The following is a 144,179-nucleotide window of genomic DNA, read 5'->3' on the forward strand; positions in this document are numbered from 1 at the left end:
TGTGTGGCTGGTTGGTGGGAAGAGCTGTGTGATCTCCAATTCCCTCCTCCTACAAAGCGTGTTCCACAGCTTCAAGTCCCTGGGATGATCATATTCTTTCTGGGGTAGCATGGTTCTCTGCTTTTGTGATCCTGTAGGCATGTCACCAATCACAAGATGGACATTTTAACCCCCTTGTGGAGAGAAAAGTCATTTTCTACTTAGAATTCGAGCAGAGTCTGGATTTGTCTTTTCAGGCACAGTTATGGCACCAAGGACTGCCCACTGACCACCTGCTCTAGAGTCAGACCCCAACTGTATGTGAATTGTACAAAACCCTTGCAGAGAAGAGCTCCGCATAAGCTCACTATTGTGTGAGCTTGTTAATTACGAAAGTGACCATGGAAGGATTTGATCTGGCTGATATAGGTACACGTTGCAGGGGGGAAAAAAATGGAGAAATGGAGCAGTTCCCAGAGAACCGAGGGCAGGAAATGGCAAATCAGCTTTGATGAAGGGCCGAGGACACTGCAGCCACCTGGGGTCAAAGGCATGACCAATAGACCAGAATGGTTTGTTGCTGCTGTTGCGATGTGACGACTATTCTGAGAGTAGTATATGTAAGTATGCAGCACTCTTCTATGAAGGGCCCTTTTCCTCGCTCTTCTCTGAGTAAATGATCACAGGAAAGCCTTTTTTTTTTAATTGAGAATTTTTGATTAGTTTCAGGTGTACGACATAGTGATTCAATATTTTTATAAATTATACTCCACTTAGTTATAAAATATAGGCTTTATGCCCTATAGTGTACCATATATCTTCACAGCTTATTTTATTTTTTTTAAATTTAAGCTTATTTTTAATATTTATTTAATTGAAGGATAATTGCTTTACAATATTGTGTTGGCTTCTGCCATGTGTCAACATGAACCAGCCATATTTATATGTATATCCCCTCCTTCTTTGTTTTTAAATATTTATTTACTTATTTAATTACTGCATCGGGTCTTAGTTGTGGCATGTGGGATTTTTTCTGTTGCAGCACCCAGACTCAATTGCTCTGTGGCATGTGGGATCTTAACTGAACCCACATCCCCTGCATTGCAAGGCAGATTCTTAACCACTGAACCACCAGGGAAGTCCCAAGGGAAAGGCTTTAAATTGTAGCAATGATTTTTTTCCCCTAGATCTCTTCTGAATCAGGGAAGTGACAAGGTTTGAGCGACCTGCCAAGTTCATATGGCTACTACTTTTTAGAGCCAGTTTTCAAAGCCAGATCGATAGGACTCCAAAACCTCAACTCTTTGTAGTCGTCTGTCATGTGGAACTTAGCAAGGAGGGCAGGCTAGGAGACTGTAGTGGCTATGTCCTAGTTCTGGGGGAATTCAGTTGGTTGGAGAAGTCTGTAATATTTACAGCTTCTAGCTGTATTTGTGGTTTTAAGCAAGGCGCCCTTGAGAAGCTGAGCTTTATTTGATTGCCATCTAGTGGTCATTTAATCTCTGTAGGGAAGCTAAGCACTGTAGTTTTTGTTTTTCATGTCTTTGCTGAAAAGCCAATAAAATAATTTGTTTACAAAAATGCATATCTAGAAACAAAGAATGTTTCCCCAAATCTTAACTTACGTGAGACCATGTTACACGGAGAAATCTAAGCAGAATATGAGATCACTAAAGATGGACTTTGTAAATTATTTTCTCTTACTGATAGGAAAATTTGATACTCAGAGAAATGTAAAAGGTTACGAAGAATGTTCTTTACACATTACGTAGAGCGAGCATATAATCAAGACCACAGGCTTCAAAATTAGCTTGCCTAGTTTTAGCTCTATCCTTCTATGCCTTGGCCAAGTTGCATAACCTCTCTGAGCCTGTTTCCTCAGATGTAAAAGTGTAACAGAAAACAACCACCTCATATGTGACAGTGCAACAGAAGAGGTGGCAAGAATACACAGAAGAGCTACACAAAAAAGATCTTAATGACCCGGATAACCATGATGGTGTGATCACTCACCTACAGCCAGACATCCTGGAGTGCAAAGTCAACTGGGCCTTAGGAAGCATCACAATGAACAAGGATAGTGGAGGTGATGGAATTCCAGCTGAGCTATTTAAAATCCTAAAAGATGATGCTGTTAAAAGTGCCACACTCAATATGCCAGCAAATTTGGAAAACAGCAGTGGCCACAGGACTGGAAAAGGTCACTTTTCATTCCGACCCCAAAGGGCAATGCCAAAGAATGCTCAAACTATCGCACAGTTGCACTCATCTCACACGCTAGCAAGTAATCATCAAAACCCCTCAAGCCAGGCTTCAACAGTATGTGCACTGAGAACTTCCAGATGTACAAGCTGGATTTAGAAAAAGCAGAGGAACTAGAGATTAAACTGCCAACATCCCCTGGATCATAGAAAAAGCAAGAGAATTCCAGAAAAGACATGTTCTGCTTCATTGACTATGCTAAAGCCTTTGACCATGTGGATCACAACAAACTGGGTAAATTCTTAAAGAAATGGGAATACCAGACCACCTGACCTGCCTCCTGAGAAACCTCTATGCAGGTCAAGAAGCAACAGTTAGAACCAGACATGGAACAACAGACTGGTTCCAAATTGGGAAAGGAGTATTTCAAGGCTGTATATTGTCACCCTGTTTATTTAACTTACATGCAGAGTACATCAATGTGAAATGCCGGGCTGGATGAAGCATAAGCTGGAACTAAGACTGCCAGAAGTATCAGTAACCTCAGATATGCAGATGACACCACCCTAATGGCAGAAAGCAAAGGGGAACTAAAGAGCCTCTTGATGAAAGTGAAAGAGAGTGAAAAAGTTGGCTTAAAACTCAACATTCAAAAAACTAAGATCATGGCATCTGATCCCATCACTTCATAGCAAATAAAGGGGAAGAAGTGGAAGCAGTGACAGACTTTATTTTTTGGACTCCAAAATCGCTGCAGATGGTGACTGCAGCCATGAAATTAAAAAGACACTGGCTCCTTGGAAGAAAAGCTTTGACAAACCTAGACAGCATATTAAAAGGCAGAGACATTATTTCGCTGACAAAGGTTCATATAGTTGAAGCTATGATTTTCCCATATCACATCCAGCTATGTATGGATGTGAGAGTTGGACCATGAAGAAGGCTGAGTGCTGAATTGATGCTTTTGAACTGTGGTGTTGGAGAAGACTCTTGAGTCCCTTGTACTGCAAGATCAAACCAGTCAATCCTAAAGGAAATCAACCCTGAATATTCATTGGAAGGACTGATGCTGAAGCTGAAGCTCCAATACTTTGGCCACCTGATGCAAAGAGCTGACTCATTGAAAAAGACCCTGATGCTGGAAAAGAGTGAAGTCAGGAGGAGAAGGGGACGACAGAGAATGAGATGGTTGGATGGAATCACTGGACTCAATGGACATGAGTATGAGCAAACTCCAGGGGATACCTGGTGTGTTGCAGTCCATGCGGTTGCAGAGTCAGAAACCCCTCTAGCTCTAATCTTTGAACTCTGTTGCCTGTGCTTAATCATGTTGGCTTTGCACCTTTTCTAAGAGAATATTGCCTGTAGTCTGAATATACAGGATAGCCTATTCTCAAGGCTCTGACCTTTACACTTTTCCATTAAAAGTTGTAGAACAGAGAATAACATTTATCTCAGAGGTTTATAGGCTGATTGCTCACCTCTGAACCGGCCTGTTATTAGCCAATTAGCACAGAGAAGAGCAGCAGGAGATAACTGTACTTTTTATACGTTTTCTAAAACACTCCATCATCAAACCTGCTGTCTTTCCTGGGAGCCCCTAGGTTTTCTGCCTTCAGTTAGTAGGGCTTACAGTCGTTGGCTTCTTTTTCAGTTTCAAGCCACTGCCATTTGGCCATAGAGGATTCGCATCTAAGACCATCTGATGGTCATTTTGTTCCAAATCTCAAAGCACTTGGGAAGTATTTTTACTATAAAATTGCCGTGGTTGTTTATTTGGGAAGGATGTTTTTACCTTAAGTCTCTTTCAATCTATGAAGTCGATTTTTCATTCATTCTTTTATTGTTTTTGGTCAGTTTCAAGGGAGAGGATAAGAGTGAAACATGTTATTATTCTATCATGTCAGACTATATTTGCATCCTGTTAACATTTAGTAATATTTCTAAAAATACACATGAAATATTAACAAGTGATTTCCCTTATTAAAGAACTAAGTTACTCAATGCACTTAAAATATAGTTTTACTTTTCCTAGCATTATTCACACAATTTTCTAGGAATTGACATATAGCTATTAAAAACCACTTATAAAATGATATGAAAAAATACCACCCAATAGCTGCAAAATGAAAAACCACATCTGTGATAAAAATTGACTCTATACAAAAAATATTGATACTTATTTCTAAATTTATTTTCCTTTTATGTAAGCATATTCACAATAAAGTTGTTAAGTGGTAAAAATAAAGGCAATAATTGTTAGGGTTCAGAAAAAAATTTTCACACTCCACCACCACCTAGTCTCTTAAACCTTGATTGGCAAATAAAGTCAAATAGACTCATTTGAGTTAAGCTGCTGCCAACTTTTACTTCCTAAAATGGGGCTAAATTTGAAAACTTTTCCTTCAACCATCTGCACAGTTGTTAGACAATGTCTAATGTCCTTTCAAACATTGTAACTATAATCCAAAATTTTACCATCATTTCCACCTGCAGGGCTTAATTTATCCCGTGTTTATAAAGCCCAAAAAAAAGCAAAAACTATCAAACTAAAAATTTTAAAATGACTTGCTACACTTATTTTCCATATTGCTTCATAGTAGTGTCTTAATCCTTTTCCGATTCAGATCTTTTGGATTTCCACAAAGTCTGGAGTCATAGCTGTGCTCAGCAAGAGTCAATGGGCCTTCACGTCTCCTGAGCAGTAGTGCCCCTTATCTGTGGTTTTGCTCTGTGAACTTTCAGTTACCTGCAGTCAATTGCAGTCCAAAAACCATGAAAATTTCCAGAAAGAATTCATAACCTTTAAAGTGCATGCTGTTTGGAATAGCATGAAAAATCCTGCAACATCCTGGTCTGGACATTAGTCACTTAGGAGACACAGGGATGCAGTGCTTACATTAACTAACTCTTTGCTTTAATAATGTCCCCAGAGCCTAAGAGTAGTGATGCCGGCAATTTAGAAATGACAAACAGTGCTTCCTTTAAGTGAAACAATGACATCTCTTGAGAAGGAAAAAAAAAAAAATCATGTGCTGATGCTGCCAAGATCTACGGCAAAAAAGAATCTTCTATCCATAAAACTGTGAAGAAAGCAAATTCCTGCTAGTTTTGCTGTCCCTCTTCAAGCTGCAAAAGTTAGGCCCAGCCACGATGTGTGGTAAGTTCTTAGTTAAGATGAAAAAGGCATTGTATTTGTAAAGTATCATGAGAGAGAAACCATATTCATATGACTTTCATTAGACTATATTGTTATAATTGTTCCATTATTAGTTGTTAATATCTTAACTATGCCTCATTTATAAACTAAACTTTATCACAGGTGCGTATATATAGGAGAAAACACAGTATAATGTAAGGTTCAACATTGTTTGTGGCTCTAGGCTGCCTCTGGGGGGGGGTCTTAGAACGTACCTGTATGGATAAGGACACATGACTGTATTTTCTCATATTTACCAGGACATCCAGTTGTAAGTTCAGAAACCCAAAAAGTTTATGTTCAAGTTTATACTTAAGCCACCAAGCAATGGGTGGGTAGTTGGGGCTTGGGAAAACTCTAGTTAGTCAGTTTTTAAAATCCTCCTGTATTTTATTCTCATATCTTTATACTCTACTTTGCTCTTTCAAATCAGCTTTTCCCAGATGACAGAAAAATGTAACTGTGGAGAGCTTCCATGCTGAGACTAGCTCTTTGTTTCAAATGTTTAAAATCTCAATCTCTGAGTCAATAAGAGACTTCAATTTGGGCAAGGCACTCTCAGCTCCATTTTAAACAGAAGACAAATGAAAGGCATATTTCCTCCGAGGAAAGGGATGCTGCATTCAAAAACAAGGGGAGAGGATGTCCGTGCCTTTTTCATCTGCCTAACCCATATCATCTCCATCACTGCCAGATGTTTTTGAGAAGAGTAAATTAACCTCTCCCATTTTTAAAAATCTACCCCATGGCAAACACTCCATAAGGTACTTCATATAAATCCTTTCAAATTCTCCCAGCACTATGAGGTAGGAATTATCTCACAGTTCCAACGGAAATAAAAGACTCACAAAGGTTCAGGAAACATCATACAAGTCTAGGAACTTTTGATGCCTTTGTATAATCCTGTTGGCACTGTTGTATTTGGATCACAAAGGGCTGGACATGACTGACCGACTAAAACTGTTTTAATTGGAAAACTCAAAGTAATATAAAATAATCTTCGTCATACTTTGCAATAAGCATAAGCTGAAGTTAATGAAAAAATAATCAATAAAGACCAACACAACTGGCAATACTATTCTTTATTTTCTTTTTGAAGGAGAAGCATGCTTTTTTACAGCACCTGTAAACAAGTCAGTGAAGTATACTGTTCTGAGTTTCCCCATAAATATATATTATATATTTTTTTTTTTTGGAATGTTAGAATACCACAACACCAACTGCATTACATAATAGTTACTGAAGGCAAGTTAGGCTATAACAAGGGTAAAATTTTATGGCTAAAAATATTCATAGCAGCAACTTTTAAAAAGATGATTTTATTAAATCAAGTCATTGCACTTGGTCATTTTATTGCTACAGCAATACAAGGCCATTAAATTTTAACACTTCTCATTGCTGATTTGAACTGATTGTCTCATTCTATTCACACATTTCAAGTTTAAATGCAAGCATAAAATGTTTACCAATACATCTAGAGAGCACTTGGGTTGTTGTTGTTTTCTGTGATCACAGTAAGAAGCATAAAAAGAGAATCCTCTGTTACACCAGGCCCATTCTCTCTTCCTATCTTCAGACTTAGATTTTGTAGAGAGGTAATAGCTTTATAGAATGACCGAAGCCTAGTGGTCGCATACATACACACAGTACATCTAATATTAAAATACAATTCCGAAAATTAGTAATATGACGTGTTTCAGAGAATAGCAAACCTCAACAACACATTCACTAACAATTTGGCAATGACAGATGCCAAGCAGTTCACCTCCACTCTGTCATTTATACTCACTCATTATTAAAAAAGAGAGAAAAAGATTTATCCCCAAGTAAAAGCTATTATTATTACACAGCATCTTGTGATATGAACTTTACAGGAATTAATAAAATTCCTATATCAAGAGCAAATACTGGTGAATTGCTAGATTAATCGTTTTTCCCTTTGAATTTGTTGGGTTTTCTTTACTATTTGGTCAAGGGCAGGAAAACAGATATGCTACTTTATTATTTTTCAATTCTAACTGAGGCAAACACTTTATTAAATGCCTTTCTGCACTCATGACCATCTTGATCTTATGCACTGGTGAGAAAATGAACAACAAAAACTTTAAGAACAGCCTCAAATCCTCTGGAAACTTCCCCTACCCTATCATTAGAATGGGGAGGAGTCCCTTCATAAGACTTTACAGTCATCAAGCTGAAGGATGATTTCCAGAATACACTGTTTTTATTTCTATCTAAGGACTTTCATATTAAAATAAAATTAGATGCAATTTATTTAAGAAGAAAGAAATCATTCATTTGACAAGTCATTTAAAAACATTAGATGAGGAATAAACAATTTTGTTCAGTAGTGACCTCATCAGAAGAGCCCAAGGACTTTAAAAAGTTAAAATGTATTCACTCAATACACAATCAGATTTCCCCCAAAGCACTAAAGTTGTGGATCTAACATCAAGTAATTATGTATTGGAGTTTCTATTATTTTCTATTTCACTCTTCTTTTATTAGAGACAACATGACAAAATTTCATTAACACAAGATTTCAGTATTGTAAGACTAAAACTTAAAGGAAAAATATCGGTTTGGGGGTTTAAACAATACAAAATAGAAGCATGATAGATGGTACTTAAAATCTGTTAAGTCATTTGCTATAATAAAGCTTAAAGTCTAATCTTTTTGCAAAAAAAAAATCAAATTTTTACTTTTAACATAAACTCACATATGTTGAAACATATTATCTGTAGATAACATTTTAAAATGCACAAGTGTTCATAAGTGACTCTGAAGAATCTGCTCTTCATCCATTTTGTGAAAATGCATTTTGAAAATGGACAAGTATATTTGGTTTTAAATAAGCTTTATGATCTACTAGACACTCTTTTTAAAGTTGGTACCTAAATGATAGCCCAAAACATCTCCACCAGTTAGTTTAGTCTAGCAGGTAAATTACACAATGGAAAACCTGAGTATACACATAATGACAGCACATCAAAGTATGAAACTGCACACTGAACTTCTGAAAGTTCCGGAGTTTTGTTTTCTACATTTCTGTTATTAAAAATCAGAGGCAGGGGCACGAAGAATTAAATCACAAGATCATGAAATGAGTTAATATTTGAGCCCGTAAAATAAGCAGAGAAGTACAGCAATAAGGCTGGTGTTTGCATGTTATATGTGCTGTTGTTTGTAGGGACAACAAGTTAAGGGTTAAATTGACATTTTTAGTTCCTTAGACCTCATATGAGCTTAAAATATAGCTCACATTTTCCCCAATATATTTAACAATCTGATACATTTTAACTAAATTCCTTTTATTAATCCTATAGTGCAAGCAATATAAAATATTCCCAAAGTTGAAGAAGTTATTTTGATTATTTCATTAGTTATTACTATATGCATGGGTGAGTAATCTGGTTCATAGCTAGGAAACTATTTCATCACCCAGAGTACAAACAGCACTGCAAACAAACAGGCACAACAGTGTAATCCTGGGTTAAGAAGCTAAACATAAAAATATATATATATACAAAGTTTATATCCCTTATGTTTTATGGGAAAGGTAGTGGCTACCGTTACTATAAAGCTAAACTGTCCCTCTCAAATGATATATTTTACAGATTATTTGAAAAGATATCACCATATTTATAGTATAGATCTCTTTAAAAATAATACTACAATTTTGATTAAAAAAAAAACTATTGTGAACTTTCCTTTTTATACAGATTCAGTAGTATTTTAAAGCAAACTAAACAAAAAAGTTTGCAATCCCAGCACATAAGAAATAAGGCCTCTTTTTTTTTTTCGTATTGGCAAAACAAAATATATAAAAAAAATTCACCCTCCCGCCTACAACTTTTCTATAGATATAATATATTTATATAGTATATGAGTTCATATACTCATATTCTTTATCACAACATCAGCGTTTGTTATTTCAGTTGAAGTTCATAGTGTTGCTTCTGAATCCCTGGAACACTGAGAACGCTGGGTGCCCGTCACCTCAGGAAGACAGGAATGCTTTTTTCAGCTTCTCTATTTCCACCTAATATACAAGACATAAATTGAGCAACAGATAAACATCTTTACTTTAGTAAGGTGTGTTTATTTTCATCCTATGTCAAGAAGATCTGATCATAATTTCAAGCCTCCAGATTTTGGTTTCCAATCTAAAATCTAATTTCCAATGGTGTGATAAATACTTAAAAGGTTCAACAGAAGAAAATGTCACAATGCAAGTTCCTTAGTGGTAGGTAACAACAACAAAAAAAGCAGCTACAGCTGCTTTTGTAGAGAACAATGTTAAATAATGTATTTGAAGATCTGTAAGAAAATCTTTAGCCCTGCCAAGAAGAAGAGCATCCTCGAAACCAAATTAAGAAATATACCCGTACCTGTAATTACACAAAGTGGGCAGTTCAGAATATTTTTTTTCCAAAAAGCAGGGCCAGTTTAGTTCTATGTTTTTCACTTACTGCTTAGATAATATTGGTAAATCACTTAACCTCACTTGGTATCAACTTCCTCAACTGTAAACAAGTATGTTCTAGATTAAGTTGCCTTTGAAGCCCAGGAATATATATAAAATTCAGTCAATGGGTTATAAATATTTCCACCATTAGGTAGAAGACATTCTTCACTTAACAGAAATTCATGATTTAAGACACTGAAGAAGAAAGTTAGAAAAACTCACAAAATTTTCACAATAACTCTAGAGTTGTTTTTAATTTTGACATAATACAAATAACTAAGTTGAGGCTAAGAGATTCAATACCACACTTGTGATTCCATGCAGAACTTGTACTGGTAAAGTCTAAGGCTTTAAAAGCCACAGCTTTTGTACTCTCTTCCCAATTATATCCCCTTCATGGACCACAGCCTTGTCATGGAGAAGGGACTTGTATAACTCAATGAAGCTATGAGCCATGCCATGCAGGGACACCCAGGACAGACAGGTCACAGTGGAGACATTTGGATCATCTTTGACCATTCACTGCATGTAGAAACATTTAGAGTTTACCTTCTCCTTACAGCATCATCCTTCTCTCCCATCATCCCTTTCCCCAATAAGGCATAAAAATAATGCATGTTATGGCTAACTTCTGACAAACAGTTCATTACTAAACGATGAGCATTTTGCAACTGTCAGAAAGTATAATTTCAATAAGTTCACCATCTCCTAAGGGATCCTAACCATTCAAGAATGGTTTGCTTATTCCAGGATATTTCCTGGAATTTTCTTTGACTAAGACGATCATGCATTGAAGAAGGAAATGGCAACCCACTCCAGTGTTCTTGCCTGGAGAACCCCAGGGACGGGGGAGCCTGGTGGGCTGCCGTCTGTGGGGTCGCACAGAGTCGGACATGACTGAAATGACTTAGCAGCAGCAGCAAGACGATTATTAGCTAAACATGTTAGCAGCATTGGATTGAGACAAAGTACCCTCAATCTTCAGCTAGAGTTTCTCTTTTAGCATGTTTATGTTCATTGTTCATCACTAGCTTTTTGTATAACTCCAGAGTATAATTTAATAGTATCTGATGTTAATGTTAGGGCTTCCCTGGTAGCTCAGTGGTAAAGAATCTGCCTGCCTGTCTATGCAGGAGATGTGGGTTCAATCCCTGGGTCTGGAAGATCCCCTGGAGAAGGAAATGGCAACCCACTCCAGCATTCTTGCCTGGGAAATCCCACCGACAGAGGAGCCTGGCGGGCTACAGTCCATGGGGTCACAAAAAAATCGGACATAACTTAGCAACTGAACAGCAACAACAAATGTTAATGCTATAGTAATTCAAACTATTATTTTTAATTTGGAGGAAAATATAGTTTCTCCTTTAAAACTATGATCTTAAAACTCTATTGCTTTATTAAGTACACTTTTGCAAATACAAGGGTCAAATTTTTCCCAATTAAAAAAATTTATAACACGGGTCAGTAAGAAGCTAAGTAACAGCCGATTTTACTGGGAAACAAAAATTAGATGAAATTCTTCAAAATAAGAGACAAATAATTCCTTTGACTTTTCATAATTTTTATGACAAATTAAATCATATGTACAAATTTAGCATTATTAGTTCCTCTTGCTAACATTAATACCTTATTTCCATATATGAATATTGTTATGTATAAAAATATAAGGAACAACATTTAAGAAACATTAAAAAAATTTTTTTCAATGTCTACCATGCTTTACACTGGGAATTTAACATATATTTAGAAGATGTTATGTATCTCCTACCATTTATTAGTGTGACAAAAATTTGTCAGCAATCTAATATGTATACAGGACTGTACTAAGAGCTATGGGCAAAGATCAAAAAGAAAAAGATCCCACCTTCAACAGTACAGAAGTGGGCAAAATAAGTATATAACATAAATAGCGATGATAGAAAATTATTATGTATTCATCTCCTATACGACTAAACAACATGAATTTGAAATAAGAAAAACTGCTTTTAATCAGAAGACTGGTGGCCAACTCAATGAATGTCACTGTTTGAGCAGGGCCTTGAGAATCTACAGAACTTGGGCATGAGAAGACGAGACAAAAGGGACACCCGTGAAAATACAGTAGGAGCAAAAATTCAGACCAGGGACTTTCCTGGTAGTCCAGTGGTTAAGACTCTGCATTTCCACTGCAGAGAAGCAAGGGTTCAATCCCTGGTCAGGGAACTAAGATCCCACACACCGCACAGCACGGCCAACAATGATAATAATAATAATCCAGGCAAATTAACTGTAAGGGACAATTGGGGATAAGAAGCAAGTGAGCAAAGAAAGATAAACTAGGACTGGGACATAAAAGACTTCATATACCAAGTCAATAAGCTTGAACTTCATTCAGCAAGTAAAAGGAAGTTCTCAAAAACACTGAGTGAGGAAAGACAAGAATGAGAGAAACAAACTAAACAGAAGATAAGACCATGAGAAATGGACAGAAATAGTGGGAATTAGGAAGAAGTTTCGGGAGTAAAGCCAGACCTGAAAAGTGAATGGAATTAGAAAAGACAGAAGTCCCACATCTGCATGACTAGAAGGGCAACAAACTTTCAACACAAACAGAAAATCCGAATCTGAATAGAAGGTATTTCGGGTAACAGGGGACATGCTATGTGGAACATTCAAGAAGACTACTAGCTGGAAACACAAGAGAGAAGCTGGGGAAAGAAGAACTAGACTTCAGTGGGAGATGCGCCACACTAACTGCCATACTCCTGGGCACAGGTACGCGCCGTGGATACAGAGAGGAGGGCTGAGGGTGGCACTGCAGGAGCACCTCACTTCGGTGAGGAGGGACGAGAAGTCAGACAGAAGAATGCAGGGTCACAGAAACCAGAACACACTTTGAAAAGTAGAAATGTGAAGCGCTGGAGAAACTGAAGAGACACAGGAGTTGCCTTCAGAAACCCAAGATGCAAAGGGTTAAGGACTGAATTAAAAGCGAAGAATCACTGACTACAAATATATGTTTTTCTTGTGCTTTTGCTGGTTTTGCAATGAATGAAAAGAGAAAACTACAGATCAAGAGGGTAGCAGGACCTTAGGGGGGATTTTTACTTTTTTAATAAAGAGGAAAATTGAGTATTTTCAGGCAAAGAAAGGAGGGTACCAATAAAGGGTACATGTCAGATAAAAAGAGTAAAAATGGAGTTTTGATAATCTGCCAAATACCTTCACATATAGTATCTCAACAAGTAAAGCTAAACTAGGTAAGTGACTTCCTCATTAAAGCTATGTAACTTAATACCTAAGACCAAAGGTTCTGAAGTCTGGCTGCTTCTGTTACAAAATGTTAGCTCCACTGCTGACTTAATCATTCTAAACTCTAGTTTCCTCCCTCTTAAAATAGGAACAATGATGCCTACAAGTTGTTATGTGTCCAATGAGACAATGCTCAGGAAGTGCTGAGTCTGACATATGTGCAGTTCTGAACTGAAAGTCACACGTCAGAAGAGGAGCTCAAGTTTTTTTTTTTTTTTTAAGAAGTTCCATGTTTGCTGCTCCACAGTGAGAACAAAAAGAAACAGGGTAAATAAGAAGGTAAGGTAAAATAGGGAGGAGTATATCAGACTTAAATACAAAATGGAAAGAGCCTCTTAAGAAGAGGAAACACTGAGATATGCAGAAAACAACTCAAACACAAAAAAATACAAATGAAGACAGAAGTCAGTGAGGATGGAAAAAAAGGAAGATAAATAAGTGAAACTGTCAGTCATCAGCAGATTGAAGATGATGACATTAGCTATAAAGTAAAATTAATTCAGTGAGAAATCAAAGTCAGCAAATCTAAAACCATTTCATTGCCATTACCACTACCCCTGCCCCCAAGCAAAAAAAGGAAAAAAAGTTTTAACTGTGAAGAAAACTACAGGTCAAGAGAAAAACGGTGCAAAAGGTCTAGAACTAGACACTTTTAAGAGACAAGAACGATGTCTGCTTTATTCAAGAGTGCATCCCGTGTGCCTCATGCCTACAAGAGTGAACGCTCAAAAACATTTGCTGAATGAATGAATGGAATGTGGCAGGGAGTCAGCAAGAGATTAATTAAATGGTGACCCATGGTAGGGAGTGTCCAACCAAAGAAGGATAGCATAATTTGTGGTGGAACCAATTGTCCAGTTGGGTTGGAAAAAACATGTCTAGTTTATGCTGACTACAATCTCAATGCTGGAAGAAATGAATTACCTCTAGATTACTTCTCATTTCCTTCTCTTCGTCCAAATCTTTTCGTAGTTTATCCAGTTCTTTCCTAAAAACAAAATTATTTATTGCTGTTAAGTCTTTCAATTAATAAATGTATTTGAGTAAGGTGAACAAATCTGTTGGCTGATATCCCAGAACATAGGAAAAATTTTGCAAAGGAAACAACCATGTTGATTAGAAAAACTTCAAATTCTCTAGCTGAAACAATTCAAAATGACAGTTAAAAGCAAAGCAAAAGCACGGCAAATCTGAGAGAATGAAATTTTTAAGTGAATACAGGTAATTTTCCATATTCAGTTATCATCCATTTCAAGGCAGGACACACAGCTCAAGTAAGGTGATAAAATGAATGTGACAATATGTCACAGGGCAAAACAAATTATAGTTTTTAATAGAATAAACCTGAACTTTACATATATCTTTCTCTCTCTTTTTTAAACTTAAATATTACATTAAACTCCAAAATCCAAACCAATAACAAAAAACTTCAGCCAGCAATTCCTCTCCTATAACTCATGTTTTCATTTTTCTAGGCTTCTTTCTATCTTTCTATATAGTCATTTTGCCTTCTATTTGATTTTCCAGGAGGAATTAAAGACTTTTAAAATAGTCTTTGGAAAGACTTCTAAAAGATCTGATATATATGCTTTAAAATATAGGTCATTAATATTTTTATTCATTCCACAGCTTATTGAAGAGCATCTACGGGTAATCTGTATATGTATTTCTTAGTTCTTAACAGCACACTTGGCATCAAAAATGTAAGATGTCCCAACCCATTTATTTTATAAATGCCCAACTCAACCCTAGCAAAAAGTGATTCAAATCCTCTGAGAAGAAAACCAAATATACATGCAGACATATCCCAGATTCAAAATAAGGTGAATCTTATTTGCTAGTACTTTTAAGACTAATTCACCCCTATGTTTGACATTTCTAGCCTCAAATTACATTTTTCAGGCCTATCTATGCTATAACATGCATTACCAGCTCACTTCTTCTTCTGGCTGTAGTCAGGCGCTCCACGGTACGGATGCACCACACCTTGTTTCTCATTCATCAACTGATGGACATTTAGGTTGTCTGCACTTTTTGGCAGTTATGAATAACACTATCTATGATTTTTGTACAAGTTTTTGTTTGAACATTTGTCTTCAATTCTCTTGGACAGCATTATACCTTGGAGAGGAATTGCTGGATCATATGGGAACATGACAGTTAACTTTCTGAGTAACTGTCAGGCTGTTTTCCAAATTGGCTGTACCATTTTACATGCCCACTCTCAATGCATGACGATTCCAATTTCTCACATCCTTGCAAATACTTGTTATCGCTCATAGTTTTTATTATAGCCATCTGAGTGGGCATGAAATAGTATCTCACTATTTTGATTTTGATTTGCGTGTGCTAATGACCAATGGTGTTGAACATCTTTTCATGTGCCTACTGGCCATTTTTCTATAATCAAACTGCTGGAACCTAGTCTACAATTGAGCTACTACTTTCTGTTTTCACTGATTTGCCTTTTTCATAATCAGGCTAGGTTTCCTTATTCAAGCTTTCCAATTCCTAATTGGAATAATTAGAATTAATAACTGAGTTTCTAATTATTCTGTTTTCTAATTCAAGCTTTTTGCCAAGAGGAGAGAGACACTATTAAAAAATTTCTTTGAAAACAACTTGCTCATACTAGAAACGTCTTTACTTGATGTAATTTGGAAGAACTCTTTACACATGTGTTCAGTAGTACTCAAAGAACACAAGGGCTACTTACCCATGGTCCTTTTTCAGTGCTTCCACAACACACAGTAATTCAACAATCTGAGCTTTAAGTTCATTCAAGGAATTTTCTGCTTCGACCTTAGCTTTGATTTCTAATGGAGTTAGAAAAGTAGCTGTATTTGGTTTAGAAGTACTTGAAGGTGTTGGAAGGTGCACAGGTGGCTGAAAACATAATAAACAAAATTTTTATTTTATTTGTATTTATATTCAATAAGTTCCAAAGATTTTTTTTTTTACCACAAGGAGATAAATAACTGAAGTAATACTTCCAAGATAAATGATAAACTTGAAAATCAAAAAAAGCAGCTTGATGTTCACAACTGGGAAAAAACCACTAAATGACCAAAGAATAAACCTGTAATTACTAAGGGTTTTTCTGAGAAATGTCAAAGGTTTCATTTAAGAAAAAAATCCATTATATTTATCTTATGGTTGCCGAGTGGACCATCTAGAAGCAAGAATATAAAAGCATTATTAAGGTACTACTCTGATCCTTCATATTAAATAGTTACTGTTTAGAATATCCAAAGAGCTCCAATGAAAAGCAACTATAAAGAATGCAGTAAGTCCAAAGAGGCATTAAAATGAATCCATGGCCTGATACCCTTTTCCTATTTCACTTGGGCAACAGCAGGTCTTGATAAAATTTCAACAGACTGCTGTCAGCTGAAAGAATCAGATTAAGTGTATCTGATAATCTGAATGGCAGTCAGATGCCCTGCAATGAATCTGAGGAGCAGGAATAATCTTCTCAAACATAAGATGTCAGTTGTTGTAATACTATCTTAAATTAAATGGCAAGGGTCTAGAAAGGCCCTCAACATCATGTAACAGATGGAAGAATCCAAGTCACTCCTGTGTGCATTCAGTGCTTATTATGGTGTCAAGCTCACTATGATGTAAGGAGTAAAGAACTGTTGGCTTCTGCAGAACAGCGTGTGTTTTCCCCCATTAGGGAAATGAAACAAATGTATAGATCTATGCCTTAAAAATTATGAAACAGGTAGCATTTGTGCTACTCATTTAAAATAATGTAACCCTCCTAAAAAGACATCTACAGAGAATAATGCAACTTCAATTTAACAGTAATCATTTTATTTAGTTTTAGTAGGCATTATTTCTTGGCTTAAGAAATAATCCTTCCTGACAGACACTTTTAAACCTCGTAATTCTGATGTTCACAAAGAACGCTACAAATCATACAAATCTTAGACCACGATGCACCTCACCTTTGGAGAGGAGCATGGATCCTTCTTGTGTTCAAATGGCTTTAGGTTGGCACTATCATCTTCTTTTGGTAACTTCAAGGTTTTTTCTGGGCTTTGAGTTGGCTATATGATTTTATTTTTTAAATCAAGAAACAGAAAACACCAAAGACAGAAAAGGTAGTAAGCATCTGGATAATAAACTAAGCAACTTCTATCACTGTTTTCAGCAGCTACTGTTCCAGATATCCCGTTGTTGTTAACAGGATGTTACATAATTTCAAGCAGTAAGCATGGAAAAACAGCTTGTCTATTAGCAACAAAAATTTTCTCTACTTAACTTAAAAGCATAATAGTGCTTAAGAGGTAGTATATTAATACTTAAAGTACTACCAGTATCCCAGGCGATGTACAGAAAGCATAAAAAGAAGTTATAAGGGGGTGGGGAATGCTCTCATTTTTTCCTGAAGTGAACATGTACCACTCAATTCTAATTATTGCTGTTGGACAAGTAGATTACACAGGTCCCCTGTCTCCTTTCGACACTGTGCTCTATGGTTATGGTCTTAGGACAACTCCATTTCTGATTCTGTAATCTTCCATTCCACATTCTGCGGAAATGAACAGGTCTCTTTCCCCGTATCTCTTAAATACAACCCTTGGCCACTTACGTATAGCTGTCTTTCTGATTTTTTAAACTTCAGTGGAACTCTAAATCCCCCCCTCTTTTTTATCTTCGGAAGGACTCTGGCTTTGCTAAATGGTCTTGCTTCACAGCAGCAAATGTAACTCACAGAATGTGCACCATTGAAGCGGCCAGGCAGTCTTCTTCCAGGCATCTTCGGTCTATTTGCAGTGAGATGTAGTAAGTTTTCTGAGGAAGCGATGTCATCAAAATTTACAAGATCTGGAGAATAAAAGTAAACATATCTATTAAGAGATAACTGCACATTTTAAAAGGTAAAAAAGAATGTCTCTGTATTTTCAACAAACTATAAAATTAGAAAGAGTACCATTAAGACTCACAAGTTGACCTGTGCTTTTCATATGCATTTGGAAAACACCACTCACCCTCAAACACTAACATCCTCTTTACTTGATACATTTTATATATCAACAATATAAAGTTCATGTCTTCAATAGAGACTTAGACCTCAACAAAGTTTATTGAAAAATAAATCCGTATCATAAGCTGTGTGTGTGTTAGTCGCTCAGTTGTGTCTGACTCTTTGCGACCCTGTGGACTGTAGCCTGGCAGGCTCCTCAGTCCACGGAATTTTCCAGGCAAGAATACTGGAGTGGGTTGCCATTTCCTACTCCAGGGGATCTTCCTGACCCAGGGGCTGAATCCAGGTCTCCTGCATTGCCAGCAGGTTCTTTACCGTCTGAGCCACCAGGGAAGCCAGTAGTATGAAAAAGCCAATCTTCCTAAGTTCTTACTTACAAAAAAAAAAAATCTACTTCAACTCAGAATTAATTACAACATATCAAAAAATTAACTCATGGAATGTGTATTAAAGTTCAAATAATATCCTAATATTAAAATTTTAAAAACTCAATTTTTTATCTGGAACCCTGCTGCTTTCCAACTACATTCCTTAAGGAAAAGATAAAGTGTAATTTAATGTCTTTATACATGTATGTGCATAGTATACTGTAGCTGGGCCTGGACATATTTATATACTTCACTGCACTTCTGTTCAGACAGCATCCATGTGTAGGAATCAGACAACAGTCATAAATCTAAGGCAGATTCAGATAGCAAGGGAAAATGCTACATACATCATCCATGTGCCTTCCCATCACCAAAGGCTGGTTGACCTTTCATTCAGTATCTTGAGTTTAAGGACAAATCTAGGTTAATTTGCATCTCTGAAACAATGGTATATAATACCTTCCCTTTTGCTAGATGGTCCAGAAAACCTTCCTGAAGGAGCTGATCTTTAATTTTGAAGCCCAAATATCTATAAGTGGTATAAGAACCCTAAGGTTAATTCCAGACATTTCCACTATTATTAAAATCTCCCTCTGGCCAAGATTCCAAACAAAGAACATTAATCACAGCAAATATGCCATCATTCATTTCAGCAGCAAGGCATCTTTCACCTTGTTTTCCAAGTATGGAATCATTCTTCACGCTGCCATTGCCTAGAAGTTTAAAATGCTTCCTGTCAAATATTTACATGCACAAATTCAAAGAACTGTTATTTCTTAAAAGAAGTCCAAAGACAGTTATCATTATTGCCCTTAAAACTTAATCAATTTTCATATTCTAAATAATTTAGCGAGTTTTTTTAAAGGGAGGGAAGACACAAAGGTAAAACAGGAAGAGGTTACTACTACTTGGCAATATGCATTCTGTAATAACTATATTTGTTGACCTCTGTTAATTCTTTTCCATCTTCATGTTCTGGGGTTGCTTTATGCTATCTTGGATCTAGTCACTAGGCTAATATATCACAACAGGCAATCTAATATGCTTGGTTTGATTTCTGTCTTGAATTGTTTGGTAAGTGTACACAAATAATTATAATATACACCAAAGCATAATAAGAAACACAGCGGCTTTAATGGAAAATGCATTATATAATGTGAGAGATCTTGAGTTTAAATATATATCTAAATATCTCATTTGTTAATTACTGCATAAACAAAGAAAACAGTATTTTAAAAGGTTTTAAAAATATGCTATAGTTTGAAAGGTTAGAAATTGCTTTTTACACTGATACATACATACTGACAACCTACAAAAAAAATCTTGAAAAGCACAATCCAGTAATTTTTGCCTATGGAGATTATTTTCAAATGCATATTTAAGCAACATGCAAAAAGAAAAAGAAATAAAAACACAAGAAGAGATGAAGCTAAATGAAATTTAAAAGGTAAATGAAAGGAAAATTTACAAAATTATATAACATGCTCATGTAAAATGCCTTCTATATGTCCAGTTTTGGGCCACAACACCAAGACAAGTAATTTTACTATTCTAATACTCTCTCAGGTCCTCCATTTAAGTCACTGGGTTAGTAAAATGAAATAGTGCACATTTCTGACTCATGATATGTTTGAATGTTTTTAATTTTACCTAAGAGTGGTATCAGTGAATCTATATTTTACACATGGCATGAAAGGCATGACAGGCACTTAACTCTTGCCATCACACAGCCACTCTGCTTGCCGTGTACACTGCTACGTAGACACTGCCGAAGACATGGAATTTTTAAAAATCAAAATGAAATATAAAATTTGGGGGAGAAAATAAACTGACTTTTATGGTTGTTAATTAAAAAAAAAAACTTTTATCAAAAGAATATTTTAAACTAACTAATCAAGAAAAAATTTCCAATATGAATTTCATTTTATTTTAAAATGGAAAACCAAAAGGGTTAGAATAGACAGACAAACATGTACACTTTAGTAAAATCACAAAGAAAACTCAATGTGCACCACCTATTTATACTGAATATATTATTTTGATTTCTTTTATAAATTGTCATCTTACCAAAATGGAGAAAGGTAGGATAATTTCCTGACACGTAAGAAGGGAAACATGGCAAACAGGCTAGGAAACAAAATCTGGAAGGAAAAGTCAAGGATAGGAATGTCTAGAAAAAAGACTAAACCAAAAAAATTATTTTACAAAGCAGGAAAAAGGAACAGTTGTAAATGAATAGAACCATTTCATGTTTAGCAGATATTGCAGTTTATCTAAACTTACATTAAGATGTGTATTAGATTTTAGATTTATTCTTTTGTGTTTCATAAGGAAAAACTATGATTAGTATTAATTTCAACATACATTAAACTAGAAAGAAGACTTTTTAAAAATTACTCACTTAACACCACGACAATTTCTAAAACGATGCTTTAGTACTGAAACTAGAGGTCAGAGTAATAAATCAACATATTAACAACTCATTGATATATTTGCAACTGAAATTAAACCACCTTATAGTCAAGTTTTAGTCCTCTCAGATGATAGTAGTTACAATAAGACAGGCAATTTTAATTCTGGTATAATAGGAAAAAAAAATGCCAAACATTATTTTTAAATATCTCACCATAAAAATACAACTCAATATAACACTTAAAATCTCCCACAGAAACAAATGAAAATTCAACTGTGCATTTTGTGAAACTCTCTATAATGATATTACAAAGCAAATTATTATTAGAAAATAAAAAAGTTTAATTACTGCCCTTATTTCCCAGGTAAATTCTATATTTTGGGGTACAGTGTTTTCTTTTGGTTTGAATCCTAGCTTAGACGCAAGTTCACTTTTTAAAGCATCTACCACTCAACAGGCAGACATCATATTTGAAAAATCTCACCATAAGTTGAATAAATATTGAGAAATTAATTTAAACAAAACAGATCAATTATTAAATAGAACTGAAGAGAAAGAAAACCATTCTACTTAACAATGATGACTTTCAGATCAAATAATGTATATATTTCTAATATTTCTTTTAATGCAAGAAGAATTTATCACAGAAAGATAATCAAACAGGATAAAATACTACACCTATAAGAATACTTCATCAATTGTCCTTTCTCAACGAAATAGCTGTTTCCACTAAATTTTCTAGCTGGAAGTTTAAAACTACTTATAAACCAATTTTACTTTCTGGAAAACTTACTATTTTAGAAATATTTAGACTATGTGAACTTTATACTTAACCTGTAGTAGCAGTAAGGTTATCCTAAACCAATTTTTGATGAAGTGTTGGAAAAAGAGAAAAGAAAAGAAAAAGAAAGAAAGCATGCTTTGACAGCTCTGCAATGTGCAGTGCTATCTTTTATCATATGAGAATATTTATGAAGACACTTTTTAACAAACTGAAACAAATTAAGTATTCTAGGAATGTTTTTCTTATATGAACAAAAGTCAGACTCAATATTTATATACATGAATATATAATGTTTATATATGGCTTTGTATATAAGGAAATCAAATCAGAGAGTAGGGAAAGGAATTTACATCCTTAACAGACAAGAGTAGGTACATCAGAGATATAAGGGATCGTTCAATTGTTAGATAAGTGAGAAAACTGAAGAAACATGTCAATTACCTACCAACTAATAATTTAAAATCCACATTTTTTAACAGCAAATTCTACTGTATCATTTCACCTCAAATTATTATTTTACAAAATAACTAAATTCTAAGGAGACTTTGATGTATGTTTTAAACTTTCTGGAACTTATGTTAAAGGGCTAGTTTCATGTCATTTAAAAAATTTTAAACCTCACACTGACCCATGTATGTAAAATTAACTCATACCTCAACGCAAGGCCAAATCTGAGGCTGTATCTGGTAACAAGCACAGTTCTGTTTTTTTTTTTAAGGTGCCAACATCTCAAAGAAGAGGTAAAACAAGTACCAGGTACATTTTATACTACAAGTACTAAGAACGTAATATTCTAATTAAAAAAAAAAAAAGGAAATAAAAAGCCTCTGATGTGAGGCTTGAAACACAAGCTACTTGCTGTCAGCAGCAATGCCTTGTATCTTAGCATCCTACTTGTGCCCAAAACACTACTGCGAATACACACCTGCTCAGTAAGTATTTGCTACTTAATATGAACTCAATTTCCAAAACCTGTATTTTCTGAACTTCACAGTGAGTAAGTGCAATATACCAAAGGCAGTGTGACAGTAGAAGATACAAAGACTGCAGCTTGGAAGTTAACTGCTAGTTTTTTGACCATGTATAGTCTTAGCACCTCTAAATTATTCATTTCAACAAAAAAGCTAACTAGAAATCAGAACATTTCAAACCCTGTTCCACAAAGCCTCTAATTTTTAATGAAGAATAAATAATGGTTATGGATATAAGACAAGAAATGGGACCAAGAAACAAAGGAAAAAACCAGAACTTTTCAATCACCAGTAGTCACACATGTCAAGAAAATAAAGCTTGCTAGTAACCATATATAGATGAGGTTTGGGGGGAAAAGTGAAAAATTTGTTTTAATTTACAAAAATTTTTGATAATTTCCAAGACTATGAGGAAACTAAATAGAGCAAATGTTAAAGAATGATACAAAGTAACAAAAAATACAGGCAGGGGGAAAAAAAAAAAAAAAAAAAGCTCTAAATATTACACTTTCAGCTACCAAAGAGACTTTTTAATCAAAATCCAGAACTTCTGTGATAAAAGACTGCAGAAAACTGTGGAAATTCAAAAGATAATACCAATGGATTTTTGATATCCAGTTTGTGTTTAATTTTTTCTTTACTATTGAAAACATATTTCTAGCTACATTTAAAATCAAACAGAAAATAGTAAGAACTAATAGAATTATATTTTTTACTACTAACCTCAATTTTTTTTTAATTAAAGGATTTTTTTTAAAAAACAGAAAGATGATTTTTGTTTTTATTTAACTACCAGTAAATAAGAACAATTTTTTACCAAAAACATACTGAATATATTTGAGTGAATGTCTCTAAAATACAATCAACCTCTCAATTTCCAGAAATTATTGATAAATATGACTTCATCCAGATCAGGCAGGATCTAAATATATGATGAAAGACCTATAAAACATTCAAATTAAAAAACTACAGGCGGCTATGCTAAAGTCAGAGCTTTTGTACTCCCAAACTAAAGAGAAGGAAATAAAAAGCCAAACTAAAGAGAAGGAAGAAAAATATAATCACCTTAAAAATAAGAAAGGAAGCACATTTTACAATAGTGATAAAAAAATTTTAGTGTAACTGGCCTTCAAGTTTAACTGTAAAGAAATGTTAACTTGAAGCTAAAAAATACATTAAGACATTAAAAAAAAAAATTTAAGGAAATACCAGAGAACTTTAAGGGGATTTAAAGAGTTCTCTTCTGGTTTATGTGATCTTGAACATTTGCTGTAACTGTAACTTACTTTGTTTAGATGCAAAATAGGGAAAAATGGTCTCTGCCTCTTAAAAGTCAGTGTTAACATAAGAATATGTATGAGAAAATGTGTTTAAAATGTTAAAAAACTAAAGAACAAATACAAAACAACCATTACCACAAAGTAAGGACTGTGTGATGCTTTTCCTAACAGTGAGACCTTTATCTAGACTTTATCTAGACTTCTCTGATGCAAAAAGAAAAAGGAAAATTACCTCTCAGTATTTCATTTTATAACCAAGAAGTATAAAAGACCAAGAGACAAAGAGGATTAATAGGCTAAAAAATTAGTGCTCAAACTGAAGGAATAATATTTAGCTAAAGAAGTAAACCTTGCTATGTATACAGATAGACAGAGAGTCATGAAAAGTCTTATTTTTCAGAACTGGAAACAACAGTATTTGGAGATTTCAGTAGGAAAAGAAAAATATTCTTCTTAAATATAATCTAGCATGGCACTGAAACTCTAGTTCATTCATATCTGCCCAAGTTAGGTGGTATGGTCGTTCCACTAGAAGGGATAGAACGATAAACAGCTGATCTTTTAATATCCATCTCAGTTCTCTAACCAGTGACAAAGCTTATGTGAACCAGAAATATTTTGTCCATTTATATTCTTTCAGTTTCATTTTCTTTTTGGCTTGGGAGATTTTAAACAAATTTTAATTAATTTCCACTATATCCACACACAAATCTTATTTTCAGTAGTTTCTGAAAACTGGATTTGCACTTTTATTTTTTATGCATCATCTTTCCACACGTTAACTTACCTGTTTCTTTAGAGCTTCTAACTGTAAATGAATCTAGGTCTACTGATTTTGGTCTAAGGGGTAACTGTTCAGAATCTAGCTTTGGTTTTGATACTGGCTCAGCTTCAAATTTTGATGAGCTGGTAGAAACATCTCCATTAATCCTGAAATGAGAAAAATCAAACACATGCAAAAATTATTTGTATCTGAAGCATGACCATCTTTTTAACATTGTGATTTAATGACACTAAAGATGTTATAGTATAACACTGATTTTTCTTTTTCGTCTATAAAATTATTTCCACAAACATAAACCTCTACCCTAAGACCTATCATAATAAAATAAGAAATGTAAATAAAACAGTTTAACATAAGTATATCTGCCTAGAGTGAACATAAGATTAATAACATTTAACACAGATTACAGTCTATATGAAAAAGATGAAAAGCGAGGACTTTAAAAATAACTTTTAGGATTAAAAAAACAGTACAGCCAAAATTATGTCAAAACCAAGTAAATCAATAAACTAATTTAAAGTTAGATAAAACCTACTTGGCTACAGGAGGAGGTGGAGGAACCGGTTTTTCAGGGCGCTTTGGGTACACTGCTCCAGACCTCAATATATTATTGGCTTTGGTGGGTGGAACAGGCTTCTTGGGTGGGACTAGTGGAGCAGCTGGTTTAGAAGGTTTCTGTTCCAGCATTGATTTTTCATCTGATTTTTCTATTATTTAAAAATATTTAGAAAGTTACTAACAATCAGAACTATTTTTAAAGCTAATGTCAGACTAGAAAGGTGTGAAACAAAAAGCGACACTTCGTGTATGTGTACAGTTTCATCTGTTTTAAAGTTATAATTTAACTTTAAATTATTTATGAAGTGTTAGTCGCTCAGTCATGTAGGACTCTTTGCGACCCCATGGACTGCAGTCCTCCAGGCTCCTATGTCCATGGGATTCTCCAGGCAAGAACACGCAAGTGGGGAGCCATTCCCTTCCCTTCTCCAGGGGATCTTCCCAATTCAAGGACCAAACCTGGGTAGCCTGCATTGCAGGCAGATTCTTTACTGTCTGAGCCACTTTAAACTATCATTTTAAAAAAACTCTACGCTGGTAGGAAGGGGGAGCACTGATAATCTTCTGATTAACAAATAATGCCTGCTTCTTACTGTCTTCCCACCATCCTTTGCTCTTAGGGTTGGTATTCTACTCCAATATAATCATGTATAATTTACTCTAAGCAGAAAACAACATTATCTAGACTTAAATCCAGTCCACTTTCTAAAACTGAAGTATAGGGAACTAAAAATGAGTACAAACTCTAGTGCCACTTAATTTATTTAAAAATACTCATGGTGACAAAAAATTTCTTTTGAAAAACAGGCTACATTGATTAGTTGCAGGTAAGAAAATGACAGGCTTATATTTATAATTTTTATCATTATATTAGGAATTTTATTAGTACCATTTCACTTAATAATTTTATGAGATAGTTAATAAAATATACTGGGGGGAAAAATTAAGAACAGTACCATGTCATGTTAATAAAAATTTTGTCACCAAAAAGGCATAGTTATATACATAATGACACACTTGTAAGTTCTTGTTCCATATTTTATCAGTGGTCACTTGGAAATGCTTTAGAGAAAAACACAGTACTCTGCAAAAAATAGGAAGTATATCCTTAATTGATTCTACTTTCCTAACATTTTAGAAAAATTTAGGACAAAAAAAAAAAAAACACCCATATTTATCCAGTTTGAAGTGACTCAAACTGGAATGTGATGTATTTTCAGAAGTCTAAGTACAAAGTTCAAGGAGCTATCATCACAGGAACACATCTGAGTAACCACTGCTCCAGCCAACAACTAAGCCTTAACCACATTAAGTTCCTTTTCTTCATGCCTCTTTCCAATCACCACCTCAACGCGCCAATCCAAAGGTGTCTTCTAACACGACAGATCACTTTCGATTATTTTAAGTTTACACCAATGAGATCATAATATGCTGCTGTGTGAAACTCTATTGTATTCATTTGTGCTATGCTATATATTCTTGCCTGAAGAATCCCATGGACAGAGGAGCCTGGCAGGATACAGTCCAAGGGGTCGCAGAGTCAGACACGACTGAATGACTAACACACACACATGCTATACTGTATCCTGGCACATGAATGTACTTCAATTTATTTATCCATTCAACTACTGATACACATTTTGTGCTCTTTCCAACTGAGGGTCAATGTAAATGATGCTACCATAAACTTTTGAGTCTTTTGGTGTACATATGGAACACACATTTCCTGTGAGTATATAATTAGAAATAAAAGTGCTGGGCAACAGGGTCAACTTTAGTTCTCAAGGGTAGACATAACAACTTACATTCCCACCTACAATGTATGAGTGTTTTGATAATCTGGATCCTCACCAACATTTAGTATTGCTGCTGCTGCTGCTAAATCTTTTGTAAAAAATTTCACTCATACTGGTAAGAATCTTACTTTGGTTTAAATAAAATTACATTTCCTTGCTGAGTAATGAATTTGAGTAACTTTTTCCTCCTCTGCTAAGAATGAAGCAGGCTACTGAAAGGTATGTCCAGGAAAGTCTTCCCCCAAAGCAGGAGAAAAGCATGTGCTCCTAAGTGTTGGGATCATTACTATCCTGAGGGACAACACGTATGATGAGCACAGCTCCTCGGAGAAAACAGTGAGAATGATGCCGCAAAGCAGGTTTGAGACAACTCGTGCAGAGGCTTGGACAGAGAGGATTTAAAACTCCATTCTTACGATCTGGGAAAGTGCTCCATGAAATAATGGGGAGTCACCTAAGAGTCAAAGGTAAAATGGTGATCTGTTTCATGTTTTCTAGTAGCTCCACTTTTATCCTTATCAATAAGGCAGGGTTTTTCAAAGGACATGCTCTGTGAAATGGCGATCGAGAGAGAGATAAAAGTAAGGCACACACACTGGAGGAATACATTGTATCTCCTGTCAGAAGGCTAAGGTTCCTCCAAGTGGACCTAGCCTGGCTATGGTTTGAAAAAGCTCTCTCTGTTGACTCTGGAACAAGAAAGAGAGATAAACTTACGTGTTTTTTTTGTTTTTTTTTTAAAGAAATAATGTAATCTATAATAGTCAGACCCTCTGAAATGATATTGGCTCTCCCTGAATGCTAGTTAACAGGCAAAGCACTGACATTCTTCTTATTTCTTGCACCAGATTAAAGTCATACCAGGTTGAGGAGAACATTTTCAAAATATTAAGAATTGATTTCCTTGTTGTATTTGTCTTATTTCACTTATTTAAAAATTTCTTACATTTGTACACCTAAACTTTGAAATCAACACTTCATAGTAAGCTTGAAAATTTTTTCAATGAAGAGTTCTGGTGGTTTTGGTAACATTTAGGGATAAAGGGGGAAAAGGTCTTTTTTATTCATTCACATAATTACCACTTCTGGCATTCTTCATTACTCTGTGTACATCCAAATGACAACACAGGATCATTTTCCTTCTGCCAAAAAGAACCTCTTTAAACCGTCCCTGTGTGGTACATACAGGTCTCCTGGCAAAGTATTCTCTCAGATTTTATCTCCAAGTTTTAATTTTGCCTCCACTGCCTGAAAAGTAATTTTGCTAGGTAGAGAATTCAAGGTTGTCAGTTATTTTCTTTCAGGCCTTATGTTTTTCTCTTTATCACTGCTTTTCACAGAACTTATTATGATGTGCCTTGAGGTGATATCCTTTCTGTTTTTTCTGCTTGGAGATCATTGAGCAGCTTGGATTTGTGGGCTTCAAGTTTCTTCCAAATCTAAAGATTTTTCAACTATTATTTCTTCACATATTTTTTTTCTGTCCCTTCTCTCTCTCATTTCCTCAGGGACTCCATTCACACATAAGTAAATCCATTTTCTTTCTGCTGCCTAAAAACTGCTTCTAGACAATAAGCTGGGGGTAACTTTAGGGTTTGCCTCATTGGTTTCAGTGATAACTTCTTTCAGTGATAACAGCCCTATGTTACCTGTTGTCCAATGTCTGAAACCACTGTTAAATGTATTTTACCCAGCTTCCTAGTCGTCTAACTCAAGAGGGCAAATTCAGTCCCTGTCACTTCCTCATGACAAGGATTTTGAAAAAATAAAAGTAATAAAAATGTGTTATCTCCCATTTTGTTTATAAGATCAACTGATTGATTTCAGGAAATATAGAAAGTCACTAACTTATTTTAACAAAACCCTTACCTGCTTGATAAAGGGGACTACAAAAGAAATAAAATAATGAAAATAATTTAGTAACAAACTTCTTACATGTGTATGTATGTGTATATGTGTGTGTGTGTGTGCGTGTGTGTGTATATATGATGGTTCTATATAACTTTGTATGGTGAGTTTTTCATGTAGGACAGATATTATAACCAAGTACCAAAATAAACTGATCCAAGATGTGGACCTAACAATAGCTATATCACAAGACTAATCAAGAAATATCTTTGCATCTAAATTTAAAAATCTCAAATGTAAAAAAAGGAGGAGGAGAGCTGAGGATATAAAAACTTTCCATGGTGAGCCCAGACCGTGAGAAAGAGATAAAGCTATGAAGGTGTATGACATTCAGAGTCAAGAGTGTGGTTGCTACATTTAGTGAATAAAGTAGAAGATAATACCAAAAATGTCATCTGGGATCATTTCCTAACAACACTAAATGTGGACCAGGATGTGGAGCAACAGGAACTCACATTCATTGTTGGTGGGAATGCAAAATGGTGCAGACGCTATGAAAGACAATTTAACAATTTCTTACAAAACTAAACATGCTCTTACCATATGAACAAGCAATTATACCCCGTGGTATTTACCCAGGTGAACTGAAAACTTATGGACACACAAAAAGATGGCACAAGTTTTAAAGCAGCATTGTTCATAACTGCCAAAACCTGAAACCAACTTCAGTAGGTGAATGGATAAACTGTGGTACATCCAGACACTGGAATATTAATCAACACTGAAAAGAAATGAGCTATTAAGCCATGAAAGGACATCGATAAACCCTAAATGAATATTACAAAGTGAAGACAATGTGAAAAAGCTATGTAGTGTATGAGTCCAACTATATGACATTCCAAAAGCCACAAAACTAGGGAGAAAATTAACAGATGGGCAGCCTCAGGGGTTGGGCGAAGGGAGGGACAAAAAGCACAGAACACGAAGGAATTTTCGAGAGGTGAGAGACTATTCTGTCTGACAGCACAGTTACACATTTGTCCAAACTCATAAGCTGTCCAATGTCAGAGGTGACCCCCCAGTGTAAACCATGGACTTGGGATGACGCTCTCAGTGGAGGTGCGCTGACTTTAACAAGTGAACCACTGTGGGGTGCACTGATGGAGGGGAAGCCGTGCATGCCTAGGGCAGGGAGGACAGGGAACTCTGTGCTTTCTGCTCAACTCTGCTGTGGTTCAGAAACTTCTAAATAAATTAAAAAAAAAAAAAAAAAAAAAAAACTTTAAAAAATTAATCTGGTAACAATGTGAAATAGAAGCCAGACTAGGGACCGAAATAAGAGAAATCATTAAGTTAAGAGAATACATTAACACTTTAAGCAAGAGACAAGAATAGGAAGTAGAATCAACACTGGCAGTAGATACAAAAGTATTCTGCAACAGTGACAAGTTTTTTCCAAGTGTATATTACCTACTCTACTAGATACAACCACTGCAGATCTTGTGGACAAGAAGCAGGTATTAACAATAACAAAACATGTGACGTTTTCAAAGAAAATACATATTTTGGAATACCTTTCCAAGTTTACATGATAAATATACACAGTGAAAATCAAACAATACATAATAAATCACTTCCATGTTTTAGGTAAGACCTCCCTCTTCCACCTAAGAAAAAAAATTTTTAATATATTTCAACTGGGACACTATGAAAATAATAAGAGTATAACTGTTTAATGTTTGGTTTTCTCACACATTATTAGAAATAACTGATTAAATGCTATATCCTTACTGAAGTGATGGTATAACTTTCTCATGAATGTAAATTGGTATCAGTTTGAGTAAAATCTTAATTTCCTATTGATCTGGACAACTCCCTCCCAGAAAACTCCAAGGATTTCATAATACATAATGAATGCTTGTTAAAAATCAGTGTCAGAGACTCAGTGTGGAGACACATTTTTCTCTATACTGATAAAAAATAATTATTTTTCTGATACTGGAAGAAATCACCTCACCTTTTTCCTCATGCTTTGTGGGAAAATACTTCTTCTCGGTACCTACCAGCTCAGGCTTTGAAACTAAAATGGGGAATAAAGTTAATACTTTAAAAAAAAGATAGTTTTAGAGCACAAAGATAATTATACTACTAAAAGCAAAAGTTGAAAAAATAACATAAGATGAAAATACGGTTTAACAGAATCAACAGTTCACTGCAATCACTCTGTATCTGACCCTGAACCCGCCACTGTCCCCTTGAGTAAGGGACAGCACTATGGACTGAGTTCCTACTCTATCAAGTGAAGGCGTTCACATCCTCTGCAACACCACTGCTCAGGAGAACTTCCTGTAATGATGGAAATACTCTGTTTTTGTATGGTCCAATACTGACCACTGAGACCTGAAATGCTGCTACTGCAACTATGGAATTAACTTTTAAATTTTATTTAATTTTAATTAATTTTAAAAGCCTAGTATGACTAGTGGCCAAAAACTCTCCAATGCCAGCTTCTATCGAAAATTACCTTTAAGGTATCCTTGCTCTGAGATAAGGTTAGCAAACACAAAACTGAAATTATGGAGGAGGGAAGGACTTGTGTAACTCAAAAAAAAAGCAAATCTTTCAAGGAAAAAAGAAAATTGGACTGCACATTTTAAAAATCAGAAATTATGGGTTAGAACTTAAAAAAGTAGAGTCAGATTATAAAACATTAACTCTGGAAAACACTTCTAGGTACTCATCATTTATGCAACTGTTTAAAAAGGAAAAACAAAACTCTTTCAGTTTGCTTAAGCATTATCACACTCTTTGAAGAATATATAAATAAATCAGTACTTGTTTGTGACACTGAAAAATGGATTGCATCTGAAAACTTATCAGCTAGGTAAATATTTTAGATTTAAGCTTAGTCAATTTTCTTAACTCAAAATGTCATAAAATACCCAAATTATTTTCAAAATTCCAATTTTATATGGTTTATACTTTTAAAAAATACTGACAGATATTAATACACATGAACACTCAATTTTCATAGATTTTAAAAAATTATATATAGTGCCATAGCATTTAATTTTTGCTACCAAAAATAAATGATTTACAGAAGACCCAATTTCATCATTTTAGAACTTAAAACTATAAAAAACAGAAAACTGAATAATCTGTTTCTTACTTACTTGGACCCTTAGCAGGTGGTGGTGGTTTCTTTGGTTTCTATTAAAATAATAATTGTGAAAACAGTAAAACACTTATATATTAAATATTTATAGTTAAACTCTGATCATAAATAATCTAAGTTACATAAATACCTCTCCTTACCCCATCCCTGCTAGAAATTATAAAATGATAAGATCCAAACAACTCCACAAAAGATCACAGACAAAAAATTTATCCTATTAGAACAAATGCCTCTTTTATCAAAATTCAAATATTTCAAAAATTATCACTGACTTAGATAAACTTAAAAAAGCTTAATGATGAGCAGAAACATTCTTCCTTATCTCCCCTATTTTAAGATTCCTATGCACCATTTTACCTCTCTTTACCTGGCAGGGAAAGAAAGATACTTTATTTTAAAAGAAGAGGAATACCTAATAAATATAGAGAGCTTTCACTTTTGATTATTCAGGACTCTCAAAAAGAACATAAAGGCAAAGGTCTATTTTTTAATTTATTAAAATTCTCTTGGGTTTACAAGCATTCATTCATTTTTGCCTTAAAAAACTTGAAACACATTTCTAAGTTTGTGAATTTGGTTTTTCCAAATTAAAAATAACTGATAATCAATACTCCATGAACATCTAATAAAAGCCAAAAAAGGAAAATGAGCTCATTAACAAGAGTATAAATATAAAGTGTGTAAAAATAAAGCACACCTGAAGGCTGATGAATTAATAATGAATGAAATTTAGCAAAGGAAGAATCTCAGAGAGTGTAAGCCTTCATACATTATCCTTTTGTAATTTACTTTAAATAAAAGACTGCAAAGGTTAGAGATTTCTGCACTGGCTTAAATTAAATATGGCTGACTGCCTTGCTGGGGTTTGCCAGCTCTCTGTGTAAATCTTTTCCTCTTGTTTAAAAATTCATTTATCCCTCCATAGGCGGAAAAAAGGGATCAAACTGTAGAAAACTGAAAGATCAATGACTCAATCTCACTTTATTCACTGTGAGAAGTGAGATCGATACATTAAATTCCGTAAGGAGGCTAAATAAAGCCTTCTCACTTGTCCCAGAAATGCAGTGACAGAGTAACAGTAACCAACAGTACCTTAAAATAAAAATTTTCCACAAAATTAAATATAATGACTTACAGTCAAGTGCTAACTTGTCTGAATAGTACAGCCAGTCTTTTTTCTTTTAATCATAATAAAGTAATAAAGCCTAAGTTAATTTTTAGTCAAAGGAAAAGAAAAACAGGAACAAAACACAGAAGTGATACACTGTTTTATTTCACCATAATTCAAATAATTTTTACCTGATTATATAAATCTGAAATTCCTGGAAAATTACTCAGTAACTATGTAAAAAACTTGTTTTTTTTAAGAAATATTGGTAAAAGGTTTTTTAACTTATCATCATCACTAAAAAAGAAAAGCTTACAGGAAAGTCCTTATCCAGTTCATTTATCTGAACAGCAAAATTGTCTGGAAATACTCCTTCTTTACCATTCAGTTCACCCTTCCACCAGCCAGTTTCTCCAGTCTCCTAAACCGAAAATGAAGAATAAAGATAATAGTGGTTATGTCTAAATAAGAAAAAAAGTTAGCAACAAAATAAGAAAACACTGAATTCCATTATTTTTATAAGGAAAAAATAAAGACCTTAAGCAGACTTTGAGATCCTACTAAAAAAATATATTTCCCCACAACATGAGGGTAAAAATAATTTCCAATACATCAATTATAACAATAGACAATAAACATTTGCTTAAAAAAAACCTTTCTGCTCACTCACTATATGCCAGGTTCTCAGGTCACAGCAATAAATATGACAAAGTCCCAGGTCTTTCATAGCTTACCTTCTAGTGTGAATGCAAGACTACTGAAAAAATATTTCTATGAATAAATTAAGTTATTCACTGAAAAACTTGAGAAGTATCTTACCTTACTTATCAACTGTATTATCTCCCCCTCTTTAAAAGTCAGTTCATCTTCATTAGTACCTTCATAGGCAAATAGCGTTCTACAGTATTCCTTAGCTAAAATGAAAAACGTAAATAAAGTTTATATATAAATTACTTCTTTCAACAAATACTTACTAAGCCTCCATTCTGTCTAAAGAAATGAACACTAGAAGCTTTTAGAGATGGTTTCAATAATTTTAGCCAATTTACTTCATGCTGAATTAAATAACAAGTTTCATTAATCATTCATTCAAATAGTTACTATGTGCCTACCTGTTCCATGCACAGTTCTAACTGTACTGGATATATCAATGAACAAAACCTCCAAAAATCTCTGACCTCATGATGTTCACATCTAGGAGGATTTAATACTCTGATGAAGTAGTACAATGTAACAAGTGTCTTCAACAAATCTAGTAATATATTTGAGCATGCGTCACTCAACATGAACATTTCATTAAAAAACCTACCTTTAATTTTACCTTCAGTGTCTGTTTTTGTTATCTCCACACTCTGAGTTTTGGATCCTAGTGACTGTGCGATTAAAGGCTAGAATAGAAAGGACAGTATCGTCTATTTTAAGTTATAACAAAGCTAATAATGTTAAACAAAATTTCCATTAACAATTATCCAGCTTTCCCTTACTAACAGTACTTATAGCCAGGTTAGTAATATAACTGAAAACTCTGCCATGAAAATGATAAATATCTGAAAAGCTATTTAAATGATAGCCTAGAACTTCTAGTTTTAAAACGCTCTGTCTTAAGGATAACAAACATACTCTGATACCCAAAATGCTGTGATTTTAGAACCTCCAAAACAAATAAAAATAGCATTTGAAAATGTACCATGTACCAATCTCTGAGCTAATAAGCACTTTACACGCCTTGCAATTTAATCCTCAGAACAATCAGAATAAAGTAGGCACTATCAGTCACCCTTTTTATAAGTTAGAAAGCAGTTAAATAACTTGACTACAATAAAAATAATTTAGCAGTGCAGCCCAGATTTGAACCTTGAAAGTTCAACTCCAGAAGGTGGGCTCTTAAACGACAGAACTGAACTTCCTTACAATCAGAGAAGAAAAGAAAGTCTTTATACTTACTTCAATGCTGCTATCAGAATGAAAACATTTAGGTAATGTTACAACCCTTGTAACTATATAGTCTATGGACAATTTTCCATTGTAATCAACTACAGTAAGCCTTTCATCATGTCTTAGTGTTTCCTTAAGTTCTCTCCTCAGAAGTAACACTACATTTGACCTTAGATTTCATTAGATAAAAATCTGAGCATACTGCTAACTGGTAATATCATTGTACATTCTATTTATCTTTTAAAATACTCACTTTAATTTCTCCTAACTTTTCTCCATTATATCTTCCAATCTGGTGTTGCCTACAAACACACAAACACAGCAAATGTGCTCCCTACTTTATCAATTCCTAGGTCAGTGATCAAATCAAGTCTTGGAAGGCCATTTTACATGGTAATCCTGAGAATGCCCTCACTTACAATAACTCTTTACTGAACATTATCAATGGCAAAGGAGGGGCTTCCTTGGTGGTTCACTGTTGAAGAATCCGCCTGCCAATGCAGGGAATACGGGTTCAATCCCTGGTCTGGGAAGATCCCACATGCCATGGAGCAACTAAGCCCGTGTGCCACAACGACTGAGCCCACGTGTTCTAACTTCTGAAGCCTGCACTCCTCAAGCCTATGCTCTGCAACAAGAGAAGCCACTACAATGAGAAGCCTGTGCACCATAACTAGAAAGCAGCCCCTGTTCACCCCAAGTAGCAAAAAGCCCACACATCAATGAAGACCTAGCATAGCCAGAAATTTAAAAAAAAATGGCAAAGAAAAGATTACCAGCGTAATCAATAATCAATAATCAATCAATCATCATCCTAGCATAGCCAGAAATTTAAAAAAAAAAAAAAAAAAAGGGCAAAGAAAAGATTACCAGTGTAATCAACAATCAGATAAAGTTATTCAACATAACCATAAGCTTTAGAGTTAAAAAGGGACCCCAGATCATCTAGCCTAATATCCCTCATATTAATGCAGACACTGCTTCTAGACATTCCTAGCTGTTACAGGACTATACAGCACCATCCCAACAAGAATTCTAATCTGTACCTTTAAAACCAAGAATGAATTAGGCCCATAATCCTAATGTCAGGCAGTCACACAGCTAGCAGAGGGCAGAGGAGAAAGTGTAAGCTCTCTTTCCCGAACCTAACTTATTATATAAGAAAATATGAAAAAAAAAAAGGAAAAAGAAAATATGTAACAGGCTGGAAAAGGAAGGAAAAAAAAAAGTTGAAACTAACCATTTTAGGAGAAAACTTCAGAATATATTTCACCAACCAAAACAGTCTTAATAGTGAAATGTAACTAAAAAAGACAAGTAAACACTAAAACATTTTCAAATATTATGAGTTAAATAAGACATAACAAAGGAGAACCAGAAGGGAAACAATACTTTAAAAGTCAAGGGACAAGCCTCCTGAAGTTAAGTACTCAAACTAATCTCCAAGGTGTTAACACCAGAAACAAGACCTGAAATAACATCCTAAAGACTAGCTATTTCCCCCTAAAGTAAAAATTTAATGATTTATTTTAAAATCTCTTATTAGATGGTACATTCTCTTTATTTCACAACGCTAGTGAAATGCTAGTAAAAAATAAAGTTCTCCATACATCTAGGGCTAATGGTTAGTAGATTTCACCACTATTAACAATCCAGAGAAAAATTAAGCAAGACCTAACTTAACTTAATATCTCACTGTGAATTCATTTTAAAATGGCCCATTTTAGGGCTACTTCAAACTGAAAGGCAAAACATAATTTTAGCTTTAAAAGGAAAACAAAAATGTATTTGCCTTTTATATTTTTACATTATAATAACTAAAAACTTAAAAATTTCCACTAAGAAAAATTTGTGTTAAATTTACCCCCCATCCAATTTTATAAGAATCAAATGTAAACATTAAAGGAAGTCACTTAAGCTTAAAAAGTTTCTCACAGTCTTCTCATTCATAATCCATCACCAGCAATCTCAAAAAAAAAAAAAAGGTAGCAGTTGCAAACTAATTGCGACATTTTTAAAACTGCTTAATTAGAGAATGAAGGGGGTTAATCTAAGGAAAGCGCATCACTACTACCTTCTCTGGTTTTTTCTCCTCTGTTTCACTACTGGATGTTCTTGTTCTCAGTTTCACAGAGCCTTCTTTAAAAATATCTCCAAATCCAATTCCTCGGATTTTCTTTGGCTGGGTAACTGATCCAGGTGCAGTTTCAGTCCCGTTCCCCAGAGAGAAGGGTAAAGGTGAGGTAGGCCCAGTCAGAGCAGTTTCTGAAAGGATAACTGGTTGTTAAAGAATGACACCTAAAATCACAAAAACCTTGACATTCCACTTCCACAGGATTTATATCCTATACCTCCTAATAAAAAAATGGTAGAATAAAAATAAAATTGCTGAGTAGTAAAACTATCCTAAGCACTTTATACTGATTTTTTTTTCCTATATTTAAAAAGTTTTTTTAGGTATTTCTAATTCATAAAAGGCCAATCAGAAATACAGGAAATCACAGTATATCAGTTTCTTAAGAAGAGTACGTCAAAATTTACAGCTGCTTTACAAAGAGGACACAAGACACAAACAGTAAACGTGCACAATATGCTCAGTGAGCATCCAATGTACTGAATGAACAAACATATAAATGCTGACTTAGTTAAATAATAATGTTTATATTTAGAATTTCCCTTTACTCACTTCAATTTTTAAAATTTCAGATTTGGGAATACACTGGATCCATGGGAAATGCCATCAAACCCATATACCACTGCTCATATTTCTCACAGGGGTGAAAGTACATGAAAAGACAGTTTTACAGGCAAGACAAAAGGACACTCTAAACAACAAAGGCTAAGAATATTCAACAAAATGAAAGGGCAGTCACTTTATTATAAAAACTGAAATACAACACTTCCCTAGAAAAGCAAAGCTTTTCCTGAAATTGACTACTGAAAAGATATTAATCTTGAGATTTTTATATAGAAACCACTAAGTAATAGAATATATTATAAATTTACCATATTCCTATTAAAAAATATAAAAAGGGGCTTTCTTATAGCTTTTATTACACAGTTCTTCAATGAAAACAGAGGGCATGAAAATAAATTACTCATAAAGGGCTCAGGTAATACTGTCTAGAGTCAGAATTATCTTCTTAGCAGTAATAGCCAGAGTTTAACTGGTCAAACCATGAACACATGCCATATACTTCATTCTATCTATTAAAAGAAGGAGTGTAAGAAGAAACTATGTAAAATAAATGCAGTGGATATGGCATTCCAATACTACAAACAAAACAAAAAAACCCACATATTTTATAATATACAGTTGGTAATTCCTGTAACAGTTATCTGAAATAGATGCTATTTTACTGACTAAAGAAGACTGTCAAAACATCAGTTAACACAAAAGATGTTATATTTCATTCTCTAAGACCCAATGTGTAAGATATCAAATGCTTAAATTAAAACTCAAAGGACACCATGTCTTCAGTAAAGTTCTAAAGACTTTATAAAGTGCTCAGTTCTTGGTACTTACATCAATATGCAAAATCTTTCTGCCTGAAAATTCGAGTTTTAAAAAAAGCGAAATTACAGTGTACTTCAACCACTGACTTCCCACCCCATAATCACAAAGCTCCACATTTAGAATGCACTGTTATTGTAAAGGGGTTAAGCAAGCAAGGAAGTGCATTTTTAACAGATATGATTCTGCAAGGTTACTAAAATTCAAATAAGGCTGAATAGTGCAAGGAAATGCCCAAAGTATTATAATTATGAAGTAATGAACTACATCCAAATTTAAATTCGATTTTCTTTTGCTACTGATCCCTTATGGACTTTGAATTTCATACAATATTTTAAGGGCTCAGTTTATATGGCATCATAAAGACTATTTCACTATACACTTTAATTCACACTAAATTTTAACATTAAAAATAAACATCAATAGATACAATATCTATGACACTTAATACCAATATGTGCCTGAAGTAATTCAGGGGACAGGGTGCAAAGTAGTAATTGTCCCTCCAACATTCCTATGTTGAAATCCTAGCTCCCCAAGTGAAGAGGTGGGCCTTCAGAGAGGTGATTAGGTCATGAGGGCAGAGCCCTCAAGAATGCGATTAGTGCCTTACAAAGAGGCTCCAGACAGCTCCCCTGCCTCTTCCAACTTGTGAGGACAAAGTGAAAGTCAGCAACTATGCACCAGAAAGGAGCCTCGATCTTGGACTTCCCAGCTTCCAGAACTGTGAAAAATAAATCTTTGTTGTTTTGAATGCTACCTAGATTGCGGTATTTTGTTACAGCAACTCTAATGGACTAAAACAATAGTCTTCGTATCTTGACTCTACACTGTCTTTGAAATAAAAAAGCAATATCAACAACCTTAAGGTTGTATGTCTATACCTTATTTTTATGAATCTATGTAACCATTATAAAACTGCCAAATAAGTGTGAATCCCTGAAGCATTTTCACTACATTCTTTTCTATAAAGAAAAATATCTACTTATCCCTATGCCACCACTTATGAATTTAATATCTCTTTAAAAAAAAACTCTCCTAAATCCCCAGCAGTTCACAGATGTAATTCCAAGTTTGGGGATAAAGCTTTTTTGATTATACTTTTGAATGGTCTCTAAATGACAGAGGTCACAAAATAATTAAATTACATTCTGGCTGCACATGGAAAACAAACTCTATTAAGTGAATACAGAAAATCAGAGGAAGATTCTTTTAAACTTCTAATATTTCTTAAGTAGTCAGGCCATTTGCAAACTCTGATCACAACTGTATATAAGTAGACCTTAAGTGGGAAGAAATCAGGTAACGTAAGCAGTATCATTTCATAATAAGGGTAGTATAAGTTTACTTTGGATTGAAGCAGACATCAGAAGGAAAAACAGTAAATTACCTAGAAGGGAATAGCTACCCACTTTTGCCTGGAGAACCCCATGGACAGAGGAGCCTGGCGGGTATAGTCCATGGGGTTGCAAAGAGTCAGACACGACTGAGCGACTAACACTTTCACTTTAAGTCCTTGTCACAAATTGCTTTTTTTAAAAGTAGATAAACTAAAGCTCATAGTTCAAAAAGACGAGAGACTAAAAATATACAAAATGAACACTAGTCATATACAAAATTTGTTTAAATCTATTCAAATTTTTAAAATAGTCTACCTGAATCTTCCTGCGCTTCATGAGTTTCATCATCTGTTACCTCTAATTCTTTCACAAAATTGGAGGGAAACAGTCCCAACTTGTTGTTCAGGGTTCCACTCCACCAGCCTTCTTCTACCTGAAAGAGTTCACAACTCAAAAATAATAATAGTTTCTCTTAAGTTTTCACTTCCCCCACAGAAAAATTGAGCTACAGAAATGAACAGGCACAAAGTTAGTGGTGCAAAATAATCCCTTTAAATCTATAAGAAAAAACAAAGGGGAAAAAAAATTTTAAGTAGATTAAATCTATGTAGATTGAATTACTCATACACGGATTAATCAATAGCACTCTGCAGCCCTTCCACAATGAGATCTTATTAATAAATCACAGAACAGAAACATGCCATCCAATCTGAATTCTGGCCACAGGTAACTAACAAATCTAACAAAACAGTGTTCTCTGCCACAAAATTTGGAATGCTGTGTCCTGCAGCAACAGGGGGTAAGCCAGTCCCTTATCTTGTGTGATTCCATCTCGTTCGTAAAATGGGGATAAAAATTCCTATCTCCTTAGATTGTTCAGACACTTAAATGAAATAATAAGTTTGAAACACTTAGAATGGTGCGTCAGGCATAATGTGAGCTTGATGAACAGTTATTATTGCCACCTGGTAGAAATAAACCAGAACTGCCTTTTATAAACACACTGGAATTTAACAGAAACTAGCGATAAATTACACATTATCAAACAAAATCAGCTGCGGTGGCAATACTTGATATCAAAATATATACTCTGAAAATGGCATCTTTAGCTGCTAAATAACACTTTGATATTCCTTTAATGATAAAAGTAGATATATGAAAAGCTATTTTTTAAATATTTTAAAATCTTATTCTAAGATATTAAAATGAGGCAAAGTGTTTTGGGGTTAATATTTGAATGTGATAATTCAAACAAAACAAAGCTTTTACATTCTGCTTGCAAACATCTCTGCTGTGCAAAAGGCAAAAATCCTTCTGTTTTTATGGCTTGTGTCTAAAGTGAATTCAGAATCAAAGAAAGGTTTATATGCTTAGCTACTTAGATTACATCAATTTTAGCTTAAAAAAAGAGCTTATTTTATTTTTAAAGTCAAAGATACAAATTCAGTACACAAATATTAGGCATAGCAAGGATGAATAAAGCTTTATTTCTACAATTAAACAACCTTCCTTTAGGTCATTAAAGATCCACTTTAAAATCTGTATCTTAAAAAAAAAAACTGGCAAAATAAATTTTAAGAATTAGTATTCTTACAAAGCATTTTTCTAATACCCAGAGCATTAATTCTAATTGCTGCTTTATCTCTAACATATGTTTTCCTTACCTCTTCACTAATATCAATAATATCTCCCACTTTAAGCTCCAGTTCATCCTCATTTTGTGGAATGTATTCAAAGAGAACTTTACACTGACGCTTCTTGGTCTCTAAAGGAAGTCACATGAAAAAATTAAGAAAGATCTTTAAAACAAACAGTAGCACCTTTATTTACATACCGTGTTTATTGTCACAGGATTTGTATATATGAATAAAAACAGAACATGGAAGCATTCTCAACAGCACCATTATCTGTGCCATCTGGCTTTCTACCTTGCTCCCCACCCTAGAAGCTCTTCCTTCTCCTAAAATAAATTCAAGCCAACTGCAAATAAGGTAGGCTCTCAGAAATGAAATCAGATCCAACTGATTATACAAAAGTAAAATTTCCACTGCCAATTTGGAAACCAGAAACACAGACTTTAGACACTATTGGCATAACAAATTTATCACAGACACGTCCTTCAAACCAGTGATTTTCAGACTGCTTCTTGATCAAAATCTAGGAATACTTTAAAGGCACTAAGTCAAGAGTATCTGTGTTTAAAAAAAAGATAAAATGCACAAATCTAAAATGTATTTTATCTTATTTAATAATTCTTCTGACAAAAACACAAGTGAAGACAAAAATAATTTCACTATAGCGTTTTAAACAAGCTTCATTTATTCAGAAAAGTAATGATTATATAATGTAGGACTTCAAAAGATGTAACTTGATTCTTTTTAATGAATATCAGTATCTTTTTAAATAATTTAAAGTTAATAAAGAGTATTAATTAGCTCCTCTGCCCCTAAGCATATATGTCAATTAACTTCAAACAACCTAGTGATATTTTAATCAAAAGCTTTGTTTTTGTCTTGTCTTTCACACTAGCATAATTCTCCAGTTTTTTTTCCAAGATAGTACGCAAAATTATTTGCAAAGGAACTTCTCATTTTTAAAAGGAAAATCCACATTGGATAAAAATATCTAAATAGCCCCTACCATTGCCACAAAATGTGAGTCATTTATTTAAAAAAGAAAAATTTTTTTGTATGATTCCGTATTTTTATACAGCTTACTCTTCAGTTAGAATGACTGCCTATACGGAACTTTTCTATTAGTTGGCAGCACCAGTTAAGGAATTTGAAGATTCTTCACATTTCAAATGGCACACACAATGTCTACCCATACATATTGGTCAATAAATATTTACTGAATTTCTAAAATGTATCAGAACCTTTGCTAAGCACAAAAGAAAAGAAATTAAAGAGTAAAACTGTCAATAAAAGGATGTGTAGCATTCAGTCGATTTTTTAACTGTAGTATTTTCTTAACATAAGTAACCTCCATACAGCTTTTCAGAACTACAAAGAAATTCATGATAAAGTATTTCTTTAAATCAGTATTTTATAAGTAAAGCTATTAATAAGAAAGCAAATAAAGAAGTGTAACAACAAAGGCAGTGACAAATTTTTATGTACCAGTATTACTCCAAGTCCTTCATAAACACTTCCCACACAAAAGAGCATAAAAACTTGCTAAGACATATTTTATCAAGGAGAAACAGGAACTCCTTCCCACTGTATCAGGCTGCTTTCTTCACAGATTAGAGTGCTTTACCATAACTCATGTACCCTAGTCATGTTGGATCCTTATTCTCTGAAAATACTATGGACCTGCTTATCTTCATGGGTCTTTCAAAGGCTGCAATTCTAACTGCAATGCCATACTCTCCAATTTTTATGTGAATGATATGTCCTACATAAAGAAGAGCTTAATGACACTTTACTTGATGACTCGGGTACAGAACTGCCCTTTCATTTGAATCTGAACTGCACATTATGTATGTTTCTAGTCATCAAGCAAAGAGCCAACTCATTGGAAAAGATCCTGATGCTGGGAAAGATTGAAAGCAAAAGGAGAAAAGGGCAGAAGAGGATGGTTAGATAGCATCACCAACTCAATGGACATGAATCTAAACAAACTCTGGGAAATAGTGAAAGACGGGGAAGCCTGGCGTGCTGCAGTTCATGGGGTGGCTAAGAGTCAGACATGACTTAGTGACTGAACAACAACAAGAAGTATGGTTCTTAATAGTATAAAATACTGCAATGACAAGTACAGACATTTATAGAGCATTTCTTATAATATTTACTTAACATGTTAATACTTTGAAAACCCTATAAGGTAATGATTACTATCATCCTTGTGTTAGAGTAACTTGGCATTTTCCTCTGTTAAATTGTGAGTTTTGAATCATTATCCACATCTAGTTTGTATTTGGCAGATTTGACTGTCCACATTAACACTGCTCTTATGGTCTTCATACCCACAGGTACTACAGTATTCATCACATAAATGTCAAATAATTTCAGAAAAACTTTTTCCAAATATTTTGTATTTTCAAATGTAAGTCATCACAAATGGGAAGTATTTCATGATTCTTAAAAAAAGATCTAAATATTTAGATCAAACAGAGTTCTTAAGTACTTCTTATATTATTTCTCATTTAAGAACACTTTTAATTTTTTCCATCAAATGCTAAAATGAAGAGCATATTATACTCATAAGTTAGAAGCCTGAATGCCAAAATTTCAGCGATAGCAACAAAAAGATTTCTGATCCACTTTTAGTTCCATTTAGTTCTGGAAAGTAAATCGTCAAACTTTATTACAGCATTTTCTAATGTAAAAAAAATTTTTTTATCAATTTCTTTCTCCAGTAAGCAAAGGCAGTCATCAAAAGTAAAGAAACATCAAGACTGAGCCATTTGCTACATGACTGAATTTCTTTAATTTTCTTCTTATCCTCAGCAATAAAAAAATCATATTAAGCCAGTAAGTGAAAATTTTAAGCTACTCAAGATTCTACCTATACTGCTGAGATACACACTTAAGATCATCAAAATCTTAGAAAACATTATCATCATCACTATCATGAAGAAAAAAACTCATGTACTTAGGGATGAAGTATCATGTCTAACAACATATTTTCAACAGATATATAAAGCCAATATAACAAAGCAAGCTTAGGTGAAGAATATACCACGTTTAGCACACAATTATTACTTCAACTTCTCTGTAAGACTAAATTTTTTGGAATAAAATAAAAAATCAAAACACCTTACCCCATTCATATGAAAGGTTGCAGCCAGGGAGCAGTCATTTGAATGAGGTTTTATTTCCCTTCTAAGTCAGAATATTTCAATGTCAAAGAGCAGAGCCTGAACTACTAATATGCCCCTTCCTTTTCACATGTATGCTGCAAAGATGTATAATCAGTGACCATACTTTGATGAGATTCAGAAATTTATCTTCTTCAGTACTGACTCAAAATTGGGAGGCATGTTACCAAACGTTATCTGAGAATGAAACACTATGTGGATTATATTCTAGTCAACCAACTTTTAATGTATCATCATTTCTTTCTATACAACTACCAATGATTTATCAATATCAATCTCAATGCATCTTTTGCATTCAAAATAACTAAACGGAAAAATCACTTCTGTAGCATGAATTCCCACTAATAAGGAATACAATATGCCATGAGTAGATTCATATCTGGTATCAAGGTTTTCCAAATATAAAGTGGAATATCCACTAATATTCCACACTGCACATTATATACAACTGTGATGCTGAAAGACATCAATTCTTTACTCCAAGTAAAAATATTCTACACCATTATATCTGTGCCCGATTTTACAACAGTCTCAGCAGTGATTCCATTTGTACATGTTTTTGCTATAAAAGTGTAAATTGGTTCTATTCTATAATTTTAGCAACTTTTTACAATCAACTTTGTCCTGGAAAATTTTCTGTGCTCAATCTAAAAATAACTGTCTTACTAAAGAAGATGCTTAATTTACATGCAATAGCAAAAGTTTCAATGGTTTCATGACCAGACTTTGCAAAAAAAAAAAATAAAGCCAACGCTTTTTGGCTTTGGAGAGAATTTGTGAGTTAGCTAACAATTCCAGTCTCCAGGTATCTATCATATTAACTATGTGAACTTTTCCTTGTGGATGCTTAGTCAAAATTCAGCACACATGCAGATTCACTTGTCTTGGCAGAGATTTGAACTGAACCTTCACAATGCAGTGTTTATCATTATCAACCTTTACAATGGTTTGGGGTTTTTTTATATTAACAGTATTGATTAAAAGAGTATATACTACTATTTAACATTACAATGAACGACTCTGAATAACTGATCTATTTCATTAACCAAGGAAATGATGCAAACTAACGGTAACAAAAAAATCTGATTAAAAAAAAATTAGCTGCTTTTCCTGGAAAAGTAATCTGAAAGCAAAAACAACCTGCATCCTGTTTTAAATGTTACTTAGCACACCAAGTGACTAATTTAGTCTTTGCAGCACATGCACTTAAAAACAAGTTATGGAGGAACCTTAGGAAAAAGCCTAAGCCTCTTGGCACCAACTATATTATAGTTTCTCCTTCTTACAAGAAAAATGATGGACAGTGTTCTCAAAGAAGGTGAATTTAGTGTCCTTTCCTATTAGGAGACAAAATAAACTTGAAGTCCTTTGTCTAGCCTCCACTTAAGAAAAAGTGTGTTCCTTTATAGCTCAGTAGAGCTAAAGAAAGTAGTATATATATCTTACAACAGACAGAGATCATAAATAACTATTTCATGGGTCTAAAATTCTCCTTGTGCACAGAAATTCTACGTAGAGATTCACGTATAGCTTGCGGAAATAACTCTGTTATCTATTCCTCAATCTCCAAACAGTTTCAGAGTCCAGGACAACCAGAACTACTAAACAGTCCACCTTTGGGCAGAAGACTGAAGGCACTGTGGGTGATGTCTAAATATTGTCTGTACAGTGCGCTTACTGGGAGAAAAGAAGAAGGAGTACCTTTTAATTGGTCTGTCTCTGTGTCATGAAACCTGTTCATTTTTATGAAAACCTATTTTTATTTTATGAAAATAATCGAGTGATATAATCTAGAAAGTAGAGATTTCCCCTAACTTCACAGACAGTAGCATAGAAAGTAACAGGTTTAAGATATGAGACTATAAAAATCAAAAATAATCTTACATTTATGAAACGTATATAAACAAAATTTCTTTATATTATAGGCTACCTGGTACACAAGGTAGTAACCAGCATCAAACACAAGGGACCCCAACATCAGAGAGACTGGTGTGGGGAGTGGCGAGGGAGGGAGGGGAGGTGGGTTTAAAAAAAAAAGAATGATCGAAGATAATAGTGGATAAATACTCATTTATAACTTATTAAATCAAACTGATCATAGTATTCAATCTCTAACGGGGCCTCAGGTTTACTATGTTAAAACACTATCTGCTCCCAGGCTTGAAGTACTTCTTTGAGTAACAGTCTTTCCAAAGACTACGTTTTTGACAACAGCAATATTACTAGTCTTTTTATTTTTTTTAAGCCACTTTTTCACCAGCAGTAAAATAAAACTCAAGAGTCTAAATGATCTAAGGTCATAAGACAGATATAAATAATGTCTGATTTTAAATGTGGTACTCTCCCTCTATATTAAACTCTTCTCTTAACATATTTACACCAAATACTTCAAAGGCACTCTGCTAGGCCAACCACCTTGGAAAACTGAATATCCATGTTCAGATGGCTAACCACTGAAGAAAATGTATTATCAAATGCTTGCATCTATACTGCTTAAGGATGAACAGACATTTTAGCATCCCATTTAATATTTAATAAATAATATTCAAGTAAATTTAAGGCAAAGGATTAACTATCCAACAGAGCCTGTAAGACCAACAAGAAAACAAAGCCTTGTATCTCAATTTACAATTCCTATAGAACAGCTCATGCTGGATTTCCAAATGAAGACTGACGACACGGGCCCATAACTAGTAACTGAAGAATAAGTAGGAAGTTTCTGTAGTCTGCTACAAAAGGTTGATTTTTCTTAATACAACTTATGAACAGTTAGTTATAAAACAAACTTCTATTCTGATTTAAATGAAGAAGAAAAAATTATTTACATACTTTTCTTAATGGTTTTGGTTTGTGGAAGTGGCTGAATTCCTCCAGGCAGAAGTCCATAGGTGCTTATTCGTTGTACGAGATTTGCTACATTCCCGTGCCTTTCCCGCCTGATGGGCAAACTGTCATCCTTGGATTCTGTCTCTTTCTTAATTTCCTACAAAAGGGAAAATCAGCAAATAGGCAAATTAAGCTGTATTTCATTAAATTAAAGCCTCAAATGCCAAATACCAAAACCAGGTACATTGATTATTATATAAAACAAAGTATCAACAGTGTGCAACCTTTTTCTCTGCCCACACATATCTAAAGAATATCACACTTTGGTTACAGCTCCAACAAAATGTTATTTATGGACACTAAAATTTCAATTTCATATAATTTTCACATGTGATTAAATACTGCTCCTCATTTCATTTTTTCCAACTATTTATATAACTCTTAGCTGGCATTCTCAGTTCAGTGACACTATAAAAACAGGTGGTATTTAGATTTGGCCCATGGGCTGTTGTCTGATAAACCCTGTTCTAAGTTACAGGTCTAAGAGAAGATAGGTAAATCTTCATGAAAAGAAGTATGAAGTTTTACTGGAAGACATAAAAGAAGATATAGGAAAGAGAAGTCATGCCATGTTCAGATGTTGAAAACTCATTATCATAAAGATAGCACTTTCCCCCTAAAATTGATACAATGCTATTGAATAAATATGTCACAGATTTCGGAGAGCAATTAAATAAACTAGTTCTAAATTTGTAGAGAAGAACAAATGACCAAGAACAGCCAAAATACTTCAATGAAAAGAAAGTGAGGGGATTTTTTTTTTTAAACTAAGAAATAAAGAAAAACCATACGATACTATGAATCAGCGTGTACTGGCACAAAAACAGACACAGTGATAAATGAAACAAAATCCATAAACAGAAAAACGATTTACAACAGGTAAAAAGGGAGGGAAAATAGTAATCTTAAAATAGATGGTGCATGCACTGTTTCACATTTAGGCAGCAGGGAATGAAACTGGATTCCTGCCTCACACATTTAATATTAAAATTAACAGTTTCTGTTCATTAAAAGTAACCAACCACAAGAAAAAAGTAAATCCCTAACCAGAAGGTATTTTTCACAACAAAGAATCTATATCTCCAGGTGTTTATGTCTACTGCAATGTTAACAAGTTGTTACTCTAGCTGGTAGGATTTCAGATTATTATGTTTGATGCTTGCTTTTTTGTGTTTTTTTTAACAAGGCATATCATTTTGCAAACAGAAAATTTTTTCATTTTGGAATAACTGTTAAATGATGAGAAACTGTGAAAACTATTAAAGTATAAATCATAGAAGACACACAAAATATTTCACACTGTAGTGACTGCTTCATTTTTACTAGTAATGTATATAAGGAAAACAACTTCAATTTGCTACTAATAATAAATGACACACCATATGAAAACTTCAGTTTTCAGATCACACTAAGTATTTTTCAAACTAATAAAAATATGAAATCTACGTAAAAACTAGTAGCTACAACCTCAACATGCCAAAGAGTACTAATTTTGGATTCTCCTGAACGTCTCATGAGCTACCTACATTTTAAAAAGATAAATATCGTATCTCTGAAAGCTATTGTTGCCTCTCTGGTACAAGAGACCAAGAACCTGGCTTGATATTCAAATCTTATTCCTCTAGGAAAATAATTCCAGTTTGACCCAATGTGACACAGGAGACAGATATCCTGGGTGTAAATCTTCATTCTATCCTGTTCATAGGCTAAATAGATATTTGCGTTATCTTTTAACAAAAATTAACCATATAAACAGGTATGATATACAAGACAATGACAATGTCTACCACTTCTAAAAATATAAATTTACAACATACTGCTCAAGATCTAGAAACATTTTGAGGACCTTCAATACTCACTGAGAAATCAAACCCATGAATATTAGATATAATATATCTTCTGAAGACAAAAGACACGAAGAGAGGAGGAAAGCAAAACAAAAAAAATATACAATCTACAGTAATATGGAAAACTCAGGTTTACAGCCTTCCACATACACAGTGCCAACTAAGCCATTATCAAAAGAACCAAGTGACTTTAGGGTCTAAGCAAAATTACAAATAAGGTAAGGTCCACTTTAGGCTCCACCCTGCTCCATCTCTGGAACCTCTTCCTCTTACAATTTACTACCACCAGATACACACACACACACACACACACACACACACACACACACACTCTGTCTCTCTCCAATCCCTCTCCCCTTTCTCTCCCCCTTCTCTCTCCCTCTCTCTCTCTACTCTAGTCCCTCATTCCTGGACACATAGTGCCTCGAAATTATTCTTTGGCTATCATCTTAAATAGCAATTTTATTAAGCACCTATGAAGGGTTAGTAAGGCTTCTACTGTTTCTTCCTTCTGCCCTTTATTTTGATGCTGTGAAAAGTGCTGCACTCAACATGCCAGCAAATTTGGAAAACTCAGTAGTGGCCACAAGACTGGAAAAAGTCAGTTTTCATTCCAATCCCAAAGAAAGGCAATGTCAATGAATGCTCAAACTACTGTACAACTGCACTCATCTCACATGCTAGCAAAGTAATGTTCAAAATTCTCCAAGCCAGGCTTCAACAATACATGAACCGTGAACTTCCAGATGTTCAAGCTGGATTTAGAAAAGACAGAGGAACCAGAGATCAAATTACCAACATCCACTGGATCATTGAAAAAGCAAGACAGTTCCAGAAAAACATCTACTTCTGCTTTACTGACTATGCCAAAGCCTTTGACTGTGTGGATCACAACAAACTGTGGAAAATGCTTTAAGAGACGGGAATACCAGACCACCTTACCTGCCTCCTGAGAAATCTGTATGCCAGTCAAGAAGCAACAGTTAGAACTGGACATGGAACAACAGACTGGTTCCAAATCAGGAAAGGAATACGTCAAGGCTGTATATTGTCACCCTGCTTATTTAACTTATATGCAGAGTACATCAGAGAAATGCTGGACTGGATGAAGCACAAGCTGGAATCAAGATTGCCAGGAGAAATATTAGTAACCTCAGATATGCAGATGACACCATCCTTATGGCAGAAAGTGAAGAGGAGCTAAAGAGCCTCCTGGTAAGCGTGAAAGATGAGAGTGAAAAAGCTAACTTAAAACTCAGCATTCAGAAAACTAAGATCATGGCATCTGGTCCCATCACTTCATGGTAAATAGACAGGGAAACAGTGGAAACAATGACAGACTTTATTTTGGGGGGGCTCCAAAATTACTGCAGGTGGTGACTGCAGCCACAAAATTAGAAGACACTTGCTCCTTGAACGAAAAGCTATGACAAACCTAGACAGCATATTAAAAAGCAGAGACATTACTTTGCCAACAAAGGTCTGTCTAGTCAAAGCTATGGTTTTTCCAGTAGTCATGTATGGATGTGAGAGTTGGACTCTGAAGAGGGCTGAGTGCCAAAGAATTGATGCTTTTGAACTGTGGTGTTGGAGAAGACTCTTGAGAGTCCCTTGGACTGCAAGGAGCTCCAACCAGTCAATCCTAAAGGAAATCAGTCCTGAATATTCACTGGAAGGACTGATGCTGAAGCTGAAACTCCAATACTTTGACCACCTGATGCAAAGAACTGGCTCATTTGAAAAGACCCTGATGCTGGGAAAGATTGAAGGTGGGAGGAGAAGGGGACGACAGAGGATGAGGTGGTTGGATAGCATCACTGACTCAATGGACATGAGTTTGAGTAAACTCTGGGAATTGGTGATGGACAGGGAGGCCTGGTGTGCTGCAGTCCATGGGGTCGCAAAGAGTTGGACACGACTGAGCGACTGAACTGAGACTGAGAATCAGCCAGTAAATAAAATATTGACATATTAACACTGTAACATCTCTTTCCTACAAATTTCACTTCCTTTACTGACTTTGAAAATGACTCCAGGAGATGCAGTGAAAGAATGAGCCCTCACTTAAAACAGTATCATGTACTGACAAAGCAAAGTCAGAAAACTAAACCTCACTGTACAAATAAGGGAAGTCTCCTACACAACAGGTAATGTCAATACAAAACCAGTCCAGAAAATACAGTGTGGATGATAGCTGTATAGATAAGAATGTACTACACATTGATTTGCTTGTTTTCATAAGGATAAGAAAGTAGGGTAAGGAGTAGGAAGTAGTAAATTAAAGGAAAAGATGAAAAATATAAGCAAATAAGAAGCAGCTTTAAAAAGGTGGGAAGGATATAGTTACTCTTGATCTGAGGTAAAGAAGAATACTTAATTCCAATCACATTAATCAAAAAAAGGTAACTTAAAAGGTTCATCAATAAAATTCATGAACCACTCCATCATGTTGAAATATACCTATTTTATAATTTGATTATCTAATCATGGCCAGTGAACAACCATGATCTGAAAATAGAAAGCAATTACCTCTAGAACATAGAAGCAAAGGTCACAAAGAATAATAAAAACTAGATTAGATGGCAGGAGCGTTCTTCAACTTCTCAGACAAATCTCTAAACAGTTACAGTTCTGCTTATGCTAATTAAAATCTGAGGAATACAGTAGTCCCTCCTCATCCACAGGGCCCCAAGACCCCCAGTGGATGCTTGAAAATGCAGAGAACACTGAGTCTCACATACATTATGTTTCTTCCTATGTATACACACCTAAGATAAAGTTTAATTTATAAATTCAACACAATAAGAGATTAACAACTGATAATAAAACAATTGTAACAATACATTCTAATAAAAGGTTATATCAATGTGGTTTCTATCTTTCAAAATAACTTACAGATATAATGCCTTCTGCATCCTAACTAAGCATTTACCACCTCCTGTGGCATTAACTTTTCCGTCTGAGGTAAGACAGCAAAACTAGTGTGAACTCCTTTTTTCTTCTTCACAATTTCACAGACAGAAGATTCATTCTTAATGTAGATCTCAGCAACCTCAGCATACAACTTTTTCTTGTTTATTAAGCTTTCACACCTTTTCACTCATATGATTTCTGGTATATCTGAATGGTCAGCATCACTACTCTTGCACTTTGGGGCCATTATTAAATAAAATAAGGGTTACTCGACCACAAACACTGGGATACTGAGACAACTGATCTGATAATCAAGAGGGCTACTCCTAAGCGACTAATGGGTAGGAGACGCTGGACAAAGGGATGATTCACATCCCAGGCAGAAGGGTGCACAATTAAAACACGACTTATTTCTGGAATTTTCCCAAGGATAAGGAGGGGACTACACTTAATTACTTTTAACATTCAGGATTTCCAAAAGTATGGAAATCTAAACCTAAAACTAGTACCTTCAACTTTATATAAGTATAAATCAGAAGATATGGAAGTGATATTACTAAAGAAAAGAAAACTAAGCAAGATTACATGTTTATTTGATACACATCCACTGTTAAAGGTCACATAAAATCAAACTGTCATTTATTTCATTCAAATAATAATTCTTCCTATGGAAATAGTGGAATAAGATTTTAAAACTAAATCAGAATGTGATATTTTAAAAACAAACAAAAAAATCACTGAAACTCTTTCAAAGTATCCATCTCATCATCATCTTATTTCCCATATTGCTAATTAACTTTTCTTTAAAAGCAGTTTTAAAAAGACACGAATAAAGATTTAATATCTACTTAGCCATTTAACTTACGAAATCTAGAAATAAAATGAAAACAAACATTTCTGAAGGCAAGATAAGTTGTCACACTACATAATATTTAAGAAAAAACCAGGTGCAATGATTTGAATATTTTTTTCTAAACCAGTAAAAAAAATTTGTTCAGAAATTTAGGTCCAAACAAGAGTAAACAGCTGAATGATTTTTACTTACTTACCAGCTAAAGTGTGAATAACTTCTGTTTCCTTGTTCCTTATTATACCAGAAAGTCTAAAACATATTATTATCAAGCTCTGAGAACTCTTCAAAAGGGACCAAAATTCCACTTTAAATTAAAAAATATAAAGAACAGCAATTCACTTACCAGCTCTGAAACATCTTCTGTGGACATACTCATTTATTTTTTAAAGCACTAAAGTAAAAACTGTATTACTAACAGATCTCAGAATAACCTGTAGCACCTCCACGGAATAAGTATAGTGCTCACAGGAAAGGTGCTTCAAAGCTTGAACATTAGTATCTCCTACCACAAATACTGTCCTGCTAATACTCTTCAAGTCCAACTAATAAAAATAATTTCTTTTCACCTCTTTTGTATCTTATTCCATTGGTATTTCTCTGCTTTCTCCGTACTGCCCTGTGCTTCAACACTGGTCAAACTTTCAAGTGTCCCTTGAATAGTAATGCTCCTCCCACGCTCCGGCCCAACCTCCTCTGACTCACTCTCAGTGAATCAGACCATGGCCTCTACCATACCCGACACTCTTCAGTGAACAGAGTCCACTAACGCTAAGTAAATGCATACAACTAGTCAGCTGCACTATTAGCTACTGTCATGGTTACCTTAACCTTCAGAAAAAGTCAAAATCGCTCAGTCGTGTCCAACTCTTTGTGACCCCATGAACTATACAGTCCATGGAATTCTCCAGGCCAGAATCCTGGAGAGGGTAGTCGCTGTTCCCTTCTCCAGGGGATCTTCCCAACCCAGGGATAGAACCCAGGTCTCCTGCATTGCAGGTGGATTCTTGACCAGCTGAGCCACCAGGGAAGCCCTAACCTTCAGAAGCAAGGCATAACTTAAAGGGTATCAAATATGCTTATTACCTTTTTACTGAACACTAATCTATTCTTATGTTAAAGGTAACTAATACTACATTTTTCTGAACACCAGCTTTATAACCACAGCTTAAGGGAAAAACAGCTATTCCAACACCACTTCTAAAAGGAGAAACTTCTATATTGTGCAAGTTTTTAGACTGTTAAAAACATGCATTATAATCTCTATTAAAATGCATCACCATCTAGATTATCTTGTGGAGAGATGGAATACATATACTTTTCCCTACTTCTCTCACTAACCACAGTTTAAACTCTGAACATTACATAGACATAGAATACAGAATAAAAAAGAAAATTTGATAGCATCAAATGTTAATGAGAACATTAAAGAAAAACACTCATTACACCACTGGTAGGAGTTTAAATTAGCATATTTACTTAGTGAGAAACCTGACAGTTGATGCAGCAAATTCTTAGCTATGCACATAATCTACAAAGGGATGTTCATTGCAGCACTGTTTTTAATAGCTAAAAATTAGAAAATAGCTAAATATTCATAAAATATGCTTAAGACATAAAATGGAACACCATATGGCTATTGCAAATTGAGTCCTAAAGGAAAAGAACCCTGAAGGAAATGAACCTGGAAGGACTGTTGCTAAAGCTGAAGTTTCAATACTTTGACCACATGATGTGAAGAGCCAACTCCTCAGAAAAGACCCTGATCCTGGGAAAGATTGAAGGCAAAAGGAGGTGACAGAGAATGAGGTGGTTAGACAGCATCACCAATTCAATGGACATGCAGCTGAGCAAACTCTAGGAGACAGTAACAGTGTGCTGTAATCCATGAGGTGGCAAAGAACTGGACACAACTTAGCGACTGAACAACAAAGGAACTTCTACTACAGATGCACTATATGATTATTCCTCAATACCTGACATTCGGGGCGGAGGACGGGTGGGGGGGGGGGGGGCGGTGGCGGGAGGAATCACATACTAAAAAAGCAATGATTCTGTGAAAACCTCTGAATCAAATACTAAAAATACCAATGATTATGCAAAAGGTGGAACTTGGGACAGACTACTCTAAACCTATGCATGCTCTGGAAACTGACCACTAAAAATGTAAACAAATAACATAATCAGAACCTCAAAAGATGAGCAATAACCTAAGATCACCCAAGGAGTTATGACAAATAGATTCTTCAGGAGTTATTAAAAATGGATAGAACAATAAAGTAGAAATGGTGGCTAGTGGATACTAAGATAACGCAGACAGAAGCAGAGGGAAGCACCAGAAATTAAAAGCCCTTATCATGTTAGGACTGTGTAACTTTGAGGAAAATATCCAGTCATAGAGGATCAAATATAAAAAAAGAAAAAAAGAGGTTTCAAGAGCCAAAAGAATTCCTGTCTATGCAAGCAGGTAGGTGTTTTAATTTTTGGCTGAAATTAAAACTCTACACTCTATGACAGCTCACCTTGTCTACAAAAACAAATACAACTTTGTCCTAACTTCATTCCTCTATTTATCAATCACTGATGAGTGATATAAAACACATTTTGGCAGATGTGACTATATTATGTATCCACATCAAAATCTCACGTTAAGTATTTTTAAAGCTGCAATCTGACACAGTAATTATGAAAATGTATAAATCACACAAAATAATCTTTATTTATGCATAGGTAAATACATATAAAACTATGTGTTAGAAGGATACACAGAGCTTCAGAACACAGGCAATTGGGAGAAAGAGAAATGAGAAGAGGGTAATAAAAAACTCAATGTTACTGTCATGCTCTCTTTATTATAAAGTTAACGCTCTGAAGCAAAAAACAAAGTGACAACTTTCTTACACAGATCCTTGTCCTATGGTTTTTGTAAAATATTTTCTAAATCATATATAAAGATGAACTAACATTGCAAAGAGACACTGAAAACAGACACGTTAGCCACACACAAAAAATTTACAGTATCTATAATGTTTCATAACAGGCTACAAAAATTATGTGACCTTTCTATCCATCTTCCAGCCCTATTTAAATGCTGCTTTTCAGTATAGTTATTCAAAACAATAACAGGAGTTTTCTATAGGAAGCTTCGTTCTACCATAGACACCACAGTAGTGTGTTTACGAAGCACCACACTAGTGTCCCACTGAAAGCTTATTTTCCAGTAGACAAAAAAATTACAATTTTTCCTTGAAACTTCTAATACGCATCTGAAATGATAAAAGTCAACTACCTTACTAAACTGTGGACTCTCCACTGTTGTTCATCACCTGTGGTTAACTTTTTGATAAAAATTCTGCTTTCAGCCCCTTCAATAAATGCTTCTGGGAAAACTGGACAACTACATGCAACGAATGAAATTAGAACACTTCCTAACACCACACACAAAGATAAATTCAAAATGGATTAATGACTATAGGCAGAATGGTCGATGACATAAATCAAAGCAAGATCCTCTATGATCCACCTCCTAGAGTAATAGAAATAAAAACAGAAGTAAACAAGTGGGACCTGATTAAACTTAAAAGCTTTTGCACAGCAAAGGAAACTATAAGCAAGGTAAAAAGACAGCCCTCAGAATAGGAGAAAATAATAGCAAATGAAACAACTGACGAAAGATTAATTTCCAAAATATACAAGCAACTAATACAACTCAATACCAGAGAAACAAACAACCCAACCAAAACAGACATTTCTCCAAAGAAGACATACAGATGGCTAACAAACACATGAAAACATGCTGTACATTGCTCATTATTAGAGAAAAACAAATCAAAACTACAATGAGATATCACCTCACACCAGTCAGAATGGCCATCATCAAAAGTCTACAAACAATAGAGAGTGGGTGTGGAGAGGGTGTGGAAAAAAGGAAATGCTCTTACACTGTTAGTGGAAATGTAAATTGATACAGCCACTATGGACGACAGTATAGGGATTCCTTAAAAAACTAGGAATAAAACCATCATATGACCCAGCAATCCCACTCCTAGGCATATGCCCTGAGGAAACCAAAACTGAAAAAGACACATGTATCCCATTGTTCACTGCAGCACTATTTACAATAGCTAGAACATGGAAGCAACCTAGATGTCCATCAGCAGATGAATGGATAAAGAAGTTGTGGTATATATACACAATGGAATATTACTCAGCCACAAAAAGGAACACATTTGAGTCGGTTCTAGTGAAGTAGATGAACCTAGAACCTATTATACAGAGTGAAGTGAGTCAGAAAGAGAAAGATAAATATTGTATTCTAATGTATATATATGGAATCTAGAAAAATGGTACTGAAGAATTTATTTACAGGGCAGTTAAGTGAAGAAGAACTGAAGAGCCTCTTGATGAAAGTGAAAGAGGAGAGTGAAAAAGTTGGCTTAAAGCTCAACATTCAGAAAACGAAGATCATGGCATCCAGTCCCATCACTTCATGGCAAATAGATGGGGAAATAGTGGCTGACTTTATTTTTCTGGGCTCCAAAATCACTGCAGATGGTGACTGCAGCCATGAAATTAAAAGACGCTTACTCCTTGGAAGGAAAGTTATGACCAACCTAGATGGCATATTCAAATGCAGAGATGTTACTTTGCCAACAAAGGTCCTTCTAGTCAAGGCTATGGTTTTTCCAGTGGTCATGTATTGTGAGAGTTGGACTACAAAGAAAGCTGAGTGCCGAAGAATTGATGCTTTTGAACTGTGGTGTTGGAGAAGACTCTTGAGAGTCCCTTGGACTGCAAGGAGATCCAACCAGTCACTTCTAAAGGAGATCAGTCCTGGGTGTTCATTGGAAGGACCGATGTTGAAGCTGAAACCCCAATACTTTGGCCACCTGATGCAAAGAACTGACTCACTGGAAAAGACCCTGATGCTGGGAAAGATTGAGGGCAAGAGGAGAAGGGGATGACAGAGGATGAGATGGTTGGATGGCATCAATGGACATGGGTTTGGGTGGACTGTGGAAGTTGGTGATGGACAGGGAGGCCTGGTGTGCTGTGGTTCATGGGGTCGCAAAGAGTCGGACATAGCTGAGCAACTGAACTGATCTGAATAAAGAAACAGACACAGAGGATAGACTTATGGACATGGGGAGAGGGGAGGAGAGGGTGAGATGTATGGAAAGAGAAACATGGAAACTTACATTACCATATGTAAAATAGATAGCCAATGGGAATTTGCTGTATGGCTCAGGAAACTCAAACAGGGGCTCTGTATTAATCTAGAGGGGTGGGATGGGGAGAGAGATGGTAGGGAGGTTCAAACAGGAGGTGATATATGTATACCTATGGCTGATTCATGTTGAGGTTTGACAGAAAACAACATAATTCTATAAAGCAATTATCCTTAAATAAAAAATAAATTAATTAAAAATAAACAAAAGGCTAAAAAAATTTTTTAAAAATTCTGCTTTGTAATAATTTTATGTTTACAGTAGAGTTGCCAAGGTACTGCCCAGAGTTCCCATATATCTCCCATATATATGCCACAGTGATACCTGGCATAACTGTATTACACTTGTCAAAACTAAGAAATTAACACTAGTACATTACTACTAACAGAACCACCAACTCTACAGGGATTTCACAGTTTTCCCACTAACATCCTTTTTCTATTCCAGAATCCAATCCAGGACACCACAATGCATTTGTCACTATGTCTCCTCAGTCTCTGCTCAACATCAGTTTCTTATGCCTTCCTTGTTTTTTAATGACCTTGAAATTTTTGAAAAGTACTGATCAGATATTTGTAAAATGTTCCTTAATTTGGGTTAGCCTGATGTTTTTTTCTCACAAATGGACTGCAATGATAGGTTTGGGAGAAGAATAAATACCGGAGGCTCAGCAGATACATGGTATCAACATAATTTATTACTGACAATGTTAGCCTTGATCACTCGGTAAAGGCAGTAATTGCTGAGTTTCTCCACTGTACAGCTGCTATTTTTCTCTTCCATCTATTCTTTAGTCCAACCTACACTTGAAGGATACTTGGGGGTGGGGACAGTATTTACAAATATTACTTGGAATAATTCTGTAAGATTTATCCTTTCTATTCCATTATTTACATAATAATCTATTTATATCAGCATTTATTTATTTAGACTCGTGCATATCTATCTGCTCTTCAAATACTAGGTTATTTTGATGCTCAACCAGCTTTCCAGTTGGCACCTATGTTGCCTTTTTCCAAATTCTTACTCCCAGCACTACTAGCTGCTCCAGCTCATCCTGTGGATACCGTGTTACAGCCATAGGATCACTCCTCCCAGGAGCCTCCTTTTACTGGAAAATGATATTCTGAAACCAAGATCTGAGCAATGAGTATACTCACTGGTACTGGTGTATCACTGCTTCCAGGCCCTCAGTGGAAGAAATGAGGAATATATATATGCATGTGTACTGACCGGAGTATAAACACGCACACATAAAATTATTTCTGTATGTATCTGTATATATTTTAAATTAAACAAGAGTTCATGTTGATGTCTCCCAACTCTAGTCCACTCTGTGGTTCATTTTAATCCCAGATTAAGCTTCCCTCCATCTCCGAGCAAACACAAACAGCATCCTCTTCTAGCAGGCAGATTAAATTCAAGTTCTACAATTAGCCATACTGTAACAGGACAGGAAACTGTATTTGAAGATGGGAGTGCCATGACAGGTCATCTCCACCAGTGTGACCACATGTCAGCACGGGGACTACCTATCAGCACACAATTTAAAACAGAACCATATTAATACTTCTTACTAAGTTCTTTTTTTTAACCACTGTTCTATTACTTCAATATATTTTTCCTGAAAAGCCATTTTCCCCACTCACCCCAAAAAAGAGACAGAGAGAGAGAGAGAGATGAGAGGCCAATGTTGCAGCTTACTATATACAGACTACAGACTAAAGACAGGCCATTTTAAAAGGAAGAAAACAAAGACATGTGATTTTCCTTATATCATTCTACCAACAAAGGCAGACTTAATTTGACTGGGTTTAAATGTAGTTATTCTGGTTCAATTTTGACAGCATCTGCTTTACACTCCATTTTAGATTAGAAGAAAGTCAATTTGTAAAGTAAAAAATAAACAAAAGAACTCAATTCCTACTACAGCTTTTCTCAGGTCTTTCGAGAGGTAAAATGTAGTTAGTTCACCTTCTCTAAAACCAATTAACAAAGTATGTGTTCATACCTAGAAAACCACAGCTGAGCAAATATTTACAAAACATTCACACTGCACAGACATTCTAACAACTACTCTGCAAGTTGGACAAACCAAATGAGAGACAGACTCGAGCCTTCCCAGAAGAGCTCACAGCCACAAATTCATGAGAAGAGGGATGTGGCTGAATGTAAGAAAACTAATCCAGAAAATAAAGACAACTATAGTAGTGTTAGTTGCTCAGTCGTGTCCGACCTTTGCAACCCCACCATCTGTCCGAAGAATTCTCTAGGCAAGAATACTGGCGTGGGTTGCCATTCCCTTCTCCAGGGGATCTTCCAAACCCAGCAATTGAACCGGGGTCTCCTGTGTTGCAGGCAGATTCTTTACTGTCTGAGCTACCAAGGAAGCTCTGGGTTAAGACTATTATAAATGGCATGTAAACACACAGATATCCTTTACTTTTTTTTTCCTCCTCTAAATTTCTGAGAACTTTTTTAGTTTGTAATATATTTAAAAATCTTGATTGTTTTCTGGCAGAAGTGACTAGAACATTATTTAAAAAGGAACGTCTGGTGGTAGTTGAAGAGTATTTGTTACTATCAAAGGTAACTGCTGCAATGCTGAAACTTAAAAATAAGAATACAAGATTCTCAAAGGGGGCTAGAAAAGCAACAAAACCCAGTAAGTGTTTTTACTCACACTTGAGTAAAGAGGCAACTACCTCAGATTTCAGTTCAGATTCTGTTTTATTAGCTATCCAACCTTGGGTAAACACCATTTAACCTCTCAACCTACATGTCATTGATTTAAAATGAGGCTATCGTCTTCCCTACTTCCTCCACAAGATGTTTAGGCTTAAATGGAAATGTAGATAGCAAAACTTTGCAAATTACAAAGTGCTACCTACATTACAGGTAGACAGGTACATGTGTACACACACACACACACAGTTTTATAATCCCCCAGGACACCAGGCAACAATAACATTCATTACAGTGATACCTGAGTCTCCAGTTTTTTTAATTCCTCAGACGAAAAATTTACCTAAAATATTTTAGTGTTAAAAATATGTGTATGCATCTCTTCAAAATTAAATCCGATGGAGCAACAGCAAGGAATCTAACCGAGAATGCTCACCTTAACGAAATTATCAGGAAACATGCCTCGCCTCCCGTTCAGCTCTCCTTCCAGCCATCCCTCCTCCTGCAGTTTCCTCACGTTCCTGATGACTTCCCCAACTCGGATCGTTAGCTCATCATCATGTACAGCATCGTAGTCATACTCCACAATATAGTCAACTAAAAAAAAGAAACAAACATCTAAAACTTAACTCATGAAATACTACTAACCATACTAATAAACTTAAAACTAAGGAACCTATTTAGCAATGATTAATACAATAAAGATACCATCAAAGCTTACCTCAGTTTTTAATATTTGGCTACATCCACAAATTTCTTTTTTGCCTAACTATAATGCACAGTACCAGTGTTAAGGAGAAACCTCAACACAACGTACAATTTACCTCGTCAGTTATTCTGCCAGTCAGCTATACATCCTTTGTGACAAACTCTAAGGCGGTCCCCACGATACCCATCTCTTGATATTCATGCCCTTGTGTAATTCTCTCTCCTTCAGTGTGAACGTGATCTATGACTGACTTCTAATCAACAGAATATGACAAAGATGATGGACTGTATGTGATGACATAAGGCTGTAATATCCCCTTGCTAGGAAACTCTGTCACTTCCTGGCTTTGAAGACACAAGTTGTTTTGTTGAGCTGGCCTATGGAGAGGGCCACATGCAAGTCACTGAGGAAGTCTCTGGATGAGAGCCCACAAACAGCTGAGGCCCTCAGTCCAACTGCCCACAGGGAACTGAATGATGCCAACAGCCTCGTGAGCCTGGAAGCAGATCCTTCCCCAGCTGAGAAGCCAGCCATGATCAATACACTGATTGCAGCCCTGCAGAGGACGTAGCCATGCCCAGACTGAAGAAACCACAAAAACCGTGAGACAATAAATGTATATTATTTTTATCTGCTAAGTTTGTGGCAATATTTTTCACAGAAGCATAGAAAACGAATACACCCTGAAATGAAGGCTGTTAAGGATTTTAAGGTTATAGGACAGCATACAAGCATACTATTAATATTTTAACTAGTCATACCTCCATTACCTTTTCTTCCTCTGATAAGAATGATTAAGAAAAAAGAACACATATACACAACTACACCAAAAAAAAAAAAAAAAAGGAAAGGGAGTACGGGCTGACACTGTTGGCTACTAAACAAACAGCCATTCCCACACCGACTCCGACTCCTCCTCCTCCTCCTTCCTTTCTCACTGAACCCTGATTTTGTTCAGGTATTTTGGAACCCTGTACTTTTACAAGTGACGCTTCTCTCAGACTCAGAGGGTTAAACCCAGAGGATTAAACTATTTTAGACCAGTACTTCTCAAATACTAATGTACAATCAGGTCATCTTGTTGACTTTGGGAATCTTGCTTCAGCGCAGACTGAGTAGGTCCCAGGACACCTAACACTTCTGGTCAAGGAGATAAATGTCTGAAGAGAACCGATTTATAGCAGGGGCTTCCTAGGTGGCTAAGTGGTAAAGGATCCACCTGCCAATGCAGGAGATGCAGGGACACAGGGGATGCAGGTTCAATCCCTGGGTCAGGAAGATTCCCTGGAGAAGGAAAGAGCAACCCCCTTCAGTATTCTTCCCTGGGAAATCCCAATGATAGAGGAGCCTGGTGGGCTAAAGTCCATTGGGCTGCAAAGTATCGGACACAACTGAGCATGCACACAGATCACACACAGATTTATGGTAATCTCATGCATATTCTCTATCTCACACACACACACAGACTGGTTTTCAAATACAGATATGATGGATCGACTCAGACCAATACAATGTAAGTAGGGGTTCTTGAGAGGTTTTATTTGACCTTATAAACAAAACACAAGGAAAGAGTGTCCTCCTACAGACTTTGGATATTCTTCATTGAGAATGTAATGGCCAAAACTGCTACAACTAGGTTAGACAAGAAAAACAGCAGATATGCTTAGAATACAAGAAAAGAAAGATGAAAACGGCTTGGATCTTTACTAGATTGATCCAACTGCTAATCTAACCAGCCCTATAACTTTTAGATCTCTTGTTATAGAAGCAGTTTTTTTCTTAACTCTTAAGTAAATTCTAGACGAGATTTGTATTTGCAGCTGAAAACATACCAATCTGAGATGGAAATTAGCAAGAAACTTAAAATTCCTGAAAATGGATCCATAACTGATAAAGCCAGAGCTCAGAAAACTTAAGGAAACTATAACTGCGACATCAAACTGCTCTGCAGAACCCCAGAAAGGTCAGAAATTAAGAAAAGGAGCACTCGTGGGAAACACAGAACTGAAAATAGGGAAATTAACATCTCATGGAAGAGCTGAGACCCATTATTAACCACAACAGTTCTGAGACAACAATGCTACATAGGCAGGTATTTTTCTTCAAAGGTAAAATACTAAAGGGTTAATCTCAGAAACACACACACATACACACACACAATAGTCTGGGGGAACTACTAAAGCTACTATGGATGAGTGATGGTTTCCTAGAAAAACGACTTCTGATACCCAGAATTTACAGGTCTCCAGAGCAATGGGTTGTTTCCAACCTACCAACTTTAAAATAAAATTAAAAAGTTATACCCATATAAAGAGTTCCCAATCAGCTTTTTGCTTTTCATTTATTCATAAATATGAATAGTAGACAACAGTTAACCATGAAAGACGATGATAAATTGAAAAACTACTCCTGGATGAAGCACACACCAACCTCTCCCCTTCCAGAATAATTCAGTATTAAAGTCACTAGGTATACAAAAGCATAGTAAGGGGAAGGGAGACCAAGGAGGGGAAGGAGTCTGAGAAGGTGTGAGAAGCCAGGGACCAAAGAGTAGAGAAGGTATCCAAAGCTAGGGTAGGGATGGCAGTGACGCTATCAGAGCCAAAGTAGGGTGAGAAGGGTGTCCGTCTGCGGTGGTTCCCCAGTGCAGCCTATCACAACTCGAAGGAGGGTGAGGAAGGCATCCACGCAGAGGCGACATGATATGGTATGCCAGTTCCCAGTCACAGTGGTGAGGGCATCCAAGCTGATGAGCAGCCTGGTGAGGAACAGAAGCCCCCTGTAGTGGGGTTAGGGCCAGATCACCATGCAGAGGAAAGGTAACCTAGACGGAGGGTGGAGGTCACCCAGAACGGGGTGGAACAGCCCGTGCCAGAGAGGAGGGTGTCCATACAAGGGTGGGGAATGACTGGCTACATCTAGGAGAGTTGATCAAATAAATTAAGGACAATGGAAGCCAAGTTTCTCTATGAAAGGAAGGGAGTTACAAACATAATGGGAAAAGACTTCACTTAATCCTATGCTATTAAGTGGGAATGAGAAGTATCACCATGAACTCAGGGTTTTCAATACACAGACATGCACATACACATAAAACACAAATGTACCACACGGGCATGCAAGCTCTATCCACTGAAAGGGCCTGAAACCACAACCTCTCAACGAACAAACCTAATGCTGAGATCTTATAAAAACTACTTTCTACTGAAAGGAACCAGGAATCCTTGGGAAGATATACAATTCCAGGGCTTAGGCAGGAAAAGTACAAGATAAACGTGGAACAGGGTGTTGTGCTAGAAAGCAAGGAAGTTCTCAAAGAAAGATAAGCTGATGTCCAAGGACACGGAGAAGTAATATCAGAATAGATCCTACTGGCCAAGTCAAGACAATCTGAGCATCAAAATAAATGATGAAAAAACTAAAATAAATGACAGTGTAACAATATACCCCACTGAACAAAAGCAAAAAAAACCATGAGTCCACACATATATAAATAAATGTTAATTTCTTACATTTTATAATTGAACTGTGATTAAGTAGAAGATCCTGATCTGTAGAAAACACTAAAATATTCAAGAGAAAAGCATCAGTCAGGAAAAAATTCTTTGTATTGTACTTTAAACATTTCTACAACTTAATGTCTAAAAATTTTTAAAGATTTAAACTGTACAAATTTTTACCCTCAAGAGATGTAATAAAATCAGAACAGAATGTTATAAAAAAAAAAATATGAAAATAAAAAGCATTTGGAAATACATCTTCCAATGAGTCGTGTTAATTTTTTTTTGCAAAGGTAGAGACAAACAAACCCAAGAAAACTTTATCAAAACAGGTAAAGAGACATAAAGAAAATATAAAAGAACAGACAAGACACAGATGGTCAATTCAAAATCCAAATAACGGTTCTAGGGGGAACAAAGAGAAAACAGAGAATAGGTAGTGAAATAATAGAAGAAAATATTCCAAAGCTATATGAAACAAATCTTCAAATAGAGAGGTCTACGAGAAGCCAGTACAATACAAAAATTTAAAAGTAACTACTTGGGGGGGGGGGGGGGTGAACTCAGAGATTGGAACTGACATATACTGATCCTATATATAAAATAGCTAACTAATGAAAACCTACTTATAGCTCAGGGAACCCTACTCAATGCTCTCTGCTATGCTGTGTTTAGTTGCTCAGTCATGTCCGACTCTTTGCAAACCCATGGACTGTAGCCCACCAGGTTCCTCTGTCCATGGAATTCTCCAAGCAAGAATATTGCAGTGGGTTGCCATGCCCTCCTTCACGGGATCTTCCCAACCCAGGGATCGACCCAATGCTCTATGGTAACATAAACAGAAGGAAATCCAAAAAAAGAGGAGATGTGTATGCACACACATACAGCTGATTCATTTTGCTGTATGGCAAAAACTAACACAACAATGTGAAGTAATTTATTCCAATTAAAAATTAATTTAAAAAACATATCCTAGAAATTTCTCTGAGAAGAAATAAAAAGTTCATATACAAAAGAATGAAAATCATATTCATTAGGATACTTCTCACTGGCAACACCAGATTCCAGAAAAAGAAAATAAAAAGGCAAAGCCACCTAAGTACTGAAGAAAAATGTATTCCATATTCAAGATATAACATTTTCAGACAGACAAGGACAAAGAAAATTAATTCCTACATATGCAATTTGGCCACCTGATGCAAAGAGCCGCCAACTCAATGGAAAAGACCAATGTTCAGAAAGACTTCTGAAGGCAAAAGGAGAACAGGGCAGCAGAGGATGAGATGGCTAGATAGCATCACTGACCTAATGGACATGAATCTGAGCAAACTCCAGCAGACAGTGGAGGACAGAGGAGACTGGTGGGCTCTAGACCACAGGGTCAAAAAGAGTCAGACACGACTCAGCGACTGAACAACAATACACAGGCGATTACATGATCTTATCCGACAGAGTAAGAACCAAAAGACAGGATACAAAATTCAAGAACCAGTGAAGCCAGCCTTAGAGTAAGAAAAGTTCTAAGACAGTAATTGTGCAATAGATCTAAGGAACAGTCTAGATTAAGCAGGAGACAGAAAGTTGAGGAAGTATTTGGGGGCAAAAAAGAAGCGAGAGCCAGACTGTGAAATTGTATACTATCCTTAAGAATCTGGAATTCAAAGAGACAATAAAACTATAAGGAGAAGAAAAACTAAAGAGACTAGAAACTTCTGAAAAGGCAAAGAGCTATACAGTGTTGAAAATATAATCATCATATACACTACTTGGCTGCAAACTAAAAAGCATTTACATGGTCATGATAACAGAGACTAGTTATTATAACACGGAAAACCCATAACAAAACAAAAAGACTATATTACGGTTTCAGAACAAAATGTAAATATTAACAAGCCTTCACATTATAGGATAAAGTAAATATTGGCGAGGTTGATAAAGAGAAAGGTAAATCTTCATCATACAAACTTCAAAGTCCAGAAATAATGCGTTAGTTGCTGCAAAAGAAATAAAAGTGTAACTATAAAACTCAGAATTCAGAAAGGTATCCAAGAGAGAAATAAAACTGTATTGGGATAAACAAAGAACAGAAGTGAGATTACAAGTAAGCCAAATCTTTACCTATCATATCAGAAGGTTAAAAAACCAAGTATCCAATCAGAAACAGCTACATAAACTTGTTATTTAGAAACACAAAAGCCAAAAAATCAAAACTGAAAGATTAGATAGTTCTAAGTTGCTTCCCTCTGGAGAATGAGAACAGAGGAAGAGAACAGTAAGGCAAGGAAATACCGTTTTTTTCACTGTTGTTGTTCAGTCGCTAAGTCATATCCAACTCTTGGTGACCCCATAAACCGTAGCACGCCAGGCTCCTCTGTTTTTATAGCATATGCAGGTATTACTTGTATAAGATTTTTTTGAGAAAGCACTAGGTATTAAAAGTGGCTTGTCCAATATTATTATAAAGATGTTTATAACGCATGATTCTGTTTCATAATTTAAAAGTTTACTGAGTCAAAGATAATTTATTTCTTCTAGAGAAAACACCATATGGTAAATAAGGTTAAATTCTTGCCCTTTTATTTTAATGTCTGGCCACACCATGCAGCAGCATGTGGGATCTCAGCTCCCCAACTAGGGGCTGAACCCATGGGTTCATTGGGAGCACGGAGTCTTAACCACTGGACTGCCAGGAAGTCCTTCTTGCCCTTTTAAACATTTTTAATTAGGCTTGCAATACCATTCTAAATAATAAAGGTTATAAAACAAAGGTACTGTAACAACTTATTTTTGTAAAAAGGGAAGAAACAAACACATGCACAGAAAAATACAAAGAGTTACATTGCAAAATGTTAACAGATGCCTGAAGGGATCAAAGATGCTGTTTGTTATCTCTTTTTAATATAATATTTCACCTTTAGTAAAGAATTAAAAGAGTGGGGGAGTACGTACTTAGGATTGGCAGATTGGGATTTTGGGGTTGACATGTACTCACTGCTTTATTTAGAACAGATAATCAATGAGGACCTACTGTATAACAGCAGGAAACTCTGCTTGGTATTTATATTCTGTAACAACTAAATGGGGGAAGAATCTGAAAAAGAATAGATACATGTAGATGTGTAACTGAATCATCCTGCTGTTCACCTGAAACTAAAACAACACTGTTAATCATCTATACTCCAATTAAAAAAAAAATTAATCTCACCCAAAAGAGATGATAGGACTTGGCCTCATCCTGATCTCTGGGAAGAGTTTGTTTATTGAGGGATTCTGAAGTTCCTCAGGCACCTTTGTTACCTGAAGACTTTACCAAACAATGTCATTATGTTGGGACTTCAAATCCCGTTGCAGCTGTTCTACCTCTGGAAGCGCTAGACACTAAACAGGTCAGTTACCTGGGCAGTCAACTGTGTCTTTTCAATAAAACTCTGGACACTAAGACTCAAGTGAGTTTCCCTAGTTGGCAATACCCTCCATGTTGTCACATATCCTCGCCAGGACTTAACGCCATCCGTGACTTTAGAGAGAGAGACTGACATCATGTCTGGTACCTTCCTGAAATCTGCCCCAGGCTTCCGTCCCCTTGGCCAACCTTAATCTGTGTCCTTTTACAATAGAATATCATCCCCAAGAGTATAACAGCTTTCAATGAGTTCTGCAAACCCTTCCAACCAACTGTCAAACGTGAGGGCAGTTGGAATCCCCAAAGTCTGCAGCTGTCATAAGTGAGGGCATTCTTAAAAACAGTAACCCATATTTCAGGATTTTTCTACAATAAACATACACAAGTTAGGTAAAAACAAGTTACTGGAAACACTGATGCTCACTAGACAGTATGTAACAATGATACTTGCAGAAAAGCTAAAACAGTTTAAATAAAACTTCATTTAATTCACAAGTCTGCTATACCAAGAATCAGCATCCTCCATATTGTGGAAACTCAAAAAATTCATCATTTTAAATTTCAAATTAAACAAAACTCTTTCACCACTTAAAACAATTGTATTTTGACTGACTAAATTTATTTCTTCACTTTAAATGGTTGCTTAAAGTGAAGAAACACATGTTGACTAAAAACATTTGGAAAGAAAAAAATAAAAGGAAGAGAAAATGCACATCCTGAAAAACACTCTAGGATTATAAAAGGTATACAGACCCTGTCTATCACTGACGGCTCTTCCCCCTGACCTACTCTCCTACAAAACCAATCATTTAAGATGACACTTTCTGGTTGTGGATTATTCATTGTGCATTTCAATTGTGACTGCCACTGAAAGAGAATGTAAAATTTAAATTACTTTGGCTATGTAACAGTTTCTTTTTAAAGTGTGGAGAAAGCTATCCAATTTAAGCAGATATGAGATTTTAGCATTTATCTGATCAGTAGGGTAATAAAGATTTTTAAACATAGCAACAAAAGACTCAAAATAGAAGAACACTAGATAATCTGCACCAAATCTCACAGGATGAAATATAAAAACCATTGATGAAATATAAAAATCACTTTCTTAGGAAGATTAAACTACTAAAAATGTAGCAATTTTATCAGATGAAATTTAAGTGAGCACTAGAAATCTACACACACAGTTTGAGATATGCTAATGCTAAGTCACTTCAGTCGTGTCCGACCCTGTGCGACCCCATAGATGGCAGCCCACCAGGCTCCCCCGTCCCTGGGATTCTCCAGGCAACAACACTGCAGTGGGTTGCCATTTCCTTCTCCAAATAGGATCTAAATAAATGCACCCAAGCACTGTACCCCAGTTTAACGTTATGTGGATGCCTCAGGAAACCTCACACCAAGACAAAAGAGAAGAAACCAGAACCCTCTCTGGGAGATGCCCTATTATGTCAAGAAATACTTTTTTAATTTACAACATCCAGAGACAAGGAAATATAAGCTGGCATGTAAAGTGAAAAAAAAAAGACTAAAATAAGTACCTAGGGAAACAAGAAATAACAGAAACATTTCAATGAATTCCAAATACTGAACTCATCACATACAGACTTTAAAATGATGGCATTTACCATGTTCAGAGATATAAATTACAGCTTGAAAAACTGACACAAAGCTAAATAGCACAGACAGTGAGAAAATAAACTTGAACCACAAAAGTATTCTAGAATTGAGAAAGACAATAACCAAAAGTAGGAACTCAATGGATAAGTTTTAAAGTATATTAGACAAGGCTGCAGAAAACTAGCTAAAAGGCAGACAGGTAAATAGAAACTAAACAAAATTAAGCCAAGAAGGACAAAAATAGAGAAAAGAGAGATGAGAATGTAACAGAAACAGAAGATATAGTAAACCAGTCTAACATATTTAATTGGCGTCCCAGAGGAAGAAAATAAAAACTATCTGAAAAGTTAATAGCTATGAACTCACCAAACTGATAAAAGAGATCAAACCACAGAGTCAATAAGTCTAAGCAATTCCAAATGGAATAAACAAAAAGAAACCTGCAACTCAACACAGTAAATCTGCCAAATAGCACAGAGGAAAAAGAAAAAAATCTCAGAAGAGACAAATTTTTAAAAGGTTACCAAGGAAGCAACACTTAAAATGGGCTTCTCAAGAGCAACAATGGAAGCCAGAAAGCAGCAGTTTCATATTTCCAAAATGCAGAAAGAAAATAACTGCAAATCATAAAATCTGAATCAGAGGGGAAAAATCCTTCAAAACACAAGAACAGACAAGCAACAACGGAGTTTGCCACCCTGAAAGAAACTCTGAAGGTGCTCTCTGAGCACATCAGGAAAAGAGGAACACAGCCAATACCCAGGGAGAGATTCACTAGGTAAAGGCAAAGAGTGGTAAACAAACAGGCAGATAAACACCGAGCAAAATACAAAACTGACTCAAAATGGACTGGAGACTTCAAACCGGAAACCATGCAACTCCTCACAGAAAACACAGGCTGTGAGCTCCTTGTCATCAGTCCTGGGGATGATTTTCTGGATATGACATCAAAAAGCAAAGGCAACAAAAAGAGAACTAAACAAGTGGAACTATATCAAACTAAAAGCTTCTGCACAGAAAGGAACATCAACAAAGCAAAAAGACAACCTACAGAATGGGAGAAAATATTTGTAAATCATGTGTATTAAAAGGGATTAGTAAGAACTCATACAACTTAAAAGCAAAAACACAAAAACAAAAAGCTAACCAAAAAAATCTGACTTAAAAATGGACAGAGAATTGGAATAAACATTTTTCCAAAGAAGCCATACATATAGTCAACAGATACCAGAAAAGGTACTCAACATCAGTAATCATCAGAGAAATGAAAATTAAAACTTCCAACTATAAAATAAGTAAGTCCTGGGAATGTAATGCACAGCATAGTGACTTTAATAAAACTATACTGCATATTTCAAAGTTGCTAAGAGAGTAAACCTTTTACAAGTTATCACAAGAAAAAAAATTTGTAACTATGTATGGTGACAGATTTTAGCTAGACTTACTCTGGTGATCATTTCTCAAAACATATAAATATCAAATCATTATGTTGTACACCTGAAATACACTGTTATATGACAGTTATACCCCAACAAAAAGCCTAAATAAGAAGCAGAAAAAGGAGGAGGGAGGCTGATGAGGAAGTTTAAAATATAGGAAGATTAAAATAATAACAGCTGTATAAATCAGGAGTTAAAGTAGCCTAAGACTCTTGGATGATACAAAAGGAGAGTAAAGGCAATAATTAACATTAGATATTTAAAAGATAAACATGCATGTGATAATCACTAAAATAATACAGTATAAAAATGCCAGATCCCCACCCCCCACCCCCCCGAAAAAAACAACTCAGCTTGCAATTTCAATTCCAACATGAAAGAAGCTCGGAGACTGTCACACTCACCCTTACAACGAGAAAAAATTTAAACAAGCTAAACAATCAATGACTTTCCTTGGGCCCATCAGAGAAGTGAGGACATGGGGCAAACCACCACCTCAAGATACAGAGACACAGGCACATCCAGGGCCACAGTTAAGATCTACTAGATCACTCCAAGCAGCAAACACCAGAGTCATCAACTGGTATGAATACTGTATCAGCTTCCCAGGGCTATCACGGAAACTATCACAAGCTAGGTGACTGCAAACAATAAAATTTATAAAATTCTTTCATGGCTACATTTTTGATGGCCGGAATACAAAATCAAGGTATCATCAGGGCTGCATCTTTCTGAAGACTGATGAAGAATTGCTCCATGCTTCTCTCTTGGCTTTTAGGGGCTGCCAGCAATCTCTGGCATTTCTTGGCTGGCATAATTCCAATCTCCATTTCCATGGCCCTCCCCTTCTGTGTCTCTATCTCAAATCTCCTTCTCCTTACTCTTTTTTTTTTTTTTAACATTTTTTTTAATTTTATTTTATTTTTATACTTTACAAAATTGTATTAGTTTTGCCAAATATCAAAATGAATCCGCCACAGGTATGCATGTGTTCCCCATCCTGAACCCTCCTCCCTCCTCCCTCCCCATACCATCCCTCTGGGTGGTCCCAGTGCACTAGCCTCAAGCATCCAGTATCCTGCATCGAACCTGAACCTGGACTGGCAACTCATTTCATACATGATATTTTACATGTTTCAATGCCATTCTCCCAAATCTTCCCACCCTCTCCCTCTCCCACAGAGTCCATAAGACTGTTCTATACATCAGTGTCTCCTTACTCTTAATAAGGATACCAGTCACTGGATTTATGGCCAACCCTAAATCTAGGATATCATCTTAAGATCCATAGTTACATTTACAAAACCTATACTTCCAAATAATATCACATTCGTATGTGCCAGGGCAGGACTTAGACATAACATTTTGGGGCCAAAAAGTCAATCTACTACAAAAATTTAAAAGACAAACTTCGATGAATTTCTGGAGGCCGAGTGTGGAACAGCCTAAGAGTAGAAAACTCCTAGGGACCACAGTATCAGCAGGCCCCCACCTTTTGTGGGTTTTACTTCCAGGAACCCCATCAGGTTCTCACAGTGCAGAGTCTATAAAGATCTCCTTGTGGTTCTGGCAGGGAGGAAAGGGAAAGGAGTCACTGTGAAATAACCACTAACCCAAACAAAGACCTGCTCTCCAGGAAAAAGACTTCACCAGGTCCTGATTCCACCATTGCAAAGGGTATAACAGCATTTCTCTGATTCCAGTCCCCTCTTACCTTCCTGTCTCACATGGAGAAGTGGGGAGATAAGACATCACAGACCCAGGACAAAGACCCACCAAAAGTTTAAGGTTTAATTTTAAGATTACAGGATGCTTCCTCTTCCCAGCACCTTACAACTATACTGATGAGGCTCCATTATAACAAGAGTTCATCACCATGAAAGAGTTTACATGATGCAGATTCTACCTGAGAAGGAGTGCTTAGGGAAACCCAAGAGGGAGACAAAAACAAGGACACTAAAGGAATCTGATGCCTCTGGCAACTACAGGTAGAACAATGTTCAAGAGTACACTCCTTGACAGGTTACTATAAAACCTCACACAAAAGACCTATTAATCTCAGCTCCTTTTATCTAATACAGCATGTCCAACTTTCAACAAAAAATTACACATCATTCACTCAGAAGGCAAGAAAAACACAAAGACAAACCAAGAGTCAAAGCCAGACTCAAATATAACAAATTTTTTGAAATCAGAGAATTTTAAATATATTAAGGGTGATAATGGAAAAAAAAGGAGGTAAGCAAAGATGAGTAAGGTAAGCAGATAAAGACCCTAAGATAAGCAATCAAAAGGAAATGCTAGAAATCAAAAAACACTGTAACAGAAATAAAGGACGCCACTGGTGGGTTCATCTACCAACTAGACACCACCAAGAACAGAGTCAAGATGCTTGAAGACAGACTGACAGAAACTTCTTGAACTAAATATAAAAATAATATTCTTTTACAAAACAGAAGATCCAAGTTCTGTTTCATCCAACAATTTCAAAAGATATAACATATGCATAACTGGAATATAAGAAAAGGAAGAGAGAAGAAACAAGACAAAAGAAATAAATGAAGTAATAATGGTGGAGAAGTTTCCAAAATTAGTAACCTATACCAAAATCAAACCATACATCCAGGAAACTCAAAGGACAAAAAGAAAGAGGAAAAGCCTACACTTAAGTATACCATATTCAAATCAAAGACACAGAAAATCTTGAAAAAAGCCATAAGAAAAAAACCTTAACGACAGAGGAACAAGGAAAAGCATCACAGCAGGTTCTCTCAGCGACGCTCAAGCAAGAAAGGAGTGGAGTAAACTATTTAAACAGTTGAAGGAAAAAAACTACCAATTTAGAATTCTATATTCAGTGAAATTATCTTTAAAAGAGAAGGATAAAGACTTTCTCACACAAACAAAAATAACAGACCTGCCATGAAAATGTTAACAGAAGTTCTTCAAATAGAAGGAAAATTATACAGGTCAAAAAACTGAATCTATAAGAAAGAGTAAAGGCAAAAGAATAAGTGAAATAAAACAAAATCTTTTACTTTTCTTATTCTTAATTTATCTAAAAGATTAGTTTAAATTGGTAACAGTAACAATGTACTGGGTGATTTTTAGCATATAGATAAATGAATGACTGCAATATCATAAAGGATACAGGAATGGGGAATACTCTGGGATCTGCATTTGACATGAAGTGGGACAGTGCTATTTAAAGGTGAACTTAGATTAGTAACCAACATATACTGTAAACTCTAGGGCAACTACACTAAAAGAAAATTTTAAGTATAAAAGGACATAAATTTAAATAATATAAAATGTTCAACTGAAACCAGAGAAACAGAAAAATAGGGAAAAAATAATGAAATCAAAATTGGTTATTTGAAAAGGTCAATAAAATTGATAAATCTCTAAGAATGATCAAGGGAAAAAAAGAGAGAGAAGACCCAGACTACCAATATTAAGAATTAAAAGGAGTATCACCAGAGACTTCACATTAATTTTTAAAATAATAAAAGAAAACTATAAACAAGACACTGCCATCTATGGGGTCGTATGGAGTCGGACACGACTGAAGCTACTTAGCAGCAGCAGCAGCATAAACACACTCATGAAGAATGCCACAAAGTTTTAGTGGTTTGAGAGAGTCTGAATAACTATTTTTAAATTGAGTCTGTAGTTAAAAGCCTTCCAAAAAAGAAATCCCAAGAGCCAGATGGCTTCCCTGGCAAAATTTAAAGAAGAAACCTCCCAATTCTACACCATGAGATACTGCTACACACCTAATAAGAATGGCTAACATAAAAAAAACAGAGAAGGCAATGGCACCCCACTCCAGTACTCTTGCCTGGAGAATCCCATGGACAGAGAAGCCTGGTGGGCTGCCGTCTATGGGGTCGCACAGAGTCGGACATGACTGAAGCGACTTAGCAGCAGCAACATACGAATGAACGTCTTCACTTTCACTTTTCACTTTCATGCATTGGAGAAGGAAATGGCAACCCACTCCAGTGTTCTTGCCTGGAGAATCCCAGGGATGGGGGAGCCTCATGGGCTGCAGTCTATGGGGTCGCACAGAGTCGGACATGATTGAAGCAACTTAGCAGCAGCAGCAGCAACATAAAAAAAAAACCACAAAGACATGAAGCAACTGACACTTTAATATACTGTTGGTGTCAATACAAAAAAAAAAAAAAAAAAAAAGGTATATACACTCAGGAAAAACTTGGAAGTTTCACAGAAATAGACACTTACCATATGACTCCAAACTATACATACTCTGAAGAAGTAAAACTTATGTTGACCTAAAAACCTATACACAAATGTTTATAACAGCTCTGTTCTTAACTGCCACAAACTAGAAAAATCCCAAATGCCCTTCAATAGACAAATGGACTAAAAAAAAACTGGTACAGTCATCCAGTGAAATACCACTCTGCGATACAAAGTGCCTCTACTGATGCTGGAAATGCTCCCAAGAAACACAGAAAAGCTGTGACGCCAAAAAAAAGTTGAATTATTTGAGATCTATAGCTATGACTGACCTCCATTTCAAGATAAACGAATCCAGGGTAAGGACTATTATTAAATTAAAAAAATAAAAGACAGGAAATTTGTGAAGCTGTCACTCACTGCAGCTGTCCCAGCATACAGTTGAAAACTTTGCACTTTTTACTCATATCGAAAATGCAACTTTTAATTCAGGATTGCTATAAGAAAGGCATACCAACAGACTCTAGTATGATTCAAGAAAAACAGCAAAATCATTGCATGAAAACTTAAAGCAAGAGGAAGATGAAGAATGTGAAGTTGGGAGAATTTAATGCCAGCAAAGGATAGTTTGATAATTTTAGAAAGAGGTTTGGCTTTAAAAATGTCAAGATAATCGGAGAAACAGCTTCTGCTGTCCAAGAGACAGCAGCAGAGTTCTCAGATGCCATTAAGAAAATCACTGAGGAGAAAGGATATCTGTCTGAAAAGGTTTTTACTGCAGACAAAGGTGCCCTATTCTGGGATGGGGCGGGGGGATTCACAAAGGATATTTATTAGTGTAAAAAAAAGAGAGAGAGGGAGGAAGAGAAGGAAGCCAACACCAGGATTTAAGAGAGGAAGAGACTGGCTAACACCACTGTTTTGTGCAAATGCAGTTGGGTTTATGGTCCAGACTGCCCTCCTCTATAAAGCTACTAATTTTTGAGCCTTGAGAGAAAAGATAAACATCAGTTGCCAATCTTTTGGTTATAAAACAAGAAGGACTGGATGAGAATCCAATCCAGAAAAAGGACTGGTTCCACTGACATATTCCCTAAGTCAGGAAGTATTTGGCCAGTGAAGAACTACTTTTTAAAGTTCTTCTGTTACTGGACAATGTCCCCTGGCCATTGTTATTGAACAACGACCCCATGAGTTCAATAATGAAGGCATTAGTTACCTATTTGCCCTCATACACAGTGTCTCTAATTCAGCCTCTAGATCAGGGGGTCAAAGGACCTTTAAGGCTCATCATACATTAGGCTACAGAATAGGTTGGCAATACTCACAGAAGAGGACCCTGACAGAGAGATCATGAAGGTGTGGAAGGATTACACCACTGAAGATGCCACTGTTGTTAAGTTTTTAAAAAGCCATGAAAGCCATCAATCCTGAAACAAAAAATTCCCAGTGGAGAAAACTATGTCCATATGTAGTACATGACTTAACAGCATTTACAACAGAGCCAATCAAGGAAACCATGAAAGAGTATAGGTACAGCAAAAAAAAAAAAAAAAAAAGTGGAGGATGAAGGGTTTCAAGACAGGGATCTTGGAGAAATTCAAGAGCTAACAGACAATACGAAACAGGAATTGATAGGAATGCTTCCAAAGCAGACAATGAGAAAGATGACATAGAAACAGCAGTGCCAGAAAACAGACTGACACGAGATAATCTCGCAGAAGGGTGCTGATTATTCAAGACAGCTTTTGACTTCTTTTATGAGGTGGATCCTTCTATGATACAGGCAGTGAAACTAAACCAAGCTGTGAAAGAAGGATCGGTAACTACAGAAATGTTTTTAGAAAAACGAAAAAGCCAAAAAAGTCAGACAAAAATTTTATCTCCGTAATGTTATACCAAGCAGGCCTGCCTCTCAGTACAATGAATTCCTCATTAAATTACTCTTTATTTTTGTCATCTTGCAGAATAACAGAGTTGACTTTCATATATTTTAGCCACTTAAAACCTTTATTCCAAAGTCCAACTTTCAACAATCCATGTTTTTTCCAGTAAAATTAACTTAATTCATTAAAAATCAGTTTGTCAGAGCTACTTTCATATACATGTTAAAGTAGCATTCTATTTTTAATTTTTCTCAGATAATCAAACTATATTAAAAAAAACACTAGCATCTCATTTATTAGAGCTAAGTGAACCAGATCTTTCTGAAGTCAGTAAACTTCAAAATAAATTCATCCTAGATATCTGGGTTTATTTTTTTGCCAATATATGAATAGCCCTTCTAACATCTAATATTGAAAATATGTATATTTAACTGATGCATCCCACCAAGTGACCTCCAGTGGCACTAGCACTGCTATGGTTAACCCATCCAGCGATCCATTTCCAAAACATCTCAGAAGACTGAATACCTCAAAGAAGCCTATCGGGATGAGCAATGAAAAATAAACCGGAGCCACAAGAGATTACAGAATACACAAAGAGATCTGCCAATTCAACACTCTAAAAAGAGATGCTACAGAGTTGGGTCAGACTCAGCAGTCCAGTGGGATGTGAGAACTTAACGAAACTAGGCTTGTTCTTGGATATGCCCTAAAGTTCCAAGCTTAAAAATCTCAATGAAATGGATAAATTTCTATTTTAAAGAAAAACTAGTTACTCAACAAATTTTTAGAAATCAACAGATCAATCCAGGAATAAAATCAGAAAGTGGTCTTAAAAAATGACCTCATAAAAAGTTACAAAAAAAACCTTGTTTTAAAGGCTTTTTCAAAACTTCTATAGAACACAAAATACATCTACAAAACTTCACTATTTAAAAATAATCAGTATTTGAAATAATATGAATGTTATTCAGACCAAAGATTGCACCCAAAAATGTACTCTCTCAAATAGAAATGGTTCTAAATAAAATATCAACAAAGGGAATTCAAATGCATAATTAGATAATTGGCTATTACAACTAAGCAAGGTCTATCATGGGATAGGTTTAATCTTGGAAAATCTAATTTGTCATATAAATAGATGTAATATGAAAAACCACATGATCCACAGATTCTAAAATAAGCATTCAATAAAAATTAGCCTTTGTGTATTAGTCTATGTGAAACTGATCCCCCTGGCCCCAGTAAAAAGTCCACAGTATGAGGTCTTAACCTCAAGCTTTGCCCCAGAAAACGTAAGTTTGGGGCTAAAACAGCAAATCAGTGTCTCTCAGGACAACCAGACTTAGAACATATAAATTCAGAACTAAGTTATATTAGGGTAACAGTTCTCAACCAAGATAATTCTGCCCCATAGGGGACACTTTGGAATGTCTGGAGACATTTTTGGTGGTTAAAACTCAGGGAATTCTACTGGCATCTACTGGGTAGAGGTTAGGGACGCTGCTAAGCACTCATCAAAACACAGGGTAGACTCTCAGCAAGTAGTTTCTGGCCCCAAATGTCAACACAAAACCGCCACAAAACTCTGTATAAGGGTAACACACTACATACAGATGTTCATCTCATACCATATCCCACAGTTCCAACTGAGTAAAAGAGAACTCTTCACACACACACTCAAACAAAAGGAAGTAGACAGGCAGGAGAGAAGGAAATGGAAACAAATATCAAAATTACAGAGAAAGAAGAAATTTCTAAACTAAAGCAAACAAACTGAAAACTGGGAAGACTAATAATTGAAAGTATTTGTAAGAACCAAAAAGACAACTATGAAAATCCAGAATGAAAATGAAGTAAAAGAAAGTGAAATATTTAAAAAGTACACTAAACCACTCTAAGAATTTAATCCTCAAAAAAATTTTTTTATATAACAACTTGGTTGCAAGAAGAAATTGGGGGAGTAGTTCTGGTGGAATATGTTTTAAACACTTAATTTAAAAATATTGATCTTTTTAAAACAAAAATATCTGAAAACTTAAAACTCTTAAAAATCCCTAATTTTTTAAAAGATCATACACAAAAATATTTAAGGTAATAACACTATAAAAGTTTTGACTGTTCTGCACTAATAATTCCATATTTTTTTGATAATGAAATACCATCTAATGAAGAAATAATTCACACAAATTCCAAGTAGGTTTAAGCAGTAAGAACATTCACTAGGGAATGTTTACTTTGGTTTCGATAAATACAATACAGATAAATACCACAATGGCATCATCTAACTGGGTATGTCAGATTAACCTTATTTACATTACAACACCTATATAATTATAGGACCTAACTTTATTTATATTATAGCAACTATTATAGTAATAACCTTTATTATAGAAAAGTCAAAATATGAAAGTTACACAAAAATGAACAGAATCATACTTCCCTATAAGCTTTATTGTCAAAGAAGTAGCTGTATGATAAGAAACACTTTATAATGGTTCCACCTCTTATTTCCTATTTATTTTTAGTATTTTTAGTTATTTTCAGGGTTTTTTTGGTGTTTTTTTTTTTACCATAAACCAAACATCTTTACCAGAAATTTATTTCCAGGACTATCTTCACCATAAATGGAGAAATGAAAAAACCACTGTCCTACTCTATGTGACGTCATAAACTGCAGCATGACAAGCTTCCCTGTCCTTCACTATCTCCCGGAGTTTGTTCAAACTCAAGTCCTTTGAATCAGTGATGCCATCTAACATCTCATCCTTTGTCGTCCCCTTCCCCTGTTGCCCTCAATCTTTCCCAGTATCAGAGTCTTATCCAGTGAGTCAGCTCTTCGCATCAGGTGGCCAAAGTATTGGAGCTTCAGCTTCAGCATTAGTCCTTCCAATGAATATTCAGCGTTCATTTCCTTTAGGATTGACTGGTTTGACTTCCTTGCAATCCAAGGGACTCTCAAGAGTCTTCTCATCATCACAATTCAAAAGCATCAATTCCTCAGCACTCAGCCTTCTTTATGGTCCAACTCTCACATCTGTACATGACTACTGGAAAAACCATAGATTTGACTATATGGACATTTGTCAGCAAAGTGATGTCTCTGCTTAATATGCTGTCTAGGTTTGTCTTAGCTTCTTAGCTTTTCTTCCAAGGAGCAAACGTCTTTTAATTTCATGGCTGCAATCACTGTCCACAGTGATTCTGGAGCCCAAGAAAGTAAAGTCTGTCACTGTTTCCATTGTTTCCCCATCTATTTGCCATGAAGTAATGGGATTGGATGCCATGATCTTAGTTTTCTGAATGCTGAATTTTAAACCAGCTTTTTCACTCTCCTCTTTCACCCTCATCAAGAGGCTCTTAGTTCCTCTTCACTTTCCACCATCAGAGTGGTATCATCTGCGTATCTGAGGTTGTTGATATTTCTCCTGGCAATCTTCATTCCACCTTGTGATTCATCTAGTCTGGCATTTTTCGACCTTTTAGCTATTTGCATAATATTAGAATTTCTATAATTTACTTCCTCAAGCTTGTTAAACACAGAACTGATAATCAGCATTTCTTAGAGGAGAGATAAGTAAATGCAGTCATTCTTAAGATATCATACACAAAACTCACCTCTCCTTTCTGTATTTCACATATGAGTGTGAAAAGTATGCAAAGTATCATATATTTTTACCACACAGTAAAAGAGAAGAAAATAAAATGTGGTATAAAGAAGCTTTTACATAGCATTGCATTCCTTTAAACATTACTAAATCAGATCAATAGGTGATAGACATCCAAAAAACAACCTTAAGCAAAGTTTAAAAACAAAAAAGGATTTCAATCTCACAAAAATTAAGAATTAGCCCAAAACAAATTATTATGTGCATGTGATGTCTCCTCCCAAAATAATAAATCCTAAAAACAACAAATTTACAAAATCTTAAAAAGCAAATAAGTTGGAAAATTCAATTAAATATTCCTCAGATTTTTAATCCACTATTAACTGTGAAAAAACACTAGATTTAATTTTAAGCACATTTGAAGCCAGATTTTTTAAAATACCAATAAATTTTTGTCAAGAAATTTTAGAGAACTCACCCCCTCAAAAAAAAAAAACCTATGATTCCCCTATTATTGACTGATAAATGAGTAAAAGAACAAGGTGTAATACAGTTAAAATTTAAGTCTTTTGAGAGAAAACAGTAACCCAAATTCATGAACAATGTGTAAATTAATTCACAATTTTTAGGTAATAAATATTTAAATTTGTTCATTTTTAAACCATATTAGGGGGTTTCCATGAATGCTCAAACTACCGCACAATTGCACTCATCTCACACGCTAGTAAAGGAATGCTCAAAATTCTCCAAGCCAGGCTTTAGCAATACGTGAACCGTGAACTTCCTGATGTTCAAGCTGGTTTGAGAAAAGGCAAAGGAACCAGAGATCAAACTGCCAACATCCGCTGGATCATGGAAAAAGCAAGAGAGTTCCAGAAAAACATCTATTTCTGCTTTATTGACTATGCCAAAGCCTTTGACTGTGTGGATCACAATAAACTGTGGAAAATTCTGAAAGAGATGGGAATACCAGACCACCTGACCTGCCTCTTGAGAAATCTGTATGCAGGTCAGGAAGCAACAGTTAGAACTGGACATGGAACAACAGACTGGTTCCAAACAGGAAAAGGAGTACGTCAAGACTGTATATTATCACCCTGCTTATTTAACTTATATGCAAGGTACATCATGAGAAACGCTTGGCTGGAAGAAACACAAGCTGGAATCAGGATTGCCGGGAGAAATATCAATAACCTCAGATATGCAGATGACACCACCCTTATGGCAGAAAGTGAAGAGGAACTCAAAAGCCTCTTGATGAAAGTGAAAGTGGAGAGTGAAAAAGTTGGCTTAAAGCTCAACATTCAGAAAACGAAGATCATGGCATCCAGTCCCATCACTTCATGGGAAATAGATGGGGAAACAGTGTCAGACTTTATTTTTCTGGGCTCCAAAATCACTGCAGATGGTAACTGCAGCCATGAAATTAAAAGACGCTTACTCCTTGGAAGGAAAGTTATGACCAACCTAGATGGCATATTCAAAAGCAGAGACATTACTTTGCCAACAAAGGTCCATCTAGTCAAGGCTATGGTTTTTCCAGTGGTCATGTATGGATGTGAGAGTTGGACTGTGAAGAAGGCTGAGCGCCGAAGAATTGATGCTCTTGAACTGTGGTGTTGGAGAAGACTCTTGAGAGTCCCTTGGGCTGCAAGGAGATCCAACCAGTCCATTCTGAAGGAGATCAGCCCTGGGATTTCTTTGGAGGGAATGATGCTGAAGCTGAAACTAAAGTACTTTGGCCACCTCATGAGAAGAGTTGACTCATTGGAAAAGAGTCTGATGCTGGGAGGGATTGGGGGCAGGAGGAGAAGGGGACGACAGAGGATGAGATGGCTGGATGGCATCACTGACTCGATCGACGTGAGTCTGAGTGAACTCCGGGAGTTGGTGATGGACAGGGAGGCCTGGCGTGCTTCGATTCATGGGGTCGCAAAGAGTCGGACACCAATGAGCAACTGAACTGAACTGATGAGAATATACACTTGTTATTTAATCACAATAAATTATCAATAATTAAATATCTAATAAAAAACTAATTGGTAAAGGCCAAAAATGGTTTATTTACAGAAACCCTATAATAGTTCAATTCCTTACATGACTATTTATAATTGCATAGTACTTATAAAATGTTTTCACATATACTCTCACTGGATTCACAAAAGCCTTTAAGATTTACATTCTAAAACTGCATCCTCTAGTCAGTAACCACCAACCACAGGTAATATGAAGCACTTGAATCATGGCTAGTCCAAACTGATTATAAATGTGTAATACATACTAGATTCCAAAGACAGAAAAAAAGTACACAAATTAATGACTTTTATATTGAACATGTTGAAAAAAACATATCCACAACGTTTAATTTCACCTTTCCTGTATTTTTTAACATAGCTACTAGAAAAATTTTAATTATATATGTAATTTATCAATTTAGTATGCCTCAAAGAACGTATGTATAGCTGCTTCATAAAACCCATTTAAGATGATATAATTTTATAGTTCAACAACATTGTTCAAGTTATTTTAAACAAACTTTTTGAAGCAAATTAAGTCTAAATTTATTTAACAGGAGAATCATAAAGAAATGTCTCTCAACTGAAAAATAAGCAATTTCCCCTTTATTTAGTAGAAATATGTAACCTCATTCTAACATTCATGGAGTAGGCAAGCTGCAGACCCACCTGACAAGATGTTCAATATCCTTGATTACTGATTCTCTGCTAAAGGGACTTAAAGAGTCTCAGTGAGTCATACAGGAAAGATTAAAGAGTTCACAGTTGACCTCTGAACAACATAGGGGTTAGGAGTGCCAATCTTCCTCACAGTTGAAAATTCAAATATAATTTATAGTCAGCTCTTTGGACCAACAGTTCTGCATTCACAAATTCAACCAACCGCAGATCCTATAGTACTGTGTTATTTACTACTGAAAAAATCTACATAAGTGGACCTGGGAAGTTCAAACCAACGGTCAACTGTTTTTTAAAAAGAAAGTGAGACCTCATCCACTCCAATTACTCCAAATTAAAACACTATTGAATCACAAACATGGTGAACACACAGCAAGCTCCCAATTTTCTGTGAGTTACTAAGAGTATTAAGTTTTTTTAATAGTATAAAATAAGTTATGGGGTCTCTGGCATACATAAGTTCCAGGCAAGTAAGATTATTACATATAAAAGAGAGTAATAATATAGGAATTTTTATTTAGGCTTTAAACTGTAAGGTTCTAATCATAAGTTCAGTTGGGTTGCATAGAATATAAGAAATTTAGGCAATTTTTGTGGGAAAGAGGTTACCTAGAAATTTAATTTAATAGCCTTTACATTTCCTTGACATTCATTCTGAAAATTCATCGACAGATTTGTTTTCATCATGTAAGGTAATTTTTTTAACTGCCTCAAAAAAGTGTGCTTGATAAAAATGGTCTAATTAAGAGGTAAGAAAAAATGGAGTCTTCATCTTAAATACCTTGAACACATGCACATGTGCACACACACGCACCCTCCAAAGCAGCAAGGCAAAACACGCATCAGGGTACATTCTGCTGCAGCAGAGCAGGAGTTTTAATTAAAGTCTAATTAAAAAAAAAAAAAAACTCTGATAGTAAAACACATTCTAACTATTAAGTCTAACAACAATTAGGAAAAAAACGTAGAAGAGTTTACATTTGAAAGTGTGTTAGTTGCTCAGTCGTGACCAACTCTGTGAACCCATGGACTGTAGTCTACCAGGCTCCTCTGCCCATGGAATTCTCCAGCCAAGGATACTGGAGTGGGCTGCCACGCCCTCCTCAAGGGGATCTTCCTGACCCAGGGATTGAATCTGGGTCTCCTGAGATACTTTACCGTCTGAGCCACTAGGGAAGCCCATACATTTGAAAGACCAACTTTAAATATGTTTCCTAAAATCATTACACGATGCTTCAGCCAAGACTAGATGATCTCAATTCTACAAATGTATGAAATTCTATACTTATAAACCAAAGCAAACAACTTGGCACTTGATTATTATAATAATCATGATAAATAGATATACTGTAAGAATAGAACTCTGATAATTAACAAAGTCAGCCTAGATGTTAAGTAAATTCTGACCTCCTCAGTACCGGGGGCACTGATAGACACTAAGAAGGTTAGTACAGTTTTAGTACTTCAGGTAAAAGGATCTTGAAGAAATCAGTTCAAATGAAGGTGTGCTTCACTCTAAAGGTTCAGTACCAGGAGGAGAGAAAAAAATATCCTGGCTACTGTCAAGGACTCATGACATCATTGGTCAAATGAAGAGAAATGAACAAATCCTATTTGCCTTCCAATGCAAGAATCTATATCCTAATCTTCCTTATACTTCTATTATATTTTGACATTTCTGACACTGATACTTCCTTAATGTACTAAATTCCCTTTCTAAATGGATTTCTGGTGATCCGTGAGCTAAGTTTTATTCCTATTATGATGTCTTATTCCTTTCACAACACTCAGCCATCCCAACCCACTGATGACACTCATCAACAACTGGAGGGAAGGAGACATGGGAGCATTTACATCAGAATCTCCTGTGCGAAATTTTTGAAATCCAAGTGACTTTAATCATGTGCCCAACCTCGAACACAGCTGTAAACCAGTAGATGTGTATGTGTCCTAATGTTCCTCGCACCGAACACACCGTTGATCACATTCCTCACATTAAGACAAATACTTCTGGATTTCTCTCTCTCACTGAAAGCTCTTTTCTTTGACAAAAAGCTCTTTTCTCTGACCTTGGGACACAACCTTTCTCTTCATGTTGGTGGTAACTGTTATTGTTACCACTTAAAGTATTTTTCCACTGGGAACTCCTAGTGATTAGATGTCACAGTCACTCCCTAAGAATTACCTGGACACTGGATCATCAAAAAGAACCAGAGCTACAAGGCACTAAAATAGTCACTGGAATTCAGGATCCTATGTTAGTCATCTCTGCTTTGAAACTTAGTTGAGAAATAAAATGTGAGCATGAAGGCAAGTGGAATAAGTAAACAAACTTTTAAAGATTAAAAACACAAGTCTACTGGAGGCAATGGAAAGGAATGATATGGTATAATGAGATTCCAGGAAAAAGTCCATAAAACTGCCATATCTGACACTAGATCAACATTTTAGGCTAGGTTATCATTTTAGAATAATGAATATTTAAACAGTAGAGTTACTTGTAAGAGTAAAAGCTCCTTTAAATACAAACAACCAGTAAATGTGCTTTCAGTTGAAATAAAAGAATCAGGCAACTGAGGTCTTCAGAAACTATCAAATAAAACCCAAGAAACAGAAAAGAGGTAATGACATTTAGTCCAAAAGAAGAAACACTGAGACCCTAGAAAGAAAATACCTAACTCACCTGGGGCTAAAACCAAGTGATTATAACTGAAAAATGAAAGTATAGCACAGTCTTGGGTCAGAGAAGCCCTAGTAGATTATGAAAGGAACTCTATACGCTTATTGCTGCTGCTAAATCGCTTCAGTCGTGTCCGACTCTGTGCGACCCCATAGACGGCAGCCCACCAGGCCCCACTGTCCCTGGGATTCTCCAGCCAAGAACACTGGAGTGGGTTGCCATTTCCTCCTCCAATGCATGAAAGTGAAAAGTGAAAGTGAAGTCGCTCAGTCGTGTCCGACTCTTAGCGACCCCATGGACTGCAGCCTACCAGGCTCCTCCTTCCATGGGATTTTCCAGGCAAGAGTACTGGAGTGGCGTGCCATTGCCTTCTCCTATACGCTTACTAGTAGTGATAAAAGACTGTGAACTAGTCTGAACGTCTATCCAATATAAGCAAACCTAAAAGAAAGCTGTGGATAATATGGAGTGGGGGAGTATGAGGGAGGGCTGAAAAGGGCAGATATACTCTACTAAAAAACAAAGCAAAACCAAGAAAGGTCGTTCTAATAACTAAACTAATACCACTTCAGTGAAATTGTTCAGGAACAAACAATTAGTAGTACTTTCAAGTTTCTTATGACTTACTCTATCATTTATTATTATATTGGCAGCTAAAACTACTTAACAATGTTAAGGATTGTACACTTGTTTCTGAAACAGAAGGGTATGCTGAAATTTTGTAATCTGCTTTGTCTTGGGTGAGAAAGGAGAGGAACAGGTGAAAAAAGCAGCCAAAAAAAAGAGCAGATGTATCAAATCCCTGAGACCAAGTAAACAGAGGAAGTGCTAAACTGTGAGCAAGAAATATCCTCAAGCACTGAGACAGAAAATCTCCTTTCATCGCAGTTACCCAGGACAACTTGTAACACACACACAGATTCAGCTACTGATGTATTGCCAAGCAGAAAATAAGTAAGATCAACAGTTTAAGAGTTCAGCTACCTTGTCAATATTACTGCCTGGCTCATCCTAAACAATCCAATAACCAAGCTCACTTTTGTTCCCAGGAACAAATACCTTACCTTTTATCTCTCATAAGAAATCTGGACCTTGACTGGTTTTGTTTCTCCCCTGCTAGCTCTCTAAAGCCTACTGCTAAAGCCCATTTCCTCCCTTTTCCAAGACACCAGTCTGAGCCTCTCCAGGGCGCCTCTGCTCACCACCATGCCAAGCAGGCCAACCCCACCTGTCTGTGTGCTGGCTTTTGCTAGAATGTACTCTTCGTGCTGAGAGGCTAACTACAGGCATACATGGACCTTCATCCAGATTTCTCAGGCCAGTGTTCTGGCCTCTCCATTGAAAAAGAACTAATTCCGCTTGAGGAAATATTGCCTAATAGTTGGATATCAAATTTCACAGTTAACAGAATCACAGATCCATCATAATGATTACCAATTTACCTAAATTTCAATCACATCATATTAGATTTTATTCCCCTTTCTTTTCTGAACACAAACTCCAAAAGCTTTCAGATCTTTCACAACTTGCACCAGTTTAACAGCTTCTGCAGCTGTCCTGCTCCAACCCAAATCAAGAATCTTCACCTCTTTCTTTGCCTATCTTCAACCTCTTGACATGACACCACTTTTAAAACACATTAAAAATGGTATCATACTTAAAAGGTATTTCATAGAGGGTATTCCATGACACAGAAGAGGAGGGAAAAAAAAAAATCACAGATTGGATTACTTACAAATAAAAATTTGAAGGTATTTTCGATTGACAACATGGAATGAACCAAAAGCACTTCACGTTTTATCTTTATCTTAAATGTCCTAAAATTTAGATCATCTTATTAAGTTAATAAGACATCATCTTACTTGGCTAACCCCTCATTTAGAGAGGTACATGGCAAACTTCAAGCTGGTTTTTATGGAAAAATATAATATATTATGAACATGTATTTTCACCCTAAATGTGATTTTATGGAATTATACCTATCCAAATTTGAAGCACTTAAGACAAATCTGACTACAAGTACTTACTAATTAAAGAATACAACTGATTATTTACTAGGATTCAACTTTGAAACAAAATTCCCTAATATTCCACTTTCGTGTTCTGGATTAGTTTAATTGAAGTAAATCCTGAAATTAAAAGGTGAGCTACTAGCAGGCAATTTCTAGTTGCCCTTACTTATCTGGGTGAATCAAGATTTTCTCCAAACACTGAGCCAAAGAAATATATATCTGTATTATAGAACTGTACATATTATCTCTAAACCAACTGTGTATTTCTGTCCATTAACTGCCTCAAAATTTAAACATGTTGACTTGTTATATGTCATATGTGAAAAGTTCATAACCTTATTTAAAACTAAAAAATATCAAGTGCTTAAAATCCACTTATTTTTTCAAAAATAAGAAGTTACATATAGTAACACTTTGTGCCAACTGCTTTCTGTCTTATTCCACTCCAAAATGCAGATCTGTACTTTGCCAATAAGAAATATAAGTACTGTCTTTCCATCTCGCTAACACTCTCCCCAAATTCTTTCCCACAGAATGCCTCAAATTTCCTTATAAGCATTCTTCCACATTTAACCAAATGCCGAAACTAAAAACAGTGCTTAAAAGATAAAATTCAAGTAAGTCTCTATGAGCACTCATCCCCACTTAGTTTTTCCTACTCTACTAACCTTACTACCCACGCTAGACTTTCTCACTGTATATACCAAATGTTGAAAGTTACCTATTTCTGCATTAGTACAAAATCATTTCATCCCACTGGTCTTTAAAGATAATAATACGCTTCAAAAAAGGTCAAACATTGAGCATTATTGTTTTCAAGTTGGTGCAAGAATTGGGGAAATGTATTTGAAAATTTTTATTTTTTTAATTTCTTTTATTCATTTCATTTATTTTATGTCATTATTTGAAAATAACAGCAACTTACACTGGCACTGTTCTAAGCATTTTACAAGTATTAACTCATTCAATCCTCCTAATAACCTGAGGTTGATAGTTTTATCGCATTTATAGATTAAGAAACTAAAGCTCTGTCACAACAGCTCCAAGACAGAAGAGCGAGGATTTGACTTGAAACTGTCCCAGTTCAGAGCCCATGCTTTTAACTCTCGCTGTACCACCTAAATGTCAAGAACCATCACTTAATAGGTATCCAAGTTACTTCAAAGTGAAGAAATTAAAGATTTTTCATTTCTTGATAAATTAGATAAAATACCATGTAAATATTTTAAGCTATCATCTTTTATTTTTTTTTTTTCTGGCCATGCTGCAGGGCTTGTGGGATTTTCATTCCCTGACCAGGGACTGAACCAGAGCCCTTGGCAGTGAGGAGCAGATCCCTAACCACTGGATCACCAGGGAATCCCTTATGCTGTCATCTTAAAACATAAGAAATAAAGACTTATAACAGTAAAATCAAGCACCTTAGACTTATATTAAATAAAAAACTCCTTAAATGATTTTGATAGTTTTATTATGAATATATGACCAATAAATTTAAAGTACACATTCATCTGACAATATCTGACAAATACCTTTCAAAAATTAACTGCACATGCCCCCAAGTAACCAAACTTTAAAATACATTCTGGACAGTCCAGTTGAGTACGCAAACATCACACTGTACTAAGATAATATGGCAGAACTCACCTAGGCAGAACACAGCAAAGTCACTGAGTGAAGGCCTCTGGACAACCAAAATAGACACTCCAAAGTGGCAAGGATGGACACTCACTATTCTCAAAGAAGATCTGACACACTAAATAAGGGTCAACTTATTTTTTCCTTTGCAGAATTACAAATTTGATTTCCGCAGGAAAAAAATGGTGTAGAAAAACTGGTGATGAGAGGGTGAAGGGGGACACTGATCACAGTAACAAGCACATCCAACAGCAAAGCACGAAAAATACTAACTCCAAAATGCAAAGAAATCTGATCAGGAGTCCTATATACAATCCAACAGATAGATCCTCAACGAACCACAGTAACTGAAGGTCACAAATGATGACCCTAGGTCATCAAAAGATTTAATTATACTCACATCCTATTTAAACAGAAAAGAATTACACATTTAATTTTAGTATGATCTGCACTCAAAGTGGGTTTATAATTTGAAGCTTAAAGGATAAACCCTCAATTACCCAGTAAGCTCAACTTATCAATTAGAAATTCACTGGAAAGTCCCAAGTAACAAAGGTTTTACTGTTTCTAAGTTTAAGAGCACTTTGTGCACAAAAGTTACCTGAAAGCAAAAGGGAGACAGATTATAAAAGTGTAAAGTCTAGGAAAACACAGAAGAGCTACTTTGACTGTCTATGAACACTATGCTTAAAGCATTTCCCACAAGACAATGTGTGGGCAGTAGGTGCCACATCAGCAGTCCTGTGTTTGTCCTGCTTCTAAATCATTTGTTAGTCTCATGAATTATTAATTTCAGTTAATAGTTTGTTGAGATGAAGCAGCACCAATTCTTTCCTGAACTGCAAAAAGTGAGAGCGTCCTTCTGACTACAGAACCAACGCTGGGATTACTCTTACAGAGCATGCATATGCCTTATGGTGACACAGTTTGATTTTTTAAAAGTTCTCTTTTAAACTGCTTTTCATTTTCAAAGGATTGAGGGAGATAGCGCCTAGCCCACATCGAACTTTTGTTATCAAAAGAATTGTTACACTACTCAACAAAACTCCCTTTCAAACCAGACTGCAACACATTCCTTCTCTAGCTCCAAACAAAACTTTAAAGTACACTGTAAATAACATATAAGGCCTTGTACTTTTCTCCCCTTCTAGCGAGGAAGTCTAACTCCAAACAGGAAACGGCTTCTCAAAGGGTTCAACGCAGAAATCCTACTCAACTCCAATCCAGTTCTCAGGAAGAGATTTAATAGTTAAGTGCCAACACACTTGCCTGGGTAGAAACGGAGCAAATATTCAAGCTTTCCTGCCCTTGAGATACCCCTTGAAAGTTTCAGGCTGGGGGGAAAAAATGCCTTTTCTAACAAACCAAAAAAGTGCTTTAAAAGGCCAATCTCTAAAAAGGTTCGCAGAAGATACATCAGTTGCAAGTGCTACGCGGTCAAGATTTTCGATCATCCTTCCCCCATCCCACTAAGACCTGGGACGAAAAGGGCTGGGAAAGGAGGGAAGTTCGGTGCAGAGTGGAGCTCTCGGGCGGGGGGCGAAGTGATCGGACCGCCCCTCGCCCATCCCCTCACCTTTCCCGAGACCAGGAAAAGAGGTGGCGAGAAAAGCACGAGACGGGAAAAGCACCCTGGGGCCCCGCAACCAGCTTCTCCGCGAGATGAACCAGGTGGGAGGCAGAGCGAGGAGGGGACACAGGGAGCGGGCCGTGTGGCAGCGCAGGGATCGACCCCCACCCCCACCCCCGACCCCTCCCCGCCGAGGTCGAGAAAGGGAACCGCCTCCCCGAATCCGGAAGGTCGGAGCGGGTGGCGAGAAGCGCGCTCGAGTCCCTTACCCATGCTGGGGGCTCCGGCGGGGAGCAGCCCGGCGCCCGCTGCTCCTCCTCCCGCTGCTCGCGCGGCCGCTCCGGTGGCAGGAGGCGGGCCCTCCGCTCGGCTCTAGCCCGGCTGAGCTCAGGCGGGACAAGAAGGCGCCTCCATCCGCCCGCGGCGCTCCCCGGCCAGTCCGGTCCCCACGGCCCGCAAGGAACAGGCGGCGGCTACGGCTCCTCACTCGTGGCGGCCGGAGGGCCCTCCCCCGCCCGCCCAGCCGGCGGTTTTCCCACCCCCGGTCGCTCCTGCCACGGGGCGGGACCTGCCGGTTCGTCCTGGCCGTCGGCTCCAACGCAGAGCCCAGCCCCGGAGCCCGCCCCTGGCAGCTCCGTCAGCGCCCGCCGTCTTCGAACGCGACGCCAAAGAGTGAGGTGGAGACCGGGACAGAGGCCGGGAAGGTGCCGGGAGCAGGGCCGGGAGGAGGAAAATCTCGCGAGAAGCCCCAGGCCGCCCTGCCCCGCCCCCGTGCGTTCCGGCTCACCGCTGCGCTGGGGCTGCTGCCAGGTGCGGTGACGTCACGGCCGGGACTCTCACGCCGCCCGCGTCCAGGTGCGCAGAGCGGATGAGGGAGACAAGCGGCGTAGCTGCGGTCACTTCTCTGCCTTGAGGTTCGAAGCAGCTGGGACGGGCGTTTTGTGTGGTTTGTCGCCTCCGATGGATTCACAGAGTTTTTGCTGATAGGCAGAGTGAGCCTGGGCTGCCCCACTTTGCACTGTTGTTTTTGTACGGCTGGCTTCGGGGGACCTGAAAGAGACCACGAGAGAAACGTGCAAGAGTATAGAGAAAGAGAGAACCCACTTTCTTTCGACCTTTAGAAACCCAGCTGCAAACAGGACCTGCGGTTTACCTTGCAAAGTTCTGTATGAATTAGAAGCATTTCTTCATCGAAAAAAAAAGTCATAGGCACAGAATAAATTCTTTTACGGGATTCAATTAGTGGATTCCTTTAGTTTCTGTCTACTGAGGGCAACTTTCTAAATACCCTTTTCTGTTTTGAAAATATAAATTGCTACCTGATGGGGAGCAGGGCCGGATAGTCATAATCTGAAATATTGGCTGGTATTTTTTTTTCTAGTCGCAATATGAAGAAGAGCATAGGATTATTGTAATCAGACGTTAAAACGGAGCACAACCCTATGGTCCTTGCCCCCCACCCCCACCCCAGAAACCATGTCCTCTGCCTACCTTTTGTCTGGGGAAAACTTTAGTCAAAGAATAAGTTTAATCAGAGAAGTGAGAAACGCAGAAACAGAAGAAAACAGGCAAAGGAGACTAAATAATAATAATGTAGTCATTAGGCATAGTCAGTTCAGTTCAGTTTAGTCTCTCGTCTAGGGAGTAGTCGTGTCCCACTCTTTGCGACCCCATGAATCGCAGCACGCCAGGCCTCCCTGTCCATCACCAACTCCCGGAGTTCACTCAGACTCACGTCCATCGAGTCAGTGATGCCATCCAGCCATCTCATCCTCTGTCATCCCCTTCTCCTCCTGCCTCCAATCCCTCCCAGCATCAGAGTCTTTTCCAGTGAGTCAACTCTTCGCATGAGGTGGCCAAAGTACTGGAGTTTCAGCTTTAGCATCATTCCTTCCAAAGAAATCCCAGGGCTGATCTCCTTCAGAATGGACTGGTTGAATCTCCTTGCAGTCCAAGGGACTCTCAACAGTCTTCTCCAACACCACAGTTCAAAAGCATCAATTCTTCGGCGCTCAGCCTTCTTCACAGTCCAACTCTCACATCCATACATGACCACAGGAAAAACCATAGCCTTGACTAGACGGACTTTTGTTGGCAAAGTAATGTCGCTGCTTTTGAATATGCTATCTAGGTTGGTCATAACTTTCCTTCCAAGGAGTAAGCATCTTTTAATCTCATGGCTGCAGTCACCATCTGCAGTGATTTTGGAGCCCCCCAAAATAAAGTCTGACACCGTTTCCACTGTTTCCCCATCTATTTCCCATGAAGTGATGGGACCGGATGCCATCATCTTCGTTTTCTAAATGCTGAGCTTTAAGCCAACTTTTTCACTCTCCACTTTCACCTTCATCAAGAGGCTTTTAGTTCCTCTTCACTTTCTGCCATAAGGGTGGTGTCATCTGCATATCTGAGGTTATTGATATTTCTCCCAGCAATCTTGATTTCCAGCTTGTGCTTCTTCCAATCCAGCGTTTCTCATGATGTACTCTGCAAGGACCTTTAATTCTTCCTCAAGGGCTATAGATAATATTTTGAGCTATATCCTGTGAGCCATGTTATAGATACTAGAACATCAGGCAGAGAAGTGAATTGCATGATGACCAGAATGTGTGTGTGTGTGTGTGTGTGTATATATATACATACACAATCAGCCAACTTTTTTCTCCTACTGTTGAAGCAAACCCAGTCCTCAGACAGCAACATTTGTTGAATGCCAACTCTTGTCTAGTGACTTCTAAAGCAGTTGTGTTATTTTTAAGTCTCACAATCAACCAGGCAAACCTGGATTTCTGAAACTCAGCACAACCATTCATTTTGTATGGGACTTTGGATAAATTAACCTTGCTGGATTTCAGTTTCTTGAGTCTGTTGAAAGAAATCTTTACTGTGCAAAGCACAGTGTCTGGCTGATAGTGGCAACCTTGTTAATATCCATTTCTACTTATGTCCTGTACGCTTGCATTTGACATCCTTTAATCTTTTACTTCTAAAAAGACTGCATAGCATACCTTTAGAACAAAAAGTGTCAGTTACAGTCAGAGACCAATAAGGAAATAAGAAAAAAAAATTAATATGCACACCTAAAAAAGATGTACATATTGGTTGTGTTGTATTGAAACTGTGTAACAATGTGACTTTCTTCAATCAACAAATATTTATTGAGTATTGTGTTCACCCTCCCCTTGCAAGCAAACAAATAAACCAAAAAACCTGAAGTCCAGCCCTTATCCTCAAAGATTTGCAGTGTAACCAGGAAGAGAGACATGAACAGATAGTTGACAGTATGAGTTGTGTGTGTAGCTATGGGCAAGGCAAGCTTCCCAGGTGGCTCAGTGGTAAAGAATCTTCCTGCAATGCAGGAGAGGTAGGTTCAGTCCATGGGTTGGGAAGATCCCCTGGAGAAGGAAATGATAACCCAATCCAGTATTCTTGCCTGGGAAATCCCATTGACAGAGGAGCCTAGCAGGTTACAGATCATGGGGTCTCAAAATAATCTAACACTAAATAACAATAATAAAGGCAAGCTTCAGGAGGAGGGTATAAATTGAGCTAAGGCTTGGAGAATGGCAGTAATTACAACCTGAATGAGTCCTAAAAGTAAGGGGTGAAAGTGGAAATGCAAGGGAAATATCCTGAAATCTTTCTGATTCCTGCAAGCCATAAGAAGTTCAGTTCAATTCTGTCGCTCAGTCATGTCCGACTCTTTGCCACCCCACCTACTGCAGCACGCCAGGCCTCCCTGTCCATCACCAACTCCCGGAGTTTACTCAAACTCATGTCCATTGAGTCGGTGATGCCATCCAACCATCTCATCCTCTGTGGTCCCCTTCTCTTCCTGCCTTCAATCTTTCCCAGCATCAGGGGCTTTTCCCATGAGTCAGTTCTTCACATCAGGTGGCCAAAGTATTGGAGTTTCAGTTTCAGCGTCAGTCCATCCAATAAATATTCAGGACTGATTTCCTTTAGGATGGACTGGTTGGATCTCCTTGCAGTCCAAGGGACTCTCAAGAGTCTTCCCCAACACCACAGTTCAAAAGCATCAATACTTCAGCGCTCAGCCTTCTTCACAGTCCAACTCTCACATCCATACATGACTGCTGGAAAAACCATAGCTTTGACTAGACGGACCTTTGTTGGCAAAGTAATGTCTCTGCTTTTGAATATGCTATCTAGGTTGGTCTTAACTTTCCTTCCAAGGAGTAAGCGTCTTTTAATTTCATGGCTGCAATCACCATCTGCAGTGATTTTGGAGCCCAAAAAAATATAGCCTGTCACTGTTTCCACTGTTTCCCCGTCTATTTGCCATAAAGTTATGGGATCAGATGCCATGATCTTAGTTTTCTGAATGTTGAGTTTTATGCAACCCATAAGAAACCAAACCATTTAAACTTTGAATGAATGAGGCTGATGAGAGGCAAAAGAGGATTCATAGAAGGAAACAAAGAAAAATATAAGATATTATAGGAAGAGAACTGAATGCCTTAGTCTCCAGGATCCTAGATATTTCAAGAAGAAAGACCGATGAATAGAAATGAAGAGAGGGTCAGGAAAACAAACAGAAGGAGCAGAAAAAAGAACACTGGATTTGACAATAAGGTTACCTTTGAAACTGTAACTTAAGAATATACATAACAGAATACGTAATATATATAGCTGCATATATTCAGCACATATAGAACATAAAAGTTAGAAGTCAGTTAAAGGTTTCAATGACTAAATAAGTGAAAAAGAAGTGAGGCCATAAGATGAACATATTCTTAACCAGAAGTCAGGTCGCATAATCTGATAAGGTAAAAAAAATCTACTATCAGTTCTACCCTAGAAATGTCAAGATCTGTAGTATTTTCATGAGAAACCACATATTTTAGAAGTTTGAAAATTTAAATAAGCAAAATCACTGTATAAATTCAGAAGGCAAAATCTGGTTTAGGTGATATTGACATAATGGATCATAAAAGAAATTGGAAGGATCAGGGAGTAGGACCATAAGGATGAGAAAACTGAAGTAAAGCAGAGAACCATCCCAGAGTTAATGCTGTCTTTTTTCTTTTTTAATAATATCGTTTTTCTCTGCGTGGCAGCTCTGGGTCTTTGCTTTGGCATACAGGATCTTTAGTTGCAGCATTTGGACTCTTAGTTGCAGTATGTGGGATCTAGTTTCCTGACCAGGGATTGAACCTGAGACCCCTACATTGGGAGCTCAGGGTCTTAGCCACTGGACCACCAGGGAAGTCCCAACGCTGTCTTCAAGAGGAGAAGAAGCCAGTGGAAATCCCAGAAGAAGAAGAAAATTAGAAATACTTTTTTTAAACTTACAAAATGGTATGTGAAACTATGTTCTCAAGTTGTGAGTACTAATAAGCAAATGTTAGCTGTTAATTACTACATGGAGCTCTTTTCATCTTATAAGTCTTATCACCACCCCCCAGGAGACTTTCAAAGTGTGGTACTTTATTTTATACATTTTTATACATCTAGCACGTTGCTCAGCTCAAAACAATGCTTTCCTCAACAGTAACTATTAGTCGGATGATAGAAAATATGATGAGATGATAATTTCATCATATATTTAGATTTAACCTCAAATACCTTTCAGCTAAGAACAAATTACCTTTTCTTTTTGCCCTTATTTCCTTTATCTTATAATGAGTTAGGTTTTATCTGACCTTACCCTTTTTTGCATTCCCAGACAAATGAACTAATACCATTCTAGTTATTCCTTTTTTTTTTTCTGCTGAATATTGACCTGGTATGAAAGAGAATATTACAATTTCTGTGAGAATAACAATTTCAACCAGTCTAATTCATGCCAAACTGCTATCATTTCTTCCCAGTGTTTTCTTAGGAATTTATTAGAAGATATCTGTATTGAAAAACCCATCTATCTCCTTTCCTTCTGGTGTAAACTACTCCAACCAGGAAGATAATGCTGAAGAAAATTAAATTCTAGCTTTATTGTGTTATTTTTAAGACACTCATTTAGCTCAGATCTTAAAGGCAACAAATTTTTTGTTTCTTTATTCTTAGTTCCAAAGTACTAGATTTCCTGGCCAGCTTTCTTATTGTTATCTTGTTTTGCCTTAGCTAGTTTGTTGTATACTTAAGCACAAATTGCAACAATGTATAACCTCAATTTTTAAAAAATCATTCTTTAGAAAATAATTGTAGGAAATAATAATCTCAAACACAATGCCTATACTGTGAGGTCAGTGAAGCTGAAAAATGTCCCTGCTCAAACTGGTGACCCATCAGCTTCTGACAAATCCTGCTACTCTGTTGGTACTTTGGGAGATGTACTCAAACACATGATGGCTCTAAGCACTTTTCATTATTACACATTAAGAAAAAGTTTAATTAAAAATATGATGAACCCATCCAAATGAATTATCACTTTGCAAGCTGAAAAGGACCTTTTTAGTAATGTTGTTTGAACTTTATTCAGATGGTGAAAGTGAAAGTGTGAAAGTGTTAATCCCTCAGCCCTGTCCGACTCTTTGCAACCCCATGGGCTGTAGCCCACCAGGCTCCTCTGTCCATTGGATTTCCCAGGCAAGAACACTGGAGTGGGTTGCCATTCCCTTCTCCAGAGGATCTTCCTGACCCAGGGATCAAAGCTGGGTCTCTTTTATTGGGTCTATTGCATTATAGGCAGATTTTTCAACCATCTGAGCCACAAGGAAATAAGCTCAAAATAGGTCTTTTTGTCTCCTGATTGGGGAATTGAACCCCAGTCTCCTATGTGACAGTCGGGGATACTCACCACTATACTAATGAGGAGAGCCTTGTCATAGATCCCCAATAATAGTCTCTTTCAAGAAGCATTACTTTTTCAAAATGTTAAAGCTAGTCTCTTTTGAAGGATCAGATATTTTAAACAATCCCAAATGACAAATATTATACATTTCCATTTTTCAAATATCAGACAATTCAATTATACACACAATATCCCATGAAGAATTTCTGGCTATGAGTACAGATTCATTCAACTCAACAGACATTTTTAGGGATCACCCATTATAGATCAGCATCTGCTCTGTCTTAAATATAGAGGTAGAAAATATAGTCTCTGCTCTTAAAAGTGCAAATGTTGGGGAGCTTTGGGGGGGGGTACATTGGAGTTGCCCAATAAGGACAAGAAAGTGTATTTGGACAGCCAGGACAAGAAGTAGGTAAACTATTGAAAGTCCAGGATAGCTTTTAGGGGGAGCCAGGCTGGGAGAAGGCAATGGCAATCCACTCCAGTACTCTTGCCTGGAAAGTCCCATGGACGGAGGAGCCTGGTGGGCTACAGTCAATGGGGTCGCGAAGAGTCGGACATGACTGAGCAACTTCACTTTCACTTTTCACATTCATGCACTGGAGAAGGAAATGGCAACCCACTCCAGTATTCTTGCCTGGAGAATCCCAGGGATAGAGGAGCCTGGTGGGCTGCCCTATATGGGGTCGCACAGAGTCAGACATGACTGACGCGACTTAGCAGCAGCAGCAGCGCCGGCTGGAGGAACCATAGCCAAACACAGAGGGTTCATGTGTTATGGAAATGATCCTGAGGTCTTATCCTAGAAGTTATAGGTAGTTAATGATGAACTTGAAGTAGGTAATTGCTTTGCTCTTTCAGCCACAGAAAAAAATCCTCACGTTTTAAAAAATCAAGTATAAAATATTTGATTCTATAAGCATTGATTACACCCCAAAGCTTTGATCAATTAATAAACATGTTTTTCACTTATACTAAAAAAACTAAATTAATTAAACTAACATAATATGCAAGGCACTGTGTATGCTGGGCGCCGTGAAAGATGCAGTGTAGCAAACATCAGCTCTGCCCTTAAGGAATGTGATTTCCGTGGATGGCTCTAGAGATGGTCATACAGAGTAAAGTAAGTCAGACAGAGAAAGACAAATATCATCTGATATCACTTATATGTGGAATCTACAAAAAGGATACAAATGAACTTATCTATAAGTTACAAATGTAGAAAATAAACGTATGGTTCCCCGGGGGTAAGGAGAGGTAGGGAGGGATAAATTGGAAGACTGAGATTGACGTAAACACACTACTATATATAAAATAAATAACTAATAAGGACCCACTGTATTGCAAAAGGAACGCTACTCAGTATTCTGTAGTGGCCTATATGGGGAAAGAATATAAAAAAGAATGGGGATATATGAATATGTATAACAGATTCACTAGGCTGCACACCTGAAACTAACACAGCATTGTAAATCAACTATAACCCAATAAAAACTTCTTAAAAATGGAACATTGTAAAACAACTATACTCCAATAAAAATTAAAAAAACAAAAACAAAGGAATGTGATTTCCACCTCACACATCTATAAGATATGCTTAACTGCTGTGAACTTTACCTTTTTTCAGAGAATCTGCGTTTAGCATTATCACGGCAAAAACCAATAGACTGGGTACCTTCTCATTTTAATCATGAATTTAGTAGTGAATTAGTATTCTTATTTAGATCTCTCTGCAAATTCTAAGCAATAAATGCAAGTGACCTGTTGACCCCCAACTCAGAAAATATCTATACATATCACAAATTGCTGTATCACAAGTTTCAAAAAAGAGTAGATTTTTTGAAAACAAAAATATGAGTGATCTGTGCTTTCTTCACTTGTGAGCTTTTATAAATGACAAAGAAGGGATTTTTTTTTTAATAACCTAAGAGAATTCTCAGCAGAGGATTCCATCTATAATCATCATCCCCTGGTCAATACCATTTCTGCGTCTGCCTAATGTGACACCAAAAGGCACTCATCGAATTATCAAAGTGTTATATTTCTATGCTTCTGCTCCTCTAACCAGGAATGGTTTCTAAAACAAGAAGTAGAAACCTTATTTCAAATCTCTACTTAACCTCCTTAATGGCATAGATGACAACAAGGTTATGTCCCATCTGAGACTGGAGCGTTTAAACCGCTTGCTCTGACATTATTCTGATGTCTGGGGTTAAATGACTGCCAAAGCAAAAGAAGCTCATGAACCAAGGCATTCCTCTCTGCCTATTCCTGAGAATTCACATGCTGTTCTGCCGGTTTTTGAGCCACTCCCACAACTGCGGCAGATTCTATATGTGGCTCCTAAGCTGATCTCCTCCATCTCCTGTGGTCAGCCCACATCACCTCGCCCAGCGTTTGCCTTTCCTCACATCACATCAACCCCTCCAGTTTATAACCAGGGAACCTGAGTCATTCTAAATGATCTCCTGCACATCCTGCCTACCTCCCTAACTCTAGAACTGATGCTTTAACAGGACCCTGTCCCCCTATTTTCTCTCAACAGTCGTATCACTGCTGGGGACTCATAATTTTATATTTGAGCTACTTTTTCTTCACCCTTAATTTCCTAAACTAAATACCCCTCCTTTTTTTCATTGTTCCTTCCCCCCTCTTTCTATCTTACAACATATCTCTTCTAATTCCTTTACCTCCAATTGCCAATCCAGTCTGTCCGGTCTAGTCAACTTTACATACGAGGCCTCCCTGATCTCCTAACCCTCCCTGGTCACCAAATATTTTTTCACAGGCTTATTGTTGCAGTTTTAAGGAAACAAAGTTTTTATGCATTAATAGCACATAATCTCAATGTATTCCTTAAAATAAATCAGTGAAATAATTCCTTGTTTTGCAATATTAGTAACGAAGGCAACAGTAATAACAACTGAGAACGTCTCAGTTCAGTTCAGTCGCTCAGTCGTGCCCAACTCTTTGTGACCCCATGAACCGCAGCATGCCAGGCCTCCCTGTCCATCACCAACTCCCAGGTCCACCAAAACCCATGTCCACTGAGTCAGGGATGCCATCCAACCATCTCATCCTCTGCCATCCCCTTCTCGTCCTGCCCTCAATCTTTTCCAGCCTCTGGGTCTTTTCAAATGAGTCAGCTCTCCGCATCAGGTGGCCAAAGTATTGGAGTTTCAGCTTCAACATCAGTCCTTCCAAGGAACACCCAGCACTGATCTCCTTTAGGATGGACTTGTTGGATCTCCTTGCAGTCCAAGGGACTCTCCAGAGTCTTCTCCAACACCACAGTTCAAAGGTGTCAATTCTTCGGCACTCAGCTTTCTTTATAGTCCAACTCTCACATCCATACATGACTACTGGAAAAACCATAGCCTTGACCAGACAGACCTTTGTTGACAAAGAGTGTCTAACCATTTTTAAGTCTCGGGCACTGACCCATACACCTTATACCCCTCATCTGATACAGTTCTTATTACATTGCTATGAATTATTGTATAATCATCTCCGTTTTAAAGAGCTGGAAACTGAGACCAGTAATTCTCTTGCCTAAGATCACATAACTATTAATAGCAGTGCCTGTGTTTGCACACAGAGCTAATTTCACAGCTAATGTTTCAGTTGATCTCAATTTGACCCCTGAGTCGTGATTTTTTGTTTGTTTGTTTAAAGAGAAGGAGAATAAATAAATAGGAGGAGGGAGGAAGAGAGAGAGAAAGGAATAGGAGGAGGATCTTAAAGGAATCCTCCTTTCATACTTTTTTCAAGTGTAGTATAATTGCTTTCAAATATTTCAAATAGCACGTAATCCCAATGTATTCCTTAAAATAAATCAGGGAAATGATTTCTTGTTTTGCAGTATTAGTAACGAAGGCAACATTAATAACAACTGAGAGTGTCTCAGTTCAGTTCAGTCGCTCAGTTGTGTCCAATTCTTTGTGACCCCATGAACCGCAGCATGCCAGACCTCCCTATCCATCCCCAACTCCCAGGTCCACCAAAACCCATGTCCATTGAGTCAGTGATGCCATCCAACCATCTCATCCTCTGCCGTCCCTTTCTCGTCTTGCCCTCAATCTTTCCCAGCCTCTGGGTCTTTTCAAATGAGTCAGCTATCATATTTCAAATCCTGAAAGATGATGCTGTGAAAGTGCTGCACTCAATATGCCAGCAAATTTGGAAAACTCAGCAGTGGCCACAGGACTGGAAAAGGTCAGTTTTCATTCCAATCCCAAAGAAAGGCAATGCCAAAGAATGCTTAAACTACCGCACAATTGCACTCATCTCACATGCTAGTAAAGTAATGCTCAAAATTCTCCAAGCCAGGCTTCAGCAATACGTGAACCGTGAACTTCCTGATATTCAAGCTGGTTTTAGAAAAGGCAGAGGAACCAGAGATCAAATTGCCAACATCCGCTGGATCATGGAAAAAGCAAAAGAGTTTCAGAAAAACATCTATTTCTGCTTTATTGACTATGCCAAAGCCTTTGACTGTGTGGATTACAAGAAACTGTGGAAAATTCTGAAAGAGATGGGAATACCAGACCACCTGACCTGCCTCTTGAGAAATCTGTATGCAGGTCAGGAAGCAACAGTTAGAACTGGACATGGAACAACAGACTGGTTCCAAATAGGAAAAGGAGTACGTCAAGGCTGTATATTGTCACCCTGCTTATTTAACTTATATGCAGAGTACATCATGAGAAACGCTGGGCTGGAAGAAGCACAAGCTGGAATCAAGATTGCCGGGAGAAATATCAATAACCTCAGATATGCAGATGACACCACCCTTATGGCAGAAAGTGAAGAGGAACTCAAAAGCCTCTTGATGAAAGTGAAAGTGGAGAGTGAAAAAGTTGGCTTAAAGCTCAACATTCAGAAAACGAAGATCATAGCATCCGGTCCCATCACTTCATGGTAAATAGATGGGGAAACAGTGGAAACAGTGTCAGACTTTATTTTTTTGGGCTCCAAAATCACAGAAGATGGTGACTGCAGCCATGAAATTAAAAGACACTTACTCCTTGGGAGGAAAGTTATGACCAACCTAGATAGCATATTGAAAAGCAGAGACATTACTTTGCCAACAAAGGTCCATCTAGTCAAGGCTATGGTTTTTCCAGTGGTCATGTATGGATGTGAGAGTTGGACTGTGAAGAAGGCTGAGCACTGAAGAATTGATGCTTTTGAACTGTGGTGTTGGAGAAGACTCTTGAGAGTCCCTTGGACTGCAAGGAGATCCAACCAGTCCATTCTGAAGGAGATCAGCCCTGGGATTTCTTTGGAAGGAATGATGCTAAAGCTGAAACTCCAGTACTTTGGCCACCTCATGCGAAGAGTTGACTCATCGGAAAAGACTCTGATGCTGGGAAGGATTGGAGGCAGGAGGAGAAGGGGACCACAGAGGATGAACTGGCTGGATGGCATCACTGACTCGATGGACGTGAGTCTGAGTGAACTCCGGGAGTTGGTGATGGACAGGGAGGCCTGGTGTGGTGCGATTCATGGGGTCACAAAGAGTTGGACACGACTGAGCAACTGAACTGAACTGAACAGATAATTGCTTTACAATGTTGCATTAGTTTCTGCTGCACAAAAACATGAATCAGCTATATGTATACATAAATTAGGGCTTCCCTCATAGCTCAGTTGGTAAAGAATCCTCCTGCGATGCGGGTGACCTGGGTTCCATCCCTGGGTCGGGAAAGATCCCCTGGAGAAGGGAAAGGCCACCTGCTCCAGTATTCTGGCCTGGAGAATTACATGGACTGTATAGTCCATGGGGGTCACAAAGAGTCAGACACAACTGAACCAATTTCACTTTCAGTTCACTTTCATAGCTGTATTGCCTCCCTTTTGAGCCTCTCTCCCACCCACCCCCGATCCCACTGCTCTAAGTTATCAGGGAACTCAGAGCTGAGTTCCCTGTGCTGTATAGCAGCTTCCCACCAGCTATCTAATTTATGCATGGCAGTGTATGTACGGCAACGCTTCCCTCTCACCGTCCCACCCTCTCCTTCCCTTGCTGTGTCCACAAGTCCATTCTCCACGTCTGCCTCTCTGTTCTTGCCCCGGAAATAGATCGAAAGGATTCCTCCTTCGGGAGTCTGTTATACAGATCAACCAAGAAAGGGCCTGGGACAGAGTAGGCACTTAATGCTAATTTCTCTTCCCACTTCTACACATTCTTTGAGGAACTACTCAGTGCCAGGAGGTGTACAAGGTGCTTGAGTAGATGGATGTAGAGAAGTGATAACGGAGAAGTGGACCCAACTCTCATGGAGCTTGCGGTCTAGGGGAAGAAGTTGCGGTTCCCAAGTGCACAGTATAAATCATCTCCACTATTTCTCACGTGCCACCTCCCACACCATTCCTTCTTTCTTAAATTATTCTTTCCTTCCTCAGAAACAGTCTGCTCATGCCTCTCCTAGAACACTTGGTGTATTTCCTTTTGTATACAGCTATTATCCTTCAATTTACATTTCCTGTTTGAGGGTAATGGTCTTGAGACTGGGTCTTTTTTCTCCTTATCTTTGCATTCTTGCCAGCCATTAAAAAAATAAAAAAGGCTTTGCTGTGTGGCATGTGGGCATGTGGGATCTTTGTTCTCCCCAACCAGGGCTTGAACCCGTTCCCCCTGCATTGGAAGTGTGGGGTCTTAACCACTGGATGGCCAGCAAAGTCCCCCTTGCCTGCCATTAATGCAAAGAGGCCCTCAATAATTGTGTACTAAATTCAACAACAGAAAGATACTGTAAAATTATGTCTCTACCTCCTGAATGTTTCAAATCAAGGCATTATGACTTCACTGATTCGGTCATATTCCTCTTACAAATGCTATCTTATCAGTGATTTATCTGCCACTCTGTGGCAAACTTTTCCTGGACGTGATTAGTCAAGATGTCATTACTTAGGCACATGCGTGACTAAGTGATCCCTTATCTTTTGCAGTAAAGACGGTTCCTTTTAAACAATTGTCATAAATTTCAGTTAATTTTTACATACTAGAATTTTGGTAGAAATAATACTTATAAAAAGAAATATATTCAGAATATAATGCATTCTACTTATTACAAAGTCATAGTTCTTTTTCCCTAAGAGTTATGGGGAGGGAGGAAGGAGTGAAATAAATGCTGGCTGTGTGAGATACATGCTAGAAAAATCTAAACTACCCTGTGGCATGCATCAGAGCTGCCACTGCTGCAGGTGAAGTCCCATTAGCCTTGCCTTTTCACAGAAGTATATTTGTGTTTACATGCATGCGGTAGTCACTTCTCAGCAGGGGACCATCACGTTCTTCTTCCAAGCTTACCTATAACCTCTAAAAAGAATACAAAGAATGAAGAAATCCAAGCTATTACGTCAGTTATACTCGAAACGTTAGTCATGCCCTGCTGATTAAGAAATTAGTCACCTCCCCAGTGCAATGTCATCTCAGATCCGGAGGAAACGAGAACCCAGGAGTAGGAGAGGTGCTCAGTGTTTCTGAATCTGATTAAACAATTCAATAAACATTTTACAAAACAGAAAGATGTTGCGATCATCACACAGTAGAGTTTTGCTAAGAGACCACCCGTTCTCAAGGACCCAGGAAAATGATATTTTATGCCATGAGAAAGAGCTTTAGAGGAATTCCCATTTCTGGTTAAGTTCACCTAAGGATCTCTCTTCCCAAATGAAAGTGTTAGAGGATCTATTTGAATATTACTTAAACTAAAATGAAACGGAAAGGAAATTCATGACAGACATCTTGCAGGCATAGGAATTGAAAGCCCAAGAGGACATTTTCATTTGTAGGAAAAGGACCCTGAGAAAGAGGAACTCTCTAAACAAATTTATTGAGAGAGACAGACAGAGACAGAAATATCGGGCAACAAAAGGCCTGAAGAGAAAATCTCTCTTAATTACTCATTTCTTCATTCATCTGTTCATTTTTAGAGGAAAATGCTTTAATCATGATTCACGAATTCTTAATGTGATCAATTTAATGTGACAAAGTGAAGTCAAATTTATCCAGTGTAAATAAAGACTTGGCCTATTCTTAAATCCATATATTATTTACTTCCACATTTTTATGCTTCTCTTCTGTTATGTAAAAAATGCTTCTTGTACAAAATTCAAAAATAAAAAGAAATATGTAAAGTAAAAGGTGAGGCCTGGCGTGCTGCAACGCATGGGGTCGCAAAGAGTCGGACATAACTGATCGACTGAACTGAAAAGGTAAAAGTCCCCCAAAATCCCATGTTTCGGAACAACCACTCTTAACAGTCTATATTAACCACATTTGTATTCATGTTCTAACATGCAAATTGCTTATAATTCTTACATGTAAATTGCTTATAATTTACTACAGTGTAGTATAGTATAATTGGAGAAGGCAATGGCACCCCACTCCAGTACACTTGCCTGGAAAATCCCATGGACAGAGGAGCCTGGTAGGCTGTGGTCCATGGGGTCGCTAAGAGTCGGACACGACTGAGCGACTTCCCTTTCACTTTTCACTTTCATGCATTGGAGAAGGAAATGGCAACCCACTCCAGGGTTCTTGCCTGGAGAATCCCAGGGACGGGGGAGCCTGGTGGGCTGCCGTCTATCGGGTCGCACAGAGTCGGACACGACTGAAGCGACTTAGCAGCAGCAGCAGTATAGGATAATAATACATAGGCAGTGTACTATACTGCACTATACATAGTGTAGTGTAGTATAACTCACTACATACATTGCTTGCAACTGTAATTTTTCCACCTAATCTCACTGTATTTATTTCCAAACCAAGTCATCGCTTCAAATGGTACATTCTATTGTTTTATTGAATCATGACCAATCTTACATTAATGAACATTTGAAGCGCTTCCAGAATTTTGTATTTTGGGAATGCCATAAATCTGCCTCAGTGAACATCTTTGTATGTAAATTTTTGCACACTAGTGTGAAATTTTTCATAGACGTGCAGTTGCTAGATCAAAACTCATCCAAAAATATGGTGCCATTGACATTTCTTCAACAATTTATATGGTCACCAAAGCTGAGTATTTAACGATCTTTTGAGTTTAGTCCATATGGTAGGAGAAATGTTAAAGCTCATTGTTTGAATTTACATTAAGGAGGCTGAAAATCTTTGTAGATTGACTACTTTTATTTCTTTGTTTAAAATTGCCCGCCTCCAGCCTGTATCTTTGACTCATCTTCCTATTTTTATTTATTATTTTCTCATGGCTTTCTAAGAACTCTTTATTCTAGAGATTGCCGTCACTTTTCTCAGTATCCAGGTATCCATTTGCCCTTAGATCTAGTTATCTTTCTCCCCTATGGGTGTGTGTTTGGGGGGACGGTGCTGATCTCTGCAGAGCACTTCCCCAGTCAGCTGTTTTCCAGTTGAGGATAGACGGTTGGAAGGTGTGAAAGGAAGAATAATACCCTTCAAAGATGTCTCAGTTCCCAAGACTTCTTTGGTCCAATGGCTAAGATTCTGCACACTCAATGCCAGGGGCCTGGATTTGATCCCCGGTCAGGGAACTAGGGGTTTCCATGGTGGCTCAGATGGTAAAGAATCTGTCTGCAATACGGGAGACTGAGTTCCAACCCTAGGTTGGGGAGATCCCCTGAAGAGGGCATGGCAACCCACTCCGTATTCTGGCCTGGAGAATCCCCGTGGACAGAGGAACCTGGTGGGGCTAGAGTCCATGGTGTCACTAAGAGTCAGACACAACTGAGTGACTAAGCACGCACAGTACAAGGAACTAGATCCGCAGACTGCAACTTAACTAAGACCCAGTGCAGCCAAATAAATAATTTTTTTTCCTAAAAAATAATTTGGAAAAAATGCCTAGGTCCTAACCCCTGGAAACTGTGAACATGTTATGTTACTTCAATTCAGTTCAGTTGCTCAGTCATGTCCAACTCTTTGCGACCCCATGGACTGCAGCACGCTAGGCTTCCCTATCCATCGCCAACTCCCGGAGCTTTTTCAAACTCAAGTCCATTGAGTCGGTGATGCCATCATCCTCTGTCATCCCCTTCTCCCACCTTCAATCTTTCCCAGCATCAGGGTCTTTTCCAATGAGTCAGTTCTTCGCATTAGGTGGCTGAAGTATTGAAGTTTCAGCTTCAGCATCAGTCCTTCCAATGAACACCCAGGACTGATCTCCTTTAGCATGGACTGGTTGGATCTCCTTGGAGTCCAAGGGACTCTCAAGAGTCTTCTTCAACACCACAGTTCAAAAGCACCAATTCTTCAGCACTCAGCTTTCTTTATAGCCCAACTCTCACATCCATGCATGACTACTGGAGAAACCATAGCTTTGACTAGACAGACCTTTGTTGGCAAAGTAATGTCTCTGCTTTTTAATATGCTATCTAGGTTGGTCATAACTTTTCTTCCAAGGAGCAAGCGTCTTTTAATTCTATGGCTGCAGTCACCATCTGCAGTGATTTTGGAGCCCAAGAAAGTAAAGTCTGTCACTGTTTCCACTGTTTCCCCATCTATTTGCCATGAAGTGATAGGACCGGATGCCATGATCTTAGTTTTCTGAATGTTGAGTTTTAAGCCTACTTTTTCACTCTCCTCTTTTCACTTTTATCAAGAGGCTCTTCAGTTCTTCTTCACTTTCTGCCATAAGGGTGGTGTCATCTTCATATCTGAGGTTGTTGATATTTCTCCCAGCAATCTTGATTCCAGCTTGTACTTCAAGTTATGTTACTTGGCAAAAGGCAATTGAGTTGCAGCATTATGTTTGGGAAATCAGTTGACCTTAAAAGAAGGAGAGCATGCTGCATCATCCAGGTGGGTTTAAGGATCCTGAAAAATGGAAGAGAGAGTCAGGAGACCTGGAGAGATGGTCATATGAAGAGGACATGAGCAGTCATTGCTGGCTTCAAAGACAGGGACAGGGCCATGACCCAAGGCTGGTAGCCTCTAGGAGCTGGAAAAGCCAAGGAAACACATTCTCCTCGAGAACCTCCAGAAAAAGTTGCAGCTCTGCTGATGCAGCCTTTTTCAGACTTCTGAACACCAGAACTGTAAAATTAAGAGTGCATGAAAGGCACTCAGTTGTGTCCAACTCTTTGTGACCCCATGGACTGTAGCCTGCCAGGCTCCTCTGTCCATGGAATTCTCCAGGCCAGAATACTAGAGTGGGTAGCTGTTCCCTTCTCCAGATGATCTTCCCAACCCAGGGATTGAACCTAGGTCTCCCACATCGCAGGCCGATTCTTTACCGTCTGAGTCAACAGGGAAGCCCTGTAAAAGTTTGTGTAATTTTAAAAAACATTTTTACTTTATTTATTTAGACTGTGCTGGGTCTTCGTTGTAGTGTATAGGCTTCTCTAGTTGCAGTGTAAAGGCGGCATGTGGGATCTAGTTCCCTGACCAGGAATTGAATCTGGACCCCCTGCATTGGGAGCACAGAGTCTTAGCCAATGGACCACCAGGGAAGCCCCTAAGTTTGTGTAATTCTAAGCCACATAATTTGCAGTGATTTGTTACAGTGGCAATAGGAAACTATACAGAGGGCCAGGGAAAGAGATAAACCACCCGTATCCCCTACTTCAAACAGCATCTCCAGCACCCACTACTGTCCTCTAGAATGATCTTGGCTTCAGCTAGCTTCAAGAACTCTGGTTATAATAGAGTCTAGAAGCTTTTATTTTTAGCTTTCTAGCCTCTGTAACACAGGAAGGATTTCTAGTAGGAGGCTGAGAATGGATATTGAAGAAATTAAGCAATCTATCTGCTAGAAACACACACGGTATGTTTCTGGAAGGAAATAAAAGAAACTAGTGCAGTGTTTGCAACTGGGGAGCTGAACTGAACAGCTGGAGGATGGGAAGGGAAGGACAGTTTATTGTCATTGCAGAATCCTTTGTAACTATTGTGTGTTTTATTTGTTTGTTGTTGTTGTTTTGGCTACATTGAGCAGCATGTGGGATCTTAGTTCTCCAATTATAGTGGAAGCATGGAGTCTTAACAAATGGACCACCTGCAAAGGCCTAGTTTGTAACAACTTAAATTGATACTTTGCACATGTAAAACTAAATAATGTTTTAAATAGAATAAGGCAATAGAATAAGTTTAAATAGAATAAAACAAAACCAAGTAAAGTAAAATCAATATAAAAAGATCTCCGATGATTCTGATAGAGCTGATCCACAGACCAAGATAACCACATCAATTAATACTCGTTGAAATAAATGTGTTTTCTATTTGGTCTAGCTGAGGAAGAACATAGGTGAAACAGTAGCTGATAATTGCTGGAATTTAGTTTTATACTACTTTTATTATTTTTGACTTATTTGACATATTTCACTTATGTGTTAAAAAATATTTCCTGTTACTTAGATATTGTCTTAATATTGCATTTTGCACTCATTTACTACTTTCCCATTGCCCAGTGTGACTGCTGCTGCTGCTAAGTCCCTTCAGTCGTGTCCGACTCTGTGCGGCCCCATAGACGGCAGCCCACCAGGCTCCCCCGTCCCTGGGAGTCTCCAGGCAAGAACACTGGAGTGGGTTGCCATTTCCTTCTCCAATGCGTGAAAGTGAAAAGTGAAAGGGAAGTCGCTCAGTCGTGTCCGACTCTTAGCGACCCCATGGACTGCCGCCTACCAGGCTCCTTCATCCATGGGCTTTTCCAGGCAAGAGTACTGGAGTGGGGTGCCATTGCCTTCTCCTAGTTATATCTAATATATACACAGAAGCAGAGAACGCAATGGCATCCCACTCCAGTACTCTTGCCTAGAAAATCCCATGGACGGCTGAGCCTGGTAGGCGGCAGTCCATGGGGTCGCTAGGAGTCGGACATGACTGAGCGACTTCTCTTTCACTTTTCACTTTCATCATTGGAGAAGGAAATGGCAACCCACTCCAGTGTTCTTGCCTGGAGAATCCCAGGGGCGGGGGAGCCTGGTGGGCTGCCATCTATGGGGTCGCACAGAGTCGGACACGACTGAAGCGACTTAGCAGCAGCAGCAACAGCAGCATACACAGAAGACTGACTCTCAATTATCCATCACTTGGTTCAGGCTGATCAGTTAGCCCCAATTCCATAGCCGGAACCACAATTACCTGTTGGCACCTGCAAATTGCAAGCATGATTCCAAAAAGAGAACAGTTTTGTAGTTCAGTTCAGTTCAGTCACTCAGTTGTGTCCAACTCTTTGTGATGCCCATGGACTGCAGCACGCTAGGCCTCCCAGTCCATCACCAACTCCCAGAGTTTACTCAAACTCATGTCCATTGAGTCGGTGATGCCATCCAACCATCTCATCCTCTGTCATTCCCACCTTCAATCTTTCCCAGCATCAGGGTCTTTTCCAATGAGTCAGTTCTTTGCATCAGGTGGCCAAAGTATTGAAGTTTCAGCTTCAGCATCAGTCCTTTCAATGAACACCCAGGACTGATCTCCTTTAGGATGGACTCCTTGCAGTCCAAGGGACTCTCATGAGTCTTCTCCAACACCACAGTTCAAAAGCATCTATTCTTTGGCCCTCAGCTGTCTTTATAGTCCAACTCTCTCAACCACACATGACTACTGGAAAAATCATAGCCTTGACTAGACGGACCTTTGTTGGCAAAGTAATGTCTCTGCTTTTCAATATGCTATCTAGGTTGGTCATAACTTTTCTTCCAAGGAGCAAGCGTTTTTTAATTCCATGGCTGCAGTCACCATCTGCAGTGATTCTGGAGCCCCCCAAAATAAAGTCTGTCATTGTTTCCATTGTTTCTGTAGGGTAGTCTTGCAAAAATCAAACCTATTAAGCTATGAAAATATTTTGATTAGTAAATTAAATATAATGCTGAGCTCGAGAGACCAGAAAAAGGAATTGTGTAAAGAAATGGGGACATAAATGGGGAATCCAGAGGAAGTGATATTTTGACTGGGGAAGATAAGTTGGTTTACAAAGCATGTGGGTCATTCGGCGGACAAGTCCTTTCAAACAGCAGAAACTGAGCAATCAGTTGAAATGAGGAACCAAAATTTATGAGAAGGCAAGTCTGCTGAATACACACATTTAAAAATCATCAAACATATAAAACCTTGATTATAAATACAGGTCTTGACAAAACCTGCTTTGGTTGGTTGGTTAGTCACTAAGTCGTGTCTGACTCTTCTGTGACCCCATGGACTGTAGCCCGCCAGTCTCCTCTGCCCAAGGGATTCTCCAGGCAAGAATACAGGAGTGGGTTGCCATTTCCTTTACCACAAGCTTAAGACATAAGGTTTCCAATGTACACAGTGAATGAGTCTCAATCTTAGTAATATAAAAAGAAACCTACTAGCAGGAATTGAAATAGAAGTGGTAATCCAAGGCTTTCTCACTGAGAAATGTGTATACAGCTCTCACTACAATCAGGTTGCTGATTTCTCTGGGCATGTCACTGAACTGGCTTGTGGATTCCCAGAGGTTAAAGAACTTAAGTTGAAACAGTTTAGTCAACCATGAAGAAGTGAAGTGAAAATTGCTCAGTCATGTCTTGACACTTTGTGACCCCATGGACTATATAGTCCATGGAATTCTCAAGGCCAGAATACTGGAGTGGGTAGCCATTCCCTTCTCCAGGGGATCTTCCCAACCCAGGGAAAGAACCCAGGTCTCCCACTTTGCAGGCCAATTCTTTACCAGCTGAGCCACAAGGAAAGCCCCTAGTCAACCATACGGGACCACAGTAGTGATCTGGGAGAAAGCAAGCTGATTTCCCTTCTATAGCAATTGAGAAATTTCTGAGAGAAAAGGAGTTTATTCCCCACCCCTACCCCCCCAACACACACATACACACTCAGGTTTGCTGCTGCTGCTAAGTTGCTTCAGTTGTGTCCGACTCTGTGTGACCCCGTAGACGGTAGCCCATGAAGCTCCCCCGTCCCTGGGATTCTCCAGGCAAGAACACTGGAGTGGCTTGCCATTTCCTTCTCCAATGCATGAAAGTGAAAAGTGAAAGTGAAGTCGCTCAGTCATGTCTGACTCTCAGCGACCCCATGAACTGCAGCCTATCAGGCTCCTCCATCCATGGGATTTTCCAGGCAAGAGTACTGGAGTGGGGTGCCATTGCCTTCTCCACACTCAGGTTTAGGGAGATATAATTAGTGTACAAAAAACTGGACCATAACCTATGAATAATACTTGGTGATTTGGGGACTTATGTATAAGACCTTGTTACCATCTCTGTAGTTCAGGTAATAAAGATACCGATCACCTCCCAAAGCTTCTTTACATACCCTCCAACCCTTTTTCTCCTGTAGTCACATGAGATTTACCTTCTCAACAATTTTTAAAATTTAATTTTTAAATTAATTTTTATTTAAGTATAGTTGCTTTACAATGTTGTGTTCGTTTCCGCTGTACAGCAAAGAGAATCAGCTATGTGTTTACAGATCTCCCCTCTTTCTTGGATTTCCTTCTCATTTAGATCACTATCAACCAATAACCCATCTGCAATGCAAGGTTCGATCCTTGGGTTGGAAAGATCCCCTGGAAATGGAAGTGGAAACCCACTCCAGTATTCTTCCCTGAAGAATCTTATGGTCGGGGGAGCCTGATGGACTACAGTCCCTGGAGTCGCAAAGAGTTGGATACGACTGAATCAACTGAGCACATAGACACATAGACACAAAATTATACAGCAAATCTCTGGAACATAGTCATATTAACTACAACAGGCTCCACAAAGGTCACAACCCTTTGGAATTGGGCCAGGGCTTGATCAGGAAAAGCGGCATGTAACTTGGTGTGGAATCACTTTAAACAGGTGCTCCATGTCACTCACACAAACTAGCTATAGAAGAATTGCCTTCAAAAGTTAATCACTAACTAGAACCAAGAAGAGCATTCCCGGCTGCTCTCAATACTAACAAGGGCCTGCAGAAATTGCCATAAACCCACATAATTCCCTGGGGAATTCACTGGGTGTGGAGGAAGAAACTGCTTCAAGCAGTGATCTGACCCATGACCAGAAATCTGACTTCATCGAAGGACAACATTGACCGACACCTGGTTAGACGCAATCTCAGCCATTTAGCAGGAAGAACTCAGGGAGGCTGGAGAGCCAACTGCCCCGGGCTAAGGGAGGCGTCCAGACCCCCAGAGGTTTCAGGCCTTTGCTGAGGGGAACTGTAAGAAAGCTGCATGGCTGGTCACTTTCCTGTTCTGGTCATGCCCAGCAGAAATGGTCTTGCCCATTCTTTGTCAAGAATGTTTGAGGCCAAGATACCGGGAAATGTGACTGCTGGCACCCGGTATCTGGCGCAGTGGTAAAGACTCCGCCTGCCAATGCAGGAAACGCGGGAGATGCGGGTTGGATCCCTGGATTGGGAAGATCCCTTGGAGGAGGAAATGGCAACCCGCTCCAGTATTCTTGCTTGGAGCATTCCATGGACAGAGGAGCCTTGCGGGCTACAGTCCATGGGATCGCAAAGAGTCAGACATGACTGAGCCTGCTCACACACATCGAATAGAATAATTCTGGGAATGTCCTGGTGGTCCAGTGGTTAGGACTTGGTGCTCTCACTACTGGGACTGAGTTCAGGCCCTGGTTGGGGAACTAAGATCCTGCATGCTCTGTGGTGTGGCAATTTAAAAAAATAAAAGAATAATCCTGTTGTCAAGACGTTCACCTCTGCAGTGTAATTTCACTTTGCTGAGAGGCTCAAAGAATCTGCTCAAAATTACTATCTGGATCTCCTCTGGAAGTTCTTTGATCACAGAGGTGTTCTGCCCATTTTGTGAGTCCCTAAGTGCTTTCTTATCCAGAAAGAGGTGGACGGGATGTGTCCCATGGTGGGCAGGGGAGGGAAGGAAAGCCAGAAAGTGACTAGGGCATTGGGTCCATTTATTATTATTTTAAGCAACAGACTCTCCTTTATTTTCCCAAATGAAGTTTTATGCACAACCCTGACCTAGAAAAGGAGACTTTTGGGATTTGAGGCTAGATGGTTGGGATTTAGGTCCTTCCAGCTGGACAATCCCCACCACCACCACCATTTGACCCTTCTAAATTTTGAAAATTATTACAACTGAGATTAATTCCTTTAACATAGTGAGTATTCTCTTTGGAGCTGTCAAAACCCATGCAGTGATGACTAGGTTAAGCCATAATCTGATTTAATAATCCTTGGTATGAATTAGCGTAAATCAGATTTCTGTTTTTTCCTAGAAACTGGCTAAAACAAATACACCAGAGAATGCTAATTTTAATAAAATAGAGGGAAAATGAGTTTTCAAGCATTTGGCTAATACGAGGTGGGGTAATCCCAGGGATGGGGGAACCTGGTGGGCTGCCATCTCTGGGGTTGCACAGAGTCGGACACGACTAAAGCAACTTAGCAGACATGATGGAATCCCTCAGGAGGGACTCGGCACTGGATTTGGTTAGAAGCGACAAAAGGTAGGATATAGTGTCTGTGAGGAGTGACCTACGGCCACCTTATGTGTCACTTAAGCCATTTACTGACTGTATGACCCTGGGCAAGTTACTTGACCTCTCCGTGCCCTGGGTTCTTCATTTATAACATAGCCATGATAGTAGCGCATATCTTGCAGTGTTGTTTTGAGATCAAACAAGTTGATATTTTTTAAGCCTTAGAACACTGTCTGAAGCACAGAGAGCACTCTTCCTATTTTTTTGGCCACACCACGTGGCTTGTGGGATCTTAGTTTCCTGACTGGGGTACTATGCCAGTGATTGAGAAATTGGTCTAAGATTTAGAGATACTGTGTAAACTCACTACTTCTGATTATCATGATTATGTTGGCTGCTACTCTCGTTTTAACTCTCCCAGTGATTCTGTAGGAGAAAAGTTGAAGTACAGCGTCATACTACGCAATGAGGCCGTAAAAGGCATTGAGTCCAACCACTTGTCTGGTCCTGAGGGTATCCTTGCCAAATAGAATTCAGTCTATGATTCAACCCTACATCTTTTTTTTGGGGGGGGCAATCTTTTTAAATTGAGGGATAATTGCTTTATAATGTGTTGGTTCCTGCCATATAATAACATGAATCAGCCATAAGCATACAGTGAAATGAGAAAAAGATATGTTACAGAAGAAGGAACAAGGTAAAAACCTATAAGACCAAATAAATGAAGAGGAAATAGGCAACCTATCTGAAAAAGAATTTAGAGTAATGACACCAAAGAACCTTAGCTTTTCAACTGAGAATCAGCTACTAAAAGGTAACTGACATAGTACACCAGAAAAAAGATGGAGTAAACCTGTTCCGAATGTGGAGGTCTTGACTTTGTGTGTGTGCTAAGTTGCTTCAGTCATGTCAGACTCTGCAACTGTATGAACCACAGCCTGCCAGGCTTCTCTGTTCATGGGATCCTCCAGGCAAAAATACTGACCCAGGGATCAAACCCTCATCTCTTGCATCTCCTGCATTGGCAGGCAGGTTCTTTACCACGAATGCCACCTGGGAAGCCTTGAATATAGTCTCAATGAAACTGAAAGACATCATGGGACAGTCAGGTATCCCAGGCAACTGATGAGACTTAAATGTTCCCTAAGTCTGAGCTTCTCTAACTATGCCGTATACCCACATCATGTGGGGGTGTTATTGAAAATGCAGATTCCATAGCTGGGGAGGGGGCAGCTGAGATTCTAGACTTCTAATAAGTTTCCAGGTGATACTGATGCTGCTTATCCAGCCACAAGGGACCCCAATACCTTCCACAGAGCTGGCAGGAGAATGCTAAATAACAATGTTACTAAACTTTGTTCAATGAGGTAAAGTATATGGGAAAACTATCAAGCCCCAAACACAAGCCACATACTATATTAGTAGAATCTCTCTGCCTTCTTATCTCATTTCAATTTCTGGACTGTGTATTTACCTGGCAAATATAAAATACCATCGTCATCAACAACAAACACTTGTGTTTATCCCTGATCCATCTGTCTCCTATCTAAAAACACACTCCCCACTGAAACATCTTTGAGCTTTGGGAAGCCATGAAAGGTGTGGTTATATATAAACAAACACCAAAGAGGAAAGATGGGTGCACAAATGGCAGGTGGTAAGGAAAAGCAGGCAGAAAAGAACCAGAGAACATTTGCTAACCAAAATAAACATCTATATAATACACATTAATACTATTTACCTTTGAGTTCAGACTGGGATACTCAGCTCAGAAAGTGATCATATATTTTCTACATTTGTAAATGAGAGATCATATATTTGCATGAAAAGATGATATGAATAAATGAATTAAATATACTATAAACTACCCCTTATGTCAGGGCAGGAATGGGGGTTAGAGTAGGTAATGGATATAAACCATTATTGAATACCTGCTGTATAAAAACTGCTTTAGGGACTTCCCTGGGTGTCCAGTGGTTAATCTTTGCCTTCTAATGCAGGGGGTGTGGGTTCAATCCCTGGTTGGGGAGTTAAGATACCACATGCTTTGTGGCCAAAAATCCAAAACATAAAACAGAAGCAGGAGCAGGATTGTAAAAACTGCTTTACATGGATATCATTTAGTTTTCACTCAACCTCAAGAAACAGGTACAGGGTTAAGGTGCCCATTTCATGGTTGAAGAATCTGAGACTCGGAGAGTTTATACAAGTCACCTAAATTTATATACTGGCAGAACCAGACTTTACAATCCATGTTTCTATCATAAAACTTCATAGTATCAGTCCAAAACACTAAAAACTAGATAGATTTCTGTTTCTATGTGGGTTTGGTATTTTGAGAACCTAGAAGAACTATAACCACTAGCAAGTGAGGAGCATATAGGAAAGTCCATATTAAAGGCAAGTGCTTTTCAAGTTAAATTTTTCCTTTTTAGCTGTACTGTGTGGCATGTGGGGTCTTAGTTCCCCAACCAGGGATTGAACCCTTGCCCCCTGCAGTGGAAGCTTGGGATCTTAACCAATGGAACATCAGGGAACTCCCTCAAGTTAATTTTTAAAAATAAAAGGTAATATAAACATAGAACATTCAAACAGGATACAAATTTTACAAAGTGAAAAGTAAAATCTCTTTTGTTTTCCTTCTAGAAATGGAATTGTTGTGTCAATGATTCAGAATCTTTAAGGATGGACCCCTAGCCATAGGATGTTGCAAGGACCCTCCCAGTGAACTGGAAGCACAAAGAGCTTGACAACTCCACCTGAGATCCTCTAAAACTGAATCCTACACACTGAAGCTGCTGCCACACAACCGAGTTGATTTTAAGGTGCCTTTCCTTTCCTTTTTCAAAGTGATCTTAAATCTACAAAGATTCACTGAAAAAGAAAGCAAGTGGCACCATTTTCCACCAGCTCGTGGGTGATCTATCTGAAATCCCAGTACAGAGTTGGTGAATAGATCAGGAGTGTATCCACTTGTCTGTGTTCCTAGCAGGAGCATCATGTGTCTGTGAATCACAAGACCTGGCTGGCTGCTTTTGGCATGTTCACTGAATCTCAAATCTGCAGCTGATAGGGAGGCTGCAAATGAAGCACTATGTTTTTTTAAATTCGTTTTCCTTTGTTTTGTTAATATTTTATTTTTTTAATGATCCTGGGTGGAAATTTTATTTGATGTGCTATTTCCTAGAATCTGTGGGCGAGTTTGTGCATTTTCAGGGATTTCTAAAGGCTTCCTGTTGGTTGCCAAAGTGACACTGAAACTGTTGTAGTCTTGGTTAACGTCTTAGTGGTCAGTGATTGGAAACGACAGTGGGGTTTTGAGCAGACAATGACACCCCAAGAAAACAAATGGAAATAACAGCACTTTGTCAAAGTCTCCTTGCTAGCCTAAAACTGAAGATAACCTCTTCACCACATAATTAAACATGGCAATTATTCACTGACAATAGTTCTTCAAATAGCAAAGATCAGAGAGTTTTCTTCTGCCAGTCACAGTTGGTAAAACTTGGTTAAGAGAATTAAGTTCACCTTGTTGTTATGTGAACACTGAGAGTGAAGGGAAAAAATTATGGCTGCACTGGCTGCCAAGTGGCACACTTTTCAGTCCTTACTGGCAACACTTAAAAAGCAGGACACATTCTTTTTACTCAGTCTTCAAAACTCCATGAAAAAAGTAGCACTAGACTCACAAAATGAGGGAAAGAAAGCTGAACTGGGGTCAGTGGAGCATGAATATTATTGAATGAAACTTAAATGCATTTTCCTTTTCAGTCTTTGAGCAAGTAGGTAACATTTTTTTTAAATATTTTTTTTTTGTTTCTGGTATAAAGAAAGAAGGCATAGAGTGTATTAACGTACAAAATCAACTGGAGCATCAGGGAATAGCTTGGCTAACTTCAAAGATTGGTGTTCTGAATACTGAAGGTTGTTTTTGTATATTGGGGATTTTAAATCTAGGAAGCAGAAATTCTGGACTGCAATTTCTAGACTATTCATATCCAAAGATTGACACTAAAAACATGATGCTGCTGCTGCTGCTAAGTCGCTTCAGTCGTGTCCAACTCTGTGCGACCCCATAGACGTCAGCCCACCAGGCTCTCCCATCCCTGGGATTCTCCAGGTAAGAACACTGGAGTGGGTTGCCATTTCCTTCTCCAATGCATGAAAGTGAAAAATCAAAGTGAAGTCGCTCAGTTGTGTCCGACTCTTAGTGACCCCATGGACTGCAGCCCACCAGCCTCCTCTGTCCAAGGGATTTTCCAGGCAAGAGTGTTGGAGTGCGGTGCCATTGCCTTCTCCAAAAACATGATAATTTTCCCCTAATTATAATGAGGGGAATGTCATACATTTGGATATAATATCAATTGTACTTTAAGGTAATAAGCAGTTTAAACCCCCAAACAATTCAAAGTTTGAAATCATGAGAACAAAGACAATGACAAAAAAGAGCTAACCATGAGAAGAATGTGTGTGCATAGTCGCTCAGTTGGTTCCAACTCTTTGCAACCCTGTGGACTGCAGTCTGCCAGGCTCCTCTGTCCATGGGGATTCTCCAGGCAAGAACACTGGAGTGAGTTGTCATGACCTCCTCCAGGGGATCTTCCCAACCCAGGGATCAAACCCAGGTCTCCCACATTACAGGCAGATTCTTTACCATCTGAGCCACCAGGGAAGCCCATGAGAAAAATATAGAAAGTTGTTTGTTTTTTTTAATAAATTACACGTAGTCAAAATCCTTCTGCTGTTTTTGTTTTGATAGCTCATATTCTTCTCTAGTTTCGAGCTTCAGTAGTAGCAGCTCCCAGACTCTAGAGAACCGGCTCAGGAGCTGTGGCACATGGGTTTAGTTGCTTGGCAGCATGTGGGATCTTCCTGGGCCAGGGATCAAATCCGTGTCTCCTGCATTGGCAGATGGATTCTTTACCACTGAGCCACTTTGAAACTCATAAATAGGAAGGCAATGAAAGAAAGAAATGGGAAGAAAGTTGGGTAGGGGGAGTCCCTTCTAAAGAGACTAAAGATGAAGCTATAGGGAAGGACAAAAAACTGACTTACTGACACCAGAAAGCTAATTTTCAGGTCCTTTCTCTCCCTTTCTAATACTTCTAAGTCTCTATTTAGCCTTCCTGGATTTGTCAGAGAAAAGTGAGTATTTTCTTCTTCATGTTTATAAAACCCTTTACTTTACTGGTACTTTTCTTAATGCTCCTACCAACTGTGTATGTATTCTCAATCTTTTTTTTTTTTCTTTTTATTTTTTTGGCCGAGCTGCATGGCATGCAGGATCTTAGTTCCTGCCCAGGGATCAAACCTGTGCCTCATGGATTGGAAGTGTGGAGTCCCAACCACTGCACCACCTGGGAATTCCCTCAATCTCTTTTTTTCTCAAGTTTTTGCCATTTTTTTTTAAATTGAAACATAGTTGACATATAACATTATGTTAATTTCAGCTGTACTGCATAGTGATTTGACATTTGCATACATTATGAAATGATCACCATGGTCTAGTGACCATCTGTCCCCATAGAGAGTTATTATAATATTATAATATTATTGACTGTACTTTTTGTGCTGTATATTATACCCCGTGACTTCTGTGTACCCTCTATCTTGAACCTAGTATTACTAATCCAAGCTGACTCAATCCAAGAGATGAGGTGTTGAGGCAAGGAATATGACTTTATTCAAAGAGCCCGATGACTGAGAAGATGGCAGATAGTATCTCAAAATAACCATCTCATTGGGGTCTGGATGCCAGGTTCTTTTATACATCAGAGACATTGGGTGGGGGGGAAGGTAAGGGAACAAAATAAGAAAGCCGTTAATCTTGCAAATATCTTCTAGAAGGGCAAAGCTCAGGCAGGGAGTATGTTAATTTCCTCCTTCCTGCCATCTACAGGTTGACAGGGTTCTGAACAAAGGCGCTTAACATTCAGGCAGTGGGGCAGGGTCTCTGAGGCAGACCGTTATGTACGATTATATTAACAAAAGCAAGTCAAAGACACATTCCCAACATGGAGTCAGAACTGACCTCCCTGCAACACTAGAGGAAAGAGCATTATTGGAAACATTAAGGAAATTATTCCAACATTAAGGAAAGAGCATTATTTTGAGTTATTTAATCTACACTGTTGTACATTGGACAAGTCACTTAAATTTGAAGAGGCCTCCCTGGTAGCTCAGATGGTAAAGAATCCGCCTGTAATGCAGGAGACCCCGATTCTTGGGTTGGGAAGATCCCCTGGAGAAAGGATAGGCTACCCACTCCAGTATTCTTGGGCTTCCCTAGTGGCTCAGCTGGTAAAAATCTGCCTGCATTGCGGGACACCTGGGTTCGATCCCTGGTTTGGGAAGATCCCCTGGAGAAAGGAACATCTACCTACTCCAGTATTCTGGCCTGGAGAATTCCGTGCACTGTGTAGTCCACGGGGTCTTAAAGAGTCGGACACTACTGAGCGACTTTCACTTTCAGCCTCTTTCTGTGAAATAAATGGATAGGTAACACACCAAATACACTAAAGACTGTAAGTAACAGAAGAGTTGGTCTGAGCTGGCTTAAATGGAGGTGTGTTGGCTCACATAACTGGAAGTCCAGAGACTGAGCAGGCTTTGAGGCTGGTTTAATTAAGTAACTCCAGCTCCTGTTTCCTCATTTCCCCTGGCTATGATCATCTCTGAGTACTGCCTCATTGTCAGTCATAGTATCATTTTTGATGACAAAACAAGAATTTACAAGCTTCTCATCCCTGTCTCACAATGTTGAGAAGAAGAAAGAGTGTGTCTTCAGGTAATCTCCTTTAAACAAGGGATGTAATTTTCCTCCCTCAGTCATGTCCAACCCTTTGTGACCCCATGGACTGTAGCCCACCAGGCTCCTTCTGTTCTTGGGATTTCTCAGGCCAGAATACTGGAGTGGGTTGCCATTTCCTTCTCCAGGGGATCTTCCTGACCCAGGGATCAAACCTGGGTGTCCTGCGTGGCAGGCAGATTCTTAACCAAGGTTTTATTTTCCTCAAGGTTTCTAAAAAATGTCTCTCCTTTTTGGCTCAAATTGGGTTCTATCCCAAAGCCCAATACCATTGTATTAGTTTACTATGGCTGCCATAACAAAATACCACAGGCTGGGTGGCTTAAACAACAGAAATTTATTTTCTCACAGTTCTGTAAACTAGAGTCTGAGATCAAGCTGTCAGCGGGGTTGGTTTCTCCCGTACTCTTCCCTTGGCTTGTAAATGGTCATCTCCTCCATATGTCTTCACACTGTCATTGCTCTGTACGTGTCTGTGTCTGAAGTCATAATGAATTAAGGCAACTCTAACAACCTGGTTTAAATTTAAGGACCTCATTAAAGGCCCTATCTCCAAATACAGTCATGTGTTGAGTCACTGGCGTTAGGACTTCAATGTATGAATTTGGGAAGCTCAGAATTCAGTCCATTAACACCCATCTAATAGTAGGGATCTGGGTGAGCAGACTGGCTTAGGCTGAGATTCCAAACCAGTGAGGTCATCCCCACCACTAAGTCAAGCCCGTGGCCAAAACACATTGGCAGCAGCTGAAAAGGTGAAAGGCTGGGTGAAAATTGGGCTGACAAAGGGAATCGGAAATCAACAGTGTTAACTATGGGTTTCCCTGATGGCTCAGATAGTAAAGAACCTGCCTTCAATGCAGGGGACAGGGGTTCGATCCCTGAGTTGGATAGATCCCCTGGAGAAGGAAATGGCTACTCACTCCAGTATTCTTGCCTGGAAAATTCCATGGACAGAGGAGCCTGGTGGGCTACAGTCCATGGGGTCACAAAGAGTCAGACAGGACTAAGCAGCTAACACTTAAGTGTTAACTATAGGAAGGTTGGTGTAAAGGATTGCTAAAATCTCTTCTAGCTCTAAAACTCAGCGACCGACAGTCCCAAGTATTCTTCATCATAATGTACTAAAAGCTAATACAAAGCAATAGGTGGCAATTTGATGACAGTAAATCAGAAAAATGGGGTCAAATGTTATACTGCCAGAGAAGCCAGCAGGGCAATGTGACATTCTCTTAGAGATATGGCTCTCTCGTCTCTTGATTGTGGGAATGGAAAACAAGACCATGACTCCAGGGGCTGCATGTATGGAGGGCAAGAGATGGCCCAGCACAGTCTGTATTTCATCATGTAGGATATGGTAAGAAGTATACAAATATCAAAAGATGCTGGGACTTCCCTGGTGGTCCAGTGGTTAAGAATCTGCTTGCCAATGCAGGGGACCAGGGTTTGATCCCTGGTGGGGAAGATCCCATGAGCTGGGAGCAGGGAGAAGCTACCCTGCATCACAACTATAGAATAGCACCCTCCCCCACCCAACTAGAGAAAGCCCTCGCACAGCAACAAAGACCCAGCACAGCCATAAATAAATAATAAACAAACCAATTAATTTAAAAAAGGATGCTGATAAAGACAGTTGACAAAGAAATTTTTCAGCTTTGGACTTAATCTTCAATTATGTTAGTTTAAAGCAAGAGAAATGAATGTTTTATAGATTAAAATAATTAAATATCAACAGCATCATGGTTCAACCTAATAAAAAACCTTTCCCATAGACCTTAAAGACACACATTCTAAGACAAAGCAACAAATATAAAGGATTTGTGAAAGAAAAGATATTTTAGAGCATGAATTCACTTTTGGTCTGATAGACCCCCATAGACTCCATTTACCATACAATATAAAATGTTGATAATGGCAACCTTGACTGATAGAGAAAAAGCTTAATTATATTTTATATGGTCTGTTTCATTTATCTAAGGGATATAGAAGTCATCTAAAAGCATATAAAAAAACTAACAGAAACCATGGCTTCTTTTTTTAGTCTTGGCTATTTTAGATATCTTTCCTTATTTATACTAAATAACAGAATCCCCAGCTATAAATGGGAAAATATGATTTAGACATTTTTTAAAGAAGAATTTTTCTTTACTAAAGTTGTTTCACTTTTATAGAAATTTTAGGTCGAAGAAATTTCTATTTATTATTTAATATCCCTCTCCTTAAAATTATGTTTAAGGGATTTGCCTAGCCATCCAGTAGTTAAGAATCCATGCTTCCAAAACAGAGGGTACAAGTTTGATCCTTGGTAGGGGAACTAAGATCCTACATGCCCTATGGAGTGGCCTAAAAAAAAAATTGTTTGATGTATATAGGATTTAGGTTGATTAGGAAAAATTGGAAAGCTCCCCAAAATATTTCCTATAAATTTCCATTAATAAAAACCACTTATGGCTCCTCAATGGAGAAGTTGCTCAGAAGAATCTCAGTAAAAGTTTTACATTCAGATTGCTTTGTTTATTTATTTGTTCTCCAAGAAAAATATAGTATTATCTGCACAGAATCTGAGAAACTTCCATTTCTGAGATTTTTTTTTTGCAATACAGCAAGACTATTTGTTGCTAACCAAAGTTTGGGGCCGGTGCTACTGGTAAAACAACAGAGTGCTTAATTAAAACACAGAAGGATTCTTTCTATTTGAGAAATTAAAGAATGTCACATTTTTCTTTTTCATTTTCCTTACGGTGATCTCTAAAGAATGTATTTCTGTTATTCAGTCACTAAGTTTGTTGAAGTTTAATTGCTTATGTGGCTCTGATTGACAGAACCAAAGTGCAAAAGTCGTCTTTTTCCTTCACACAGACTCAAATGCTGGTCTGGTCGTATTACAGCTTACCGTGGGAGGTATTTATTCTGCAATTAAATGAGAGTGAGAAGAATGTTCTGAAGTTATTGCTTTAGTGCCTCTTCCACCAACCTACCCCCAACAACTTTTTAAAGATGATTAAAATCCAGGTTGAATGTGATTTTGGTAAAGTAAAATTCTAGCCTTATATAAATTAGTTGAAAGTTAACAAAGATAAGTATAAGTATTTGCATTTCAATTCAGGTGTGAAATGAACACGTGACCTGGAGATAGGTTGTTCCAAAAATTCTGAAGATTTTGGTCAATCTAAAGCTTAAAATTTGGACTTCCCTGATGGTCCAGTGGCTAAGACTCTATACTCCCAGTTCAGAGGGTGTAGGTTCCATCTCTGGTCAGGGAACTAGATCCCAGGTACTACAACTAAGACCCAGCACAAATAAATAGATATTTAATTTTTAAAAAGCCTTCTGTTAACAACAAAAAATAAAGCTTAAAATTAGTCCAAGTATGACATGACTATCTGGTACTGCAAAAATAGAAGTGTACTGAGACACTGACAAGTAAAATTCCCATTGTTCTATGAACTAATCAGGTTGCAATTGGGGCATCTTCATAATCAAATTTTAAGAGCAATATTGGTGAAATGAAGTGGGTGGGCAGACCAGAACATTGAGTTATGTGAAGAACAGTGTATGAAATGAGAGATGCTGAGGCTGAAGAAGAGGAGACTAAGGGGAAGAAAACCACTAAGATCCAATTAGCATCTCTTTTGTGCCAGGAAACTGTATTAGATGCCTTCCAGTGAAGTGAAAGTCGTTCAGTTGTGTCCGACTGTTTGCAATCCCATGGACTATACAGTCCATGGAATTCTCCAGGCCAGAATACTGGAGTGGGTAGCCATTGTCTTCTCCAGGGGATCTTCCCAACCCAGAGATCAATCCCAGGTCTCCCACATTGCAGGCGAATTCTTTACCAACTTGAGTTATCAGGGAAACCCAAGATGCTTTCTAGAACCTTGGTCAATTCTCAAAGTAATCCTTTGCCATAGGATTACCATCTCCATCTTCCCAGTGGTTTCTTATGATTAGGCAACTTGTCCCAAAAGTCTTCATTAGACAGTGACAGAGTTGTGACTCCATCTCCTGCTTGTCTGATATCAAAACCTGCAATTTCCCTCTCATATGTTAGGCCACCATCACTGGTTCTGGTTTCCAGAGAAAATTATGCCTCAAAAGTTGCCTCCTTTGGCCCTTTGTTCAACACTGTTTAGGACCCCTGAGTATATGACGCAGCATGCCAAGAATTCTGCCAGAAGTCAGCCTCTGGCTTCTTAAATGAAAGAAAAATATGTGCCTCAATAACAGTAGTGATGGGCGGGAAAAGTAACATGAGCAGTACAGTTAATGTGCTTCAGGGGAAGAAATACTCCTGCTGAAGAAGAGATGTGGCATTTGATCTGGGCTTTCAAAGACAGACGGACTTGGACGTGTTGAGATGAGGCGGGGAAGGCATCCCAGGCAGAAAGCACACCGTGACCACAGGAAAATGCAATGCATGTCTAGGGAACATTAAATAGTTTATCTTGTGTCTCTAACACAGAGGATGAGAAGATTAATGAGGAATGAGTTGGAGAGATGGATTGATCTAGAGGACAGCAGGTCAGAAATGCCAAGCTAATGAGTTCTGTAATGTTCTGTAGGCAATGGGGAGCCACAACTGAATTTTTTTTTTAAATTAGGGCAATTACAATGGCCACTATGGGCTTTTTGTAAGGAGAACATGCTGCCGAGCAGAAAAGAAAGTGGGAGGAAGTTGGAAGGCTTTAATTTCCCAACACAAGGTAATGAGAGCCTGAGTGATTGTATTGTGCAGGCTTCCTCCATTTCTTCCCTTTTTATTTTTAATGATATCTTAAAGACAAAATTTCCATTTTTTTTTCACTTCGGTTATGATGTTTATTTTTTATTAAAATTTTTATACAATTTAAAACATTTTCATTTTAAATTAATTTTATTGGCTTATAGTTGATTTACAATGTCATATTAGTTTCTCAGATGGTAAAGAATCTGCCTGCAATACAGGAGACCTGAGTTTGATCCCTGGGTGGGGAAGATCCCCTGGAGAAGGGAATGGTAACCCACTCCAGTATTCTTGCCTGGAGAACTCCATGGACAGAGGAGCCTGGCGGGCTACAGTCCATAGGGTCACAAAGAGTCAGACATGACTGAGAGACTAACACATTACATTAGTTTCTGCTGCACAGCAAAATGAATCATTTAAACATATATCTACTCTTTTTGAGTCAATTCCCATATAGGCCATTACAGAATATTGAATGGAGCTCCCTGTGCTGTACAGTAAATTTTTATATAATTTATAAAGGCTACTTTCCATTGACAGTTATTACAAAGTATCCCCATGTGTACAATACATCCTCGATCTACCTTACACTCAATAGTTTGTATCTCCTATTTCCCCATCCCTCTACTGCCCCTACCCTCCTCCCTATATGTAACCACTAGTTTGTCCTCTATGTCTGCTTCCATTTGTTTTTAAGCCCTTTTAAGCCCACGAAACCCTCATTCACACCATCCAACAGCTGTCCCATCAAACCAACTCTTGACCTGCCCTGTATTGCCTTTTGTTAATCTCCTTTGCCTTTCTCCTGTTCCACTAATCAAGATTTTCGGTTCCCTGACTTCTGCCTTCAAGTCTGGGCCCCTTGAGTTTGACCTTCATCCTTACTTTCCTGCTATGTGGACACCAGCCTTCTCCCATGCACTATGCTTTGATTCACTTTCATCCTTGGACCTTTCCCTCATCTCTGACAAGTTCAGCCTTGCCTCAGCTTTGGCCTTAATCCTCCATTCTGTGTTAGTCAGGATTCAAAACTGCAAACGGAAACTACTCTGGTGAGTTTATGACAAACATTTTTTAAAGTGTAATAAATGATGTTTGGTACCTCGTGGAATTTCGAAGACTGCTGGCCTAGAGGCAGCACAAGCAGGATCCACGCCGGCATCATACTGTGAGGGCTGCTGAAGGGGAGAGGGCTTCACTGCTGCTGGGCACAGAGACCGCAGTCCCAGTGACTCCAGGGACTCAGCACAAGTTTCACCAATAGAGCTGATACCTCTATCGTCATTGTTGTGAAATGGTAGATTACAAGGGCTCCTGCTTCCTAAGGTTGTTCACTTCTGGAGTGAAATCTTTATGACTGTGTCTAATGGGTGAAACCTAACCATCTGCAAAGATGGACGATGCACCGTGGAGCTAATGAAGCTGCAGCTCAGGACCCCTTACATGCACAGACCCCTTCCAAAGCCCTGGGAGAGTCCTGGGAATGGTATAGATTCTGCACAATTTGCATAAGAAAGATACTGTAACTGCAACCCTGCTTCCTCTGCCCTGCTTACTAAATTTACACAATGTGATCAACTGTATGTTTTAAAGCTTAAAGAAACCATCAATCAAAAAAAAGAAAAAGCTTTGACCAACTTGGCTAAAGAACAGTCTCAAGTATCTTTCTATTCTTTTACAAAATATATTATAAAGCCATGGCATATAAAAAGTTAATCGAGGACTATGCAGCTAAAATAATAATAAATAATCATAAAAAATATAAAAGTAATGCATTAGGCAACTAATTTAAATTACATTGTTTTTCTAGATTTGTGATATGTATGGTACTGGTCATTTTTTAAATTAAAAAAAATATTTTTTCTCATTCTAAAAAAGTATTTAATTTTTAAACCTAATTTTAAGTTCATAATTTTGCTGCTTTTTCTTTTTTTAATGAAAGAAATTTTCCCTTAATTGTACTAGCTTCAAGCCCTACAAAATCAAGATCTGCCCCTGGCAGAATCCCTGAACCCTAACTAAGCAGCTAAGCAAACTATGGGGAATTCCCCAGACATAGGAAGCATGTCTAAACATGCCGAGTGGCCCTAAACATGATGAACGTCTTCTCCTTTGTGCTTGAGCATGTGTCCGGCATCTGTGAAGAGCAGCTCTTTTGAGGAAAAATACTTAGATAGATTTTGGAAAAGGCATGGAGAATCAGGAACACATAACACAAATATTACATAGACATGATGAGAGATAAGGTTCTGCAGGAGGCCAAAGGACCCTAAGGATTGGCAAAGATAATGGTCAGGATAGGAATGCTAATAGCTGGGATAGAGATCTCAGAGCTGATTCTGATTCAGGGAGGAATTGGGAAGACAGCCTTCGTTTTGAAACATTCTAGGACTCAAACTGTGTAAGCCTTTAAAAAGACTGTGTAAGCCCTTAAAAAGACTAGTTAGTAGATCTGCTAGTATTAGCTCACCATCTCATAGCACTGAATGAAGGACAGCAACAATTAGAATTATAAACTGTAATTAGGCAGCCAAAGGAAAAGAAAATAACAGATTAGTTTAGAAAAACACCAACAAATGGAATTGAAGAGCAAGGATAACTAAAAGGCAGATCAGGAGCGAAGTAAATAAGAAAGAGGAAAACAAATATCATATATTTTTTTTTTTCATATCATTTTTTTTTAATATCATATATTAACGCATAAATATGGAATCTAGAAAAATGGTATAGATGAACTATTAGCAGGGCAGGAATAGAGGCACAGGAGTAGAGAAAGGGCTTGTGGACTTGGGGAAGAAGTGGGGGGCACGAATTGAGAGAGTAGCATTGGCATATAAACCCCACCATGTGTGAAATAGCGAGGGGAGGCTGCTGTACAGCGAGCTCAGCTCAGTGCTCTGTGACGACCTAGAGGAGTGGGATGACGAGGGTGGGAGGGAGGCTCCAAAGAGAGGGGAAATGCGTGTATACACGTGGCTGACTTTTCTTGATGATGAGTAGCAGAAGCGAACAAACATTGTAAAGCAATTGCTATTGTTGTAAGTCACTTCACTCATATTGGTATCCGACTCTTTGCAACCCTATGGACTGTAGCCCACCAGGCTCCTCTGTCCATGGAATTCTCTAGTCAAGAACACTGGAGCAGGTTGCCATGCCCTCTTCCAGGGGGCTCTTCCCTACTCAGAGATCAAATCTGTGTCTCCTGCTTTGCAGGTGGCTTCTTTACCACTCGGAGAAGGCGATGGCACCCCACTCCAGTACTCTTGCTTGGAAAATCCCATGGGCGGAGGAGCCTGGTGGGCTGCAGTCCATGGGGTCGCGAAGAGTCAGACACGACTGAGCGACTTCCCTTTCACTTTTCACTTTCATGCATTGGAGAAGGAAATGGCAACCCACTCCAGTGTTCTTGCCTGGAGAATCCCAGGGACAGCGGAGCCTGGTGGGCTGCCGTCTATAGGGTCACTGAGCCACTGGGGAAGCCTGTAAAGCAATTATGTTCCCATTAAAAAAAAATGCTACTCATGATTAAATTCTAGAGATCCTGCTTTGATGTTAAACAAATTTTAATCTTTTTATGGTAAAAAAAAAAAAAAGAAAAACAGTAAAACTAGGTAGGATTACCAAAACATGCTTGACTTATGGAAACAATTGTAACAGCAGCAGGTATTTATAGCGGGCTTTCTACATGCCATGTATTATACTAAAAATTTATATATATTACTTATGTTATTTCTTATAACAATCCACTATCACAGTATCATTATTCTCATCTTACATATGGATAAACTGAGTCTTAGAGTGGTTAAATTACCTGCCAGTTTACAGACCATGGTCTAGACTCTGAAACCTGAATCTGAGCACATAACTGGAATATTATATTGCTCTATGCTGTTCAGCTACCTTGTCTTCATTATTTTGTTGAAACACACCTATGTGGAAAGCATTATGCAAGTATACGTGCTTTGCTCCACCACAACCATGGGAAGTTAAATTCATCTTTGACAGTCTCACACTCATACTAAGAAATAATGGCCCATTCAGAGCTGCATAGAAATCAATAACCAAGTAGATTGGATTCCCGAATGGCTGGCTTTTGGCAGCCTTGCTGTTTGGGGTGTAAAGGTTGTTTAATGTAGGCAATATGACTCACGTGAGTCTATTTGAAAGAGAGGAAGAGAGAAATTATCTGTACATTGTGGATTACATTCAGTCTTTCTTTTTCCTTTTCAGCTTCTGATGGGAGATTTAAACACCAGGCTTCAGGGAAAATGGGACCAGGAAGCTTTGAGCATCCATACCCACTGCTCACACAGGGGTAATGAAACAGTCCTTCATTCCCAGTCCAACTGAGGTAGAGAAGAGAGAAAAATAAGGAGAGGCTGTAGCTTGTTTTTTTTTTTTTTTTTCATTCTTTCAGTCAGTGCAAGCAACTGGGTGTCAGTATCCAATGTAACACACCCCAGTTTTTAGTCCCTTTAATGCCGTTCATTTTATTCATCACAATTATTTTTCTCATTTGTTGTCTTATTTCTCTTTCTCTTATAGTATGCATTTTTCACAGGGAATATGCAATATCATTCACAAAAGGGTAAAAACTGGTTCCTGGAGAGGCAAAAAAAAAAAAAATTCCTCTATGTTTAAAGCAAAGATATGCACAATACCTAAACAGACTTACAATGTAGCTATGGTATTAAACACAATACTTAAACAGAGATACAGTATATCTGTAGTAGTAAAATTCCACAGTGGAGCCAATTAGGAAAAAGACTTTTTTCTTTTCAAAATATATTTATTTATTTGGCTTTGTTGGGTCTTAGTTGCAGCAGGTGGCACCTTTGTTGTGTCATGTAGGATCTTTAGTTGTGGTGTGGGTTTAGTTGCTCTGTGACATGTGGGATCTGAGTTCCCTGACCAGGGATTGAACTTGCATCCCCTGCATTACAAGGCAGATTCTTAATTACTGGACCACCAGGGAAGTCCCAGTGGTGGGGTGGGGTGTGGATGTCTAATAAGTTTCCTTGGGTCGGGGGTAAGCATGAAAAAGCATAGAGAAAGACTATTCTAGGGGGTGAGTTTCAGAAGGGCAGGAATGACAGAATCCTTGTAGATTGTAGCCCCAAAGTCTAAAAGTGACTTGCACAGACTAAGGACATAATAAATATTCTAATGGCAGAAAGTGAAGAGGAATTAAAGAGCCTCTTGATGAGGGTAAAAGAGGGGAGTGAAAAAGTTGGCTTAAACTCAACACTCAAAAAACTAAGATCATGGCATCCGATTCTATCACTTCATGGCAAATGGAGAAAATTGGAAAGTGACAGATTTTATTTTCTTGGGTCCCCAAAGCACTGCAGATGGTAACTGCAGCCACTAAATTAAGACACTTACTCTTTGGAAGAAAATCTATGACAAACTGAGACAGCATATTAAAAAGCAGAGACATCATTTTGCCAACAAAAGTCCATATAGTCAAAGCTATGGTTTTTCCAGTGGTCATGTACAGATGTGAGAGTTAGACCATAAAGAAGACTGAGTGTCAAAGAATTGATGCTGTGGAGCTGGAGAAGGATCCTGAAAGTCTATTGGACAGCAAGGAGAACAAACTAGTCAATCCTAAAGGAAATCAACCCTGAATATTCATTGGAAGGACTGATGCTGAAGCTGAAACACCAGTACTTTGGCCACCTAATGTGAAGAGCCGCCTTAGTGGAAAAGACCCTGATGCAGGGACAGATTGAGGGCAGGAGTAGCAGAGGGCCTCAGAGGATAAGATGATTGGATGGCATCACTAACTCAATGGACATGAGTCTGAGTAAAATCCAGGAGATAGGGAAGGACAAGGAAGCCTGGTGTGCTGCAGTCCACAGGGTTAAAAAGAGTCGGACATGACTTAGCGACTGAATAGCACTAAATATTCTGAGGCATCAGTCCTTTATTTGCCTTGTTAATGACAGATCAGGTTTTATTATTTTTTTTAAGGAGGGGGAAAGAGAGTGGGGAAAAGAGGAAATTTTTTTTTTCCTCTAGATAAAACAAGGCAGGTGGGGCAAGAGAATATAAATTATCAAGGTGTCAACTCAGAAGTGAAGTTACTTCTCTATTTTTTCAGAAAGCTACTTGTCACCATTAGCTAGTGTTGACTTTTAGATATCACCATGCAAGGCAATGGCACCCCAGTCCAGTACTCTTGCCTGGAAAATCCCATGGGTGGAGGAGCCTGATAGGCTGCAGTCCATGGGGTCACTAAGAGTCTGACACGACTGAGCGACTTCGTTTTCACTTTTCACTTTCATGCATTGGAGAAGGAAATGGCAACCCACTCCAGTGTTCTTGCCTGGAGAATCCCAGGGACGGTGGAGCCTGGTGGGCTGCCGTCTATGGGGTCGCACAGAGTCAGACACGACTGAAGTGACTTAGCAGACTTAGCAGATGCAAAATACTTAATTAAAAAAATGGGTGCACAGTGTTTCATTCGGAACTTTGTTGTCATTCTCATGCTTTGCCTAATGTCCTTGCTGGTATCATTATTATCTTCCACATGAGCCCAGACTTGAATTTGGTGAGCTCAAAGTCCAGACTGCCAAGCAGTGCTGGTGAGTAGGTGTATAGTGTATGGGAAGGGAGGACCAGTGGCTCCCAGCCATCACACAGTATCCATTCTTGGCCACACAGACTTCATGCCCTGCCTCCTAACAGACTAATATTGGGTTCCTTTTAGTTCAGGGTTGGGACAACTAGAGATAATTGAGACAGTGGGCATTTCTTGTGGTTTCTTTCCATTTCCTCAGTTCAAGACTTCTTCCTACAGCTTCCTCTCATGAAGTAAAAGTCACAACCTCAAAGAGTTCTGCAGAAACAGAAGAAATGCTACAGTCATGAGCAGGTGCTAACTGATTTCTCCTCAACCCTACGCTTCAAATGCCAGTGGCCATACAGGGAAACTTTCGACACAAAGATGTTCAAGGACATTCCATTCTATGATGTTGGTTCTATACAGCTCAAATGGCATGAAATTCCATACGTTGACTTAACTAGATAGAAATACTCTTTATAACATATCATACTTAGATGAAATTTTTACATATTGATTAGAAAGCCTCTTGAGTAAAGCAATAATAGAAAGAGATAGAAAATAATAAAAAAAGATAGGAAAAGATAAAAGTATTTCTTCTGAATGAAGTAGCTGAAGAATGTTTTAACAAACAGACAAATCATGAAAATATGTCCCCACAGTTCTTCATCCATTTGAAAATGATCTAAAGGTAACTAGAAATGATTACACAAGGATAAATAGTTTTGGAGCATATGAAAATGGGTTCCATTGGACAAGAGGAGATTTTTGACTTTGATAAGTTGCTAGAATTCAGAGCACACGGAGGATGGTTAACCTTTGAGAAGGGTCTACTCTTCTCTGAGACTTTTGGAGAAGGAAAAGATGAAACAGGGAAATAAGAAGATGGAACGTTAGCCAGAGTTTTCATGGTGGGTGTCTCTTGATCTGACCCAGAAGGAACTTTCTCAAGATCTGGCCTCAGTAGAGCCCATATTCAACATTATTTTTCCAAGTAATGCTTCCATGCAAATAAATGGTCCCATGAAGCTCCTGATTCATTCTGTTATCCATCGTGTGTTTTGTGAAATCAGTGAACTCTTGAAACATTGATGGTCAGAGCTGGCAGCTTGCTTTCAGTCAATGGAGATCTTAGCCATACTAGCACTCCATAAGCTTTCCCCTGCCCCCTCTCCCCTGACAAGAGGGTAACAGAGGTCATTACCTTTAAATGAGAACAGTGAGGAGGAACTGAGAACTTTGAATGGGGTCAGAGTTTGAAACAGCCCGTGTGGGAAGTATATCTGTGAGCTCGTGTACCCTGAAAAAGTGTTACTGATTTTCAGTAATTAAAGATAAAAGACAGTTATACAGAGATTTTTTTTTTAATCTAGAGAATTCAAAAAATCAGAATTTATTTTCTGAAGAAAGGGTAAAATTTTGGAACTACAGGAAGCTCTCTTAACAGACCTCCATTTAACCAAATCTCCAAATTATCCAATCCTCTCCCTTCTCTCTGTAATTCTGGCAGATGCCCATGAGCCTTTGGTCATGAAAATTGCTCACTGCTGGTTCACTACTTTCTGGCTCTCTTCTACTTCCATAGGCTGAATTGTTTGTGCTGAGAGCATATGTTATTGTAATTATACATTTTTTTTCCTTTTCAAGTATAGTATATTAAAATTTACGTTTAGGGAGTATAGTTGCATGAATTTTGACATATTACATTTTATGTATGGATTAGTATGCCAGAATCAGTCTACCAGAAAATTCCATTGCCCCCCATTCCAACTCAATTGTTGGTATTTTTACAGCCATTCTAATAGACTTGAGGTGTTATCCCATCATGGTTTTCATTTTCATTTCACTAATCACTAAAGATATTGAATATCTTTTCATGTGCTCATTTGCCATCTACAAAGACTTTTTTGATAGTGTCAACCACTATTTCTTCAAATATATTTTCAGCACCACACTCATACCTCTTTCCTTCTTGGACTCCAGTGAGTCCAAGTTAAACCTTTTGTTAATATTCCACAGGTTCCCAAGGCTAAGTCCTTTTTTTCTCTCAATTCTTTTCCCTGTTGTTCAAACTGGATAATTTCTATTGATCTGTCTTTGAGTCCATTGGCTCCAGTTCTATTATCTCCATTTTGCTCTTGAGCCCAGCAAGCGAGTCTATTTATTTCAGTTGCTGTAGTCTTCAGTTCTAAAATTCCCTTTTGGTTCTTTTTTATATCTTCTCTCTTCTTGCAGAGAACTTTCTATTTGATTCAAATGTTTTTGTGATCACTTTTTGGAAACATTTTCTAATAGCTGCTTTAGGTAATTCTAACATCCATGTTACTCATCTTTGGCATCTGCTAACTGTCTTTTCCTAAATTCAAAGTGAGATTTTCCTGATTCTTTGATAGCAAGTTACTTTTGATTGTATCTTTGACCTTTTGAATATTATAAGATTCTAGATCTTGTTTAAGTTATATGGAGAATGAAGGCTGCTAGTTTTGTTTTAATAGGCAATCAGTCTGGTTAGGTTGAGGTCACAATCTCTAACTCACCTCCAGTGGGTTATGTTTTTAATGCCACATCAGTTTTCGTGTCTTTGAAGTGCTCTTTGAGCCTGTTCCACGTGTGCATTCTCCAGCAGCCAATCTGTGATGTGGGCAGGTAGCCTGTCTGTTAAATTTAAATGTTGACTTGAGTCAGATCCGAGTATGTGCTACTTTGGCATGAGCTCAGGATTCAGAAATAAATTTATGGGGTCACTTTCCTGAGCAGTCCTCTCTTCCAGATATTTTGGTACTTTCCAGTTTCCTGAACTCCCATTTTGGTTCTCACATCTGAAAGGTGGGGCTCTCTTTAACCACTCTGCTGCCAACTTCTACAACTTTGTCCGCTTGTGGGTCTAAGCCTTGGAAAGACCAGAGAAAAAGATGTAGTAAATTTAGCAATGCTTCAGTCAGTGATATTTCAAATTCTAGGCTTTTTCCTTCAAATTTTGCCATTATTTACTTTTTGGACAAATAGCTGCTTTGTGTGTTCTGTTCAGAGACAGACCTGTGCTCATTCTTATCTGGAAACAAACTCCATAGGTTCTGATTAAGCACAGTGTAAATCAATGTCATATGAATACAGAAACAAAAGGGTTGAAGTTTTTCATAGTTTATTGAATATTTCTGAGGGTCTACACAGAGATGAGTTGGTAACAAAACAACTTATCAAATCTGTAAACGATAGCAAAAGACTAAGCGAAAGTCATTGAAATCTAGATGGGTTCTGTACTTGTTTCACAATGTATATAAGTTCTTTCTCCACTTGACAAAAATCATATCCAGGAAACCACAAATGATGCATCATAAGTGTGCCTATTCTAAAAAGAGAACTTAGAATGACAGTTAGCAGATCCATCTTCAATTAAAAGATCTTGGCTCTCTAAGACAGAACCCTCATGCACTGTTGATAGAATGTAAACTGCTATGGTCACTATGGAAAAGAGTGTGGAGGTTCCTTAGAAAATTAAAAACAGATGATCCTGCTGGATCCCTATGATCCAGCAGGTCCACTTTTTAATATTTATCTAAAGAAAACAAAAGCTTAATTTTAAAAGATGACTGCACTTCCATGTTCACTACAGCATTATTTACAATAATCAAGATATGGAAGTACCCATCAGTGGATGAATAGATAAAGAAATTGTGGTTTCTACACATGCAGCAGATTACTACTCAGCCATGAAAAAAGTAGGAAATCTTGCCATTTTTATCAGCGTGGATGGACCCTGAGGGCAATGCACTAAGTGAAATGTCAGACCAAGAAAGACAAATGCCATATAATCTCTCTTATATGAGAAACACATATAACCAAGTTCAAAAATACAAGAGAACAGATTGGTGGTTGCCACAGGGAGGTGGTGAAGGGTGGGAGAAACAGATGAATTGCTTTTGAGTTTGTTTTTCGGTTTACATTTTAAAGACAGAGCGATAACTTGGGCGTGCCTGCCATGGCAGTACTCTTGCCTGGAAAATCCCATGGACGGAAGAGCCTGGTAGGCTGCGGTCCATGGGGTCGCGAAGAGTCGGACACGTCTCACTTTCACTTTTCACTTTCATGCATTGGAGAAGGAACTGGCAACCCACTCCAGTGTTCTTGCCTGGAGAATCCCAGGAACGGGGGAGCCTGGTGGGCTGCCGTCCATGGGGTTGCAAAGAGTCGGACACGACTGAAGTGATTTAGCAGCAGCAGCAGCAGCCACGGCACAGTAGCAAAGGGAATGGAAAGAAAAGATAGAAGAGACATTAGAAAGGAAGAACCAGCTAGACTGTGAACCTGTTGGTGGTAGGGAAGTATGTGATGGAGAAATTGCCAAGATGACTCTCAGCTTTGCAGACTGAGTGGCTGAGTAGTGTGTCCATAACAATTAGGAAAATTAGAGGAGAGAAATATTTGTGAGGGCAGAAAGATAAAAAGAATAAGGACTTATTCTTAAAGCAAGAATAAGATAAGGACTTAAGATTTATACCTGTTGAATGGGATGATTATGGACCCAAATGAAAGTATTAAGCATGGAAGAGTGATTCTATTTCCAATCTCTTCCTCTTACCTAGTCTGACATCTCCTGAGACTAGATGGATAGAAAGTGACATTTTCCACTGTAGCTTCAGAGTGGAAAGGCAACACACGTTTTTCTCGTAGTATTAATAGATAATGGAAAAAATGCTAGGAAGAGGTACATCTTCAGAGGGAGAGTTTTGAGCATTTTTTACGTGTTCTGTTCTGAAACTGATCACTTTGAGGGTTCTTTTCAAGCCTTGGTCAGAGCAGCCCTTACTGCCAAACACATATACTCAATCCATCCAACTGCAGACGTGTCTAATAATGACTGACAACTCAAGCAGAGGAATAATAAAGGGCACGTAGGACTTTGGAGCTAGAATCTGTAGCAGGGGCATACTTATCACCAACCCCAGCCCCCTCTTACCTAGCCTTTCCTTTACTGAAGTCCTTGCCTTCTCAGATTCCCTGGTAATTAACACAGCCATGTGACTTTGTTTGGACAGTGAGACATAGACGAGTAGAAATCACCTCCTTCTTGCTTCTTTCTACTTGGAATGTGTAGAATGTTTGGACTGCAGCCATCGGTGCTAAGGAATAAAGAAGTAGGAGAATAAAAGATGCCTAGCTCCTTAGAGCAAGCCTTGGATTACTTACCTCTTGGGTTCTTATTGCTTTAGGTAGCCAATCCCCAATCAACTCTAATTGGGATTTTGTTTTACACGTGTGAGCACATCCCCTATAAGTGCTAAAAGTTTAAAAAGAATGGAAAAACGATGTGTGAGAGGGGAGAAATGGCGCAGGAGGAAAAGGAAGTTGAAAGGTTGCTGTCTATTCAGATAGGGAATAGCCCTGGGGTACACTCTGAGGTTCTAGAACTCTGCCTCACTCTTATGGACAAAACATGGGAGGATGATCAGAACACTATGCCGAAAAGCCACTCTCCAGGGTTACAACATGAGACCTGACTCTGAGGTGCTTACTGGCCACCCTCTGGGATTCAATGGGGAATGCCTGACCAGTTAACTGTTCTGTTGATTTCTGACCGAGTGAACTTAAAGACTTCCTTCCATGATAAAGTGGAAGGATGCTCGGGTCAAAACAATGGGTGATAAGAGATGGTAAGAACAGAGTTGGAAAGAGAGGGTATTTATTTGTAATTCATCATCATAGTAATGATATTTTCAGTTAGATAATGATATCAAGTCCAATGAATGCTACATAGTACACTTAGTATTTCCTAAACGAGTAAATAAGTGAGAGTTAATATAGATATCAAGGGACTTCCCTGGTGGTCCAGGGGTTAAGACTCTGAGCCCCCAATGCAGTGGGCCGGGGTTCCACCCCTGGTGGTCCATGGTTCCATCCATGCTGAAACTAAAGATCTCTCATGTCACAGCAAGGATCCCATGTGTCACAACTAAGACCCAGTGCAGCCAAATAAAATCAATCAATGTTGGAAGGCAAGTCTATGATCCCTTCTAAATTGAATTACGCATTTATTCTTGGCATTCTCCTATCTCAGAGGCATACCTACACAGTTCCTCTGTCTGAGAACTCCCATCTTCCTCTCACCTAACCATGCCCCTCCTTGCCTTTAAAGCTCACTCTGTTAGAAAAGATTTTCTCTTTCTCACCCCCATACAGCTTCAGTCACCCGACCAACCACACACAGTCACATAATATTAACTTCCTACAGTATCACTAACTACTATGCTTAGTTGTGAATTTCAGCATTTTAGATAAAAGTCTTTACTTGTATTCTCTTTATGAATTGAAAGCTTCCCAGAAGAGATAGACATTAAAAGCAAATTTTATTGAAGTATAATTGATTTACAATGTGGTGTTAGTTCCTGGGCTTTCCAGGTGGCATTAATGATTAAGAACCCTCCTGCCAATGCAGGAGACTTAAGAGACCTGGGTTCAATCTGTGGGTTGGGAAGATCCCCAGGAGGAGGGCATGGCAATCTATTCCAGAATTCTTGCCTGGAGAATTCCATGGACAGAGAAGCCTGGTGGGTTGCAGTCCATACTGTTGCAAAGTTGGACATGACTGAAGGGACTTAGCATGCACACATGCACATTAGTTTCTACTGTAGAGCAAAATGAGTGTTTTATATATATATATATATATATATATATATATATATATATCAGAGAAGGCAATGGCACCCCACTCCAGTACTCTTGCCTGGAAGATCCCATGGACGGAGGAGCCTGGTAGGCTGCAGTCCATGAGATTGCTAAGAGTCAGACATGACTGAGCAACTTCATTTTCACTTTTCACTTTCATGCATTGGAGAAGGAAATGGCAACCCACTCCAGTGTTCTTGCCTGGAGAATCCCAGGGACAGAGGAGTCTGGTGGGCTGCCGTCTATGGGGTCACACAGAGTCGGACACGACTGACATGACTTAGCAGGAGCAGAATATGATGGCTTCCTTGGTGGCTTCCTTGGTGACTTCCTTTCTAGTATTTCAAATAGTCTAATACAAATAAACAAACACACATATATACAGGGCTTCCCTGGTAACTCAGATGGTAAAGAATCTGCCTGCAATGCAGGAGACCTGGATTCAACCCCTGGGAAGATCCCCTGGAGTAAGGCATGGCAATCCACTCCAGTAATCTTGCTTGGAGAATCCCCATGGACAGAGCAGCCTGGCAGGCCTGTAGTCCATGGGGTCACAAAGAGTCAGATACAACTAAGCAACTAAGCACAGCACACAGCACATACATATATCCACTCTTTCTTAGATTCTTTTCCCATATAGGTCATTACAGAGTACTTAGAAGAGTTATCTGTGCTATACAGTAAGTCTTTATTATCTATTTTTCAATATGCTGCTGCTGCTAACTTGCTTCAGTCGTGTCCGACTCTGTGACCCCATAGATGGCAGCCCACCAGTCTCCCCCGTCCTTGGGATTCTCCAGGCAAGAACACTGGAGTGGGTTGCATGAAAGTGAAAGTGAAGTCACTCAGTTGTGTCCGACTCTTCACGACCCCATGGACTGCAGCCTACCAGGATCCTCTGTCCATGGGATTTTCCAGGGAAGAGTGCTGGAGTGGGGTGCCGTTATATAGTAGTGTGTATATGTCAATCCCAATCTCCTTATCCTCCCCAACTTTCCTCCCTAGTAACCACAAGTTTGTTTTCTCTATCTGTGACTCTATTTCCATTCTGTAAATAAGTTCTTTTGTACCTTTTTTTTTTTTTTAAAGATTCCACATATAAGCAATACCACAGGATATTTGCCTTTTCTGGGGGATATACATTTTTTATTTCCATTATATCTCCTCATACTCCTCCTTTGGAAAGTGTAGCTATTTTTCACTTGGTAAACATCATTAGACTGACTCATGCTGGGAAGGATTCTTGCATTTTCATTTAACAAGAAATATAAACAGTCAGCCAGATCTAGTTCTCTATTCACTAAATGAAGGAGAATGATCATCTGTGTGGCATATCTCTAAATAAAAACATAATATTTAACATCAGACTTGGTGAGTGAAAGTCACTCGGTAGTGTCTGACTCTTTGCAACCCCCTGGGCTATACAGACCATGGAATTCTCCAGGCCAGAATACTGGAGTGGGTAGCCATTCCCTTCTCCAGTGGATCTTCCCAACCCAGAGATCAAACCCAGGTCTCCTGCATTGCAGGCGATTCTTTACCAGTTGAACTATCAGGGAAGCCCTGGAACCCTTTGTAAATTTGGACTGTAACTCTGACTTCTTTAGAAACCCCCAAAAGACATTTAACTTCTGGGTTTGAGTTCTTGCTTTATTTTATAAGATATGAACCATGCCATGGATTATTTAATATATACAAAGCCATCTCTAACTACCCTGGGTAAGGAAAGTTGGAACATGGAAAATTAGAAGCCTCTTCTGAAAGGGAGAAATCCCATTAGGAGCAATTGTGTAAGTAAATTTCTAACGATAGATCCCATCTCTGTGGTTATAAGGTCTTAAAACATTACAGAAAGTAAAAATCAGCTTTCATGGAGCTCAAAATGGTTTGAGGCCATTGAGCCCAACTTCCTAATGTAACAGACAAGGGAACTTCAATATAGAGGAGTTTTGCTTTCCTTTCCATGATGCGGTTAGATGAAGTCTGGGGTAGTTCATATTCAGCTCTCAAAATGAGTTTACAGGTCAGCAGAGAGCTTCTCTTTCATACTGTATTTGAGCAAATGCTGAAGAAAGTGTTACTGGTAACACTGGGTTATGTATAGTGAGATCTTTATACAATGAGAACTTTCTACAGAACACAAGATGGACCAGACTAACATCAGATTCAGATCCTCCTTGTGCTAAACTCAAGTATAGTTTAGCACCAGTAACAATAAGAATTTTCAGCAGGCTGCCACCATGTGGAAGTGAAAAGAAGACCAACCTCGTGCAAAGCTGCTGCTGCTGCTGCTGCTGCTAAGTCCCTTCAGTCGTGTCCGACTCTGTGCGACCCCATAAATGGCAGCCCACCAGGCTCCACCGTCCCTGGGATTCTCCAGGCAAGAACACTGGAGTGGGTTGCCATTTCCTTCTCCAATGCATGAAAGTGAAAAGTGAAAGCGAAGTCGCTCAGTCGTGTCAGACTCTTCGTGACCCCATGGACCACAGCCTACCAGGCTCCTCCATCCATGGGATTCTCCAGGCAAGAGCACTGGAGTGGGGTGCCATCGCCTTCTCCTTGTGCAGAGCTAATTAGACTCAACTCTCAACTGCAAAGAAATGCTATATTATTGACAGAGGAAGATGTTGAATTCTAGGGGAAAAAAATCAGCAGTGGGGAATAGTAAATGCTCTTTGCCTAGAGAGTTTGGTTTTATTTTATTTTGGGTAATGGGTTACTTTGATTACTTTTTGTCTGTGTCAAGGAGCAAATTGAAGGAAGAATATGTACTCCAGTCCTGGTTCTACTATTGATTATCTATGTAATCTCATTGATCTGTTCAACCTCTGCCCACCCTCACCACATACACACACACACACACACACACACACGCATACACATAAACTTTTTTTCCTTCAAATATCTCTTAAGACTGAGACATTAATGCTAACCTAAGGGTAAAAACCAATAAAAATGGTTGTTAAGTGTGTATATATATATATATATTTACATTAACAATCAACTCAGTGGAGGAAGCAATTTAATAATGATAGGTATGCAAGCATTTAACTTTTAATGTTTTTACTATTAATGTAATTTTACTCATATTAATATTATAATGC

At 37.8% G+C, this 144,179-nt stretch overlaps 1 protein-coding gene and 1 long non-coding RNA gene across 4 annotated transcripts in view; both read right to left on the bottom strand.

Annotated features, from left to right (window-relative positions):
* Nucleotides 1–6,447: 6,447 nt before the first annotated feature.
* On the bottom strand, nt 6,448–93,151 carry LOC102397932 (CD2 associated protein). 3 transcript variants are annotated; one of them, XM_006076117.3, is made up of 18 exons: nt 92,471–93,144; nt 61,677–61,837; nt 47,661–47,814; nt 41,674–41,774; nt 40,325–40,442; nt 37,230–37,420; nt 34,530–34,608; nt 34,040–34,134; nt 33,537–33,641; nt 32,111–32,147; nt 30,955–31,017; nt 25,271–25,442; nt 24,739–24,881; nt 17,863–17,975; nt 17,093–17,194; nt 15,856–16,025; nt 14,064–14,127; nt 6,448–9,422 (listed from the first exon to the last, which is right to left on the bottom strand). In XM_006076117.3, exons 1-18 carry the CDS (start codon nt 92,472–92,474, stop codon nt 9,381–9,383), a joined length of 1,914 nt encoding a protein of 637 aa, XP_006076179.3. In that variant the 5' UTR covers nt 92,475–93,144; the 3' UTR covers nt 6,448–9,380. The 3 variants fall into 3 exon arrangements, with proteins under 3 accessions (XP_006076179.3, XP_006076180.3, XP_044785159.1); XM_006076118.3 differs by lacking the exons at nt 61,677–61,837; nt 92,471–93,144 and adding an exon at nt 53,674–54,152; XM_044929224.1 differs by lacking the exons at nt 40,325–40,442; nt 41,674–41,774 and having other exon boundaries at nt 92,471–93,151.
* Nucleotides 93,152–138,554: 45,403 nt separating this feature from the next.
* The window catches only part of LOC123329703, a 13,537-nt gene continuing 7,912 nt past the window's right edge, over nt 138,555–144,179 (bottom strand). Inside the window, exons 2-3 of the long non-coding RNA XR_006545232.1 lie at nt 139,370–139,532; nt 138,555–138,610 (exon numbers count right to left, since the gene is read on the bottom strand). This is a non-coding gene — a long non-coding RNA (uncharacterized LOC123329703). The remainder of the gene's footprint in view (nt 138,611–139,369; nt 139,533–144,179) is intronic.

The sequence above is a fragment of the Bubalus bubalis genome, chromosome 2 (assembly GCF_019923935.1).
Source record: "Bubalus bubalis isolate 160015118507 breed Murrah chromosome 2, NDDB_SH_1, whole genome shotgun sequence".
Taxonomy (NCBI): Eukaryota; Metazoa; Chordata; class Mammalia; order Artiodactyla; family Bovidae; genus Bubalus; species Bubalus bubalis.

Excerpts from the sequence above, each read along its gene's own strand:
- LOC102397932 (XM_006076117.3), bottom strand. Across the intron at positions 33,642-34,039 it reads TAATACAGTTGATAAGTAAG|GAGACTGGAGAAACTGGCTG; the intron begins GTAAGATACTTC and ends TTTTCGGTTTAG. Across the intron at positions 14,128-15,855 it reads GCACTGAAAAAGGACCATGG|GAAAGAACTGGATAAACTAC; the intron begins GTAAGTAGCCCT and ends TTTTGTTTTTAG.